Source organism: Labrus mixtus, chromosome 21, assembly GCF_963584025.1.
Source record: "Labrus mixtus chromosome 21, fLabMix1.1, whole genome shotgun sequence".
Classification (NCBI taxonomy): domain Eukaryota; kingdom Metazoa; phylum Chordata; class Actinopteri; order Labriformes; family Labridae; genus Labrus; species Labrus mixtus.
This window is the reverse complement of record NC_083632.1, coordinates 4,170,156-4,312,382: the sequence shown is the minus strand read 5'-3', so window position 1 is coordinate 4,312,382 and position 142,227 is coordinate 4,170,156. Positions and strand designations below refer to the sequence as shown.

Here is a 142,227-nt window from a genome sequence, read left to right as displayed (position 1 = left end):
AAAATAGCATTTCATTTGCTACCTCTTCAGAGACCACTAAACTACCAAACGGAGGAAAGCTGTTGTTGTTTTTTCAGTGCAACTTGTATCACCCCCTAACCAATACACTGTGAGAACGCCAGCTTCGATTCATAGCATTTCACTTGAGTGTTATTGAACAACACTATCAGTATCGTTGTCACTATCTCTATATGGATTACAACAAGCAGTATCACCCTCCAGAGTGTCAAGTGGTGATGCACCTACATGCGCAGTTACACTCCAGTTAAGTGACCATCTTGACTGCGTCGTATATCTTTTCCACAAGTGTTTGATAACTGCACTGAAGAGATCAACGCAATACATGTGTTTATATCTATCTCATCAGATCAAAGATAGACCTAAGAGGAAATATGTCGGTATCAGTTTTTCATCTCTCTAATACCGATACCGGCTCCAGAAAAATCCTATCAAAACCCTATCAGTGGGTTCCAATTTGTTTTTTTACTTACTTTCCCCCACGTTTCCTCCAAATATATTTCTGTAGGTCAACTGCTTAAAAATTCATAACAGCTGGCTCTGTATTTATCAGCAAATAACACAATTTTGTCCAAGGAACTTCTAGGAGACTATGTAGATTAATGTTACATGTTTAGTATAAAAACATGTTTTAACAAGAAAGTAATATTCAGAAGAGACCAAAAAGTCATGAGCACTTACAGTATTCTGCAACTATTTTGGGTATCCTGCTCGTCTGTGGAGACACGTACACGACAGTTGAAGGGTTTTTCTTGGCGTAGTCCACCACTCCCTCTTCTATGAACTCCCTGAAAAAAAGAGCAGAAAGGAGGCAAAGGTGATGTGGTCACTCTGGGGTTTGGTTAAAACAGCGTGTAGATTCAAGATTCAAGATTTTTTTATTTGTCGCACGCTCATACAGACGTGCAGTGAAATGTAAAGACTGTTCCGCAAGGCCATGCAATAAACACTCAAATTACTAATACACATAAATACAGTAAAAATAGAATATAATGTAAAATTTAAAAAAGAAGAATTAATTGAACATACAAAATATAGATGGCGTGAGCGGTGATCTGTCAACAGTATGAGCGTGCAAGGTCTTCTTATCGAATTTGCAAAGACTATAAAATGTTTTCATTTGTTAGACTGCTGATAATTATTTTAAATCTTTGCCGAGTTTGAATGTTATCAAGTACTGTGTTTGAGCTCGATAGGCTACTTTTACTGTACCATTACTGTACGTACAGTTTTGAGGTACCTGTTCTTCACTTTAGAAATCTTATATCCTGCTACTTTTTTTTATTTTTATTTCAAATCCTTTCAGAGTAAAATAACGTACTTTTAACTAAACTCCATTAACAGGATAGCACAAAGACACCATATAGCCTACAGAGCTCATATATTTGTGAGAAATTCTGTTTATTTGATGGATCGCACCCTTGAGATGAACCATCTCGTTTTCGAGGGGGGGGGGGGGGGTCCAACACAAAAACAAAAACACAACAGTACAGCGTGATACAGACAGTCAAGCACAAAAATACACACATAAACATAAAGGCTCTCAAACACCCATCCAGCCCACGTGTCCCTCCCGCAAAGCCACAGCAGCACCCCACACAAAGTCATCAGAGGTAGATGCACATAGTGACTTAAGATATTAGAGGGGTAAGAAGACATCACCATTAGAAGCAGCAACATGTTGAAACCTCAGTATGGATAGATCTCTTTGTCGAACACATCACCATGGAAACACTTTACAGCATCCATCCTCAATAAAAAACACCAATTTCTGACAACTTGGGAGCCGATCCTCACCTCACTACTTCCCGAACAACATAGTTCAAACCCCTGATATTCACTACCACAAATATAGACTCATACAAATACACACACACACACACAAAAACACACACAAAGACACACAACCTTTTTTATTTTTTTTTCCTTTCTGTATAACTATCACAACTTATTTATGAATTTATTTTCCTCTTACCATCAAATTTATCTTCTTTTTTTATTACTATTATTATTATTATTATTATTGTCTTTAGCCACCATTTCATTATGACCTATTTATTGATTTATTTCCTCTCCCCCCCTTATATTCATATCATATTTATCATCATAAATTCTCATCACAGCCACTCTCATTTTTCATGCATTTCTTTTTATTTTATTTCTTTTCTCTTTCTCCAATCCAGATGATTGTCTGTTTTTCTTGTCTGTTTTTCTTGTTTTATTCGTCTCCTACATACTTTTGTTCTTGTCATATCCCTCACTTGTCTTGTATTGTTCTGCATCACCTAATTAGAAAAAAAAGAAGCAGCAACATGGTTTTGTGAGAAAAGGCAGCAGCGACTTCTTCAAAATGTGTAGTGAATTTATTGTTCTGATGTTTACAGGCAGATTGTTCCAGTCAGAGGGAGCTTTGCAGTTGAACGCTCGTCTGCCGATTCCTTTATTGGTTTTGGGAACAAGAAAAAAAAAAGGCTGCTGAGTATGTCTTAAAGAATGTGTGGTGTTAAATGTTGTTTTAAATAAAAGAGGGAAAATTGAAGTGGATACATTTGAAAACACATTGGAGCCAATGGTAATGTCTTCTTGCATTCAGGGGTGACCAGTTCAAAGTTTCGCACATGGAGCAGTATACACAGTATGTACTGTACATTCTATATGTTTTATTATATATAGAATTTATTTTATAGTTCTCAGACGATACTGCGGTAGTGGGGTGTATCAGTGGTGGAGAGGAGACAGAATACAGGCAGCTGGTGGAGTGGGAAGAACCACCTGGTGTTAAATGTAACAAAGACCAAGGACGTGGTGGTGGACTTTAGGAGGGACAGGCCCGAGCTGAGCACCATCTCTATCCTTGGGGATGAGGTGCAGGTGGTGGACTTTAGGAAGGACCGGCCCGAGCTGAACACCATCTCTATCCGTGGGGACGAGGTGCAGGTGGTGGACTTTAGGAGGGACCGGCCCGAGCTGAGCACCATCTCTATCCGTGGGGACGAGGTGCAGGTGGTGGACTTTAGGAGGGACCGGCCCGAGCTGAGCACCATCTCTATCCTTGGGGATGAGGTGCAGGTGGTGGACTTTAGGAGGGACCGGCCCGAGCTGAGCACCATCTCTATCCGTGGGGATGAGGTGCAGGTGGTGGACTTTAGGAGGGACCGGCCCGAGCTGAGCACCATCTCTATCCTTGGGGACGAGGTGCAGGTGGTGGACTTTAGGAGGGACAGGCCCGAGCTGAGCACCATCTCTATCCGTGGGGATGAGGTGCAGGTGGTGGACTTTAGGAGGGACCGGCCTGAGCTGAGCACCATCTCTATCCGTGGGGATGAGGTGCAGGTGGTGGACTTTAGGAGGGACAGGCCTGAGCTGAGCACCATCTCTATCCGTGGGGATGAGGTGCAGGTGGTGGAGTGCTATAAATACATGGGGGGGGGTGCACATGAACAATAAACTGGACTGGAAGCACCACACAGAGGAGGAAGCTTAGGTCTTTTAATGTGTGTAGCAAAAATGTCATCCATGTTTTATCAGACTGTTGTGGAAAGTGCCGTTTTCTTTGCAGCCGTCTGCTGGGGCAGCAGCGTCATCATATCCTATATAACAAAGTTTGCACAATGCAGCATTATCTTTTGCATTTATATGCACATAAACAAATCCTAGCTCCTCTGTCACACAGCTTCAAAGCTTCACACATTTAAAAAAAAAAATGAATTTAATTGTTTGTTTTTTTTACCTGACTCCTAAAGAGCCCTGCGCCTTTTTGGAGAAGATGATCGAGATCCGTTTCAGCTGACAGACGTACCGACCGACCCCGTTTCGAAGAACACTCTGCAGGAAGCGGCTCTGTGTCCCCCTGGCTGTCATCTTTATCACACACGTTAACGTACGGCTGTTAAAATGTCAAATTTTGAAACTAACACGGGAGGAAACACAGTCCAAACAAGCTCAGGTGCTACAACACATGACAGAGGACGACTTCACGGGCATGTATGTGAAGTGGTCCGTCGGGGAAATGCTCCGGAGAGAAACATTTAATAAACAAGACGGTAAAAAAAAAACATTAATCTCATGTGAATTAATATTTTTAAGTGTTGAATGTGATTTAAATGTTGTTAAACATAATATGGAAGCGACTAACATATTTTAAAATGTAGCATTAAGCTATCATTTGGATTTTGTTTCTCGGAGTATGTTTCACACGGACTTGTTTTGAAGAAACACCCGAAAGCCCGGGCGAGAAGAAGCACGCAGCATGGAGGGGAAGTAGGCAAGTAACAGAGACAGTAAGCTGGAATTTGAGTGTTTTTTCTTTATCAAACATACTTTTTTTTTACGTAAAGACTTAAACGTATCTCCGATGTATTTTTCTGAAGTTGTCAGTGTTCATTTAATAGAAGGAAAAAAAAGATGCTTTAATGCTTCACTGTCTTCCCTTACATGCCCGTTAGCGTAGGTCATTTAAAGCACGCAGCAGGATCTTTGTTTGGTGTTATGTGTGTTAGTCTGATGTTGATATTTTCCCTCCTATTGTCATGTGTTTTGCAGGTTTAATGTCCTAACCAGGTAACAAATGTGGAGGAGGTTGCTGCAGAAGGGAGCTACCTGCATGTTGCAGGTGGCAGACCAGAGATTTCTCCAGCAGAGACACTTCTCATCAGTCTGTGTGAGACTCCACCAGAGGCTTCTTCACAGACAACCTCCTTGCCTCCTCCTCCTTCCCAGTTGCACCAGGGCTTACAAAAAGGACGCCAAGTCCACCGTGGAGTTTCCTGCGAGCCTCATCACGGTCACAGACGTCAAACAGTATCTCCGCTCCAAAGACATTGCCTTCCACGATGGCTACAGCTGCCTCCACGTCCCGAGCGTCTTCGTCGAGCCGTCCGAGAGGAGGGACAGCTTCTCGCTGTTCGTCGACAAGACCACCGGGCAGTTTCTGTGCAAAGACACGCTGGTGGAAGGCAGCTGGGAGGACCTGCAGGACTGCCTGGAGGTGATGCAGAAGGACGAGCGGGACTCGCTCAGTCCCCGCGTGCTGCTGGGGTATCCGGAGAGCGTGGAGGAGCTGGAGGAGAGCGAGAGAGAGCTGAGGGAGGTGCAGAGGGTCTGGTCCAGCTCCGTGCCCTTCGCTGACCTTCCTGAGGACGAGGCCCAGCTGATTAAAACCATGTTCCAGGTGCTGTTAAACTTTAAAAAAAAAAAAATAAATACTGCATGTCTCAATTTTTGAGGTTTATCTTATTGTAATATTTTTTATTTTTTTCCAGATCACAAAGATCTCCAATGCAACACTGAGGAAGTTTGGCGTGAGACTCTTCAAGCCCACAAAGAGCCTGGTGTTCCCCTGGTTCGGCGGGCCTGACTCGTCCCTGAAGGGGGTGAAGCTCCTCTCCGCTCAAAGCTCGGACGCTGAAAAAGTGACTTATAACGAAGCCACGATGCCAAAGTCGAATTCTTACTACAACCTGTTTGGCCTCCCCCTGGTGGGCCGCATGGACCCGGAGGTCGTCCTGACGGGAAGTGAGCTGGACACTCTGGCTGTGAGTCAGGCCACGGGACTCCCCAGCGTCGCGCTCCCCCGCGGCGTCAGCTGCCTCCCGCCCATCCTGCTGCCGTACCTGGAACAGTTCAAGCGGGTGACGCTGTGGCTGGGAGACGACATCCGCTCCTGGGAGGCGTCCAAGATCTTCTCGCGCAAGCTGGGTCTGCGGCGCTGCTCGCTGGTGCGGCCCGGGGAGTGCAGGCCGTGTCCCGTGGAGGCGCTGGCCCTCGGGAAGAACTTGAACAACATCATCAAGTCGTCCATCCCGGCCGCTCACAAGTCCATCGTGTCCTTCAAGCAGCTGAGAGAGGACGTGTACGGGGAGCTGATGAACACCGAGCAGGTGGCCGGGGTGAAGTGGGCGAGGTTTCCTGAACTCAACAGGATCCTGAAGGGACACCGCAAAGGAGAGCTGACCGTTTTTACAGGTACAAGAAGATGTGATATACATATATATGTATATATATATATATATAAAGGCTTTGAATGTTTGAAATATTCCTGTTCAGATGTTATGATCAGTTAGCAGATATAGAACATGGCTTTCATAATCAAGTTTTTATTTGTATTTGATCACCTAAAAGTAAAATCCTGCACACTGCTCCTGCTAAGTGTCACCAATTCATTAGAAAAATCACAACATTTCGGTCCCTCTGAACCTTTGACAAGCGTGTCACCTGAAAGTAAAAATGATATTTTGGCTTCCTTAAACGAGCTCTTAAAGGACACAGATCAATCAATCAATCAAACTTTATTTATACAGCACCTTTCAGACAAATTAAATTGCAGTTCAAAGTGCTTTAACTAAAAGTGCAGAAAAGTTGTTGAGAAAAAGTAGTTTATAAAATCATTGAGAGACTAAAGCACACCAATAAGAATTAAAAAAATATGTGTAAAAATAAAATAAAATACGACACATAAAAGCAACAAGATATTAAAATAAATTCATAAGAGGAAAATATTTAAAATTGTCGTAGGATAAAAAAACAATACAGTAATGTTAAGATTTGAATAACGCACTATATAAAAGCCAGACTGAATAAATGAGGTTTAAGACTGCGTTTAAAAAGCTCGATATTTTTAAAACGCAGGTCTCGATGCTGCATAGAGTCTGCGTTGCACCACTCAACCTCTACAGGAGCCTGGAATGGCCAAAATTACGAAGCGCCCTTCCCTGACTTTCATGAGTTTTGCAGTTAGGAGAAAGTGTGGAAGGCTGTTATCAGTTTGGTGCAATCTGCAGCGTCACCACTAGATGGTGCTAAAGTCAACACATTGATCCTTTGAGACTTGAGGGAGAAATACATTTTGGCCTTTATGGAATAACACAACATTAAAGCACAACTGATCAGTATTTCATTTTAATAAACAGAACATCAGATAGACTGCATAATGTGAAAGATGCCACATTTACTGACTATCAAGTCAAAGTCAACTTTATTGTCAATTTCAAAATATGCCAGACATACAGTGGAATCGAAATTGCGTTTGTCTCCGTCCAATACAACCAAAATAAGATAAATAATATTTACAGTAATAAATTCTAAATAGTGCAAAAGGTACGAAACAAAATGGTAAATACAAAAGTCAACTTGAAATGTGCAATATGTGCAATGTGCAGTAAACTGAGTGTACTTTTGAATAGATAGCTTCAGAGTTGTTAGTCACTCATCTCGGTTTTTGGTTGCAGATCGCACCAAACTGAAAACACTTGACGTCCTTTTAGCGTCTTCAGATCATTCGTTTATACATTAATTTTATCTGTAAACATCCACAACATCACATATAATCATGTAATTTGATACATTGTACCCGAGTTCAGAGCTAGTTTTCATCTAAAGTCCTGCAGCTTTAGCATTCACCCAAAGAAGAGGCTTCGCTTTATTAATAATCATCCTTTCATTACAGAGAAATTGTGTTTTGAATGTTACACGTTTGATTTGAGGTGTGCACATACTCATCTGTTTCCCACTCTGCACATTTAAAAAAAAATCCAACACCTGAGGTTTATCTACATCTACGTTTGTCTCTGTGTGATCCAGGTCCTACAGGCAGCGGTAAGACCACCTTCATCAGCGAGTTCACGCTGGACCTTAGCATGCAGGGGGTCAACACGCTATGGGGCAGCTTTGAGATCAACAACGTGCGTCTGGCTAAGATCATGCTGACACAGTTCGCCATGCAGAGGCTGGAGGAAAACCTGGAGCAGTACGACTTTTGGGCAGACAAGTTCGAGGAGCTGCCCCTCTACTTTATGACTTTCCACGGGCAGCAGAACATCAAGTGAGTCAAATCAGGGATCAGAGGAATCCAGATAGATGTTCTTCTTATGGTGGGATCACAGCATTTATCACATTTAATGGGTGTCAGTAATTTATCTGGATGACTTCAGCAGTCGCAAATTTGTCAGTATTGTACCAAAACTGCAGCTGCAGTAAAATACGATTTTACAAATCAAATACTCATTATAAAAACGATATGTATGTGAATATTTTTTTAACCCGGTTCTCCTCCGACCTGTTGCGCAGGACAGTGCTGGACACGATGCAACATGCCGTCTACCTGTATGACATCAACCACGTCGTCATTGACAACCTGCAGTTCATGATGGGCCAGGAAAACCTCTCAGTGGACAAGTGAGTAAAAAAAAAAAAAAAAAAAAGGTACAAAAGATTTTCAGGACAATTTCATGACATGTATGCAGCTGTGGCTCAGTGGTAGAGGTCGGGGGTTCGATCCCCAGCTCCTGCAGCTACATGTCGAAGTGTCCTTGGGCGAGACGATTAACCCCAAAAATGCTCCCACAGCTGTGTTGGCAGCTTGTGAATGTGTATGAATGTGATTGGTTAATACTGGTGGTCACTTTACAAAGCAGCCTCTACCATCAGTGTGTGAATGTGCAGATGTGACCTGCGGTGTCAAAAGCACTTTGAGTAGTTAGAAGATTAAAACAGTGCTGTACAAGCTCAAGTCTAATCACCATTTACGTATTTGTGAAAGTAAGTGGTGCTTCTTGTGGTCCAGGTTTGCAGTCCAGGACCACATCATCGGAGCCTTCAGAAAGTTCGCAACCAACAGCAGCTGCCACGTCACTCTGATCATTCACCCGAGGAAGGAGGAGGACGACAGAGAACTGCAAACAGCGTCCATATTTGGTTCGGCGAAGGTAAGAAGGATGAACGATGTTGTTCTTCACTCACCTGTGTCTTTCACAACGGGTTCCTTTTATATGCTCATGAGTTTAAATGATCTTTTAATGATTAAGAATACACATGATAATAAAAATGTAGACTTCCCGACCCTCTCTAACAAGCTTCACTCTCCTCTCCGACTTCCCTCCAGGCCAGTCAAGAAGCCGACAACGTCCTCATCCTGCAGGAGAAGAAGCTGGTGACGTGTCCCGGCCGCAGGTCGCTGCAGGTGACCAAGAACCGCTTTGACGGAGACGTGGGCATCTTCCCGCTGGACTTCATCAAGTCCTCGCTCACTTTCTCCACCCCCAAGGGCAAACACAAGCTGAGGAAGGTCACGGTCAAACCAGAGAGCGAGGAGGCCGAGCAGGGGGACGAGGCGCCGAAGGTGGAGGAGGTCAAAAAGGAAAAAGCGGCAAAAACGACAAAGACTCAGAGAGCTAACAAGAATCCTGCAGCTGGAAGTGAGATCATGCAGAAGAAAAAATAATGCAAAGACGGTTGTTGTTTTGTGTTACTGTATTTGGAAAAGCAGGTCGAGGTCATCATGAAAAAGATATCATGGGCGCCATTTAACGTTCATAACACAAGGTCCAACCGAGCCATCATAGAGTTTATGAAATAATAGTTTGGATTGTAATTCAGAATTAAACATTCAGTTAATAATCCAGAAAAGTTTAGATAACTAAAGATTAATTTCTACCAGCCAGAATGTGAAATAATGATTTAAAGTGTTTTATGTTAACCTACTAAACAGTTTGTAAGCTTCACAGTGTTCTCCGTTAAAGATGAAATGCTACGTCAATCATTTCAAAGATATCATGACACTGTCAGCTGTCACTGTAACGTCAACAATCTCAAACTGTCCACATGAGAGGATGACATCTACCCTGACGTATCACCAGAATGTGTTTTCTACTGACTTCTTTTCTACAAGTTGATAAATGAGCTGATTTTTTTTTTTTTAAATAAAATGTAAATGAAGAAGCTTCTTGTGTGGTTTTCTTTGTGGCCAGCAGGGGGCAGTGTGTGCTTCCGTTAAGTCTCCTATTGAAGCAAATTAGAATTAGCCTCCACATTAAATAGTTTTTACATTGTTGAAATATGGAAGACTGTTAAACGTGTGTGTTACAAAAAGAGTTTAATAATAACTGTACCAACCATAACTTATTAAATCTGAAAATAAATGGACAAATAAATAACACATGCAGAATCCACACATTTTAATATTATGTATATATATATTTGTAAGGTTTACTTTTGGGCTTTTTATGCTTTTATTTTAGAGATAAACAGAGGATAGAGTCAGAAGTCAGGGAGAGAGAGAAAGTGGGGAATGACATGCAGGAAGGGAGCCACAGGTCGGATTTGAACCCGGGCCGTCCACTTGGAGGACTACAGCCTCTGCACATGGGGCGTGTGCACTATCAATCAATCAAACTTTATTTATAAAGCACCTTTCAGACAAATTAAGTTGCAGTTCAAAGTGCTTTACAAGAGTGCAGAAAAGTTATTGATGGAAAAAGTAGTTTATAAAATCATTGAGAGACAATAAGAATAAAAAAAAATATATATAAAAATTAAAAAATAAAATACGACACATAAAAGCAATAAGATATTAAAATCAATACATAGGAGAAGAATATTTAAAATTGTAGTAGGATAAAAAAGACAAAACAATAATGTTAAGATTTGAATTTATATAAAAGCCAGACTGAATAAATGAGTTTTAAGACTGCGTTTAAAAATCTAACTATCCTCTAGGCTACCAGCTCCCAACAGATAGATAGATATAATAAAGATTAATAGATACAAAGACAGCATTAAATATATTGCTTTGTTTTATCAAAGACTGATAATAAATTGGTATTATTTTGCAGCTTACCTGATTGAAGGTGAGTTCTGAAGGTTTTCATGCACCTGCTCATGTCTTCCTTTTCTGGGTCAGAGTCAGTATCCAGTATCACATTACATAATGCATTATTCAGACTGAGTGACTTTTAATAAATGCAAATGTGTTTAAAAACATCTCCGTATGAATATTTGATGAGTGAAGTCACAGAGACAGGACGGACAGGTGTGGGGTTACATGTAGAATCAGCAGCTTTCAGAGGAGAGGTTGTCTGTATTGAGCTGTCCTGTAGGCTGACGGGTTAAAGTGTTATTTCACCATAGCGACTAAAAACTCTGACATAGAGATACAAGAAGAATGGTTCAGTGTGGGACTGTGAAAGTGTTCATGTTTTGATAAAAGGGCCCGTGATGAGTCATTTTCGTCTCCCCCTGGGAGTCAGGCTCATTAAAAAAGTGATGACCTCTGCACTTTGAGAATCTCATTAAGACGCTCCTGGACTCCTGTCAGCACAGAAACATAACCTTATCAAGAGGCACATCGCAACATGACGAGTCATTCATCTCTATCTCTTATTTTAAATGTATCACATAAACAGTACTTTTGTAATTGTTTTCTATGTCATACTTAAAATAATTATTATTTGATTGCATATAAAACAAAACACGTTTAAACAAATAAAACATAAAATAAATAACTGACTGTAAAATATTTTTATAGTATTTTAAACTTGTGTGTCGACTTTTGATAGACAATTTAAAACAATAATATCAGAGTCAATGCCACTGAAACGGAGATCAATTGTTTTAAATTTCCAACATCCCCCCCCATGCCTACATTACCCACAATGCATCTTTACTGCGTCGTCTGAGTTTCAGGCGTGTTACTGTATAAGAGGATGAGGTGATGTGTGGAGACGAAATGTTATATATTTATCTTTTTTTTTATATGTAAAAAATGTAAAAAAGTAAAAAGACTGCAGACGTACTTCAGGGAAGTATTATTACTTTTCTCATCCTTGTAATAAGGAAACTGTGGTTTTCATTCAAATCCAGAGGTGCTGTAGGTGCAACTTCTTGGAAGCTAACCACCTTTAAAAAAACACTGAAGAAGAAGAAGAAGAAGAAGAAGAAGAAGAAGTAGCCTTGAGCTGCGAGCTAGCCTTAACTAATGTAAAAGTTGTTTACAGAGGTTTATTAAGCCTTTTTTTTCTAGCTTTGCACCAAATGTTTTGCCTTCAGACCAAAATGCTGACTCATGTGACATCACTTGAGGAAATATGTCAGACATCGCACAGCCACAAAACATTTCATTTAACTTTTTTTTTTCTCTCTCCAAGACTCATTAACATGTTGATGTGCAGAATTAGTGGATGTCCCCTTTAATATCGTTCTCTCACAGTGAACCTCGGTGCAGAGTTCACTCTGAAGCCTCTCTGTCCGTCCGGCGCCTCTGAGATCTGGCTCCGTCTGACAGACCGGTCCAGGGAAGCTCCTGGCACCAGAATCTCTTTACACACGGTATGTGGACCCCCCCCCCCCCGAGCTCCTCTGTTAGCCGACACTGTAAAATATTATTGCACGCTGTGGGAATAATCCTCGTGTATGTTTGTTGAACGTAAATGACCGCAGATGAGACGGCAGGAGGGAGACACTTCCTGGACGATTGTGCTGGTTTGAGTTTCATCCTTTTTGCTCTCGTTTCTTCTCGATGAATGCTCAGTGTTTTCCATGTGAATGTTTCACTGCTGTGCAAGTACACACACTGCGTTCGGTAATGACTCCAGGCTGTGTGCTGGACGGGCCTGGGTGTCCTCTGGACCGCGTGGGTGTGTGTGGGATATGGCTGCTGACTCTGAAGGCCTCTGAATGGGGCTCTTTGTGTTTCAAGGCACTGCTGGGTCCAGATGACGGCCGCCTACCAGATCCCATACAGAGGGGGAAAACACTCATGAATGTATGCAGATGCTCATGCATGCAAAGATGCACAAAACTTTCTCTCTGTAGCGTTCAGCCGTACTTCAAAATCAGTACAAAACTTCTTCCAAATAAGTCTTTTTTTATGAACAGGTGAAGAAAATCTAGAAGCTTAAATGCTGAAATCACGTCTTTATCGCAGTGCAGCGTGTGCAGCTAATCGTTCTGTTTGTTTTTGAATAGTTTGCCCCCGATCGGAGCATGCCTATTCAAATAGCTGCCATCTGGAGAGGAGAGATGAAACAACTTTCAGCTCTTAATCATGAAAGAAACAAATTGTGCAAAGACCAAAAGAATTCCTTTTTCATCAAAAAAAAAAAAAAAAACACAAACATTCAAGAGGATGTGAATCAAATGAGAAAGAAAGAAAAAGATGTTTCAGCTGCACATAAACCATTTCTCTTGTGCAAGTATTTGACCTTAAAATCCCCTGAAAACATGGTAATCAGATGTCACACATAGACAGAAAATCTTTTCATGAACCATTCCCAGCAACAAGGGAAGATTCCAGGCATATTTAACAACAGGAGAATAACTGAAGTGGACGCCCCCCCGGCTGCTCGGAGCAGCACTGCTGATGATGGGAAGCATGAATGCGTGACATGCGTCCATAGCTCTGCGGCCCATTAGCTGCCCTTCATTAAGCAAATATTCGACCGAGTCTGAAGGTAATTTCCAAGTCAGAGTTTATCTGCCTGGGGGGGGGGGAGGGGACTTTAACCAGCGTCCAGCGTCCAGTATTTTTGGCTTCAGAGTTTTGTTTTGAGCAACCATGAGTGTTGCTCATGGTGAATAAATGATGACAGACCCTTTAAATGACAAAGATATTATTATTTTTTCAACTTTACACACAGTGAAGTGTTAGGCCGACTCGTTTTCGGCTTTTGGCCTTCGTCAGGGTCATGGGGTCTCATTTGTTAATAAAGTTGATCTTCATACTTCAAGTGATTTTTTTTTGGGCTTTTTGTGCCTTTAATGGAGAGATAGGACAGTGGATAGTGTTGGAAATCAGGAAGAGAGAGAGGGAGGGAAGGGAGCCACAGGCTGGATTTGAACCTGGGCCGCCCGCTTGGAGGTGCGCGCACCAACCACTGCGCCACCGGTGCCCCTGATGCTGAAGCTTTTTTGACCTCTTCAAGCCTTTTACTCTTCATGCAGTCGGTGAAGTTGTGCCAGAAAATCCCACTCCACCTCCAAATACAGCAAAGTGGAATGAGGAAGTCAGATGACATTAAATTAATATATTGTTTCCTTCCTACCCACCCTTGACTTTGAGACAAACACAATCCTGGACAGATCACGTTTGGTATGGTTGAAAGCGCTGGAACAAAAACAGCGTGTGGGACTAAATAAAAGTGTGTTTTGTCCGCTGCTCTTCAAGGTCAAGACAGAACAGTCACGCTCAGTGAAGTCTTTACACGTGCTCAGTCCGGTCCTTGTTTTCCTTCTGTATGTGCATGCTTGTTGAACCAGTTCGGTGGCGTTAAACAGCAAAACAACACAGAGTCAGGGGTCGTTCTCATCTCTGTCACTCACTGAGTTGTAAAAGCATTTTGAACACTTTTTTTTTTTTTCCCCAACATTCTGGCACTCTGTTTTGATTCTGTTAGATCATCTCCACATTTAGCCGCTTAAAGCGAGAGCGCGAACATTTCATGACCCAGACTGACATTAAAATAGAAAGTGTGACAGAACACGCTGCGAGAACATTGAGAGCGCCGGCGAGGGGGACAGAGAGTATGTGGAGCAAGTTCATCAGCACACCGTGTCTGTAAACGTTACATTTTCTCCTTTTTTTTTTTTTCTAACAAGCACAGAAACTTTTTCTTATCCTTCTAACTGGAGAAACTGGGACCCGTTGTTTCTCTGACGGGGGAACATTGCTGTGTCCTTGGGTGCACTGGCTCTACATTAAAGGAGCCTAAAAAGTGCATAAAGAACAAGATTATCATAGAAATGTTTGCTTTGTTTGTCTGTGATTTTGCAGCCAAATCACGCAGAGGACACACGTCGCTCACAGACAGATCAGAGGCTGATTCAAGATGCCCCTCCATCCCTTTAATGTCATGAGGTAGGGGGGGGGGTTTACTCTGCCTCCCTTACTCACATGCACTCTGCACACTTGACCCACATTTGCCCAGCAGACCGCCTGCATGCCGCTGTGTGTGTGTGTGTATTAATAACCATGAGCACATCCTCCCCTCTGTGCTCCCGGAACCAGGAGACTGCTCATGTTTCGGCTCATTGTGTGAAACTTAAAATGCACACACACTAACCGCACTCTTTTACGAGGGTAAACAAATCCCATTAACAGTCAAAACCGGGACTTCAAAGTCTGATTTATCTTAATCCTCTGAGCTCCATTGTTGGCCAAAAAGAGATCCAAAACGCATGACCCAGGGGCACGGTCAGTGTAGTTTTTTTTAGACACACACACTGTCCTGCAAGAGTAAAAAAAAATCTGTATTAATCTACCGCAGAGAATAGTTCCCAACAAATGCACTTTTTTACTGTAGTCCTGTTTGAGTTACATTCACTTAAAAACAAGCTATAGATAAATGTGTGATCACAATTCTGTTTTAATGTGGAAGAGTAAACTAAAAGGTGATAAAATATCTCCAAACTCTGCTGCCACTCTCAGCTCAGTGCCACTTCAGATTGTCTATCAGCTCCTTATTTTGATTTTCTGGAGCCGACTTTACTGTTTTAAATCCAACTCAGCCCTTTTTTTATCGTAACCTTGCACTGTAGCAGCGTTATGATTTAGCTATCCAGCACTTAACAGCATGCAAAATGTTTGCTTAAAGTTTGCTTCTTTCTCTGTGTCTGGTTATACCGGACAGTTTCACCCACCTCTGGAACTCCCTCCCACCACAATATCCGTAATATGGACTCTCTCTCCATTTTCAAATCTCATCTCAAAACACATCTTTTTAAAACTGGCATATTCAGTCTGATCATTCTCCACCCGGTCTCATAACTCCTTTACATTCTGTACATTTGTGTTTTTTAATGTTAATTTTATCGTTGTGTTGTTACTTTGTTGTTTTTATCTCTGCTCTGTAAGGTGACCTTGAGAGTTTTGAAAGGCGCCTTTAAATAAAATGTATTATTATTATTATTATTAGTTCCAACAGTGGTTACAATTCTGACAGCTTTTTTCTTGAACTCTGTGCCTCAATCTATTCCATTCTCGCCCTTCAAAAAAAAAAAACGGATGGCCTGTGAGTCACAGAAAAGAAAAAACTGAATGTACTGATCGTGAGCTGGACTCCCCCCTTCTGAGAAAATACCTGCAGTGCTTTACATCTCTGCGGGGAGGCAGGCAGAGTGGTTCCCCCTCCAAACAAATAAAGGTCACCCGGCATGGAGTTCTCCCACCTTGCCCTCCAGATGAATCTCTCCCAGCCTCTCTGGAGAAACCGTGTGCTCATGTCTGAAAACGCCTGAACTGTCATGTAGCGTTAGCAGCAGACCTTAAACTGACCTGTACTGTAAACACCTGTCGTCTCAGTGAGCTCCACTGGCCACATTCTGCCGTTTTAACACGACGACAGAGGGGGGGGAAAGCTTCAGAGAGACACCGGCTTGCCTGGGGGGGGGGGGGGGGGGCTTATGCAAGAGCAAGATCTGGTCCAAAGAGAACGCTGAGGGGCTTAATCTGCGCTGGCACCACCCTGGAAAAACGCCCTGAGGGGACTGGAGAGGGTGCATCATTTTTTTTTTTTTCTTTGCAGGTTTTGGCTTCTGGAAAAATTCATCGAGGGTAAATGAAGGGTCAGGTTGGGGGGGGGGGGGGGGGGGGGTGATGATGATAATAAGAGCATGATTGCAGTGGTGGGAGTTTGTGGTGAGCACAGAGTGGAGTAGGAAGAGCTTTGAGGTGCAGCACTCTCTCTGCTTTTAATGAGTGGAGGGCCGCATTCCTCTCAGGCAAGTAGGTCAGATTTAGCGTCCTACACCGGAGGGGGGGGGGGGAATAAGCGAGGCTCCTGGCAGGGCTCCAGCACCTCACACCAACCATTTCTTTTTTAATTCGCGAGAAGGACAGAGGAAAGAGGAGATGGAGACAGCTTTTCACACAGCCAACCCAAGGCAAAAAAAAGAAAAAACGCAACCATTCACTCTCGAATTAGCCGTCTGCATGGCCACCTTCAAATGAGGCCCCCCTCTCGGCTTAATCCCCTCAGACTGTGTGCACACACTCACCGTCTGCTTCATCAGCGCTGAAAAACCAGAGCCAGTGGTCGCCCGGTGCAGCAGTTAATTGATGCATTATCGGCCTAAGCATGGTATACAGTTAAGCTGCTAATCTAACAGTGCAGTATCTTTCAATAGACACACATAAATAAAGCCAAGAATGTGTCACTCATGAATGACAGACCATTTATTCTAAGTGGGAACAATAAATCAAATCTAATCAATAATCCTCTCCTATTCTGCATATTGTGATTGAACATTTAATTAAGCTCCTCAGTTATGAATGAAACAACATTTGATAATGGGGAATTAAAGTGAGCGCACTATTGAGTAAATGACAAAGCAGCTCCCCTGGCACGGTGATACACAGATTATTAGATGGCCGAGGGAGTCTTTGGCACCTTGTAGCTGCAATCACAACGAAAAAAAGAAAGCCGGATTCCTGCAGAAACAAACACGCAGAGCCAACATGGAGCCGCTCCAAAAATATTTAAGTGACAAGTTCTGACAGCGCTGCAGAAGTTATGGAAACTGGATCTGCAGGAAAAAAGCTCCACAAAACACTTTCATGTCTGTCCGTTTGAGATTAGTGAGGACAGAAGGGACACATGTAGACGGTTACAGATTGCTTTGTTATTCATAGACAATCTGGACATATGATTCATAATCCACTTGTCCTTAAATGAAGCATGAGAAACATACGCTATCTTAAGCTGATAAAAAAAACCCTCTTTAAATACAAAACTGACTCTGCAACTTCAAAGGAAATACATCCGACATGGTAACAGACGTCCTTTTACATTTTCAGACCTTTCTGCAAAAATCTCATTTTTATGATATTATTCTTTTGCTTTGCACGAGATGTTAAAGTCTCACAATTGCATGTTGGCTTTGATAGATGGAACACTGTGTTTGATTTCAGGCCAGATGCATCATCACAGCCACAGCAGAGTCGATCACATTGTTTCTCTTTCTCTGTCCTTCATTTCAAATTGTGTTTTTTTTTTAAATTTGGAAACTTTTCCTTAGTTCACAATCAGCAAAATCCACTAACTTTTCTTAAGACAAATCAACTCCTTCAACATCTTTTAGTGCATATTGCAGCTTCCCTGAGGTCGATCCATATTGTCTCTCCCTCCTTTGTGTCCTCACAATTCACTCTGTTATTGGACCTAGCCCTCTATCATATGAGGTTTGCTACAAGGTCTGCACGAGATGAGAAAAACATGTGGTGTGCGAAACAATGAATTGATGTTGCGATTAATAAAACTAACAAAGTGCATATCAGCAACGACTCTTTTTCTCTGTCTTCCACATTTTTGTTCTTGATCCAAAAAAGCTTTTTTCTTCTAACCACCGACATGGCTCTAATGAAGCTTATTGCTAGATGGAGCTTCATTCGACGGATCAAAATGGTGTGAGAGCATGAACAAAATACTTCCTCCAATAGTCAAATGTGAGCAGCTTGTGTGATAAAACGTTAAATGTTTGAATAAAAATATGTTTTCTCATTTGTTGTGATCAATTCAGACATTTGCAATGTGTCGATCGTTGATGCTAATACTGTGGTAATCAACTTCAACTGCAACTTTATTAGTCCCTGAAAGACGATTTGTTTCGCTGCAAGGCATAACCGGACAGACAAAAAGACAAAAGACATTTAAAAAAAAAAGCTTTGTTTGCCAATCTACAATTTTTACACAATCTTGCCTCCTGTTTTTGCTACCTTTAGCCTCAGCTAGCTTACGAGCTACGCTTTCATTAGTCTTGCAATGTTAGCATACCTGTTCAGAACAACATAGCAGCACTATGAAGACGAAGTAAAACAGATTTATCCTTTAAAGTAGTCACACAGTTCATGGCACATGTTGTTGACAATCTAGCTAGACTCATGTAACATCTGTTTTTGATTAAGTTCTTCTTCTTCTGCTTGTGGTTATTATGATATTCTGCTTTTTATAGCCTATCAACTCTTTTCCAGTTTGTACTGAGTCACTGTGCCAGAGGTCAGGTCAGAGAGCACAAAGAACATGATACACGGTTTGTTTTGTTTTTTTTCTCCTGCAGCAGTGTGTCTTCGGGTTCAGGTGTCAGCAGGTCATTCCTCTTCGTTTCTCCTACTTCCCATTCATGCAGTTTGCTTTTAGTTGAACCCGTCTCCTTTTTGCTGAGCGTTGCTTTCAGCTATAGTTTCTACTTGGCTTACTGCAGGGTTTTTTCAAGGTGACTGCTTACCTCTTACTTTGTAGTTTGAATATTTTATATTGTCTTTTATCTTGCTGACAATATATTTATATATATATTATCAGTTTAATTTCAACCTGCAGACACTGTCATGCTGAGAGAGCTCTTTTGGATGTAGCTCAAGGAAAAAGACGTACGAGTAAGGGGAGTTTGATGGAGGCCTTACAAGAAATACTGTACGGCATGTAAATCAAATGCAGAGTGCACCAACGGGAATATCCAGTAAGTACATGATGCATTAATACAGCACCTGGGAAAAACCTTAAAAAGTACATTTTCCTGGCTTCCTCTGCCCTCAGCTAATGCATCATAATGGAAAGTAGTGCAGTTTCGCATGCAGGAAATGGACTCTCAAATAGCAAAGATCTGGGGACCGTTTCTGCGTGAAATGAGTTGCAGCGTCATTGGCCAATTACTTTTCCCCCAATTATCTCTATCCGGCATGTTTATGAATAAAATGAGCTCACAGTGGACGGAGAGGGGAGGTCATTATCAGCCAACACAACATAATTGCAGATCGCCTGGCTGCTTTGGGTAAAAGATAAGCATCTTGGGTATGCACAGGCCAAGGAGCAGAGAGCATGCTGGGACTTAATGTCCCCAAGCTTGAGGGTTGAGAGCAGACTGAGAGGTTTGATTTGGAGAGTCATTATCAACAGACATGCTGCATTCAACCCACACACAATTATCAATTACTGTAACAACCCTTCTCGAATTCTCTAGTGGCCAGACGAGTGTGGGACAATTTTCGCTCCCGTTCCAATCAGGCATGAATGCCGGAGTACCAACAGCGTCACAGAGCTGCTAAATTCCATTAATTCAGTGTCCTAACAAGTGAAGTTTAACTCTTTGCAAATCAGGGAAATGTGCAACTAAGGCAAAGTGAATAAGTCTGACGTAAACAAGCGGGAGTGTTGGTGTGGGTTTGTGTTGAAACAACTTTGTTAGCAGCTGCTTTTAGGTGCAGAAATAGAAGGCGTAGATTTAAAGTCATGAAGTAGTTCTGTTCACCCTAAGTGGCAACCTCAGGTGTTAAAAAATGAAGCCGATGTGGGCAAAAACTGCAGTTCCTCTAGTGGCCAGTTGAGGCTGGCCGTAAAAGCCTCAGAAGTCACACACCCATCGTTAAATGTCAATTTTTACAACAGAGGAAAACAGCTTTTCAGCCTGGTAGAAAAAGTGATTTTGGTCTGAACAGCTTATTTTACTATCAACACATGATGTACAGGGTTTTTTTTTTTCCTGCACGGGAACTCATTTTAGATTTCTTTAGATTTTATGTCGTATAAGAGTTATTCATAATAAGGTTGAGACAACATTCCCAGTGGTGACCGCCATCACTGGGCTTCAAAACTCTTCCTCAGAAACCAATGGATGATGTCACTGAGACTATGTTAGTAATGTTTTTACAATTTACAGTTAATCCGTCTCTTTTGGATTTTCACTTTCTTTCTGGGCATTGTATAATTAAAGTATCGTATACGTAATGTAGCCTAAAATAAAATGCTTACCTTGAAAAACTGTTTTTTTGTGTTTAACTATAATTTTTGGTGTTTTTTCAATGCACAGTTTGTAATTTCTGCTTTTAGGCGTCTCTGTGTCTCAATTGTTGTGATGTGATGTTTTCACTTTGACCTGCCGACATACTGCAGATGTAAACAAGCTCTAAGCTAACTCTTACTGTACAATGCATCACATGGCAACATTTATGTTTAATTTTGTACACGGTCCCTTTACAAATGAAATAAAACAAAATGAAACAGCAAATTCTCTGAAGGATTCATGAAGTAGCGTTGGATCACGGGACTTGAAGTCTGCGTTCTTTATCGACTGCCATTGTGGATGGAAATCAATCTCACGAGACTCAAGGACAAGGGGGTTTGGTGCCTTGCTCAATGGCACTTCAACAGTACTCAGAAGATGAACTAGCACCTCTCCAGCTAAAGCTAATTTCCAGACTTGGTCCGCATTGGGACTTGAACCTGCAACCCCTCGAGTTCTCAACCAAAGACTGAGCTATACTGCTGCATTCTGGACAAAGTTACTACAGAACTAAACAAAAATATAAAACTGATTAAGTCATTTTGAGACATGTTAATGAAACATTTCTATATCACTTCCATGACTTTAGCCGGGGTTATGAATTAGATTGATTGCCGGTATCAATTTATCTGTCCAATGTTTTGGTTTTTAAGAAGTTCTGACTACACTTAAGGTTAATCCGTCATCCTTAACTTTTTACTTTACTGCTATTTAGAACCCAAGTAAGATTGTGAACATTATGACCATGTAAGATTTAGGATTCAGGGGCATCATCTGTATTTCTGGGATGATAGTCTGGCTGTAAAAATCTCTTAGGGATGATATCAAAGTACACAGATTTTTTTTTAGGTGTTTAGGACTGGAAGGTCAATCAGAGTTCAAACTTTTTTAAAAAGAACAAACAGGAAGCTTCTTATCTCATTTTCTTGCCCGAGAAAACAGGGTTTCTGTGGGATTAAGTTTAGCCTTGTTTTACTCCTCTGGAGCAGAAAAACTCGTCTAAGAGGGTTGAGGTTAGTCAGGTATGACCTCGTTCTACATATTTAGCATACAGAGTCAGGAACCGGTTGTGCTGGAACAAACTGAATCTAGGTTACTCTATATTCATAACAAACCTTTTGTACGGGAGGTCTTTGGATCGTAAAACTGTAATAAACCCTAACCCTAACCCAAGGACAAACATGGGTGGTGTCTGTTTTGCTTTTGGTATTTAGCTCTTTTAATTTTTATTGTTTAATTACAAAAGGTTCTTCTGGCCCTAGAGACGGTCTTTTCGCTGTAGGGCAGTTTGTGAGCAAGTATGGGGTTTGTAGGGTAATGGTGTGTGTGTGTGTGTGTGTGTGTGTGTGTGTGTGTGTGTGTGTGTGTGCGTGTGTGTGTGTGTGTGTGTCTGTGTGTGTGTGTGTGTGTGTGTGTGTGTGAGAGAGAGAGAGAGAGAGAGAGAGAGAGAGAGAGAGAGAGTGAGAGAGAGAGAGAGCAATCCAGGTGCATGGAGCGCCTCACTGACAGGAAGCTACCAACTAGACGTATACAAAATAAAAGCATGCAATGTTGAATCGCCATTAATGACATGTAGTTCTCTGATGTTCAGTTTTTGAGTCTTTTTTAAAACACACCGAAAGTATGCTCAGTGTTTTAAGATAGTTTGCCTATGAGTCATTTTTTTCCAGTCAATTTAACTGTTTGACTAAGGTGCAGTGTGGATATAGTGGGTATTTCAATGACTGAATGTGATACGACATGATGCCATATGATACGATTAACCTCCTGGTCCATGTAGAGAAATTGGTCTTGTATTCAAGTGCTATATACATATTCAACTGCCTCTACAGTATAATAATATAACAATTAAAAATAAATATACCCCACATGAAAACAGAGAAGCAGGTACCAATGACAAACAAATGTAATTATGTAATGTACATTTCCCATCTTGCACATGTTCTGCGTTAAAACCAACATCAATCAATCATTATTTGTATAGCGCCAATTCCAAGTGTTATCTCGAGATGCTTTACAAAAGAGCATATGGGATACATGAATAAAGATAAAATTTTGTTGTGTTATACTGAGATTATTTCCAGAAAGCAGCAGAATAATGGCTGTCTTTAGGTTTCCCTGACAAATACTGGCGGTAAGAATATTTAACAATTACCTTTAGCCTATAACTGGGATTTTGACAACTTAATTTTTGCTTTGAGGCATTGTGTTGTACTAATATTTATGTTTTACTATGCATAATTGTAGAAACAATAATAATTTTTCCTCCCAAGGTGAATTATTGAGATAAAATCAGTCAACACAATATTTGTTTTTCTTCATAATATTTTATATTTTTTTCCTTTCTAACAAAAAAATATGATATGATATGGAAAAGGTCAATGCTAATCTTTAATTTCTCAAAATAATCAAAGGGTTAACGTCCCAAAGAGAGTGATTTGAATGTATTACCTTATTTTGAAAAGCATTAACCGGATGCAGCCTTTAATTTGCAGCCAGCTTACCTCCTGTCTCTAAACACGAGCACCGCCTGTTCTTCAGCTCTCTTACAACAACAAACGCGCTCTCATCGGTTGGACGAGATGCAGACTAGAGACGGAAATACATTAAACATGTAGTTTTCTCAACTTACACCTCGTTAAATTGCACATTTGTGGATAAGACGACTTAAAAACGGACAACAAACACCAGGTCGCATTCAGAATTTCTCTGCAGACTTTACAGAGAAGCTGCTGTCCCGGAGCTACTCCAACGATACATGGTAAGTTCAGCTTTTAATGGATTCATACTCTAACTATTACACAGAAATTACGTCATAATGTAATGATTTTATTAATGTTGTAGCTGTTGACTTACATGCATGTTTTGCAAGTTTAGATAAACTTCAAAATAAGGGGAAAAAAAAAAATCAACTTCATACATCAGTACTGTGGAGGACCAGATCTGACAGAAGTATAAATAAATAAATGTAGAAGTAAATAAATATGGAAATAAATAACTGTGCAAATAAATAAATGTGGAAATAAATAAATGTAGAAATAAATTTAAGACAGTTAATTATTTATGTCCCATTTATTTACCAGTTTTTATTTATTTATTCACTCATTTATTTATTTATTTATTTATTCTTTTATTTATTTATTCCAGTATTTATTTATACATTTATTTATTTATTTATACTTCTGTCAGATCTCGTCCTCCATACAGTACAGGTGTGTTAACGATAAATTAATCATTCAGAGATTACCTCCCATTGTTAAAACACATTTAGAGGAGAGAATTTAAGCGTAGTTTTTCCCCTTTAAAAAAGTCCTTCTTTATGTGCAAATGCCACCATGACACATTTTGAGTCTTTCATGTCCACCTCAGTTCTCTTCTTTATCAAACATGTGTTTCAGACCTCTCAGGTTGAGTTGCTTCAGTCATAACAAAGTGCCTCCTACAGAAACTACAGCCGGACTCATTTCCTGCGCCGACCTCAGCTTTAATCCAGATCATAAATAAACAATTTCCTTTTTAAAAGACCCACCATCCGACTCCTCAAAACAAATCATACTGCTGCTATCTTATCTCTTTTTGGAAACACAGGCCTGCATATACTGCTCTGAGAATGTAAGACATTACTGCTTTCCAAGAAGTTTGTTGTTTTTATCATCTTAAGTCAAGTTTTAGACACTTAGAGGAAAGATGCCACTGATTTGGGACAGATATTTTTCTGATAAAGGGACGTTTGTTCAGGGTTGGTCAGCTTGTTTTGCTGTAAATCACACATTTTAACCGTAGCCTGATTTTGAACTAAAAAAAAAAATAGGTCCTTGCCGTATTTCCAAATGAAGTGCTAACTTTGTAAATGAGATAAAAATGATATATGCCAAAAAAAGAGGTTTATGTCCTTCTGCTCTGCCAGAAAGTATGAACGCATGAACCTGATTTTTTTTCATTTTCTGGTGCAAGAACTCACAAGAATCAGACGTATGCCCCTGTTGTGTCTGGGTACAGTGTCCGATTTCACATCAGTGACAACACAAATCTATTCATGATCTATATTTCATAGCTTGTGCATTTAGAAAAAAGTGGTTCCCCCTCATGAGTACAATGGACGACATGCCTTTCGGGTACAGCAGTAACATATGTGAATTCTTAAAATGAATTGCATTCCCCATCTAATGCCGTCTGAAACCACTTTTGGCCAGACACAGAGGCACTTTCACATCGCCAGGTGCACTGTGGGAGCAGAGTTTCTCTTTTTTTTTAACAAACGAGAAACAAGAGAACACAGACACAAGTTTGCAAACTACTGGTGCATATACATTGGATTTCTATTAGGGGGGATTTGTGGGGCATATGTGCACCAGAGCTCGCCTCTGTGGTGCATTTCAGACCAAAAATAATCCCCATGTGTGCTCATTTAAGTAAGAAAAGCACCCTTACTACTCTTCATGCAGCATCCTCGTCTATAAACACATCCCATACTCGAAAATAAAATGACAAAGAACCAACGTAGGAGATCTCAATTCTTCCCCTGTAATCCTCTAGGATGTCATGTTCAACTTTCCACAGATGAAACACACACAGAGGTCAAACCTCAGCAAGTGGAAGGCCTCACTTTATTTGCATTGATAATTTATCAAGTGATTTTATTAGCACACGGCAAGACTCCCTAAGAGGAACTGCTGTGTCAGCATATCGGGGTGTTAGCAGCCGTGTAGAGACTTCAGAGTGTCCATCCTCTGTCTTTGACATGACGAGAATATTTATAACTCTGCGTGTTTATGGATGGGTTGGTTGGGTTTAGTTCAGCAGCTTTTTGGATCCATTGTTGAATCTATACAGTGCAGAGGTAGGTTTCCTTTTCATAGCAAAAGTATTGTTTTTACCAAATCCTAAGTGAGCTGAAAAGTTGAATATGATTTCAAATATCTCACTAAAGGTCCCAAAATCACATCGGATTTTTGGTAGTGACCTTAAAAGTGATATCTACCTTTTTAAAGTACCACAGCTTAGGGAGTATAAAAATGCCTCCTACCTTTTCAGTCATTTGACAAATACACTTATCTGCTTAAGACAGATGTAGTAAATCAAGAACTTCATACAAACGTCTGGAGAAAAGTTCTCAACTGGTCGTCAAGTCTTTAGGACCCACCACCAACTCCTTAATGAGAAATGGCGACTCAAATTTCAAATGTTTTATAGCATGCGGCAGAAAAAAACAAACGTGGTTCACCTTCCCGCCCAATGAAAGGCGTCTGATCCAACCTTCACCACAGGGTCCTAAGACGCTGACTAGACTCTTCTCCTCTGTCGCCCCCCGGTGGTGGAACGAACTTCCAAACTCCATTTGATCTGCAGAGTCCCTCTGCACCTTTAAGTAAAAGCTAAAGACCCAGCTCTGTCATGAATACCTACTAACTTAATGATGATGGTCTCCATATTATTGGTGATGATGATGGTAATGACGATGGTTTTTGTTTGATAACGATGACTTATAAGATGGTTTCTATACTGATTAGAGCTCTCAAGAACTGCCCTCAATGTTGTGCTTTGCCTCTGGTCACTTCCTGTCAGCACCTGTGTGTCCAATCAGACTCAAAGCTGATCGTTTGCTCTTACTGACATTGTTCCCTTTTTTTCTAGATCCTTGCTTGTGTTGTTCTTACTCTCTGATGTACGTCGCTTTGGATAAAAGAGTCTGCTAAGTGAATTGTAGAATTTAAGAACATGGTTAAATAACGCTTCATAGACTTTTTGACCCATAGAAAACTGCCCTGCCATCCACTTTTGGGTCCCAAGCCACCAGTTGAGAACCACTGCTCCAAAGAACCAAAGTATTGTCAAATATTTCCAGATTGATCAGTCTTGAAACTTAAAGGTTTACTGTAGCTGAGAGACATGAATACAAAAACTGATCCTTTAACATTGGTGTCAAACTGTCATCACCTGTTTGTTATGTTTCTCTCACCATCATCATCGTCATTATAAACTGCTTTCTACTTTGTCTTTTGAACCCCTGTTTTGTTTGAGTTGGCGGGCCTGAGATGGTATCTCTGGACCGCTCCCTCTTTGTGTCCTCTTATTCATGATGGCAAATATGTACATACCCCTCTGGCCTTGAGCTAAGGCCTTTATCAGCAAAGGCTTTTCACAGGAAGCCCTTTGTCTTGTGATCATTTCTGAAGGAGTTGTTGTCAAAGTTGGTCTTTGAGGTACAGCCTTGAGGTTCAGGGTGTGCTGACTGTTGCAAATCGCACATTAGCTGTGTTGGGAGAAACAGTCTCCACAAAAGAAGTCCACAAAGCCAGTCTCAACTTTGACTCTATAACTTTGTGTTCTCGTCCAGCCTGATTGAGGCTGAACATAAAAGTGAACATTGGTTAGTTTCCAGATGATAAGAAAGATGAGTTGGAACATAATAGATAATAGATAGATAAGTGTTTTCTGTAATTGATCCCTCTCTTGCCCTGCAGCTTTGAATTTTGCCCTTGAGCTGTTTGCTGAAGATCATGTCTCTCCTTTCTTTGTGTTTGGTTACACAAACCGTCTCCTTGAAAAACAAATAGAAAGAGACACAGAATCACGGGGGGGGGGAGGCGTTGTAGCTGTCAGGCATCATGAAGACCGTGTTGTGTTTTTTCGTTCTCCTGAGGGTACATCGTCATCTCTGATGGGAAGCCCGTCGACTATTTGTTTATGTAGTGTCCCACTGTGTTGAGTTTGCCCTCCTGTCACTAGCTGCTTAGTTTAACTAGCGATGTTGTACTCTTTCCCACACCGCAGGATTTTAAAAACAGCTTGAAGTAATGACTTTGTGACTCTAAGCTGCTTTTCAAACAATGTAATGTGACGCAATAAACTCCAGGCTTCTGTGTCTTGTTTAGTTTTCAGGCGACATCATTTATTAAAGACATCTCTCAAGAGCCTTAAATTATACCTTAAGGCTCCTCGTGGTGTGTTGTGCTAAAGGGACGATTTGCTTTATGTCAGTTTGTCTTCGTATCGGGATTACATGGTCCACTTAGCAAACTGCTGGTTGCTGACGTTTCACAGCACGCTGTTTAAAAGTCGACGAGCTGAATCCTCAACACATGCAGGTTGTTGACAAAACAGAGTGAGCTCTGTTGGCCTTCTCAGTCAGTCCTCCTGTTCCTCCTTTAGTGAATAATCGAAGGAGATGTCGCTCTCTTACGTTTCTGTTTCGATCTGTTTTCTCACTTTTACACGGTCATTCAGCTCAGATTTGATTTAGTTGTCGATCACAAAAAATCTGTTTTTTTTTTGTAAACACAGTTTGACTTTTTGTCTGCTGGGAACATGTCCTTCAAGTAAAATCTCCTGCTTAACTTGTCAACCCAAATATGTGACTTAAACTGATTTTTATACCTTCCAGTTTGTGAATCATAACATAAGAATCAAAGTTTAAACTTTACGTGTTTATTTAGTTATTTTCTTAGATCTAGACCGAACACTAAAACCAAGCTGATTAAGAAAGGTTATCAGGATAAACCAAATGATGGTTATTACAAACTAGAGGCTTGAGGGGGGGGGGGGAGATAGGGTCACTGAGTAAAAAATCCTGAACACTTCTTTTCACTTCATAATGGATTCTGAAGTTTGTTTCCCTAAGCTGTAACATGGCCCGGGCCGGTCAGACCACAAAACAAACATTTAAAGAGTTCTCTCTCTGACAAGCAAACACACTCATGTTTATTATATTCAGTGTTTCCCACCAAATACACCAGTGAGTGCATGTTAACTCTTGAGACCTTACAAATCTGTTGGAGACATTTTGTTTTTCTTAAGTAAAACTTGATCTCGGCTGGCTTGAAAAACATTGTACACACACATCCAGCCGTCGTCTTCCTTTCAGTCAGTGTTTGGAGACGTGATGCTGCAGGATCTTATTTGTTGGGGTGTCACCAACATCAGCTGTAAGTTGAAAAAAGGTGGAATAGCATGATACCAAAGGGTCATATATACATTGTAAGGTTTCAATTGGGGGGGGGGGGGGGGGGGTTATGCCTTTATTGGATAGGACAGTGGATAGAGAAGGAAATTTAGCAGAGAGAGAGAGTTGAAAATGAGATGAGAAAGGAGCCACAGGTCGGACTCAAACCCAGGCCATGCACTGCTTGGTGGCTGTAATGTTACATTATTATGGCCCAAATCTTTGTTGTCTTATATGATAGTAAACTAAAATCTGAAATGGCTTCAGATCGTTGGTTGAAAGAAATGACCGACCTCCTCTAAAGACAGAGGGCTTGAGATCGTCTGGTCTCTCGTAGATCGGTTTGATTTTCTAAGTCAGATCTGAGTTTCTGTGCACAGCTGGACTGCACAGCTGTCTGAGGGCAGTAAGAGGCAGGGCTTGGACTTTCGGAGACTCCTGAATCCTGAGCTTGGGAACAGTCAGGACTCCGTTATCTCTTTTTTGTTTTGGTCTAATCTCTAACCAGTCTGCTCTTTGTGTCCTGACCTGAGCAGGTGACGTCTGTGATTATCTTTAAAGAATATGGAGGATTGAAAGTATTAAGAGGATTTAGCAGCAGATGTGTCACACACACACACACACACACACACAAACACACACACAGAAGGCCTCCCACTTAGTTACTTTGGCATGTGATTTCTGCTTTGTCACTATTAACAGGTGAAGAGCACAGAGGTCATGAATATGCAGACGTCAGCTACATTTCCATTTGTTGTCACCTCCTTTCCTGGCACTTTTACTTATGGCCCAGTTTCAATGTAAATAGACCATCATGGTACCAAGACAACCACAATCCATATTTTCAAATGTTAGACTTTCTCATGCCAGACCTCAGCCGTGTGTTCCTCCAACTCTCCAGCCAAAAGTTTTTTCCTTTTCAGAGAGCTCACTGGAAACTGGTTCGACTTTGAATCCAAGTCCATTTAGAATTTATAATGCTTATTTTCCAGTGCAATCATTTATGTCAAACATTTCTCCATCTCAAGACAGAAACCAATACAAACACTGCACAGAATGACAACGTTAGGAGTCGGTTCATTGAGATGCATAGCTAGAGGTAATAACGATGCATTCACGTGCTTCAAGGATTGTCTGATTTCCAGAGTTAGACATTTTTAAACTGATTTTTTTTTTTAGGCCATGTTTGCCTATTTTGGAGAGGACAGCCAATGAGAGACAGGAAATGACGGGAGAAGAGAGTTGGGGATGACATACAAACAAAGACCTTTTCCTGGATTTTTTTGTCTTCATGTGTCTCGATCCAAAAATCAAAACATCAGGAAGCTGTATCCCTTTATTTGGAATATTTAGAATTTCATTTTATCGCATTCTTTTTTTTTTTTTTTTTTTTTTTTTTACTTGACGTATATCAAAATGCACTTAAAACAACGGGCATCAAAAAACATTGACTGTCTGGATCTACTTTGGCATTTGAAGAGAGCAGAGTTGTGCAAAGTGTGACCCCTGCTTTGTGTCAAGAGGATGACACACAGCAGTGTCATCATTTTGCCCTTCAGCCCACCAGGCTGGAGTGTGCTCCTAAAAAAAAAAAAACAGATTACTCATAACGTTCAGAAAATTCAAGACTGTTTCAAAACTGAATATGGTGGAAAGTGGAAATGACACAACCAGTGTTTCTTATTTTATTTTACGAACAGTTCAGTGTTTGTCACATGAATACTTACGAAGTACCATTCTCCCTTTTAATTTAAAGTTTGGGAAATAGAGATTGAACCTCCTCTTGTCTGTCAATCACTGCTGATCTTCTACAACCTCATTCATCAAGTTTTTATTTCTCCCATGGTCTCTTTTCCCCTGAGAATCGACCCACGTTGCTGCATCCTTTCCTTTTGAGAATAAGTCCCGAGGATCTGCTGCACGGCTGATTGGATTTACAGTTTTACAAACATCCCCTGATAAGATGCCAGAGCAGCATCACAGCAAAGTCACCGTCGTTATCATCACCATCATCATCACTTAGTGACTGTGTTCTTGGCATTGGAGGAAACTCGGCTTATCAAGCTTGACAAGTGAATTTGTACGTTTTGTTGCTTATAATGTAACGTCTGCATCTTCCTGTGGGTAATCACTGGAAGAGAATTATTCCAACACTGGAGATATTGGACTGTCGCTGTCATTAGGTGGTAAAAATATGTGCATTTACTTGTATGTGCTGCAACAACCAGCCTAATTTAGTTGCTAAATATTAACATTATGTATCAGCCTTGTAAATAGCTTGGCAGTAATTTTGTCTTTTTGGGAATAAGGGCAAAAACTGTGACATTTCTGCATGTTAACGTGACTATTGTGAGCATGTCGGCATGCAGATGTTTCCATTAAGCACGGCGCACTAATGTGACCAAACAGCCTTCACATTGATCAAGTCTCCCTCTGCTTAATGAAAAGAGAAGCACGGTGTAACTGCTCGGATACCGTGGGATCACACGTCAGGCTTATTCAACAGATGTGGGCACATTTAGTCATGTTCGGACCGCGTGCCAAGTCGGAGCTTTAAGTAATTTGTACCGAGGGAGCACTCTACATGGCATTGCAGACTTGTGTTGCATCATTTTGCGGCCACTTGAGGATGATTACGTGCTCAGAGGAGAGGAGTGGAAAAACAACATGCCCTTTTCCCGTGAGCAGTTGTGATTGCGGTCGTGGTTAAAGTGTGATCCTGACATTCACAGCTGCTGCTGGGATGCTGAGTGACGGCCTGGAGACTCTCCGACTCCTGTTGAATCTTTTTAAACATTTCCTGGTTGAAGTCACACTTTTTCTCCTCTCTCTCTTTCTCTCACACTCTCTTCTACTCGTTTTTTTTCCCCCACCCACTTACTCTTCAGCTGTGTCAACCGCCCGCTGTCACCCATCTCACACCATCCGACTTTGGTGTAGCCCACAGCCACAATCACAGACTGAGGTCAGGACCAGAAGAAACACAAGAAACTACCAAACAGGTCATTTGTTTGAGATAGACTTATTGTTTTTAAGGGGCTTCCCCCCCCCCCAAACTAAGAATGCACATTTCCAGTTCATTTGAAGCACATAAAGTCAGGTTCTGAATGCTTGACTGCTCCAAGAAACAACCTCCAATGTGGAAAAATAAAGAAGCCAAGGTGGAAGTGTCCACTTGAGGCTGACTCCAAAAGTCCCATTAACACTCATGTTACAATAACCATGTTGACAACATAAATAAACATGTTTACAACCTGGTACTAAAAAACAATTTGATATCAATTGCTAATTTTTTTTTTTACTGCTACACAGTGAACCAGGGTGTGAAGTTTTTTAAAAGTCATGTCTTTTCATTAAATTAAGCAAAGACATTGACATACATTTTGAATAATTAGGGGCGGGCTGAGTTGACTCACATGTGAGCGTGTATCAGCTGTTTGCCTCCCTCAACCCCAATTCTTTTCCTGTTGCTCGGTTGACCTTAAATCAATTGGAGGAAGCATTTCCAACATGGTGGCCGACATCGTTTGGCTTCAAAACTCAGCTTCAGAAAACCAATGGGTGACGTCACCGATACTACGTCCATGTTTTATACACAGCAAAATCAGCACACTCAAATGAACACTATCAGAGTTAATATAAACACTTTTAAAGTGTCTATATGGGTCCACACCACAAAGTGTTAATTTAACTCTTTTTTGAGAGTTGGTACCTCAACACTAACTAAGTGTTACTATTGACTCTTTTTGGAGTTAACATTTAACACCAGGTAACACTAACCAGTGTCACTTTTGCTCAACGCTGCAATGTAGTGTTAGAAATTCACTCTTTCAGAGTATCTTTTTTAACTCTTAAAAGTGTTACCCCCATATTAACACTGTGAGGTGTAAACATTGCTTTAATGAATTACTTGAAAAAAATACACTCACAAAGCTCATGTTTGATTAAAAAACATTTATTTTAAAACATGTGCACCACATAATCGTTTAAAACACTTTATAAAACATACAGCAATATGAGACAATGTATGCTCTCTCATTTTCATTACAATATTACTTATCAGTCTGGAAATGAGGCCTGGAAGCTCACGTAAGCCATACAGTCTATGGACTACTCGCTTCTTGACTGACATTTAATAGAGCTATGTTTGGCTCTCTAAATCGATAGATTGGCCATCTTTATGAAAAATAGATACCTTAAGCACAGCAATTACACTCGACTTAAATCTTCTCAGCTCCAGTGTCTTTCTTCAACTCTTCTTCACTTGCCCTCATGTCCTCCTTCATCTCACTTCCAGGTTCCTGGTTTTTCCTCGTCAGGTTTTCAAATGTGGTCAAATACCAGACTTAAAAACTCCTGACTCGGTGTAAAATCTCATCCTTTGTCCTTGTGTTTTTCCTAAAGTTTAGAGCACAGAAATCAGCTTGAATGCTGTTTTTATTGGAGGATCTCCAGGAGCGGTCCTGTCTTAAATCAATCTCAATTTATTGATTTAACTGTCTGGATTCTTTTCTTTTCTCCTCTCCTCTCGGTTTAGTTTTCCTGCAGTCAGAGGTAAAGCTTGTAAGTGGGCCGAACCCTCCCCGAGGTTGCTTGTTTGGATATTTTTAAATACATTTCTCCTCCTTCCTCTGTGTGATTTGTGGCCTGATTATCTCCTGCTGGGAAACCAAGAGACGGATGGCTCACAAACACACTCTGTGTTAAACACACACGCTCAGAATGAAGAAAAAAAAACCATGACTTCTCAAACAGCCATTCCTGGAGGGAAGGTTTATGGTGAGGAGGCTGATGGCGTAGAGGTGGGAGGCGGTGATCACGGAGAGGTGAAGAGGTGGCTGAGAAGAATGAGGGTGCAGATCAGAAGCTATGTGGTAGGTGGGATGCACGGCTGGGCAGTCGCTGCGTCACAGCGTTGCATAAGGCCTAACGCAGGCAGAGAGGAAATGGATCTGAAGTAATTAGCGTGGTCCTGCCTGGGCACTTAGAGAGGGCGAGATGTTAAGCATTCAAACAATGTGCAGTCCATCCGTTTATCAACATTGCACAGAACAGTCAAAGCTGCCTGTTGTTGAATTTCCTGCTTTCACTTTTTATCATCATGTTGACAGACAAACCTGCTGTATACAGTTTACTGTAGGGCTGGACAATTCATCGAAAACTCATCGAAAATTCGGTGGTTCTAGACCACTTTTACTGAGGGGGCCAAACTGGGGCCTGTTGTTTTGTCAGAGGGGAACATTAAACCCAGGTCAAAAATAGACAAAGATAATCACTTTTAAATATAAATATTATGCCAAATAATATCGCATATCATAAAATACCATGATTTAAATTTGTTTCAGTATTTAATACTAGATTGTGAGTTCGGTTGTTGAGTTACTGTGTATGTGTTATGAGGGGGGGTTCTTCCTTTTGGAGGGGTGGCCACAGGGGGGGACCAAGCTCAGTGTTACAGGGGCACTGGCCCCTGTTGGCCCCTGCCTAGAACCGCCCATGCTTGACGACACGTCCAATCCGCGACATGGAAGCAACGTGCGTCGTTTTGGACACATTTTGTTCAAGAAGTTCAAGTTATGGGTTTTCTACTGTTTTCGAGAAGTGCGTTTCTACTTATCCTTTCAAGCGATGCTTTGATTTCAGTTCCAAATATTCCCTAAATAACCACAAAATAGTTGATCAGATATGCACTCTTAATTAGAAACAAGATCCCAGCTTTAATAGTTGAGCATATTTACAGTAGGGAGCGTGTCGGTGAACTACGAGGGCAAAAAAACCCAAAACTAAATAATCGATCATCGAGGTCAAATGTTCAATTAGTCGTGATATTGATTCGAGGTCATATCGCTCAGCCCTAGTTTACATGAAGGTTGCCCTTTATTTACAGATAAACAAACATAAAAGTCTGGTTCTGCTCGAGGTTTCTGCCTGTCAACAAGAGGTTTTTCCTCCCCACTGTGACTTTCCTTAAAGTTGCTTAGTGCTGTGATCACGGTGGATTAATGTTGTCTTTGTAAATTATATAACAAAGAGAACAATCAAGACATTTTATTATAAGTTGTTCCAGAAAACACCTTCTCTTTACAGCTGCACATTCCTGGTCCTCGTTTCCTCCTCATCCTCACTGCTCAACACTAAAGAAATGGAGGAAGTTATTTTCTCTGTAGTTTTTGTAATGTGGGTGGATGTTTGAGGTTTGGCCTGATTTGGTTCTAAATGAAAACGTCAGAGGAAAGAAAACAGAGAGTTTGTGCTCTTTAAGATGGAATGTGATGCTCTCTACATAAGAGACATGTTCTCTCTGTCCCAACCAGTTTTCCCAGAAGCCTCGCTACCCATGGTCTGGTCGTTTTAAATACTTTAAAATTAAAAGCTGTATGGTTTTTAGTTTGCCTGAACACATTTCTAGACATATCCTGAAGTTGTTTTTTTGACATTATACTCTTCTGATTTACACCAAAAATATGACCATGCATCTGTAAGAAGGCAATGAATGAATGACTTGGTACAGAAACAGTTATCAGGGTTCATTGTTATCAACTCATCTGTTTACTTGATGTCCCTTTTTAAACTGGAACACTTCCCTGTTTTTCTGAACGGCCTTTGTTCAGGGTGTGTTGGATCGAGCGTCTCTCGCAGGGTTTCTATTAACTCGTCTGCAACCTTTGGCAAACGGCTGAACATAAGAATAATAAACCTGAGGGCTGTGTGGTGGCTGTGTTTTGATAGGGAGGAAGTGGGCCGCCACCCTGTTCCTTAATAGGCCACTGGCTTCAGTGAGAGTGTGTGTGTGTGTGTGTTTGGGGAGCCTGAAAGCCATGAAGAGACCAAACCTCATTTATCTTAATTTCGTCTTCTCTTCAACTCTTCCCTTCCAAAAAGGTATCCAAAAGTATTCCGTATTACAAAAGTATTTTGTTTGTATTTCAGTCGTCTCTGCACGTGTCCTGTGTGTTGTGAAACCTCAGGTCGTCTACACTCACCATAACAATCCCTGTAATTAGACATTCATTATTTGTTATCCTTGATAATTAAAGTCTTTATATGTGATGTTTCACACTTAAATGTAATATAAATCAAGTATCTCCTCTGAAAATAACTCTGTGAGTCATGACTGCCTACAATGGGTGTAACACCCGAGTCCCACTGTCTGTGATGTTTTCAGAGTTTTCAGAGTCCTATCTTCACTTTGTTTACATCGCCCGGACGGCCGACTCCTCCCCTCGTGTATAAAAGTTGTTTAATTGAGGGACTAGAGAAAAGAAGAATAACATACTGTACTCACTGCTTAACTGTGTTTCTAGATCACGCTCATTTCAGGTAAATTTACATGCAGTGTGAAGATACGAGCGTAATAAAGATCGCTAGCATTAGCATGCTAACACAACAATGCACCGCGAGTTGTTTTGGTTTCATGCTGGTGCTCAAGGGCGACATCTGCTGGATCAAAAAAAAATCGCATATAAAGCCTTTAAAGTAACCACGACTCTAAAGTGATGACTAACAGCTGTGACAAAGACGTGTTGTGATAGATTCAGAGGATTAATCTTACTCTGAGGGACACTGATCAGGTGACCTGCTCCGACTCCCGACGACACGTCTTAACCTTCAATGGTTACCTCTTTCGCCCTCCTGCCCCCCCTTCTGTTTGGTCCTCCTTTAATGAGGATTATCCCCCTTCAGTGTAATAGCAGGTGAGAGGAGCGGCCCTCTTATGTCAACACCTGTTCATAATCTGTGGGTTGATTGTCCGACTCGAGAACAAACAACTATTAAGGTGTTACTCTGCCAGACTCGACCTATAGGGTTTGCTTTTGTTGCAGTGACACATGAAGCCATCTGGATGGAGGTAGATCTTCCATCTGTCTGTAACATACTCAGCTGACAGTGTGTGAGGAGCAGATGGAGGAGCTGAAGGTTTGCTCAGCTTTTAAGTTAAACCTGCTCAGTAACAGAAAAAACTCTGCTGACAGTTAGAAATCGTTAGGATGAGCAAACATCCTGCTGATAAAACAGGACGCTCAATAATCAGTATCACGACCCCCCCCCCTCCACTCTCACTCTGGGCTCCCTGCACAGTTCACAGATGTTCACAGTTCCAAAATGACACATGTTACATCCTAGGGCTGGGTAATACATCGAGTTTTTAAGATATATCGATATATTTTCAAACAAGATATAGGGTAAGACGATATCGTTAATATCGATATTGTTTAAGTTGCATTAAAATAACGTTCTCGAGGTGCCAGGTCACCTTTTTCTCATCTCACTGATGATGACTGACTGTCTGTCCCTAACCCTGCTCCTCCTCTCTCTCTCTTTTATTGTATTTAAGCAACATTTGTATTTTATAATATTACTTTTTAAATTCACAAACAGGTAGTTTATTTTTCCATGTGTTTTCACTGTTAATAAAATAAATATCGATATATATCGAGTATCGCCATTCAGCTAAACAATATCAAGATATGAGTTTTGGTCCATATCGTCCAGCCCTAGTATATCCTGATCGTTTAGTCAACTAACAATCCAAATGTACTTACCACTGGTCTGATAATTATTTTCCTTTGCTGTTCAAATTTGAAATCATAAACTGTCAGATATTTGCTGGTTGCAGTTTATAAGAGAATCTCTCTTGAACATCTTTAATAGTAGAAGAGTGTTGGGGTTTGGGACTGTTGGTTGGACAAAGGAAACAATTTGGCGATATCACTTTTATTTTAATGTCTGGAGGTGAACTCAAGGTTAAATATTTGAGTTTTTTTAAGTTACTTTTTGGGCATTTTTGTCTTTATTAGACAGGACAGCTGACGAGAGACAGGAAATGTTTGGAGGAGAGAGTTGGGGTTGACGTGGTGCAGCTGAGGGCGGAGGTCGGATTTGAACCCACAGCCACTTCAACTAGGACTATAACCTCTGTACATGGTGTGTGCGACATAACCGCTAAGCCAACGACGCTCCCCTTGTCTCAGTTCAACCGTCTCAAGTTAATCGTGTTGCAAACCCATTTAAAAAAAAAAACAAAAAAAAACATGATTCCATCCTTTAAAGTTTCTTGAAACTGAATAATTCATGCACAGCGTGACTTGGAAATTTGATCTCTCGAGGCTCCTCTAGCAATTAGTCCCATGCCTCTGTTCTGCAGGTATTTATGAAATTCAGTGAGGAAAGGACACCTTGAAAAGTTGGCCTGGAAAAGCGGGCGACTGAAACCTGAATAAATGAAGTTTGTAAAAGTTGTCCGTCCACTTGTGACGGCACCATATGTTGCTCATCATATTAGTCCGTCTTCTGTTAGTATGAGAAGCTTCAGTGTAAGACAATAACAAACTTAAACATTCTCACGACAGCCGGATTATTAATAAATCCCGGCAGAGATAATGACTGTCTGCTCGACTCACCTCTGGCTCTTTTCATAATCTTTTCTCATGCTCCTCTCCTCCACTCCGATGCATTACTTTACCACTAATACATCACTTTTAATGAAATGCAGATGGACTCTTCGCTTCTCTCCAGATGGTGGCAGTGTGCCTCTCACCTTCTTTGTCTTTTTTTGGATGTCTGGCAGAATATCGATTCAAATCTCTTTTATTTACATTTGTCTGAATGGATCCGTCGAACACCGATCAAACTGAATGTGTTCAAACCTCATTTGATTATAGACTTTTTTTTTTTACTTAGAGGACAGTTGTTTAGAGAAATTGGTGCTAGTTTCAGTCGTCCTTCTTGTTGACATGGAAAATCCCCTCCGTCTCAACCTTTCCCCATGTGGAGATGGTTTCTTCTGCTGTTATGACTCAGATTTTCCTCTTTCTCTCCGACTTCTATAAACACACTTGTCACACTTCAGGTTTTCTCTATGTACAGTGGGGTAGTAGTCTCGCTGCTTTTTCAACTGCTGATTCATCAACGTGCACCTTCTTGTTACCCTTCACAGTCGGCGAGGTCGGAGAGGCCGGGAGAGAGTGAGAGAGATCTGTTCATCAGAGTGAGACTCTGGGATGCTCGACGGACCCGTACCGCACGCTTCTCTAAGACCTCCGGAAGCTAAGACAGGTATGATGACAAATCGGAAAAAAAAAAAAGGACACGCACATCCCTCAGTGGATGCTGGATCTAAAAACACAAAGAGGTAGAAGACAAATAAACTAGGTCCACACACCAGGAAGATCCCGTGTGAGTCCTTCCTCTGACTCAAACAGGATCTTCTTGCTGTGCGGATCTTGTTTACTTTTCTTTACGTAATATGATAATTTTTTTTTTTGTAAATAATTTAAAGAAAATGCTGAACAAAGCGGTTCCTTGTTGAAGAAATCAGTGCTTCTCTAATGTTTTCCCGTGTACCCGGCATGTCCGGGGGGGGGGGGGTCGGTCAGCGGAGCTCCTTTCTAAACAGCTCAGCATGTTTTTGGCTGAGGAATCAATTAGTCTTCATCGTTCACAGAGTTTCTAGAGAGAGGAGAGAGACAAATTATTTGCAGAGGTCTCTTCATCTCTTAAAACAAACAGACCTGTTTAAAGCCTTTAAAAAAAAAAAACATGTAATAGGTCAGTTTTGTTTGAAGAATCTGTGTCTCATCAATGCTCTCCTGCGGCCCCAGGATGTCCAGCGAGGGGGCTACGAGCTGAGCTGCCACTAATGTCTTTGTTATTGACGCCATGTTACCATTTTTTGTCAACAATATCCTAATTTTACAAGAATGAAGAGAGTTCACTTTCACATGTTCCTGTAGATTCCACTTTTTTTTGCACAGAGGAAATCCACTTTCAACAGTGCAGCTCAGATGTTTTGTGGTGGAGTGGGCGTGTCCTCCATGTGCAGCATGAACCCACACACTAATTGGCTGATGTTTATCGTTCTGCTGTGTGTCAGGCTGTTTGATCTATTTAAAGCCATCGTTATTTATGTGCATTTTTATCACTATCACACAGGGTCGTATTATCTCCCTGCCCTACTTCCTGATGTGAAACAAGAACTTTAAAGGGGACATGTTATGAAAAATCCACTTCTTCAGTGTTTTTGAACATATATTTGGGTAACCTGAGAGTCTACTGATCCACAAAAATGTGAAATAAACCCATCCAGTCATTTGTGTGTGGTCTGCATAAGTCTTACAACACAGAGGAAAATGCTCCGTTTCAAATCTGCTCTCCTTGTGATGTCACAGTGGGATTCTGGTAAAAAAACAATCCCCTCCCCTCCGCTGGTATCTCCACCCATGGACTCCACCCCCAGCCTAGAACAAAACTTTTGCACAGGTGCGCCGTTTTTATTCTCACTACAGAGGAGTGATGTCTACGGGGAAAACTCAGGGGGCGGGGCTCGTTGCATTTAAAGAGACACACACACCAAAACGGAGCGTTCTGAGAGAGCTGGTTTATACAGGGTCACAAACCTCCTCTGGTGCTTGATTCATGTTATATTTTGACCAAAGCACAGCACAGATGTTTGATTTAGACCACAGGGGGACTGTTTGAAAAGGTGGTGGAGGGGGATAATATGTCCTCTTTAAGTTTGATTTAATGCAGAAATCTTCTTTCATAAAGTTTCTGTTTTAACTTGTGTCACGGTCACATCTCACACTCGAAGCGTTTTCTCGCTCTGTTGCCATTCTGGTTGAGGCTTAATTGTCTTAAAGACTTGGCTGCAGCCTTTTGGTACTCCGGGGGAAGCGTGCATCCCACTCTGTGTGGATGTTTACACATTCCTGCTGTGTGGGAGTCAGCAGCAGATTTTAATCATGGATAGGGGTTTTGCTGTAATTCCAAAACTGGAGGCGTAACCCTAATCTCTTTGGCACATTATACAGTAAATCAGAGTGTGGCTAAGTCGTGTTCCTGCCAACTCAACAAAGCCATCTCATTTTCTGTGGATTTACGAGTGGACTCACCAGGAGTGGTTATTTCAACCCACAAACATTTATCTCTCTCCTTTCTCTTCATTTGTGTCTTAAAACTGATGAACTGCCCCCCCCCCCCTGCTGGGTGCTAAACCTTTGCACCAGTTTTTTATTTTGGAGGTGTTCGTGGATTGCTCTGTGCCAGAGCGGATTGCTTTGGAAGCGAGGAGTCCAAAAGGGGCCGCGCCTGGTGGAGGCCGGTTTTAGCTGCAGCGCGTCCAGAGGGAGTGATGTCCCCACGCAGAGGCCGCGAAGACGTTGATGGATGGCCTAGCTTTCTGTCCGCTCGCGGTCCCAGATGTGCGGCGTTGTTATGAAAATACGGAGGGGAGCAGGTTGACGGGGCGCGGAGAGGTGGCGGCTCGGCCTGTGATGGACGACCACCGGCAAGGCAACCGCAACAGATACAGATAAACATGAAGTGTGGCCAGAAATCGGCCCACAGACGGCACTCGAAACAGTTTTCTGTCCCTCTCAAGGAATCTAAACTAAAGAGGATAAACCAAACCAGAAACCACCAGACATATGTGCCCAATAACGCTGCAAAGCCACGTGCAAATTTCTTGTTTTAACTGGAATTTGACTTTAATCCCCTCTTGGTTTTCCGCTGGCAGACAAGAAAAAGGAAGCAAACGGAGTCGTCATTTCACTGCTTTGGCCTGTAAATCAACTCCCTCCAAAGGGGGCTGAGTCATGTTTCCCCCCCCCCCCCCTCCGCCCTCCCTCTAGCTTATAAAGAGGAAGTGTTAATGGTAGCACTCACAGTAGTGATTTGCAGCCTGCCTCTTTATCCCAGCACTGGTGGCCTCAGGGCGGCTGATTGATGGCGTTTGACGTTCCAACGTGGACTCCAGCTGAGAGTCGTTTTTCGGTTGCTTTGACTGCAGCGTTCTCCGGACCTCCCATTCAGACGTGAACAAGACTGACCTTGAACTCCATCTCCTCGCCTGAAGGACAAACTTTGTGCCCACTGGTGTGACCCACTTGCAGGAGCGGGGGGGGGGGGGGGGGGGGGGGGGAAAGGAGCGTAGCGATCTGTGTTTGTGTGTGCATAAGGCTGTGGCAGGGCAATAGCCTACTTCTCGTACCCTACTTTACCCCCCCGCCCCCCCTTCATCTGGGAGCCGAGCAGCTGAGCTCCTGCTGCAACGTCTCTTCCTGTTCTTTCCTTTATTTTAATTCATGCGGGCCAGATGGTGGATTACAGGTCAAGGCAGAGTCTGAGCACTTCCGCTGTCACAAGAGAAGACTTTCTGGAAGCTGATCCCCCTGGTTACTCAGGAAGTTAGAGACTCTTTGTTACACTTCAGTGGCTAAGTATTCCTACAAAGATGCTTAAGACTCAAGGTTTAACAAGGACACAAATGAACACTTAAACATCCTGTTTTGATTCTGTCTATCACACAATGTGAAACTTCATATCTTACAATGTTATGAGCAGCAGCAGGCAGACTGAAAATCCTCTCATAAACCCCCAGTAGGCAGCTAAAGAGCCAGATATATATACATAAAAACATCTTTAAGACAAGTAGATACTAGACGTGCATTAATCGTCGCCAAGGCAACATAAGAAGCTGATGAAAATAGAGAATCAGTGGAAAATGGAATTAGTGCTACCTGAATTTAGATGTCTGTAATCTGAGTTATTTGTAATCATGTGGGGCAGGTGACCTGAGTTTCTTACCCCTGTAAAAAAACACATTTAGAAATGCTGACGGCCTAGCGGTTAGGTTGCGCCCCAGGTACAGAGGCTACGGTCCTCCAAGTGGTCGGCCCAGGTTCAAATCTGACCTGTAGCTCCTTTTCCAGCATGACATTCCCGTCCCACTCTTCTGATTTCTCACTCTATTCACGGATCTTTCTACATAAAGGCTTGCCTCCCAAAATAAATCTAAATGAATAAATAAATCATAATTGCGTCACCTGTTTAAAAGACAAACGCTGGGGTTTGTACACATTTTACCTGATTCAGAAGGTCGCATTAGTGTGTGAATTTTCTGGTTAAATGCTAAAAAAAAAAGTCACCATTAAGCTGAAAGCTGTTCACAGGGTCACATGTTGAGAGTTGCATCAATGCAGTACACCTTCTCTGTTGAATATACAGAAATATTCCACAAACATTATCCAACATAAGACATAAAATGCGAGTCTGTATAATCCATTTAGTACCTTAAACACCTTGTAGAAAACTTTAAATATTTAAAAGTGAGAGCCAGGTGAGGGTGTAGCAGCAACAACCCTGAGTGTGTTCAGTTGAGTTGAGCTACTACGACACATTTAGACTTTTGTAAGCAATGTGATGAGATGATTCATTCAAGTGTAGGATGTTTGACTGAACTCAGAGAACGGTTACTCAGAGAAATGCACCTTCCATTAACAAAGCTTACCCCAGGTGGCGCCAAATCAACCATAACTGAAATCTGCAGAGCGCCGATAATGCTCGTTATACTCTCGGCTGTTTAATTCTAGGTGTCTTGTAAATCTTTTTTCTGAAGATTTAGATGAAAGATGCACTCAAGATCGTTCATATCAAGTTAGGGATTCATTGTTTTGGCCTACTCTGTTTTTTTAAAAAAAGAAAAATGTCCGCACACTCTTCAGCTCCCAGCGAACAATTTTATTGAAGCAGGTCAACGTTTGGATCTTGGCTTGATGAAGATCTTGGAGAGTGAAAAGTTGCCCCGGCTAAATCAAATTGCCCACTAGGAGCTGAACATTGTGTGGACCTCGTTCCTATTTTCTGCAGTTAGTACATGTCTTGTCCTGCACCTGTTTGCATGTTTACCTGGATGTTCACACTCTTAGTTTTCCCTAAAAGACTTAAAGCTAGTCCTGCCTCTTTAAATCTCACGATCCACCTTTGTGTTAAGTAATATCAGTGCTGTTCTGTAATACGTTTACCTCTTTAAATCAGGCGTCCTTGATTAAGAATTGTCTCGGTAATTAACTCCATTGGATCAGATTTATAGATGAGTAAAGTTTCAGCTCTCTCTCTCCCTGCAGCAGTTTCATTCCTCTCTTCACCTTCATCTTCTTAAAGTTTTCATATTTGATGTATTCGATAAAGACTAGAAACTCCGACAGGTGAAAAGGGTCAAATAAAAAAGGTTTCAATCCGTTTCAGACTTTTTTTTTCAAAAGAGAGGGAATATCCTCTCACATTTCCGTTTTCTCTTTCTGCTGCTTTTTCTTCTGAAAGGAGAGTGGAATAGTTTTGAACTGACAGCTCCCCTCTCCCCGGCTCTCTTGCTTCTTTCTTCTCTCGCTTCTTTTTTACTGCCTGACAAAGGCACTGGAGGACTTTGCAGAGTTCAGTTTCTTTGGTCAAAGGAAATGGTCGAGGAGGAGTGGGGCAGGGGAGAAAGGAGGTGTATCTGTCAGAGGGAGAGAGAGGCTGGGCTGATGAGGAGGAGGAGGGAGGAGGAGGAAGAGGAGGGGACTGGGCTTCCATTCACATTGGCGGCATTTGGCTTGAGAATGTCTTTTTTTTTTTTTGGTTTCTGAGAAGTTTTCCTCAGGAGGGTCGGTCAGAAACGGAGCCAAACATCCAGGAGCGTAGTGAGTGTTTGACGCGCTGGAGGAGAAGAAGGAGCCGGTTTAGACTTCAGGAGGAGCAGACATGCAGGGAACAAACCGGGGTAAGACCGTTGGAAAAAAAAGGGGAAGATGGCTTTTTTATTACTTTGGCAAACAAGGTGACAAGTTCTGTGTGGTGAGAGTGATTCAATTCTTTGAAATGTGTGAGTCAAACAATGCCGGTTAATAGCATTTAAACAGATTCTATAAACTAGTTGATCAGGATGAAACTAAAAGGCAGCTGTTGTGTTATTTGATGAATCATTTGAGTTACATCTTCTCTGGTTTCAGATCCTCACATGTCACAATTTTCTGTTTTCTTTTGTCACATGAAAGACTCATTTGAGAGTTTTTGATTGTTGACAAGAATAAGCAAACAGAGCAACTTAACCGCGACCTCTTAAGATGTTGTGATTGACACATTTTTAAATATCTAAATAGACTTTTGGAAGGAATGGATTTCTGCAAACTGATAAAATTATGAGATAATATTGACAAGCTGCAGTTATCGTTCGCTGGTCTCTCATCTGTTTTTCTGTTCATTAAAACAAAATGAACAAACTGTGAGATTGTAAATCCAAAGTGTGTGCGTGCATGTGTGTTCATGCACGTGTGTGTGAATGTGTGTGTGTGATGGACCAAGTGAAAGGAGGCCTCTGCTCTCTTTCAGTGTAATCATTGACAGTGTTCACATCAGCAGCCAAACAAACCTGCAGACTCTCATGGTAAATTCCTGTGTTGTCAAGCGTTCTCTTTGTGGAGGGGCTTCAACCTCCATCAGTCCAGGAGGGGCGTCTCAGTCTGCACCACGCACTTTATTATCCACAAGGTAATTATCAAGAAATGTTATTGAGTCAACCTTTTTTTTTTTTAAACCCGAGGAGTCAAATCAAGAAAACAGATCACCCAGATTTACGGCAATACCAGTGATTTAAATATAGTGCTGCCACATGTGATGATTTTCATCATGGATCGATCGTTTAATTATTGATTGGTTGGTTAATTAAATATACAAGAGTGCAAACACAAAAGTAATTTCCCAGAGCTGGAGATCACATTGCCAAACAGCTTTTGTGTCCAGATTCAGAACACAAAGATGTTTCAGTCTTTTACTTTGTACGACTGGAAAAGTGGGTTATCTCCACCCTGGAGAAGTTGGACCCTTCAAATGTTTGCATGCATATAAATAGATTAATTCATTCTCAACATAGATGCTGATTAAGAGAATATTAAACAGATGCATGAAGACGTTTTACCCTGTGCATAATAAGTGTATAAACACGCTAACTGGCCTACATTCATTTTGAAACCGGATTACTTATTAGGTCAATAACAACATCTGTTTATCTTTAAATGTGAGTTAATTAGATATCAAGGTGATTTCAAGAAGTGTGCTGCACTATGTGACACTATTTTCCGACTTGTCAGTGAGATTTCTCTGAAGTCTTATAGTTCTAAACATTAACATTTGGCCCGGTGACCCCCCCCCCCCCCCCCCCCCCCCCCCCCCCACGTAGTGTCTGCGAGGGGTTAGTCGAGGTGTCTGCCTGGGGAAAGGTAGGTCGTCTGCAAAACTAAAATAGCTTTGTCACACTTTCCCTGTGTGTTCCAGTTTCCAGAGAGAGAGAGAGAGAGAGGGAGAATAAGAAGATGAGGGGGAGTAGGGGGAGGAGGGGGGTTAGAGCAGAAAGAGAGAGAGAGAGCGGTGCAGAGCGGAGGAGGGGATCTCCAGACTCATTTGTTTGTTCCGTCATGCAGACGCTTCCTGCTGAAAACTGAAACCCTCTCTGTGTCTTCATTCAGATTCTTCTTTTAGTAACTCTGAATGTTCTTCAACGAGAGGTTGTGTGAATCATGATGGTGTTGTATTTTTATTACATCAAAAACAGCTTTATTTCACATCTTCTTCTGAAACACCTGTTGTAAACATTCATCTCTCTTTTGCAGCGTATCGTTTTAATGACCATTGATCTATTATCATCCTTCCTTCCTTCCCTTCCTTCCTATCTTGCTTTCTTTCCTTCCTTCTTTTCTTTCTTGCTTTCTTTCCTTCCTTCCTTCCTTCATTTCTTTCTATCTTGCTTTCTTTCCTTCCTTTCTTTCTTTCTTGCTTTCTTTCCTTCCTTCCTTCCTTCCTTCCTATCTTGCTTTATTTCCTTCATTCTTTTCTTTCTTGCTTTCTTTCCTTCCTTCCTTCCTTGCTTTCTTTCCTTCCTTCCTTTCTTGCTATCTTGCTTTCTTTCCTTCCTTCATTTCTTTCTATCTTGCTTTCTTTCCTTCCTTCCTTCCTTCATTCCTTCCTTCCTATCTTGCTTTCTTTCCTTCCTTCCTTCCTTTCTTTCTTGCTTTCTTTCCTTCCTTCATTTCTTTCTATCTTGCTTTCTTTCCTTCCTTCCTTTCTTTCTTGCTTTCTTTCCTTCCTTCCTTCCTTCATTCCTTCCTTCTTATCTTGCTTTCTTTCCTTCCTTCCTTCCTTTCTTTCTTGCTTTCTTTCATTCCTTCTTTCATTCCTTCCTTCTTTCCTTTCTTTCTATCTTGCTTTCTTTCATTCCTTCCTTCTTTCCTTTCTTTCTATCTTGCTTTCTTTCATTCCTTCCTTCTTTCCTTTCTTTCTATCTTGCTTTCTTTCCTTCCTCCCTTCCTTCCTTTCTTTCTATCTTGCTTTCTTTCATTCCTTCCTTCTTTCCTTTCTTTCTATCTTGCTTTCTTTCATTCCTTCCTTCCTTCCTTTCTTTCTATCTTGCTTTCTTTCCTTCCTTCTTTCATTCCTTCCTTCCTTCCTATCTTGTTATCTTTCTCCGTCTTCCTCGACTCAGAGGTTTTTTTTTTTCCTCCCAGAGGTGAAGCCTCGGATGAGATCCAGAGTAACAGAGTTCCCCAGTCCAGCCCTTCACCTGGTGTGGGGAGTATTTTTAGACTCTCTCCTCGGTGGCTGTGTGTTTATGGCGTTGGTCTAACAAAGAAGGATTTAGTGCAGACTCTCTCAGTTTGTCTCAAAGCAGGTTAGTGTGACGTTGCAGCCTGGCAGGGCAGGCCCAGTAAACCGTGTATACTGTATCTTTGTAATGTGGCCTCTAAAGAAAAAAAAGCTTTTTAGACTCCGAGTGTCAGATTGACAACCTCCGACTCAGCGAGATGTGAGGTTGCTCTCGTGACTGTAAATGACATTGAATGTTTCTGTACTTGTGCTGTATGTGTAAAGTAATACACGTCTGCTGTAGTGACCTGACTGTCAGTCTGTGAACTCACAGCAGACTGCTGACTCTGTTTCTCATTTCTTATTCAGTGAAATCTTGCAGATTGACGTCTCAGCAAGAATTTTTAAAACATTGATCCAACTTTATGGATTTCCTGTCTCTGTTATGTGGCATCCATTTCACCACGGATATATGACATTTAAAAAAGCTTTGATTCTATCAGATCTCTCATCCAAACTTTCATCTCCTCTTTCTTTTTTATTTGCACATTGCAAAACATTCAGGTCGTTGGTTTCATAGTGAATGCATCACGTGCCATCCAAATCTGAGTCGTACTTTTTTAGTCTTTGAGTATTAAATACGCCTTCATTTTCATTTTTCCTCCCAATAGCTTCGACTTTAACTGATAAACAGTTAAAAAAATTTGGTGTAAATGATATAAGGTAAGATAAGTCTGATTCTATAATATGTTTATTGTGAAAATACACAATAATCATGGTGGGATATATCAGGATAAGACCATAGAGCAGTCAGTTTGTGATCATTATATCATACGTAACTCTGATATGTAAGAGAGCTGTCTTCCCCACCCTCTCCTCCCTAGAGTCAATGTGCCATTGGTCACCATGTGGTGGACTCTGAAGCTTCAGTGTTTATCCAGCTCTGCATGGGTCTGTAAACCTTTCTGTGTTCTAACCTCTCTCCATTTTTCAAAAAGCATCTCCAATATTGATCCTAGTTTGAGCACGTTTCTGCTCGTGGAGCTTATTAGAAACATGCAGAGGCTTTTTAGGTCGGGTACAATCACTTCTATCTGAACCACTTCTCTTGCCGGCTTCCATCGCTGCAACACCTGTTGACCTGATAACTGCTCTCATATCTGGCAAACCGAGGGGCGTCCAAAACAGACATTTGGGGGTGCCTACCTTCTCTGGTCCAAAGAAATCCAGAGCATTCAGGAGCAGAATCTAAAGTTAGAAGGAGGACATACCGGCTGCTGCATTGTTGTCAGAGAAGCCAGCACTTCAACATAGCATGTTTCCTTAATGTCTGATCAGATAGTACGGTCACTTTTATATTTGAATTCAGTAAATGTCCTACATATTGATCCTTTAATGTAATTTATGATTGTAATCAAATCAAAAGCGAACTGAAATGCTTGGAGAGGCTTTAGCAGGTGTCCTCAATCACCTGTCGTGTCTATGATCCAACCATGAACACAACAAGTTCATATTCCTAAATATACGGTGGTCCTGAGGGTCGTCATGCAACAACAACTAGAAGTGTTGTCCCACCTTTCTTATAATCCTTTTTACCGTCGTTGTGTTTTGGCGCTCGTGCCCACAGCTTTCATATGCAATCACTTAAAACAATGAACTCATTTGTAAAAGTGTTTGTGTTGAGTCTATAGGGTTTTGTTTTCACACAGTTTTATGCACAACTGTCACTTTTTTGCAACCACTGCAGTTTGTCCCTCTGCTGCTTTTTTCTCCTGTTTTTATCCATGTGAGGTAAATCTATAAAACTGTCGCTGCTGAAAGCTCGGGGATAAAAACCCTGAAGCCTCGAGGTGACAGCAGAGCCGCAGAGCTGCTGCTGTCGGCCTCCTGCAAAGTAGAACACTTGACACGGGACAAATACTAACTCCAAATCTCCCCTCAGACGCTGCAAGGCATGGAAGTGATGCAACTGTAGGAGAGCTGTGTCTGCAGCGTCGTCACATCCAAACACTGAGCAGCTCTGATAGTGTCCACGTTCAGTCCTCTCTCTCTCTCTCTCTCTCTCTCTCTCTCTCTCTCTCTCTCTCTCTCTCTCTCTCTCTCTCTCTCTCTCTCTCTCTCATTAGAAGTGTTTCTGCACATTCCTGCTGCTGGAGGAGGGACTGACTGAGCCGTCTGTCTGAGGGGGCATTAAACCCTTCAAGGGCTTTCCTCAGACAAAAACAGTCTGCTCACAGTCAGCTGACACTGTAGACATTAAGGGGGTGGAAAACAGAAAACTAATACGGCATGTAATTGCATTGTTTTTAAAGTATCTCGTGCTGAAATGTTATAACAGTTTTTCTTCTATGAGGGCAAAAAAAAAGCTCAACGTTGACTTGTTCAAGCTTCTGAAACGTGAAGATTTATTGCGTTTTTTTAGCTTTTATTTGGAATTCAAGATGATACATTTAGTATATTTATATTTTGGACGGTTTTCCAACCGAGGCAAGCAATAAAAAAACAACTTTAGAGTCGTGGGAAAGTATTTTTCCATTAGTTTAAAATATGCTTGACATGTATGAAAATATTTAGTTTCAGCTCTTAGTCTCTTCAGACACTATATTATCTCCATTCACTCCTCCTGCAGAGTTGTAATGAATTCTCCACGAGTCGTTCGTTTTAAATGCCCAATTATTTTTTATTGGGGCAACTTGGAGCGTATGGAAGATTGTCAGCGCTATAGAAAAGACTGGAGGCTTTTAAGATGCTAAAGAGGAGGTCTTGGCCTCCCTGTCAGCCCTCTGACCCCTCCCCTCCTCTCTCCATCCTCCCCCTCTCATATAATGTTTGAGGCCCTGATCGCCATGACAACAAAAGGGAGACCAGAGCCACATGATCATGACAGGGGCTTTAAAACAGTTTGAGAGTAGAGTCCCTATACATCGCATCAGCCATCTTGAGTTCCAGAGGGATTAGAGACTATTCACTCGTATCTGGAGAGAGTTAGAGGGCATGTGCTCCCCCCGATCACAAGTACTGATTGGAGTATACGGCAAAGGCAGCAAGAAGCATTTAGGGAACTTCAAGAAGATGCAAGTTGCAAAAAATGAACCAAGAAACCTTATCTTTACTTGAACCAGACGTTCAAGTTTTTGTGTTGAAAACTTTAGAAGTAAACCAACACAGGGTCAAGAGTTTGAGTTTATACTCCATCTCAGACATGCAGACTTTTATGTTATCTCATATCATTTAAAGAAGAGTAGTGTGCATCCTGGTCCCTTTATGTAACAGTCATACAATGTTGGACCTAGTACATAAAGGCACAAGTCTGAGCTGACTGCTGCAGATTAATGTAGATTATTGTAAAGCCCAGCTGAAGCTATAGATAAAAAAAAAAAAGAAAAGAGTTTAATAGTCACCTTAGTCTGTGTATCTTTTAAAATGTACTCAGCCATGAATTTTCCCTTTTTGCATTTAAGACAGATTTTACAACAAGGGTCTGTTAAAATGTGATTGGTTTACACCACTGGGGCAACAATTGAATAGAAAGTCTTCATTGTCTTTGCACATTATACGATGAAATGTAGTGACATTCACCATAAATCTACATGAATTCAACCACCACACACATGCACATCTACACACACATGCACATCTACACACACACATGCACATCTACACACACATGCACATCTACACACACATGCACATCTACACACACACATGCACATCTACACACACACATGCACATCTACACACACATGCACATCTACACACACATGCACATCTACACACACATGCACATCTACACACACACATGCACATCTACACACACACATGCACATCTACACACACACATGCACATCTACACACACATGCACATCTACACACATACATGCACATCTACACACACATGCACATCTACACATACACATGCACACACATGCACATCTACATACACATCTACACACACATGCACATCTACACACACATCTACACACACATGCACATCTACACATACACATGCACATCTACACATACACATGCACACACATGCACATCTACATACACATCTACACACACATGCACATCTACACACACATCTACACACACATGCACATCTACACATACACATGCACATCTACACATACACATGCACACACATGCACATCTACACACACATGCACATCTACATACACATCTACACACACATGCACATCTACACACACATGCACACACATGCACATCTACAAACACATCTACACACACATGCACATCTACAAACACATCTACACACACATGCACATCTACACACACACATGCACATCTACATACACACATACACATCTACATACACATCTACACACACATGCACATCTACAAACACATCTACACACACATGCACATCTACATGCACATCTACAAACACATCTACACACACATGCACATCTACAAACACATCTACACACACATGCACATCTACACACACATGCACATCTACACACACATGCACATCTACACACACATGCACATCTACACACACATGCACACACATGCACATCTACATACACATGCACATCTACACACACATGCACACACATGCACACACATGCACATCTACACACACATGCACACACATGCACATCTACACACACATGCACACACATGCACATCTACACACACATGCACACACATGCACATCTACACACACATGCACACACATGCACATCTACACACACACATGCACATCTACACACACACATGCACATCTACACACACACATGCACATCTACACACACATGCACATCTACACACATGCACATCTACACACATACATGCACATCTACACACACATGCACATCTACACATACACATGCACACACATGCACATCTACATACACATCTACACACACATGCACATCTACACACACATCTACACACACATGCACATCTACACATACACATGCACATCTACACATACACATGCACACACATGCACATCTACAAACACATCTACATACACATCTACACACACATGCACATCTACACACACATGCACACACATGCACATCTACAAACACATCTACACACACATGCACATCTACACACACACATGCACATCTACATACACACATACACATCTACATACACATCTACATACACACATGCACATCTACAAACACATCTACACACACATGCACATCTACAAACACATCTACACACACATGCACATCTACACACACATGCACATCTACACACACATGCACATCTACACACATGCACACACATGCACATCTACACACACATGCACACACATGCACATCTACACACACATGCACACACATGCACATCTACACACACATGCACACACATGCACATCTACACACACATGCACATCTACACACACATGCACACACATACACATCTACACACACATGCACATCTACACACATGCACACACATGCACATCTACACACACATGCACACACATGCACATCTACACACACATGCACATCTACACACACATGCACACACATGCACATCTACACACACATCTACACACACATGCACACACATGCACATCTACACACACATGCACATCTACACACACATGCACACACATGCACATCTACACACATGCACATCTACACACACATGCACACACATGCACATCTACACACACATGCACATCTACACACACACATGCACATCTACACATACATGCACACACATGCATATCTACACACACATGCACATCTACACACACACATGCACATCTACACATACATGCACATCTACACACATGCACATCTACACACACTCATGCACATCTACACACACATGCACATCTACACACACACATGCACATCTACACACATGCACATCTACACACACATGCACATCTACACACATGCACATCTACACACACATGGACATCTACACACACATGCACATCTACACACACACATGCACATCTACACATACATGCACATCTACACACACTCATGCACATCTACACACACATGCACATCTACACATACATGCACATCTACACACACATGCACATCTACACACACATGCACATCTACACACACACATGCACATCTACACATACATGCACACACATGCACATCTACACACACATGCACATCTACACACACACATGCACATCTACACATACATGCACATCTACACACATGCACATCTACACACACTCATGCACATCTACACACACATGCACATCTACACACACATGCACATCTACACACACATGCACATCTACACACACACATACACATCTACACATACATGCACATCTACACACACATGCACATCTACACACACTCATGCACATCTACACACACATGCACATCTACACATACATGCACATCTACACACACACATGCACATCTACACACACATGCACATCTACACACACACATGCACATCTACACACACACATGCACATCTACACACACATGCACATCTGATATAGTTATAGATACAGGGAAATTTAAAAAAAAGTACTAAGAAAAAAGCATCTATTCTGTGCAATCTTAAGAGTTATAAGACTTTTAGATTTCAACTTACAGTGATATTATCGTCCATTACATTGTATTGCACCATGAGTATTATCGCTCTTATTACCTTTTTACTTAGATTTGCTCTTTCTGTATGATTGTAAGTCCTGTACTGTAAAGCGTTAAGCGATGCTGGAGGGGCAGTATGGACTTAAAGACAAAATGCTCAATACCTAAATCTGGTCTTTGCCCACATATAATCCATCCATTCACAGATGCAGTATTTATTTCCAGAGATTATACACATCCCGACAACATATTGCAGCAGCAGATTTGTCTCAGTCATAATAATGAGTTTAGGTAGGGATCAGCTCGACTGTGAGTTTGCTAATTAAAGTGTCGTAATTACAGTTAAATAGCTGAAGTAGCCCTCTAGGCTGGTAGTGAAGTTGGCAGGTTGGAGAATGACTTGGCATGGCTCCGTCCTGGCAGGTGGGACCCTGAAATGTGTCGGGCCAGCTCGCCTGCTGTCGGCCTATTTTCTCACCTTATTAGTCATCTTCAACACTAATTAACAACATGGACAGTCTTTTTCCCCCCTGAGGTTTCTATCTTTTATTGTGTCAACAGGAAGATTAAGAGGGTCAGACAGAGGGCTGAGACACGAGGAAACCTGTAGGCTTTGCTTCCCAGCGTGGATTCACAAACAAGCTGAAAGTCTGTGAGTGACGTAGGGAGACCTGCGAGTGCGTTCACATCCCTCCGTCATGTTTCAGAAACTTCCCAGACGAGACAGAAACTCAACAACAAGACACACCCGTCAGTCGGATATCCTCATGTTCTGACTCACCGAGATGTTTTTAAATCAACACTGGCTCTGCTGTCGTGTTTGTTGTCAGTGGACCATGACCTCATCATCATGCGTCCTGTTGGCCATTGTTCTCCAAACAACACTCAACTTATCCTCCGTCCACGGGACTAATGTTGACATCATAGTCGCTCTGTCAAGAGTTGTCAATATTTACCAACCTCCCCGTGAGAGTGCGGGAGCAAAAAAGTAAGTGAGCTTTTGTTCCTCATTATTTTTTCACATCTTTTTTTCACAATTTTGTACTTTTTTTGGGGGTTAATTCATAAACTTTGATCGCCCACGGCTCAAGTATCACAGCCAGTTGAACCCGTCTCCTTCTCTTTGCGTTTTCCATTTTGAGATATTATCCGCAGCCCTTGGACTTTTTAGTAGTTCCCAAGGCTGATGAGATGTGCCGAGACAGAAGCCTTTGTTGCTGTCAGAGAAAATGCCAGCACGTTAGAAGCCATTTTACATCTCAAATGAAAGGAGAGCCCTTTTTTTCCTCCGCTGCCTCATGCCTCCAGAGCCTCACGCCGCAAGCCCCCCGTTTGTGCTGCTTGAATGGGCTTCATGAATGGCCTGTCCTGGTTCTGTGTGTGTGTGGGCCGACATGGTCTTGTGCGGGGAAATCAGTATGCTGCAGTCTACTGTACATCCACTCTGTTTAGACTCTGTTGTAGTTTCTGTGTCTTGTTGAGTGAGTCAAATTCCTCGACAGCACCTTTTGTGAGTGAACAGTTTGAATCTGATCTTTCAGGTATTTGTGGAAAACTATTGCATAAACAAAAAGTTTCTCCAACAATTAGAACACCTTTGCATTTTCATTGTCATCATTCAGAGACCTGAAACACTTAATATCAAGACATGTGACTTGATCTGTACTTAAAAACTGAGACATTTGAAGCTTGAAGGCATCGACCAGTCCAGTTGCCAAGGGGACTGGTTGAAGATCGTCCACGACTACGACTCGTCCTTAAAGAGTTGCTTTCTTTCCTTCCTTCCTTCCTTCCTTTCTTGCTATCTTGCTTTCTTTCCTCCCTTCCTTCCTTCCTTTCTTGCTTTCTTTCCTTCCTTCCTTCCTTTCTTGCTATCTTGCTTTCATTCCTTCCTCCCTTCCTTCCTTCCTTTCTTGCTATCTTGCTTTCATTCCTTCCTTCCTTCCTATCTTGCTTTCTTTCCTTCCTTCCTTCCTTCCTTTCTTGCTATCTTGCTTTCTGTCCTTCCTTCCTTTCTTTCTTGCTTTCTTTCCTTCCTTCCTTCCTTTCTTTCTTGCTTTCTTTCCTTCCTTCCTTTCTTGCTCTCTTGATATCTTGCTTTCCTTCCTTCCTTCCTTGCTATCTTGCTATCTTGTTTTAAAGTTAAGAATCCATTGTTTTTGTTTTCTCCTCACAGAACATTTGACCCCTCCGAGCCGCCATCATGGCTCTGGTTCAGGCTCTGCCCATCTCTACTGAGCCTCACACCCCCGGCCATAGTGGATCCCGCAGGAGACACCCCTCCTCCTCGTCCCCCGTCAACGCTCCACCCTCCGCTCTGGATCCCATGGGTTCTGTCAGCAGTCTCATCGCCGCCCGTCCAGGACCCTACCAAGACCTCCGTTCTGGAGGGGAGCTGGGAGCCAGGGTGCGGCGGCCCACACAGGGCGCCTCCTGTCTGGGCTCTGAGTCACCCCAGGACCCTTTACTGCAGAACATCCCGCCACTCTTGAAACAGAGCTCCACAGGCTCCGGCAGGGGTCTGATGGAAAAGGAGAGCGGGAATGGGAACCATACCTACCTGAATGAGGACTTTGTGGGAGACTGGAACGACAACCATGTGACGCCCGTGAGCCCGGGGACAGACGTGGACGGGAGTCAAGAAGTGTCCGGGTTAAATGGAAATATGGGCGGACCGCCTCCAAAACTGGTCCCTGTGTCAGGAAAACTAGAGAGGGTAAGTTTACTGACTAAATCTTAGATAGCCCTTCCAGAGAGGAGGCGTGGTCAAACACAGCTCATTTACATATTTAAAGCTACAGACACAGAAACAGCTTGTTCTGAGCAGGGCTGAAATAGAGGGGTTTATAGGCATGATCAAATACAGGATCAGAGTGGATTTAGAACATGAGACTTCACACACATGTTTTGGGGAGATCTGAGACTTATTTAAACTTGTTGAAAATCAGGAAAATATGTGACCTTTAAGTTAGTCATCATTTTTGTTTTCAGGCAGAATTTGCAGAGTGTTTATGTAAATTATTTATTAAAAGTGATTTTGGTGATTTCTGGTACAAAGAAATTCCGACATACTTTTGAGTTACGCTCACTTTTCAAATATTTTGTCATCCATCTGTAGAACATGGAGAAAACGGTGCTGCGGCCCACTGCCTTCAAACCCGTCATTCCCAAGAACCGGACGTCCATGCAGTACCTCTCCCCCCGCCATGTTGCCAACGTATCAGAAAGCCAAAACAACCTGAACCTGCTCAGCCCGACCCACAGAGAATCGTCGCCCTCCAGCACGGAGAAAAGCAACGTGTACGGCCGAACGCGGACCGGCGGCGGCGGCTGCAACCAGTCGTGTCAGCTGACCGACTCTGGACGCAACTCCCTCTGCAGCATCCCCCCATACGGCAGCGCCCCCTACAGTCAGACGTCAGGGGAGACCGCCGCAGGTCACCTGGAGCCCATGAAGAGCGCGCCACCTGTCAGCACGCACGGACACTCAAACTCTGACAGCGGGCGCTCGTCTTCGAGTAAGAGCACCGGCTCTGGCTCGATCAGCGGCCGAGGTCACCCTCTCTCTGACAGCGGGTCTAGTGGGCGCTCCCCGGGCCCGGTGGAGGGTTATGAAGGGGTGGTGAGGGACCTGGAGGACAAACTGAGGGAGAGAGAGCTGGAGCTGCAGACACTCAGAGACAACCTGGACGAGAACGAAGCTGCTATTTGTCAGGTTTGTAGAGACATCTGCAAATAAATATGAAATGGGGAAAAAGATTAGTTTGAAGTGTTCTGGTTTCTGTTTGTAGTATTGATCACTAAAGCCCCATTTTCACCAAGCAGTCGGTTCAGTTCAGTTCAGTATGGTGCACATTTATCTGCATTTCCACTGTCAAAACTTAGGAATGGTACCCGAATAACCGATCTGTACCATCCTAATGTTTTGCTTCCCTTCTGCTGGGGTGCCAAGCGATCTGATCCGACCCTAAAGGTTGGAGCTAGACACACTGTAGTCCATTGATTGGTCAAAAGAATCATCACTTCCTGTGCAACAACGGTAATAAAGAACAAACACAAAACGTCCCATATGTAATTATTCGAGTGAATAATTTCAAGGCTGTTTTTCAAGACACATCCCAAAAACGAAAGAACACATATTGCTGGACGTCCTCAAATGTTGCTTTTGTTTACTGTGTCCAATTCTTCTTCTTGGTTGAATAAATTAGTGGGCTACACTGTGTCACATGTCAAGCTATTAGGTAGCTGACACCGGTATCTCCATCCGGTGAGTGTAAGAGTACAAGATCAGGGTTTACTGTACTAAACTGTACTGAACCAAACCAGACCACCTAGTGGGAACCAGGCTTAACTTTCAGCCCAATTTGGTTAAATGGCGGCAAACAGCCAGAGAGCAAAAGAGGTGTTAAATATGGGCTGTAACAAAATCCGTCAACTATGATCTAACAAGTTTATCTGTATCTCGATCTCTGTAATCCACCATTTGTGTTTAAGTGCACATGAATTTACACCCTTGCTTGTGGCAAACTAAGTCTTAGGCTAGTAGTTCCTGCCATCCAACAGGCTATATAATAGTCCATAAATGATGGGTCCCAGGGTTTTCAGGTGTTGACCATGATGAGCGTTTTCACTAAGACACATGCATTCTGACTATGTCCAGTTCCCAAGAGGTGTTAGTAAAAAAAAAAAAAAAAAAAAAGCACCAATTTTGTGACTGTAAATATTCCACATTAAATTTTGTCTTTTAAAGATTTCGCCCCGTTTGCTTCATGTTCCACTGTCTTTGTCTGCAGGTCTATGAGGAGAAGCAGAAGCGCTTCGAGCTGGAGCTGGAGGAGCTGAGGCAGGGATGTGCCACCCGGATGCAGGTCGCCTCGCAGAAGGCCCAGCGCGCTCAGCAGGTGCTTCAGCTGCAGGTCAGGACCTCTGACAAAACAATCAGACAGGTTCTATTGTGTTACAAACCACAGTTGATGCTGTTGTTTCTGTTTTTAGAGACTTGGCTCTAACTACCCTACTGAGTAATTAGGCTCAGAAGGGGGGATCACTTCATTACCCCATTACGCCTCTCTGATATTCACAATAAAGGCGAGGGGCGTAAATATTGTGCCTTGAACGGGCAGTCTGAATGGTGCTGTCGTGTCTTGGTCACAGGTGTATCAACTGCAGCAGGAGAAGAAGAAGTTGCAGGAGGACTTTGCTCAGCTCCTGCAGGAGAGGGAGCAGCTGGAAGAGCGCTGCACGTCCTACGAGCACGAGAAGATCCAGCTGGGGCCTCGACTGGAGGAGAGCAAGTGGGAGGTGAGAGGAGATGAGCTGAATCAGGGACACAGATGTTTGATTCACCAGTGAGCACATTAAAAGAGAAGTTTTGGGCTGTAAAGCTGCAGTTTATCACGGTGTCATCCTTATTGATTTGACACTTTCTCACCCCTCGCTAAACTCTATACGACCCATTACTTTAAGCTCATATTATGCCAAGACTTTAATTTGTGGATCATCAGTCTGAGCGTGGCAACTTGTCTATAAAGCAATTATTCATACATTTTATATCCCGTATTAAAGGAAAGTAAATGGAGGGTAATAATCATGCAGTGCATTATAAGTTTAAGTACTTGATACAGGAGTTGTTGATTTAGTTGTTATGGTTTTCTGAAGGGGGTTTTAGTGCCCTCATCTCGGTCTGCCAGGCCACAAAATGAGTAGCAGAAAAAAAATACTTTGATTAAGATGTGATGTGAGGTTGATGAAAATGTTGATTGGACAAAGAAAAAACTGTTGGGGTGCTGGTGGCGCAGCGGTTAGTGCGCGCGCCCCATGTATGGAGGCTGCCGTCTCAAGCAGGCGGCCCGGGTTCGCCGCCCACCTGTGGCTTCTTTCCCGCATGTCATTCCCCACTCTCTCTCTCCCTGATTTCCGACTCCATCCACTGTCCTGTCTCTCCATTAAAGGCACAAAAAGCCCAAAAATAAATCTTGTAAAAAAAAAGAAAAAACTGTTTCAGCTACTTCTACGTCAGTGTGCTTTCCTGAGCTGAGTGTACGTTCTCTTCTTCCGTCAGGTGTGTCAGAAGTCGGGCGAGATCTCGTTGCTGAAGCAGCAGCTGAAGGAGGTGCAGGGCGAGTTGTCCCAGCGCGTGGGGGAGATCGTGTCCCTGCGCGGTCAGCTCAGGGAGTCTCGCGGCGAGCTGACGAACACACAGGCGCTCCTGCAGGAGGCCAGCGGGACGACGCGCACGCGCACCCTGGAGCTGGAGGTGTGCGAGAACGAGCTCCAGCGGCGCAAGAGCGAGGCGGAGCTGCTGAGGGAGAAGGTGGGACGCCTGGAGGGGGAGCTGGTTCACCTCAGAGACGCCTTGGCCAATCAGGGCCCGGGGAACAGACAGTGTCAGGTGTTCCACGAGGCGGAGGAGCACATGCTGGCCTACGAGAGCGACGAGGCGAAGGCTCAGCGGCAGAGCACTGCAGAGGCGCTGCAGAACATGAAGCTGCAGATGGACAGGATGAAGTCGGAGCTCGCCTTCGAGCACCAGCGGGCGGAGCAGCAGATGGGGGGCTTCGAGGAGGAGCGCAAGATATGGCAGGAGGAGAAGGACAAGGTGATCCGCTACCAGAAGCAGCTGCAGCAGAACTACGTGCAGATGTACCGCAGGAACCGCGAGCTGGAGCAGCTGCTGCAGGAGCTCAGTCAGGAGGAGGACGAGGGCAGCGGCAACGAGATCAACTTTGACGAGATCGCCGCCACGGAAATATGAACCCTCGTGTCCGTTCATGTTTTATTTGCACTACTGTCAGCTTTTTTTTTTTTTTTTTTTAATTCACCTTCACGTCACAGATCGGATCTCCTCTGCGCTGTCTGGGTGGAAACATAGACCCTGTTCACACAAGCATCACAAATGGACATCTCAAAGCACAGCTGTTCACACCTGGAATTATCATGACATGCATCTCAAAATGTGTTTCCAGTGACCACTTGTTTGACACTTTGCAAGCAAAATAACACACAAAGCAGCATTTACCTTTATTAGGCTTTGAACGACATCGACTGTTACTTGCAGATACAAAGAGAGAGAGAGCGAGTGTGTAATATCAAACTTTCTATGAAACATAATTTCACTTTACAGCTGTGTAATTTATCAGTGAGTGAGAAACTACTGCAGACTGGAGTCTCTGGAAACTAATAGAGCCACTCAACTAAAAAAAAAAAAAAAAACTGTTTGTTGTCCTCTGACACATCTGTATCCTCACTTCATTTCATTTTTTACAAAATATGACGAACATCTGGTGAGTCAGATCCTAAGCCCATATCCATCACCGGTAGTGTTTACACCTGTACTTAAGGCTGTCCACTCGTGATGTCATCACTTAGGATGCCAGGTGAAAACAGTTTGAGGAGACGTGTAAAAAAAACCAAAAAAAAAAACATCTGCAGTGTAAAATCAGCCGCTCATTAGCTCTGCCTCATCGGTCTAATCTCCGAGGAGTCCCACTTAAAAGCCAACGACCTCTATTAGTCGTTAGTAGGCCACCTCAGTCCTCTGCCCCCGACTCATTATCGTCTATGTGAGTGTTTATCAGCTACGTCTTTTCCCGCAGTTTTAGTGGGAGTTATTATGTGTATGAGTAACATTTCACCCTCCTCCTCCTCCTCCTCCTCCTCCTCCTGTGTTTGTCAGGATTCCTCCTCCCTGCTCAGATTATCACCACACTCCCACTCTGTGTTAGCAGTCTGCTCTTGTTTGTGTCGTTAATATGGACAACGCCCACGCTGCTGTACGATGACAGAAAACGTGGGACTCTGCACACGTCAAGGTCGAGAGTGAGTGAATCAGAGCGCGGTGCTGAGGTTGGAGAGCGATGATGATCTGTCAAAACTACTAAAGCCTTTATGTAAACGGCATCAGGACTGAAAAGAGTAACTGCAGATGTTTTCTTCCTTTAATTTGATTGAACAAAGAATTCTGATTTTCTGAAATTCTACGGCACATAAAAGGTGTTTTATAACTTTGAAAAAGGCAGAATTTGACAGTCTAGGACACTTTTATGTAATCCAGTATGAGGGAATAAAATCCTAAAATTGTGCTCTTACATCCTGAACAATGAAACCTCAGAAAGTTTAGATCTAAACATCAACAGAGTGCAATGTAATCAGATACAATATCATCTAGAAAAACATGATTATGACTGAACCAGCTTTAAAACCAGCACAGATTTGTGTGGAAAGTTTGGATTAAATGGTTTTTCCTTTTTCATATAGAAGGGGGTTATATGGATCAAATACAATACCAAGTATTGGACACACTGTATATCATGATATCATGAATGTTCAGAAATTAAATTTGGCTTTTTAACAGCAGACGTTAATGCTCGTCATAGCAGGAAAAGTTCATAAGCAATATTGAAACCGACTGTTTTTCCATTACTATGAATTCAAAGAGATCCAGTTCCAGGCTCACTGTCGGGTCTTACCGGGAAAACTTCATGAAACCAAGCTAATTAGTTTCACGTGAGTTTTCCTCTCTTCTGTGTTCAAAGCTCTCTGAGAAACTTTCTGTTTTTAGCTAATCAAGCAAATAAAACACCCGGCAAGAAAAATCTTAATAACTCAAAAGTCATGTTTTAAAAAAAAATCTAACGCTTCATTTTATTAGCATTTTGGTTTCTACTTCCAAAAACAGAATGAGTTTAATGTTTTGAGGCCGACACTTGTAGTTTGTGTGGTTCAGAGATGCTTATCTAGATTTCAATGGCTGCTCTTTTTTCTTATGTTAAACCCCAAACATTCAAAAAGGGAGTGATCAACTTTGTTTGAAGAGAGGGAGGTCAGAATCTTTTTTTTTCTTCTTTTCACGTAAAGCATTAAACGCTGCTCATTGGTTTAAAACCTTTTCATAAACTGGCCTGAGACATCAGATTTATAAAACTGGCAAATAGCAACCACAGCGTGAACTGTATGTCAGAGTCATGGCGTGCAGGAAGTCCTTAAGTCACCTGCTCCATATGTTTCATTTCAGTCAGTCAATGATATGTTGAAGGAGGCAAACTGAACTTTAAAAAAATAAACATACACTCATCTGAATTTAATCTCTTTACTGGTTCACAGAAATGTTCCAGATTAAGACGTGTGAGACGGTCCTGAAACAAATCCTTCATGACTCGTTTATCTGATAATCAGAGCGAATACTTTAATCACTTTTCTGCGTAAGAGCTGAAGAAAGAGATGACTGTGTGTTGATGTGTTACTAAGGATTAAATCTCTGATGGGAAGTCGTGCACTGAATGAGCCTCTTTATGAGTAAACTACCTGACGACCTTTAAAGTGTAAGACCTGTTATTCCGCACAGCCGAGCTCAGAGAAAGAAAAAAAAAAAAACCCTTTTTGTTTTGTCCCATTATAACCTGCTGATTGAGTTTCCCTCCTCTGTAAATGACCCGGAGAAATCATCGAGATGTGTGTCCTTAAACATACAAACATAGCCACTGTGAATAGACCAAAGCAATGTCGCACCTGTTCTATTAGCTCCTCCTCCTCCAGATATGACACCTGTATATTAACGTCTGTGTGGATGTCTGTTCTGTGATTTTATAATCCACAATATTTGTATGAAGACATTAAATGTATATTTTCATGCTGTACATATCTTGAACAAACCTACTATGTTTTTAATTAAAGAAATACAAAATGTTGAAGGTGTTTGTTTGTTGGATTTTAACCCTTTAATATTTCCATATAACACTTTTTATTTTATACATTTACAAAGTATTCAGCCAGTACATGAAACAACAGTTAAGTTTGGGTTGTAAATCTCTTCAATGGCAACCTGGATTCTTTATTCTCCAATACTCAACTTGATTACATTTGTTCATGTTCACAGCTCGTGTGCGCCCTCTGCTGGTCAGTATGTAGACTTCAAGTAACATGAAGTTAGACTTTTTTTATATTTAGTCCTCAGGCCTTTTGAAGGCACTCAGGTTGCACTTTAGTGTTCTGAAACATTGATGCACGCTGCTGGTCCAGGACATATTTCATGTAATGATGATCGGCTCCTGGGTTATGTTAAGGTGAGTTATTAAGGCATCAGGAGCAACAATGTTTAAAGAGGACATATCATCCCCCCTTCTCCACCTTTTCAAACAGTCCCCCTGTGGTCTAAATGAAACATCTGTGCTGTGCTTTGGTCAAAATATAACATGAATCAAGCACCAGAGGAGGTTTGTGACCCTGTAGAAACCAGCTCTCTCAGAACGCTCCGTTTTGGTGTGTGTGTCTCTTTAAATGTAATGACCCCCCCCCCCCCCCCCCCCCCCCCCCCCGAGTTTTCCCAGAAGACATCACTCCTTCGCTAGCGAGAATAAAAATGGCGGACCTGCACAAAAGTTTTGCTCTAGTCTGGGGGTGGAGTCCATGGGTGGAGATACCAGGGGAGGGGAGGGGAGGGGATTTTTTTAGAATCCCACTGTGACATCACAAGGAGAGCACATTTGAAACAGAGCATTTTTCTCTGTGTTGTAAGACTTATGCAGACCACAAACAAAGGACTGGATGGGTTTATTTAACATTTTGTGGGTCAGTAGACACTCAGGTTACCCAAATAAATGTTCAAAAACACTGTAGAAGTGGATTTTTCATAATATGTCCCCTTTAAGATTATGAAGCTTATTTTCTGTAAAAAATGGACGCATCTGTGACGAGATTCCTCTTGTACTTTTCATTTTGAACTCATTTTGAAGTCTTGTTTTTCAGCTTAAGATGCTCAACAGCAACAAGTGTCCATCTTATTTTTTATACAAACATGAATGGCAAAATGAAATACCTCAGAGCACCTCACTGTGTGCGGGGCTGAAGTTCCAGTTTTCCAGTCTGTGTCTCCGTCGGTACGAGAGTCTGCCATGTTTCTAAACTTCACGACGAGTGTCTCACGTCTCCGTTGAAATGTTTTTGGGGACTTTGACCACCAGCACCATGGGGTCTTTGGCCTTGTTGCTGAAGGCTTTTCTGATGATGTCCACAGCGTGTTGATGAGTGACTCCTCGCAGGGTGACTCCGTCCACTGACACCAACTCGAATCCAGCCTGAGGACACAAGAGTGAAAGTTTCAGATAGTTATCATCATAGAGTAAAAATACTGCCCGGTGTACGTTTGCCTCTCCGCCAACAAATTAAGGTTCAGTTGTAAGTTCTGGTGGAGGAATAAATGTGTCACAATGAATGGCTGATTGAAAAATTGATTCCGTCATCATTTCATAGTCTGGAAGTCGATGATATTGTGTGAAGTGTTGAACTGCATCATTCGTTTCTTGAATCACCTTGAGCACTTCACAGGTGGAGGCGGCTCCTCCTGGGAAGATCTTCTCGATCTTCACAACCGGCTGAACCTTGGACTCCATGCCCCCGGATATACTGATGCCTGAAACAGCAGAACAACAAAGGCGGATGTCAGCGATGCAATTTTCAGGAGGACTGCTGGAAAACAGCCGTCAAGAAGTGACACTGACAATATCTATTCTCACTCTTATCTTTAGGCATTACGTTGAGTGTATATGTTTTACTTGATTTAACCCTCATCTTTCTTCTATTTATCTTTCATAGAACGCTTTTAAAATGTTGCTGAGTTTTATCCTCCCACTGCTGCCATTTCATATTTTTACCCCCTGTGCTTTATGATCTGTGCTGAGTGGAAAGAGTTTGATTACTTTATTAAAAATGTTTATTTTTATAACAACAAATATGTCTCTGATGAAAACTGTCTCAATGGATCCTGAGTACTCGGGACATTGTGTTTGGAAACACAGCCAAGGTTAGTGGAAAATTGAAGGTCACTTTTGTTATTTTAGTGGACTGACCCTTTAAATCGCAACATGTGGTATTTATTTTACGATTCTAACATCTCAGACGTTAACATTTACCCAGAGACTGCTTGGTCTTGGAGATGGTGACAGTCTTTAGTTTGTACTCCTGCTCAGGCTCGGCTCCGTTGAGTCTGTTCTCAGATTGATCCCGATGTCCGTTCACCTGCTCGCTCCCCGTCTGCTGATCTGAACTGAACACCCGAGACAACAGCGGTCGACTCCTGCGAGCCGCGCTCTGCAGCGTGAACACAGATTCTTTGCTGCTGTCCGTGCTTTTCTTCCTGCCTCTGGTGTGTCCGTTTCTGGACGGAGATCTCCGCCTCTCTAAAGTCGAGTGCAGGGAAACCTCGTCGAAGTGGACGGAGCGGATGGTGCCGATGTCGGTGCGGAGAGGAGGGCGGGAGTCCTCGCTGCGGGTCAGGAGCCAGTTAGGGAGCGCGGGGCTGGAAGAGGCAGGTCTGAGGTCTCTGGACTCTGTGTCGTATCCGTCCACAGGGATGTCCAGCAGCTGGGTGAAGGATCTGGGGGTTGGGGGCCTCTCTCTGGACTTCTGGAGCCCTGAAACAGTGAGCCTCTCCAGCTGATCCAGGAGGTTGCTCTCCTTCTCCACCTCCTCGGCATTGTGGAGCTCAAAGCCTCCCCGGAAATCTGAGGGAAATATTAGAATAAACTATCCTGATGAAAAAAAACAATCACATGCATAAATAGGTCTACATTAAACAGGAAAGGTTGAACCAAAATAAATGAATGAAGGGACCGAAGACCAGATACAGTCTCTCTCTCTCTTTATGATTCCATCGGTCAAACTTTCCTCTGACAGCAGGAGGAACACTTTCATTCTCTCAAACTGAAAAAATAATAAAAATAAACCAGATGAAATGAAATCCTGTCCTAGAATTTGAGACCTGACTTAATATGAGAATGTGACAAGTGTGAGGTCACAGTGAACTTGACCTCTGATGACCATGTGGAGGTTTGTGCCAAATTAAAGAAAAACATTCCCTTCAGGCGTTCTTGAGATTTTTATTTCCCAAGAACAACAAACCAACATACTGGAAAAAAAGGAAAACAAAGCTGCTGGCAGGGAGGCCTGCAGCTCCTGAGCTCTCAAAGGTTCCTCGTCTGGATCGTTGGTGGGGACCTCCTGCTGCTATGACTATGGACCCCCCTCTCTATTTGTCCTTATCCTTCTTCCTGCATCTTTCTCTATCCCATTTTTCAATCCTGCAGCTGCACAGAAAACACTCATTTGCAATCATCTTCATGACACCAAACAGCCCTCTACTTATATAAAATGCAAGATGTTTGTAAAAATACAATTTAACTTAAAATCTAAAAGTCTAAAAACTAAACTCTGAGTGTAACACAGCGGTGTTGTCTCCAAGGTGAAAGCTACTGACCTGGGATGGGAGTGATGAGGCGTCGTTTTGGTGCTCGACCGGACATGGGCGAGCGAAGAGGAGGAGTTTTGACTACAATAAGAAGAGGAGAGAAAAGAGAGTGAGTAGAGCTGCTGTTTTTTGTTTTCTTACTGATCCTGACATTCAGCAGGGGTCGTACGCACCCGAGCGGTACTTGAGGATGTCGTAGGCCTCGACTTCCAGCGGAGTCACCAAGTTATTGAACGCACTCAGGTCAGAGGGAGGAAGCAGCATCCTGAGAAAACAAGACAGTGCTGAGTCATTGTTGTATAGTTATGATTACATGTCACATTCAAAGATGATGCTTTGTAAAGTTTCCATCAATATATAACTTCTCCATCACACACATTCACTGATCTGATGCCTGTGACACTCAGGAGCAATACGGGGTTCAGTGTCTCGCCTGAGGACACTTGGACATGTGAACTACAGGAGCTGGGATTGAACCACCGACCTCTGATTGTGAGACTACAAAGTCGGCCACTGAGCCAATTATCACAATCTTAGACTGAAAAATTAGCATTTGAGAAAATCCTGATAAATACGGGAAAGGAGCCACAGACAGGACTCAAACCCAGGCCATCAGCCTGGAGGACCACGGCCGTCCATACATTGGGTGCAACCTAACCACTAGGCTAACTGCACCACTGTAGTCATCTTTTTTTTATACATGTCTAGAATCAATAACAGCTTGGTAAAGCTCTAAATAAATAAATTAATTTAAATTGTAATTCTCCCGATACAATGAGCAAATTAATAATTCATCTCCTTATCTGCATCTAAGAAGCTTTTAGAGTCACTGTCTACTGAATATCTTATTTTCCTCTTCCTCTCCTTACCTGACCTCCCTCAGCAGCAGCAGCTTCTCCGGTCTGTCCAGCACAGCCAGCAGGTGGCGTATCAAGTTCTCCACCGACCGCTCCGCCACATACTGTGAAGAGACATTAAAAAAAAAAAAAGGAAGTAAACAATCACTTAAAATAACTTGAGTCAGTCAGCTACGCTTGGATCTGATATTTGAATCTTTGCTTTGTACCCTTCTGCACGTCTTCATCACAGCCTCCACCTCCTCCTCCGTCAGCAGCCTGCGGGCCATGTCGTCCACCGCTCCGAGCATCTCGGAATTTGGCATCGCACCGACCTGACGTCCTTCTGAAGACATCATAGAATGAACGCACTTCTACCTCTTTACACTCAAACAGACTTAAACTTTTGATATATTGTAAATAAAATCTTTTATGTTACTCTAGACGGTTTTGACGCAACATCAGCAGATTCACATTAAAGGATAAAGTTTCAAAACGTCTGTATTGTTCCTTTTAAAAACAAACTCCCATGAATGAGCCAAACTTGCGGGCACACTACCTTTGCCGGTCTTGTCTTTGGACGGGGACTTGGATCTGGCCCTGGAAGCATCCCTCTTGCGCCCCTTAAACAGCAGGTTGACTAAAGTCTTCGAGCGCTGCAGGGTGCTCTTCTCCTCCGGGTCCTTCCCTTTCTGCTTCTTGTCTTTCTTCTGGTTGATCTCTGTGATGGAGAGCAACGATAGGTCACTTTTATCCATCCGCTCTTGTTCTTCATCTTTACCGCCCTCTCTCTCTCTCCTCCCTCACCTGCAATGGTGGCCTGACTCTGGGACCTGCTGATTGGTCGGCTGGGTCTGCTGAGAGCCATCAGCACGGCGGTCTTGGTGGACTCTTTCCTCCCTCTGGTCTGCTCCTCCTCTCCTCTGATGGCCGTGTCTCTGAGCAGAGTGGTCAGACCCAGGCTGCGAGTCGTGTCCAAAGCGGTTTTCTGAGAGGGGAGGTCTGTCTGCATGGCGGTCTCAGTTCGCTCCGACACTGACCTAAACCAAAAATAAAACTTACACGGTTACATCTAGTGGTGTCTGTAAGTTTTGTCATGTGAGAGGGCAAAGCAAACATACAGCAACCGCCTTAATGTCCAAATGGAGAAAGGGGCTGCACGACTATTTGAGCTAACTACGATTAGCAGCTACACTTAGCAGAGGAGGGAAGTTAAATAAATCTAAATGTCAATTAGGAACCATTTCTCAATCAAATTAGAAACCAGGATTAACCAGGATTCAAGACTAATGTTAGGTAGGTTTGTTTTCTCTTGCATGGTAGTCAGATAAGCCCGACCCACAGAGACGTTTTTGATTTTGCATGGTTAATTTATTTGCAAAGTGTCTGCTGTTGTTTCATTCATTTTTGGATTTCTACAGCATTTTCCTGTTTTTAGTGTTCTTAGAGTTTCAGCCTGAAGAAGTAAAAAGTTCCATAAAATACAACGCTTTCCTGTTTTTGTATTTTTTTTACATTTGTCTCAAGATAAAACTCTGACCTCAGGTCCTCTGTGGAGATGCAAACATCCACCATGTCTGAACCAAACGGCATGCTGGGAGGGAACATGACCTGCGACAGGCCGCTCAGAGAGCTGACCGGAGTCCCCGACGACAGAGAGGACACCGAGGAGGTGGAGCCCGAGCCCTGGGAGGAAGATTTCTGAGTGCCATTGGCCACTGAGGGAGAAAACCAGGAAAATTAAAAAAAAAAAAAACATAACAGGGGGGGCGCTGTGTGTTTATTTACAGATGCAAACTTCCAGCTGTTGAAACATGTGTAAAAAAAAAACAGCAGATACATACGCTTATTGAGCCACCTGTATTCTGCCACCATCTCTTTATAAGCCGGGTATCGTCCTGCTTCCTGTGGAGATGTGGACACAGATATGCAAACGAGATACAGTAGAGATCTTTAAACTTTTATAGGATCCTATATTTGATAAAGAGTAACCCTAGAACCACACAAAGAGCCAAAACCCAAACAAATCCCCTTCCTCTAATAGAGACACATCTCTTCATCACTTTCCTGGAACTTTTGATGTCTGGGAAGCTTTTTAAGTCCACTTCCTGTGTGAAAAGTGAAGGGATAGCATCATAAAACATGCCCCCAAAAAACACGCCTCTAAGCTTTGATCAGCACCTGATCCCGGCTGCCTGGTGAATAATGCACACGGCCTGGCTATTTTTCACTGAGCGAAACCCAAGCTGCGACAAGTAAAGTGAGCGAGGAATATTACGAGTGCGTGCCAGCTGTCAGGCCTGCCACACAAAACTGAGACTGCATCCTCTGTGCAGCGACGCAGTCGGTGTGGTTTGTGACAGGGAGGAGGAGCAGCGGGAGGGGGTGGAGGGAGGGGGGGTTCAGTAGAAGAGAATTAAAGATGAGAGGTAGGAAACAGTTCAGAAGGTTACCATGTGCGCTCTTTAATGAAGAAGTAATGAAAGAACCAACATGCCTTCTAATAATAAAGAGTCGTTATGAAACATAACACACCCCCTCTATCTTGTTATCAAAGAATTCAACACCAAACATCCAACTGAGACCTCCTTACTTCTGCAAAATAATGTCAGATCTTTTATGATTGCATCCACTACTTAAAGGCTTTATATGGGATTTTTTTGATCCAGTAGATGTCGCCCTTGAGCACCAGCATAAAACCAAAACAACTTGCGGTGCATTGTTGTGTTAGCATGCTAATGCTAGTGATCTTTATTATGCTCGTATCGTCACACTGCATGTAAATTTACCTGAAATGAGCGTGATCTAGAAACACAGTTAAGCAGTGAGTACAGTATGTTATTCTTCTTTTCTCTAGTCCCTCAATTAAACAACTTTTATACGTGAGGGGAGGAGTCAGCCGGCCGTCCTGGCGATGTAAACAAAGTGAAGATAGGACTCTGAAAACTCTGAAAACATCACAGACAGTGGGACTCGGGTGTTACACCCATTGTAGACAGTCATGACTCACAGAGTTATTTTCAGAGGATATACTTGATTTATATTATATTTAAGTGTGAAAAATCGCATATAAAGACTTTAACATTAATTAACAGCCTTTATTCAAAAAGGAAATCAGAATTTGGGCCTCAAGATGTCGCACTCTCTCACCTTGATGGTCAGCATGATGTGTGTGTGACTCTTCAGCACCTCCACTGCACTGCTGTGGCTGATGTCCTCAAAGCTCACTCCGTTGGCGGCCATGATCTGGTCCCCCATCTTTATCCCGTTCTGCTCAGCCAGACCACCAGGATCCAGTCTGAAACAACAACAACAACAACAACAGGAGAGAGCTCAATACATTCAGTAAAAGACGTGCTGTGTTGTTTGAATTTCAAGGGTCCCCACAGGCCTACTTGGAGACGTAGATCCCCAGGCCGAACTCCTTCCCCCCGCGGATGTTGAAGCCAAGGCAGTAGTCGTCCGAGGTGGTGTAAAGGTGGACGATCCTCTGCAGGGCGCTGCCTGAGCTCGTCTCTGAAGGTGTCCGCCCGCTCTCCTCCACCACCATACGCCTGTGGATCAAATCCACCCTGGAAGACGAACAGTACACACCCTCACTTTCTATATAATACTTTTCTTATAAACATCAGAGGAGTTGTTTTTGTTGTTGTTGTTGTTACCATGTGGTCTTCTCTTTGGAGAAGCGGATGCCGGGGACTTTTCCGACCCGTCTCACCACCATCCTCAACCTGTTGTTTCCCGTCAGGACCTTCACGGCGCTGCTCATCGTGATGCTCTCGAGACTGACGCCGTTCACCTCCACCAGTTTATCTCCTACAAGCAGGCCGGCTTCCTCTGGCAAACAAAACAACAAACAAGATCAAATACAGACTGAAACATTTAAAGAGCAACATTAGGAAACAGCAGCTACAGTGAATCGTTGAATCACTTTAGTTTCACACAGCAGATTGTTGGTTTACCTGCTGTGCTGTTGTCCTCCACCTTGCTGACAAAGATGCTGAGGCCATGTTCGGAGCCGCCGCGCACGCTGAAGCCGAGTTTTCCGTCCACACTTTTATCCACTGTGATCGTGTGGAGGTCCTCGCAGTCGTCCCCTCCTGAAAATACCACATGGTGATTTATGTAGTCACACTCCTCAGAGGAAAAAACTGTACCATAGTTTTTGAAGTTAACGACAGAAATCTTCTGCTCACTCAATCTGTTTCTAAATCTATTCTGACAGCCTGACAGTGTTAATGTTTTCTCTTTTTTTTAAAGGTATTTTTGGGGGGCATTTTTTTGCTTTTATTGGAGAGGACAGATAAAGAGAGACAGGAAATGTTGGGAGGAGAGAGTACGGGATGACATGCAGCAAATGGCTGATGTAGGATTCGAACCCATGGCCACTGCAATGAGGACTATAGACCCTGTGCGTGGGGCATGTGACATAACCTCTAGGCTACCGACGCCCCAGGGTCCTTAATGTTTTCTGATATACTGAAAGATACTGAGATTTTAAATAGACCTCAGTTTCTATCACTCCAAGGAGAGCGCTTATTAAATTTAAAAGCTGATCATAAACCCCCCAAGTAGGATTCTGAAAGAGTTTAAACCTAAAATAATCCACATGACACAAAAAAGCAAATGTTAAAACGTTGAGATTTTCACCCAAAGTAGCTTCAATGATTACCACTCGCTTCCAGAAACAGCTCAACCAGTACAATTCTACTAAAATTCTACAATTCACTTTTCAGACACTTTTATCCAAAGCGACGTACATCAGAGAGTAAGAACAACACAAGCAAGGATCTAGAAAAAAAGGGAACAATGTCAGTAAGAGCAAACGATCAGCTTTGAGTCTGATTGGACACACAGGTGCTGACAGGAAGTGACCAGAGGCAAAGCACAACATTGAGGGCAGTTCTTGAGAGCTCTAATCAGTATAGAAACCATCTTATAAGTCGTCGTTATCAAACAAAAACCATCGTCATTACCATCATCAATAATATGGAGACCATCATCATTAAGTTAGTAGGTGTTCATGAAAGAGCTGGGTCTTTAGCTTTTTCTTAAAGGTGCAGAGGGACTCAGTAGCACTGAGGGACTTTTTTTAGGGTTAGTTTCTCATTTAAGGTTAAAAAAACAAACTATTTTTTTGTGATTTTATGTGATGTATATTTTATTTTGTTTCCATACTATCTGTAACTTTGTGTTGTATCACTGTAGTTGGCTTGACCAGGTTGGTTTCTCTTAACAATGAGACCAGAGCTGATGACTTATTTCATATTTACTGAACCAGAAGTCAAACTGGTTTTGCCATTTCAGTCCCAAAGCTCGGGCAGAGATTGAAAACGAAGAGGTATCTCTGATGAGCAAGGAGACAAGAGAACAGCCTTGTTGACACATCCGCCAAGTCTTTTTATAGCAGACACACACACACACACACACTTATTGGATATCAGTTAATGATGGGACGCTGCAGGTGATCTGACTGATCTGATTAATCCAACTATCAAAGGTGTATCACACCGGAATAAAGACAAATAACAGATTAAACTTTCAGCTCTTATATGTGTGTTGTACGTCTATTCAAGTATAATAAGTAGGTTATTAAGATGTTTGAACAACTTAAAGTCAACTCCCGTCGTGGAAGAGATCTTATACTGGTCCCTCACTCAGACAGATTTAGGAAAAGAGCAAAGTGAAGGAAACCTTGATGCTTTTAAAGAGACTATCGATGCACATCCAGTGTCCCAATAATATTACGTTTTGAAATACAGTTACAAAATGTAATTTATTTTAAATCTTGGGGGTAAAAAGAAAAGTTTGTGTTTCATTTACAGCCTTTACTCTTAATAAAAGATTATTTAAAAACAGGTTGTATCATAAAATAATAAACTGGAGGCTGTAATCTGCACTACACAAGCCGGCAGCCAAACCCGCTCCTCACCGTCCACAGGAGAGTTGATGAGGATGACCCGGCCCATGGGCGACGAGGATCGTATTCCACGCCGGCGCTGCTCCTTCTTCCGCAAGAGGTTGCGTGTAGCCGTGTGTGACCCCTGGGTCCCGGGGGTCTTCTCCCTGCGGGACGGGTCTGACGAGTGAGCCATGGCGGCCGGCAGGGTCCCCTTTCACACACGCTCCACCGCAGGCTCAGCTCCGGGTGGAGGAGTCTGCATACAGCATACAGCAGGAAGGAAAGGGATCCTCAGATGATATGTTTCCTGCATACTGAGACTGCATTATGTTCACAGAAGATAACTTTTCCAACACACACACACACACACACACACACACACAGATCTTTCTGGAGGAATGAACCAGATATTACAACTCACCGAGGCAGGTGTCTCTGTGACATGATGGCTGATAATTTGTATTCCTGGAGTTACCTTTTGGTCCATGCCTGCCCATGATGCATCTCTCTCACCTGTCTGAGTCCCACAGGGAAAAAAAGTGTTTTGGAAAATAAACAGCAATTCATCAAAACAGCAAGGAGATACATTCTTGGTTCTCTGTTGAATCTCCATCGATAAAAGAACGGTTTAACTATTACTTATTGAAAGATCATTAGGCTTGGGATTTCCTTATTTCAACTCTTTCTGATCCACTTTTTCTTGAACAAATATAACCGGTATTATAAACAAAACGAAAACTTACACTTTTTGTGAAATTGTTTGCTTGAATTATTTTTATTTTATTTTTATCTGTTTTAGTTTTATTTATTGTTCTGTGTCTATAGGTTTTATTTTGGGGGCATATGTGTGTATGGGTATATATATGTGTGTGTGTGTGTGTACATGCATATCATAATTTCATTCAGTCATTTTGTCTTTGTTTTAAATTTTATGTATATTTTTCCTCATCAAGGCAACGGGCGATCTGTAAATAGTTTGTATGTTTGATGATGCTGTCTTGGGTTTCTGTCATTGAAGCTCATGTGTATAAGCATCTTATGTAAAATTTCAATAAAAAGTTGATCACAAAAAACAAAAAAAAACAGCAAGGAGCCCATGTAGAGCATGACGTAACTCACATTACATTAAACACATTAGGCCATTTAAAAAAGGGCAGAAAATAGACTGTATTCGCACCTGAAAATGGGGATTTAACGAGTTTATTTATCTTGGACTTGACCTGCTTAAGAGTCCGGATGTCACGTGGTGCTGTTACCATGGAAACATATCACTTAACCTCACCCGGTTGTCCTCATAGGGGTTTCCCCCCGGACGTATCACGGCGCTTAACTTTCAGCACCTCGGACAGCGACGTGGCGTCAAAGGTGACGTTCGACATTTAAAGCGCGTAACCATGGCGACCGAGATAGATCTAATTAAGTTTCATTTGCTTCTTCAAAAGCTACTACGCAACTTCCCCATGTGTTCTGCCTACTTTCGGGAGATAATATAGATTTAAAAAATGACACTCAAACTGAAAACAAACCACGTAAAACACACATTTAAATTTTCAACGTCTTAAAAAGAGGCGGCTCTTCCTACGTACTCAAAAATACTCTCGCACAACAAATACTGACGGACACACGCTGATGGGGGACAGCTAAAGTCTTCACTATGTCACTTAAAGTCGCCACATATTCAATAAATTGATACAAAATGGGTCAAATTAGTTCACGTACCTGAGTCCATGTTGTTCAAATCGATCCAGCGCACCTTGCTGGGACATTTCTCTGGCTGGGTAGGAAGATCCGCCCCCCTGCTAAGCTGATTGGCTGGATTGTAATTAATAGAGCGCATTTGATTGGACTACTAATGTGCCAATTAGAACTTGTAGCACAAAAAGACAAGAGAAAGTCATTGCTGTTTGGAAATGTACATGCAATAACTGTCCCATTTGATAACTGGTGGTGAGAAAATTAAATGTATACATATTACTATTTATAATAATTTAAGTGTGAGGCTCATTACATGTTTTCAGAACAGTGAGTTGTACAAGTTACCAGGCAATTTTTGAATATTAACAATATATTTATAATGATAAGTGTAAAAATGAGCCTCATCTTTTTGCTTACAGAAACATTTTAAGTACTTGAAGCCTACAAATATTGACAAATATGGCATAATTTGCTAGAGAGCATTATTCTGAACATCTCACAGCTCCCCCTGCAGGATGAAGGACATTACTGGAAGGAGAATGGATATGAGATACTTACACAGCATGTGCTTAATAAAAAAATAATCAAAGGATTAATTTCTTTATTTTATAGAAATTACTTGAGAATATTTGACAGAGATTTGTTCTCAAAATTTCATAATGTATAATATGTAATGACCATGTCAAGACTTGTGACTGACGCCTTTAAAACTCTCCAAGTGCAGCTCCGTGTGCTTCTCTTATGACTCCTCTTACTCAGAAAGACGCTGTTTACACGCGGAGAAGTCACAGAGCTGTTCTATCCGTTCATAGGGTGTAACTGGAATGTTTGAGAAGTTAATGTAACGGAAAAATTTGAGGAGCAAATTTTAATTTGTCTCCACAATCTTCCCCACTAAGTCCTGCCAGCATAGCTGATCTTTCAGTCGTATCACATCTTCAATCTTCCAAACGAGTATTCAAAATATTAAAGTCGGAAATGGAAAAATTTGAGAATTTTCAGGGTCCTCAAACAATTTGAATGAACCTTCAGCTAAGATAGTTTCGCCCACTTACATTTGCAGAGTTTATATTTAAGTTGATCCTTTCTTCGTAATCAAACATTACAGATAACATAAACATAAATCAACATTAAATGCAGCAGAACCTTCATGATAAATTTACTAGTAAGAGATAAGCAGCAGAAAAAGGAAACCATTTTTTTGCATTACACACCCTCAAAGTACTCTTGTTTCTATTGTTGCTTGAGATGTATGAGAAAGTATGAAGTGTGACTTGAACTTTATGACGATACAGTTATTACTGCAAAGGTACAAATTTGGGAAAATGTGTCTTTTTTTTTGCATGACATGAGGGAAGATACTCACAGTACTAAATGTGGAAAAGACAGGAAACAGCCCCACCCAGAAGAATTTAGATAAAAGTCCAACATCTGAACAACTTCCTCCAAGCAATGAATAACAAGAAAAACTTTAGCGCACAGAGAAAAGTTTTATTTGTCAAAGGTCTAGAGTCTCACCTCCCAAAATAACAAAATAACAGCATCACTGAGTAATAACAGGAAGCCAAGTGTTAGACATCAGATCTGCTTCCTCTTTTGAGTTTAAAGACAAACCATCATTAACACACTCAGATCCTATTACTACAAAGTCATACTGCAAAATGCATCCTGAGACCAACAAACTCACATATCCAATCTACAAACAAACACTTTTCTCGTTTTAGTCTGGACTCGACATTCGATCTGTTATCCACCAGCGATAAAACTGTTCTATCTGTATGGCCGGAGCTCTTGTGATATTCTCCTTGCAGCCCAGAGGACGTGTTCAAGGTCGACTTTATCTCCAAATTCAATCTCTCTGTGCTCCAGAAGAATCCCCTGCAGGAGAAAATCAAAACAAAGTGGGTTTGTTCTACACAGAAAAGGAAATAAAAGGGGCTCAAGCTGTGATTTTATATGAATGTGAATCATCATTTTGTCATTACAACTGATAACAAAACATTTATCTGCACAGCAACTTTCATACCTAAGACAATTAAAATGATATATATGAATGAAAATGAGTAAACAGAATAGAAAAACATAACGACTAGATCAGTTTGATAAAAATAAAGAAGACAGTATTGACGTGTATTATATGATGGTGTGCAGATGTCTCTAAAGGTTTTACCTGCTGTCCTTGACCAATGACAAAGACCCCTCCAAGTACGAAGCCCTCTCCTGAGACGTTTCCAAAGAATCCGTTCCTGATGGCCCTGAAGCTGTTCATCCACACACCGACACGCACGAACCCCAGGGCACCCATCCTCCGCTCACGGGGTCCGTAAAACCGCCTCTGCCCGGGACAGCAGACAAACAAGCAGCTTTGAATCATTCATGCAGATCTAAACGGATTCACCACAGAGCATCAATGACTTTTTCCACTTATGAAAAAGGAAAATCTTGGCATCATGAGGGAGCTGATCGAAACAATGTGTCGATTCATTTCAGAAAGAAAAAAAAAAAAAAACTCCCCACCTCTTCGTCTAAGAAGATCTCCCCCTTGAAGTAGGGTCTGAAGTTCTGGATCTCATTGCCGACGTCCTCCTTCACCACAGCGAACAGAGGGACCCCGAGCTCATCCAGCTGGGACCTGAGAGAGGACAGCGCTGCGGCCTCCTGCAGGCGATAAAGACATAAAGAAGATCAGCCGGAACTCAGTGACATGAGCTGTGAATACCAAAGCACATCAACACATACAGGATGCATGATTATTCTGTGTTAATTTATTTAATGTCATCAGTCTCTGGGAGGGTTGTTTCATATTCAGCTGGACAATTTATTACTGTGTTTGTGGAGGTGTCTCGTCTAGTTGTATCTGCCACCGTATCTATTTCCTCCCATTTCTTTTTCCTGTTGCTGCCAAGTGTATAGAGAAGAACCGTTATGTTTTCCTTTTCTTTAAATTATCTTCAAATGTTTTTCTCATTGCAGCAAGACGTTGTTTAAACCCTGCACAACTTTTAGGTTCCAGTGGAGATCCAGAACTTTCCCCCAAAGATAAAGTTGGATGTTGGGTAAATATTTATGAAAGATGTGGAAGATTTTAAGGTTTCAAATAGTTGGGATGGTGCAATGATGAAAAAAAAACATGGAGTATGGGATCTTAATATTTAACTTGGTGTTAAAGCATGATCTTACAAAAGCTTCATAATAGCAAAATAAGTATTTATAACAAAAGGTGGGGGGAAAAAAATAGGGAAAAGGGTGATAATGAAACTTTTCACGATATTTTCTTTCTCCATACTAGACATTTCAAAAATAATGGGAGCTTTGCCAAACTGCAGCTTTCATACATTACCTCTCTGCACAAAAATCATCCAGGTCTCCTCACTGCCATGATGACAGCTCCAGAGTTCTGCCACAGAGATCTGGCTTTCAGGGTTCTTGGAGCTGAGTGAAGAAATCAGGCAAAAGGGTGTCAACGAGTTGAGCAACAATCTCAATGCTGCAATCCAACAACACAATGACTCGTTTCAAACATCCTTCCAATGGCCTGCTCCAACACAACTTCTTACTCGAGAGATATAAAACAGAAAGTTTGGACTCACCTTCTTGCAGAGTTTTGAGCTCAGTCTCCTCTAAATATCTCAGAGTTGCCATCAGCGGAAGAGTCAGAAACCTGTCGGTGAAATAATTCATAACACCGGTGATCAGTCCGCCGATTGTCGCCACGGCGTTGGCGATGAGTTCCGTCGCCATTTCTCCTCTCCTCTTTTTTTTTTTTTAGTAGAAATGCATCATCTTCTTCCTCTACAACAGAACCCCTCTCTGTGGCTGCACAGCTGCTGACATCGCATTTAAACTCCAGCTAAAATAGATCCTCCCAGTTGTTTTGTTTTTTTTGGGACCGAGATACTGATTACATCTGTGTCTGCTCAGTGACGCAGTCAGCGAGTCTGCAGCGTGAAACAAATATTGACTATTTTAAAGTACAGAATTGTGTGTTTGTGCAAAAAAAAAAAAAATTGTACCTCCCCCTCCTTCAGTGCAAAGGTCAGGAAGGAAAAGGCAATCTGCACAGTCATCCAGCAAAAATATCTCACATGTTGCAAGCTTACACAATTAACACATTTGTTTCATAAAGCTTGGCTGTACTGTATGCATGTTGCAGAATCTGTCACACTACTAACATGATCTTCACACAGATTTCAGCCCAGTGCTCAGATAAGGTTAAATCAGACACATCACAATTAAAGATCAGAGAAGCTAAGATACGAAGTGATAGAAACAAGTGATGCATGTTTATTTTTTAAAGTTTAGACTTATTTATTTGCACATATATATCCACCACACTACATATAAATTCTGGTATTATTTGACCTTCATTGGGATCATTGGACTGTTAAACAGCACGGATTTAATCATCAAAAAGCAGAGAAATAATTCCTTTACAACTAAAACTATAAGAAATGAAAAGCATCTCAGCATATCCCCTTTGTTTGTGTGACTTTATTAACATTTTTAACAGATCATAAATCATTTGTCATATCCACTTGTCATCAGCTGGCCCACAGAGTCTACCTTCTCCTAGTCTTCAGATTCCTCTTGAATAGTTCCAGGTCTCTCACTCTCCGCTGTTACATCACTGTCAGCTGGAGCAGAGATATCAGCGGCCTCACTTGCGCGTCGATCGTCCGTCTCCTGAGAAGATAAAGTTTGTTAAGAATTTCAAAAATCACAGTTTCCCCTGCATGGCTGACTGTGTACTGCTTCTTGTTTCTCAGCTCAACATGCTCGGCCTCCTCTGGACTATCTTTACAAAATTGTGCAAAGACAGAAACACTGTCAAACCTTTTCCTCGTCCTGAAGAGATGGAGACACTGAATTCTGCATCTCCTGTCCACTTTCTGTCATCGACTCAACCTATTATGGAAACAGTGTGGTGTAGAAAATAAGCATATGAGTTAGTACTGAAACCAAAGCTTTACTATCACATACAAGCAGCAAATTAATGCACTTAAGAAGCTTAAACCAGCAAATCTTTTGCTTGAAAATGACTCAAAATGCTTGGTTCTTGCAGCTTTTAGATGAGTGGATCTGCCTTTCCTCAGCCTGACTCCTGTCTGTATTTTCCTTTCCTTCATTGCACACACACTATCTTCCTTTATCTTCCCAGCTGATGTCTTCTTCCTCCGTCTCAATGCCTTTGTCCTCTATCCTGTAATGTATATCCTCAGCTCTCTTTGTCCTAGTTTTCACTTCTACTTCGATTTCCTTCCTTGCTCTTTATCCTGCAATTCTCGCGTCTTTAATCTGTGAATGCCGCCGATCAAAATCAGCTGAACTGTATTTTCATCACCTTCTCTGTGTGTTCAGGGTCAGGAGTACGAGGGGTCTGTTTGTCGTGTTGCTCTTCTGTTTTGTTTGTTTGTAAGTCGTCAGCATCTGGGCGGGGAGTCGAGTGTAATGCTTCAGTCTGCTCAGAGTCAGTGATAGGTTGATCATCCACCTGCAGTGACAGATTAACACGTAATGTAAACATTTTAGTATTATGAATCTTAACGTTTTTTAACTCTGAACTCTAGATTCTTCATTTGTTAATATGGATTAAATCCTTCAGACAAAGAGTTTTGAATAAAGCTAATCGAGTGTGTCGTCACCTTTTCCTCTTCTTGGTCAACTTCACTCTTTTCCTTTTCGTCTTCTTGATTGTCACTTGGATTCACCTCCGTCGTCTCTTCTGCTTCATTGCTTCCTGGCTCGTCTTCAGTCTTTTCATCAGGCTCCTCTGCAGACTCCTCTTTCAGGTCAGAAAGGGAAGAGCTGCTGGCCTTCAGAGGTTTCGCCTCAGGCGACTCTGGATTGGTTACTTGATCTGTAACCTCCACCTGGCAGACACACCATCAGCTTGAACTATTTGAAATTACTGGATGACTATTTTCACACCACAGAAAAGCAAAACCATGCAGTAATAAAAGCACCATAACCCTAACCCTAACCCTGCTGACAAAGATTTCAGAAAACAAAACCAGAGAAGTGATTTCAAGAGATCAGGAAGGATCCACCACCAGAAGCACACAGATGTAAGATCTACTTTTTTATCACCTCTGGCTCATTTTCCTGAGCTTCAGTTTTTTGTTCATCTCTATCCTGCTTGATTTCTGGATCAGAAGCGTCTTGTTCCTCTTCTGTTCCAGGATTGTTAATTCCAGGAGCTACTGTCGGTGCTGGTGTGGATGGATCAGAAGCGTCTTGTTCCTCTTCTGTTCCAGGATTGTTAATTCCAGGAGCTACTGTCGGTGCTGGTGTGGATGGATCAGAAGCATCTTGTTCCTCTTCTGTTCCAGGATTGTTGACTTCAGGAGCTACTGCTGGTGCTGGTGTGGATGGATCAGAAGCGTCTTGTTCCTCTTCTGTTCCAGGATTGTTAACTTCAGGAGCTACTGCTGGTGCTGGTGTGGATGGATCAGACAGCTCTGGAGGCTCCTGCTCAGGGATCTGTTGATGTGATGATGTTGATAAACTTTTGAAGGGTCTTAAATTTCATGGTAAGAATTCTAAGTGAAATCCAAATGGTTTTTTTTTGTAAGTTTGGTACATTACAGCGACGACTTTGCTTTCCTGGACCTTCATCTCTTCTATCTTGATCTCATGTTCCTCCTAGCACTGGATCTTTGCTCAGAATGAACTTCTCAATACAAGGAGGAAGAACTCTGCATCATTCACTGACTAAAGACATAACGCCATAATAGTGAATTAGTTTTACTGAACCTTTGTAATCAGACTTTAATGTTGCTTTCTCCGGAAAACTCCTGACATTTTCGGGATGAGCTGCATGTGTGAACGCAAATAGTCAAATTTATTATTCCGACTTTACCCGAACATTTTCCTGCCAGCCCTCCAGTAAATTGTGCATGTGAAGTAGGGGTGAGCCAAGTGAAAATACAGGATTGGAGGGGAGATGACATGTATATGCTGCGACTTGTGCGCAACCTTATAGCGCTTGATCAGGAGGAATTGCTTCATTATGTTTTCAGGGAAAGTTTCCCCCTGTGAGGGACGTGTGAACAACCAACTGTGGAAGATTGCATGAATATTTCTAGAATTTTTAGAGGTGAATCTGTGAAAACAGCCCAAAGTTATATCAAACAAAGTCAGTATTATTTGAAAATTGGATACTTCATTAGACTCTTCCACGACCTTACTGATCCTCTGCTCCTCGTCTTTGAGCGTCTCCTGATGTAACCCCTCCTCTCCGGCTTCTGCCTGCTCCTCCTCCAGGAGCGACATATTAGCTTTTCTCTGCAAAATAAAATAAAAGCATGTTACTGTGACTTGTTCTGTCTGTGACACACCGTATAAGCAGGTTTGATATATTCACAATATCCACACAAGCTGTAACATATTTAACCCATTGACCTTTTAATACGTATGACCCTAATGCGTTTACAGTCCCGTTTCTGTGTTAGCAGTATGTGGATGTGAGCTAAAGGTGAAAGGTCTTTGTTGTCATGGCCTCACTAAGCTTGGTGGCTTTATAGGTCTCAGCCTGAGGAGCTTAGGCCGTCTAAGTCTTCGTCAACCTATTGGAGATCAAGGCTTTGAGGTTGTAGAAGAGGGAGTTGAGAAGAGAGCAGAAGTAGATTTACTTAAAGGAGTTTAACAGCTAGTAGCCGTAACATGAGGAGTTATTCTCCTTAAGGTGGCTGGGGTCATATTTTCCAACATCATTATAACCATAACTGCAGAGCATTCATGAGAAACACATCTGATGAGCTATTTTTATATCCTGTGGCCACTGGGAGAAGATGAGCTGACGGCATTTTCTTAAAATAACCTAAAATAAATAATAAAAATGTTCTTGATTTAATGACAGTTTGGCAACTTGGTTGACTTGATAACTGCTGAATATTTTTTATCATCATTTATTCTTCATTTTGTTATTTCCGACACGTGAAAATATAATAATTTTATAAATATTAATTATTGAGGTGTGGAAAAGTGGTAGGATTAAATAAGTTTTATACTTCTCCCTACTCCTTTTCAGGCATATCAACTGAATGTAATTTGCTTTTTCTTTTTTTGTGAAATAATTTGAACATTGTTTTTTGTTTATTGTATTTTCGTGCTTTTCATTTTGTTTTTGTATTTTTTATATATTTGATTTTATATGATATGTCTGAAATAAATTTAATCAATCAATCAATCAATCAATCAATCAATCAATCAATCAATCAATCAGTATCTACATATTTTGCTGCGACAGTAAATATTATAAATATGCTCACAAGATGGTTGCTTACTTTGTCTGATTTGCAGATGACTGTTGATTTATGAAAGCTTTTTATTTTATTTTAGAACTACTCTATAGGGTTTTTTCTTGTATGCCATGTGAATGGTATTACCTGTGTGTTAGTTGTCTGTTGAGGTGAGCTTCAGGTATAGCTCACTCAATGTTTTATATGTGGCCTTGTGTAACTTGTTTATTGTATATAGTGTTACATGTTGTCTTGTTGTGTGTACATTAACTTTACTTTAGTAGGTTATTGGATACATACTTTCACTAATACTTGTTTTTGTAGCTTTTAGTGATGTTTGAATTTTTTTTTTTTTTTTTAGGGAGCCTTTTATAAAATCTGGCCAGGGAGAACAGATGAAAATGAGCCTTTTGGCTAACTCTGGCATATTTACAAAAATGTTTATCAATATGCAATGTCCCTGTAAAATAATAAATAAATAAAATATTTTACTTTAAAAAAGAAAGTTTTTTTAATGGATCATGGATCAAATCATCCACCCTTATATTTAATTTAATTTAATTTCATATTTGATTTATTTGCTCATTTCAGTGTTTGGTTTCAACACAATAATACACAACAAAAAATATTTTCTCATAATGCTGAAACACTGTTCATGAGCAAACAGGAGCAGGAAGAAGAAAACTTATAATACCTGCCCCCCCCCCCCCTTTTCCTAATAACACAAGATACTGTTACAGAATAAGATGGCTAACCTGTTGTTTTCTCTTTCTTTCACAAAACAACAAATAGATCAACAATCAAATACAATCAGTTAGATTAACTCAATACATTCATCATTTCCCAGAGCCTTTTCTTTATACATTCTTTTAAATTGAATGATACTTGAGCAGCATTTTAAATGATTATCGAGATAATTCCATAATTTAACTCCATTTACTGAAATACACATACATTTAATTTAGTGCGTGCAAATGGACTTTTAAATATTAAATCTCCGTCTATGATTGTCATGATTTGGTATTATTTAGGTTTGTATTTTCAGTGTTTCTTTATGTTCTAGTGTGTTTGTTTCATTCTTGAGTTCTGTGTGTCTTCAGTGTTTCATGTATTTTATTTTTGTAGTTGTCCTCAGTGTTGTGTCCATTCCTTCCTCTGTGTGTTTCCCTCCAGTGTTGATTGTCCTCATTGTCTTCACCTGTGTCATTAGTCTCACCTGTGTCTATTTACTCTCTGTGTTTCTTCCCCTCTGTATCAGTTCATTGTATGCTGTTTCTATGTCGTTTGTTGTATGTTGTAGGAATGTCAGTTTTGCTCGTGCTCCTCTGTGGCGCCCTGTTTTAGATCCCTGTGGTTTTTGTTGATCTTTTGAAGTTAAGTTTTGTTGCCGTTGGCCTTTTTGTTTAATTAAATATTTTTGGTTTCTGCACTTGGGTCCACCTCCCTTGTTTTCCTACCGTTCGTGACAATGATCCTCCTCATTAGATGTAAATACAAACAACTTCTGTACATTCTCGGGTTATGATCTATTTCTAGCTTTAAACATGACTAACGATGTTTTCAAGTGAACTAGATCCTGAAATTTCAACACGTGAGCTAGTAAACAGTCTGTTAGTATGTTCCCTAACGTTCACTTTGTTTATAAGTCTGATCGCTCTTTCCTGTAACACAAACAAAGGTTTAGTGTTGGTCACATACGTGCTGCCCCATACCTCATTGCAATAAGTGAAATATGGAAGAATAAGCGAACAGTACAACATATGGAGAGAAGCAGAATCCAAACTGTCCTTTGCTCTGTACAAAAGACCAATACATTTACACAATTTTCTCTTTACGTATTCTGTGTGAGGTTTCCACGTCAGTTTTTCATCAATTGTGACTCCCAAAAATTTGGCTTCAGAAACTCTTTCAATGAGAACACATCGTTTACAGACATGCTGATGTGTTCCTCCTTTTTTTTTCTATTTCCAAAAATCATAAATTTAGTTTTATTCCAGTTCAACGATAATTTATTTTCATCAAACCACAATTTCAGTTTATCCATTTCACACACTATAGTCTCTGTAACGGACTTCTAATCGTTTCCTGAACAAAAACAATATTTGTGTCATATCCAGGTGTTTTATTTTTCATATTGTTGTAGCCTATTTATCTCTGGTGGAATATCTGTTGTCTTTGATTTTGTCTTTGACTCTGATTGTTTATAAGTGAAGTCTCAAAACTAACCATCCTGGCTGTAGAAAGCTCAGGAAACGCTGCTTTCTATACACAGTGTTGTGTAATGCTGCCCCCTACTGGCGACACAACAGTACAGCAGCTCACCTGCGTCTGGTGCTCCACGTTTTCGTTGTGCTTGTAGAGCCAGTGGGCGAGATACAGGATGGGGTTGACTGGACGCTGCTCGGCCACTTCAGCCAGTCCGTCTGCCAGACATTTCCCCAGGTGTCTTTTCAGATACTCAGAGTCCATAATAATGTCTGCGTGGAGGATTAAACACAAATAAAATAATGTTTAGCTATAAAGTAAAATATTATTATTCCTGTAGCGAGTGATTAATAAAAGTTGTTTTGTCACAGTATTAACCAAAATAACACGAAGACAAGTGCAGAGTAACTGCCAAAACAAACCGTTTTCACCGAGCGTCCGGATGTAGCGGGTGAGTCTCCATGGTAACGGTGTCCCCGTCAATAATGTTCCCCCCTCGTTCTTTTTACGATGGTTCCTATCGTGAAGTCAATATTTCCACTGAACTTTTAAACTGGTTATGCTGCCCTCTTGTGGTTGTACTTGCAGCAAATTTTTAGGCAGCCACAAAACAATTACTTGATACTTTTATAAATTGCTAGGATAGATATTCTGAGATGTGTTTCTTTTTCCAGTTATTTCAACAAAGAACATAATTTTCTATTATAGTATTTTTTTATTCAACTTATGTTTGATTTTTAACTTCTATTTTTATTTTTAATAATTATATTCCTGTTTCCTGTTTTCTTGAGCTGCTGTAATGCAAAATCAATAAAGGTGATCTTTTATCTCTTTATCTTTATCTTCATATTTAAACAAATCAACATTTTTTTTTTATTACAAATGAACCCTACACAAAAAAAAATCCTTTCATTAACCAGTTTTTTCTGACAAAAGAAAAGGATGTCCTCCTCTGACACATTTTTAAAAATTGCCTCCCTAGCTTCTTTTGTAGGAAAGTAAGGGAAAGGAGCCAGATTCATCATCCGATAACCCTGTAGACAACTTTGATCCTGAGCTGTCACAATTATCACAACCAGGTCCCTGACCTCAACATTTATGGCAGTAATCACGTAGCGAATTAACAAAATAGTTTCTCCTGCTGACTAATTGATTGTGTACAAATCAAATTGCAAAATGTGTATAGACGTGATTTTATTTTTAAGTCTTTGCATTATTTACAATTACTTCAACACTAGTGAATAATAATACATATTAAACATTTCCAATAGAATCTTCACATAAGAAGGTTTGCAAAGGTCTTACAGGGTAAACTATGTATTTATTAATCATTTAAACAATAAAACAAAAGGCACTCTCAATAAAAGAGTAAGCTAAAAACATTAGACATGAAGTAGATAGATAGATAGAATCTTTATTATTATCATTGTATACAAGGACACAACGAAACTTTGTTAGCAGCAATCCTAAACAGCAGCGTTTACAAAAACAAAAATATATTTGTGGTGATATGAAAGAGAAATATGCAAAAAGTGTCCAGAGCAATTGCTGTTCAGTGAATGAATGATAATAATAATAAATAAATAGACAGTTGTGGTGACTGAAAGAGTATATAGTTATTATTTTGCAGTGACTGATTAATTAAACAAATATATAAAGAGAGATAAAGTGCAAATAAGTGAAGTTATAGTGCAGTGACAGAGTATATACAGTTATTATTGTGCAGTGACTGGATGAGTAAATAATTATTATAGTTATATATAAGTATTTAGACATTAAAGAAGTGTATAATCAGATACCAATAAGATAATAGATTTACAAATGAGAGGAATCTGTGCTCCCTGTTTGTGGTATCTGCAGGAGAGTAATTCCAGCTGAAGGTTTCATCCGTGTTGCTGCACCTGCCCCTCAGCTCAAACAAACCGGCTCATTTAACTTTCTACTAGAGTTGTGTGCGAGCAGCAGCAGCTACCAGCTGTGTTGGAACCGGGCCGCGGTTCCGCTGCAGAAGTGTCAAAAGGTCTGATCTGATCCTACCTGGACTGGACTCCTCCGGTTTCACTGCAGGACACCACTCTGCGTCAGCAACAGCTGTCCTGCAGCCCCTCGCTGGCTGCCACGGGGAGAATTACGTCCTCAGGCTGAGGCTTGACACAAAACTGGATTTGTTTTTTTCTACATTTGCTGGATTCTGTTGGAATATTTTGTTGCTTTGCCGTCCGAGGTGAGCTGCCACATGGCTTGTGTTGTCTTCCACGAGTCATTGAGCTGAAGTCCTGCATGAAGCTCAGAATGAAAAGGTTTTTCTGCAGGTTCATGACTTGCTGTGTTGATTATTTAAGTTGCCAGCTTTTACCTCGATGCTTACTTTTCTCTAGATGAAACAGTAGAAGAGTTTTAGTACTCTTTTTCTGTGCAACGGTTTGATTTTCTCCATGTATAACTGTATTGCACTGTTCTTTAATCAACTAACAGAGACCTATTCTGCACTTTCATTTACAGAAATGGTTTAAAAAGGTCTCACTACAAGATATTTTTTTATCTCTGTTCTCAAAACAGCGAAGGAAATCAAATACAAAGACGTGTTTTAATACAAGTGCTTTGTTCCATTAATAAACACAGGCCTGTAATTGAGCTTAGGTCAAATTTGGAATTGGTAGATTTATGACTTCTCGACCGTGCTTATGTACGAGGAAGCATTTGAGTGCCTGTGTTGTGGAGCTGACTGCTCTTGACCACTGTGTTACTACTTATAATGCCACAGAATGAGAAAAATCAAGCCTGAGCATCACAACAGCTACAAGTCTTCACCTGCCAGGTTTAATTCCTTCTCCAGCTACTTGGCTTTAATGTCCAGTGTGGACACTTTGCAACCTTCTCAACCCCTCTACGCCTCCTCCCACAGGGGCAAAGTTGTATTTTTAGCTCATGTCTTCATGGCAGATGGGCAAGATACTGTGATGCTGTGGATGCTCAAAGACACTGTTTCTCTGCTGTTAATCCATGCCGCTCACATCAGTGGTGTGGGTCTACAGCCTGGCTCCTCGCAGGGGAAGCACATTTTTGGACATAGTGCAAAACATGGAGGCAGGTGTTTAAGCTATCTGCTGCTCTTAAGAATGAAGAATGAAGAAAAACACATTGTGGATGGGGATCATGAAGAAGGGTTTTTAAGTTGAGTGAGTTTCATCACATCATTTCTCGATATCAAATTCAAAGTTAATCTCCCCTGTGTTGAACTCTCCACCGAATTTTTTTTTTCACCTGTCATCATCTGTGCATTAAGCAACATTTGATACATATTTGGTGCTTTGCGTAACCCGTCAAGACGTATCAGAGGTCTTCGTCTGCCCGAGTGTGTTTGTGTGTCGCGCATCACATCACATGTTCTTGGACGCAGAAGGTGTTGGTTTTGAGTTTCTTTCACCAAGTAGGCCCATGTGACTGCTTGGCTGAGCCCCCGCTTTTTTTTTTTTTTCCAGAGGATTCAAAAGGTGAAATGAGGTTAAAGATGAAAACTTTATTTCCCGCTTAAAAATTCACAACCGGATTTCCTCATTTCCCCAATTTTAACTCAAGTGCATTTCTCATACAGTACAGGTCGTTTTTTTTTACTCAACAACTATCTGTATGTGAACCACAAAATGTTGATTATTCTTCTATGGCTCCTTCCTATATGTATATGTTTTTAAGGACTTGATTGGTGTAATGAATATGATAATAGCTCCCGCTGGTCCCTGACAAGCTGGATGGAATATTCTCCATATCACTTCCACATGTAATCTACTCAGATTACTGAGCAGCAAGCAAAGGCCAAATGGGTCAGTTTGAGTCAGTGGCAATGTGTTTGTAAAGTTGTTTCAGAGACGACATTAAAGGATAACACAATTTCTTAGTACATTTAAGGTTTGCCTTCTCTTATTAACATCATCATTTGATCCAAAAGGAATACATTAGTAGTGGTTGAATATGTTGTTGGCCTCTGTATATCAGACATTGTTTGGCCTATACATCTGTTAGCCCTCCGACCATCTGCCTGCAGGAGGGAGATCACGCTATGGTCTTCACAGCTCTCCGACAGAAGCATACCGCAAATGACAGCAGCTGTCCTCTTAATGTCATCATAATGTCTGCAACTAACTCTAATGTGCACTCATCTGATAAAGACGTCAAAATAAGAATTTGAGCCTCCAAGGGCTTGACCCTGAGTACCTACTGAAGCAAAATAAATGCTGATAATTTCAGTCAACACGCAGCCATGGATTGCAAAATGTACAATGACATGTTAGGAAGAGCAACAGGTGAAGAGGTCTGTTTTTAATATGGCTCCCTATAGGGTTTGAAATATAAGGTTAACCGGTGAGGTGACGAGGTGTTGAAGCAAGCTGGGAGAGAGTAAAGTACACTGTTGTGATTTGACCCCGTGAGAAAACAGAGGGGGGAAAAAAAGAGAGCTGCGGCAAATGTCAAAGGACGCGTGGATAAAAGCCCTTGTTTGCCCTGCGGATCTGTTGTTTACAACTTCACCACATTCCCGGAGGGGTAAGTGCTGCATAATGAGGGGACTGAGACATTTGCCATGTTGACACTCCGCTTGTCTTTGAACTCCAGGCATTTTCAGGGCAGCAGAGTCAAGCCAACAAGTCGTTAAAATTCATTTGAATATCTTTGTCCTTACACTGCGTCATTAATTACAACAGCAGTTTAAAAGTGTTTGGTGAAGATCCCAGCTTTGTTGGATGTTTTCCTTCAAAGGGGAGTTTCTGCTCAACTCCCAGTTAAGCAGAACGCTCTCAGTATTTTCCATACTGGTATTCTTTAATTATCCGAGGAAGTACATAAATCGAAAAAAAGGAATTCTGATGTTTCACTGATCATATTAGTGACTCGAGAAATAGGAACTCTAGTGTGCGAAACGTCTTCACTGTTATGAGAAATGGCACAACCCCTTGGGCTGTATGAACTCATGCTACCCTTTGCGACAAAAGCCAAACGCGAGATTGGCTGGTATCCGGAGGTGAATATTGGCATTCGCATTCCACAGCCGGCTAGTGTAACGGAGAAGTGTCTACATTACCCGGTCTATATCCTCAACCGGAATGTCAGAGGTCACATGGGCCTTCACTGACATGCAAGGTGATATATATATTACTGTCGGGGAAGGCTTCTGAAATCTAACATTCCCCTCCTCGTCCCCAGTGAGCCAGCTGTCCACGGAGCGACTGAACGAGCACACTCATGTAATGAGCCGATTGTCTTCGGCCGGGCCCCTGAAGTTAAACTAAACTTAGTTGATTGATTCGGGGATTTCTGTGGATTTGATGGATGTAGTCAGCGTTTAACAAATTCCACACAAAAATAAACACACAAAAAGCCTTTGATGAAACAAGCGGTGCCTAACCATTTGAACGCTTACTGTAAAATAGTTTGTTGGGCCCCTTTAACACATTTTACGGGGAGGTTGGGGGTGCTAGGATTTATGTCATTGACCCTGAGATTTATCTGGTAACCAAAACATCTGATCAACAAATGGTCATAAAGGCCTATTGTTAAGTCACCTCACATTACTCTCTCAGTATAGAAAAGGTATTTGAACATCCAGCAAAATCTATGGCCAACCAGCATTTACATCCAGTCACTAGGCATATACAAACGCTTGTTATCAGGGATGGACTGGTGGATATAATTTGGCCGTTGCAAGTTTTATCACCAGTGCCCTTTGAAATGTATTTCTGCAGGACCTTTTCCCTCTTTTGTCCATGATTATCCATTTCATTTTGATTTGCTTTGGTACTCAGCAGTGTCTGTCTCGACTTTGAAGTATTTCCTGCTTGACCTCTCACAGTACATGGATAGGATCAGTCATGACTATTGCATATTATGCACATTTTGGGTTCACTTGTAATTCATTTTTTCTGTGAATAAAGATCACAAGGCCCCAACTTAAACACTGAAGTCTGGATTTTTAGCATGGAAAGTTAACTGGTTTCCACTCACAGTACATTTGTAATCCAATTTGTATTGAAGAACTATGCATCAGCCAAGTGTGGTATATGGTCGTTCAATGCCAACAGCTGGCTTCCCCGGAATTAAGGAGAAATTTGAATCCATTCCCAGAGACATATACAGTATGTCGTCTAACATACGATTATTGCCGAAGGGTTCCCAGATTTGGGGACTTGTAACCTCTTATCAGAGGGGCTCATGTAAGATTAAGTGTACTGTGGCCAGGAGGTCATTAAAAAAAAAATCTGGTTACCAGTATGTTTAATGTGGCACATTGTCTACATCTAAATTGCTCTTCCCCAACCGCGCCGTTATGCAGTTCTGCCGTCATTGCACCTTTGTTCTTACACATTGCGGGAGCACAAGAGGCATAGTATGTGAGCACACAGCGGGAGCTTCACATACACACACACACACACACACACTGAGGCATGCACACACACACAGCGCTGTTCCGCCTCAGCTCTGAAGTGACGCATCGCGACAGTCTTCCCTCATTACCGCTGATGGCAGATCAGTGATGGAACGACTTAGCCCCACCATTTCTCGTTTTGCACGGGGGGCAAGGGAAGTAAGTCTGACACCTTTAACTGGCAATCTGTGAACGCCATATGATAACCATCGATATTTAAAGTGTCCGCTCAAACTTAGAAATCAAGTCAGATTTTCTGGAATTCAGTTTCAGTGTGATACACAGAATCAATTTTGACTGATACTGAATATCACAAACCTGCCTGCAGTCTTGGCTTTTCCTGTAATGAACCACACACTGATAAATGTAGATATGGTGTCAAAAACATATTATTTACCTGACTGACGTAGCAGACAAGGCCACAACCTCCTTAGGAGGACTCTTCTGAGATTGGCAAGCGTTCAATTGAGGGACTAAGCTTTTTTTAAAAGCGACACTTGATGGCTTCAGCAGTAACAGCGTGATGTAATGCAATCAGGAAATGTTCCCCATAAGCACAGGAGAAACACATCCAGTCTCAGGATGTGTATTTTAAGGTTGGCTCACGGTTGAGGGGTGGCGGGCCCATGGCTCCCAGAATGGGGGTTTTGAAATGGGATGATGAGGGGGGAAACTGGCTTGGGAGGCAGTGCAAAGGAAGAAGTAGGAAGGTGTAGGGTAGAGGTTACTAAGTGGCATGAATGGTAACGGGAACTCTGCTGATATTGTTTTTTATTGCAGGTTTATTGGAGAAAAGAGATCCTGTCAGACGGGAGTTTGATTGATATGAAATGGGGCTTTGATGAGTGATAGGGCTCAGATGAAATCCTTGAAGTCTGCATTGTAATAAAGAGGAACTTAGAGCCTCAAGTGTCATGTAGCAGGGTGGCAGGGGGGATGTAAAGAGCGGATACGGGTGTGGAGTCTGAAGCTTAGTGTGTTTGGGGCCCCATGTAAGATAGAAGGTAGTAGAGAGGGGAGTCAGCCTGGTAAGATAAGTTGGCATGCTGTCCTGTTTATCGGAGGGATGTGAGGCGCAGAGCGAAAGCTCAGCCAGGAAGGAATGAGCAGAGTCATCGGGCCTCTGTAATACGACGCGCCGTCTTGATTGCCTGTAGCAGCTGGGCAGCCACCGTATCTCTGCTAGTGTGCACCTCCTCATGTGGATGTGAATGTATATTTTTTTTGTTAAAGTGAGGTGGTTTTTTGGGGGGTATCCACATACATTATTGTGGGTGATCAATGGCAACACTCTGTGTATTGATGCATCTCTTTTTGACATCTTGATGACTCGGTTTACCGTTCTTTACATGTATGAACGCCTGTTACAGCTTGTTACTGGTTTGTTCTTCGGCATGGTGACGTGTGTATTCTTTCTTGCACAGTAAACCTTTATAGACGTTTTGTAAGAGGAAATGTCAAAAGGCAATGCTTTGAATAATTTGGGTAGTTTGTTTAATCTGTGTTTCTAAAGGCTACTGCTGTAAACCTTTTAAAATCCTTTTCTTCTTAGGCAAAATCCTGTGTCTAGTCACAAAGCAATTGTTTTCTTGATTGCATGTCAAATCTGATGTGCATTTAATTTGACTTAACCTCATGCAAAGTCTCATATGCATGGTGATATTTTTGCACTCTTGCAAAGCGGTTTTCCCTTTCAACAAGAATAAGCTTTGCACATTTGAATCATTAATTTGTAAAGTACTGTTGTATAGTTATATAACAACTAATATTTTTACGATTCTTCTATGTCTCAACTTTTTAGAAGCGTTAATACATTTTGCACTAAGGCCAGAAAAGCACTGCTTCATTATGTCAGTGATACCCCAGCCTAACCTTGGCTGCTCCAGACGAAAGCAGACAGGTTGCTGAATACATCAAAGGATGAAAGCAAATGCCACTTGGACCTGTGCTGCAGCGTCTGCTAAGCTAATAAGTAATCTGATGTTGCTACATAAGTAATGTCATGGTCTGTTTAGAACGGTGGGAAAGTCCAAGCTCCTGTCCTGGGTGTCTCTTTTTTTTTTTTGTTGAACATCTTGACACTCTTGAGTGCTCGTGGTGATGTGAGGGGAGCAGGGTCAGAGACGTTGATGGGCCAGAACAAGGGAGTGGGAGGGGTTTGGAAACAGTTCAAAGCAACCCTAACCAATGTTTGAAACTAGTATGGCACAAGTATTGGCTTTTGGCACAAGAGGTTTTAAAACCTTTTGGCTTTTGGCCCCTTTGAACACAGCTGTGTCTTTATCTTACCCCCGTCATAGGTTTCAGATATCTAGGAGTTTTAAATTGTTTGGTCAAAAACACCAACAATTGGGCGCTGGTGGCGCAGTGGGTGTTCGGATCCAACCTGTGGCTCCTATGTCGATCCCCACTCTCTCTCTCCCTGGTTTCCATCTCTATCCACTGTCCTGTCTCTCCAATAAATGCCCAAAAATAAATATTACATTTTTTTATTTTTTTTTAAACACCAACATTTATGTTAGAATATCACCTTAGATTAATCTCTTGGTCCATTTAAGGGTTTTCAATTGTTATAATGAAGAAAACTGCTTCGGGTAATCATGTGTGTCTTGTGTTGGTGCAGCAAAACACATCTTAAATTTTGTTTTTTTCCCAAAATTTTTGTTTCAACAGCTCCTTGTAGGGAAACCCCGGTGCGGTGGTAACTCTTCGCAATGCGAAGATGGCGTCACTGCTCCCTCCCCCAGGCATCGCTGTGTTCCGCCGCTTCACCCAGGAATCCCTGGCGGAGATCGAGCGGCTCAAGGAGGAAAGAAAAAAGGCCACAGAAGTAGAGGGCCATGAGGGGGAAGAGTCATTGGCCCCGCATCCGGATCTGGAGGCGGGCAAGAGTTTGCCCTTGATCTATGGAGACCCTCCCCCAGAGATGCTCAACACACCTTTGGAAGACCTGGACTCCTTCTACAAAGCACAAAGCGTCAGTCTCAGCAAATCTAGGCTCACACACCAATAAAGAAAGTTATATTTGCCTTTGAGCAATAAATTATTTTTTACCTAAAAAAATGTAACGACTACTGCATGCATGTCTCTGTTTATGCCGTTTATTTATACAGTTAATCTGTGTTTTTTTCAGACATTCATTGTGATCAGCAAAGGAAACACAATCTTCAGGTTCAATGCTGAGCCCGCTTGCTACATTCTGAGCCCCTTTAGTTTGGTTAGAAGAGGAGCCATTAAAATTCTCATACATTCATATCCTTTGAACTACTGTGTCATGACATGTTGAATGAAGTGAACAGCTAAGATGTCTACTAATACCTTCAATGTCCAAGTTTGTTTCCTTAACCCTGATTTAAATTATTTAGCATGTTCATCATGATAACGATTCTAGCGAATTGTGTATTCATGACGATGAGCAATCCACCAGCATGGAGTAAAACTGTTGAGTGAGTACTTCATTATTGTGGTGTTCACTTCAGTCGTTTGTGTCTTATTTAAAACATATACTAACTTGGGATGGACATCTTGTTTCTAGGTATGTTTTCACTGGTATCTATACCGTTGAAGCAACAGTCAAAGTGTTGTCAAGAGGATTTTGTGTTGGATCTTTTACATTCCTTCGAGATCCATGGAATTGGCTGGATTTCATGGTGATCAGCATGGCGTAAGTATCTGACTGCACTACCATCTAACTGATGTTGTTGATAGAATTGGAAACATGGTTCTGATGTACATCTTTTACATTTAACTTTTTTTTAATAATCCCATTGCTTACGTATGCAACAGTTCAGAGTTGAAACACTATGAGCTACTATGAAGGCTAATATTCAGATCTGTAAAATGTTCTGTGCATTTGAAAGACTTTTCCACTGATGCTGATTACAATAGAAAATATGAAGTGATAATATGTTGAGTCCTAAATAGTTATTGTCTTTGACAGTTGTATAAATGTCTTTCAACAGATATGTCACTGAGTTTGTTGACCTTGGAAATGTGTCAGCCCTCAGGACATTTCGTGTACTTCGAGCCCTTAAAACAATTACTGTGATTCCTGGTAAGGTGAACGTTCCCAGTCGTATTTGAATATTTTTTTACACTGGTCAGCAATTTCTGTCGCCATACGACTTCCAATAACCTGCCACTAACTATCTCTGCTATCTGTACTTTGTCAGGTTTGAAAACCATCGTGGGCGCTTTGATCCAGTCAGTGAAGAAAATGGTGGATGTCATGATTTTAACTGTCTTTGCCCTCGCCGTGTTTGCTCTTGTTGGCCTTCAACTTTTTATGGGAAACCTTCGTCAGAAATGTATACGATGGCCCATAGATGACTTCTTAAACATCACTGACACATTTAATGACACTGCGTCCTTCAACAACACAATGGGTTTCAATGATACAACGTATTCCAACAGTACCTTCAATTTCATAGAATACATTGAAAACTCAGGTATGATTTACATATAAATCAATAAAGTATTTCTTACTGTGACTTGCTAAAATATATATCTCACTGTTTCTTGCTTTTGTTGGTTTAGATAATCACTATTACTTGGAAGGCAGCCCCGATGCTCTACTTTGTGGAAACAGCTCTGACGCTGGGTATGTACTGTACATACTTTCATGACCAATTCATCTGTCGGGACAAATGGAGTCTTTCAATGTCGACTCTAAGAAAAAAAATGTATCTTTTTAACTTCTATCATAATAGTTTTCCATTGAGTTTGATTTGATGCAGAACAATTGTGGCATACTGACTTTTTGTTGATAGAAAGTGCCCAGAAGGATACACATGCATGAAGGCTGGGAGGAACCCCAACTTTGGCTACACCAGTTTTGACTCTTTTGGCTGGGCCTTCCTGGCCCTCTTCAGACTGATGACCCAAGACTACTGGGAGAACCTGTTCCAGCTGGTTGGCCCTTTTTTGTTTGTTCCAGACACATTTATGACCTTTAACTGGAAGTTTTCTCTTTAAAATTCAAGTTATGAAAATAAAATTGTCCTTAGTTCTCGTAGCTTCTTTTTTGCTCCAAACACAGGTCCTGCGGTCAGCTGGCAAGACATACATGCTGTTCTTTGTTGTGATCATCTTTCTGGGCTCCTTCTACCTCATCAATCTCATCCTGGCTGTGGTAGCCATGGCTTATGATGAACAGAATGAGGCAACTCAGCGAGAGGCCATAGAGAAAGAAGAAGAGTTCCAGAGGCTACTGCTGCAACTCAAGAATCAGGAACAGGTAACTTCAGCAAGGAGTAAGCCAATGGTTAACAATATAACTGGATATTTTCTTTCAACATTGTTACTTCCCAAAACATTCTTAGTGTTTGTAGTAAGACTGAGGCAATGGTAAGAATCGTTGTACTTCATTCCAACAGGCTCAAGTTCTTGGGAGTCGAGCCACACTAATCAGTAAAAAGTCACTTAGTCATCACACTGTATCTGAGTTGGCAGATGATGAAACAAGCCTTGAACATGAAGAAGTCGTCAAGGACTGTAATGGAAGACTTGTTCCCCGTCTGCTTATAAGAGCACCAACCATGGACCAGGTTTGTTTGTCGCCCTCTGGTCAAAGTTTGATTATCATGCCTGAAAGATGACAGTTAGCTGATTGAAATGCTGGTAGCAACAGTTCTTCGAATATAATATGAAAACATGTTGTTGTTAAACCCTTTGGGTGATATCATGAGTTTGCAACTAAAACATGTATTTCATATTTCACAGTCTGCTGCAGAGTATGAACTAAGAGAGAAGTCATTGGGCTCTGTGCACAGCATGCTTTATCTGGATCAACCAGGCCTGACACAGAGAACTGCAAGTGCTCTGACTGTGCTTACAGCAGCTGCTATGGAAGGTATGGCAATATTCATATACAACCACTTGATGCTGGATTAATGCCTTTACAAAGTGGATGACACAGAACTAGTGAAACTTTCCCTGGTAACTTTTATACAGCGGGCAGTACCCATCCAGAAGTGTAAAGTTCCTTCAGGGAATTAAAAAATACACAAGGCTTAGTTGCAGTTTGTCACAGGAAATGCTCTAATTCGAAATGTGATTGCTAAGATTATCAAGCGGTTGTTAACATTATACACAAATCTATCCAAGACCAATACAGTAGCATTGTCTTGAACTCATTATAATCAATCTAATCAAACGTGTGTTAAAAAAAAAATCCTGTCAACATCACGTGTCAAGACCTCAAGGTGTTAAGCTTTAGATATTTCAGCTCAACTTTAACTTGGCACAGGAGAGACACTCATCATTGCTTTCTGTTAGCATATCAATTAAATGCAATGGATATGCTTTGATTAAACGACAGTAGACTACCAACATATTTTGCCTGTCTTTTTGTCTAGAGTTGGAGGAGGCTCAGAGGCCGTGCCCACCTGCCTGGTACAAGTTTGCCGACATGTTCCTAAAGTGGGATTTCTGCCCGCAGTGGGTGATGTTTAAAAAGTGGGTGCTGTTTGTGGTCATGGACCCTTTTGTGGATTTGGGCATCACCATCTGCATCGTGCTCAACACGCTCTTCATGGCCATGGAGCACTACCCCATGACCCCAGAGTTTGACAACATGCTCTCAGTTGGGAATTTGGTAAATATGTATAACAGTACATTCTAATGTAAATGCAGAAATATTCCCTTCTGATCTCTTTTTACGAGTGCCCGTTAACAGAAATGCATCTACCCTTCCATCCTTCACAGGTTTTCACTGGGATCTTCACAGCAGAAATGTTCTTCAAGCTTATTGCCATGGACCCCTACTACTACTTTCAGGTTGGCTGGAACATTTTTGACAGCATTATTGTCACTCTCAGCCTGGTGGAGTTGGGGCTGGCAAATGTCCAGGGCCTTTCAGTCCTCAGGTCTTTCCGTCTGGTGAGAAACAATGATTGATGATTGATACTGAGATTACTTTCTAACTCAGTATTAAATGTCTTTGTTTCTTTCTGTCTTGTTTTGGAGATAGCTTAGAGTCTTCAAACTAGCAAAGTCCTGGCCAACGCTCAACATGTTGATCAAGATCATTGGCAACTCAGTGGGAGCTTTAGGAAACCTGACGTTAGTGCTGGCCATCATCGTCTTTATCTTTGCCGTGGTGGGTATGCAACTCTTTGGCAAGAGCTATAAGGACTGCGTGTGCAAGATATCCACGGAGTGCGAGCTGCCACGCTGGCACATGAACGACTTCTTCCACTCGTTCCTCATCGTCTTCCGCATCCTGTGTGGGGAGTGGATTGAGACTATGTGGGACTGCATGGAGGTGGCTGGAGCTGGGATGTGTTTAGTTGTCTTCATGATGGTCATGGTCATTGGAAATCTTGTGGTAAGTGCAACAATTACTCATCTTCAATCTGAGATATGCCAATATTACTTCTTACCTTGGCATTCACACCAAAATACAAATTGTATAAGGGGTTCCTCTGTAGAGAGCCCTTAGCTTTAGGTACCGCGTAGTGGAGATAAACAATCATTCTGTATTCCATCGGGAAGTATCATGGTGTGACAGCAGAATGGTCCTGGTTTCCACCTTTCTCCAGCAATCCAAAGAAATGCAAGTTATGTAAGTTGGCTCGATGTTATTGAGCCAATTGATTGACTGATGACCTGTCCTTGGTGACTCTTGCCTCACTCTAGCTCTTCAGTGTTTGAAGACATCCAAATGTTGTACTGTGTTGAGAAGAACACAGCCCTTTGCATCGATAACACACTGTGCAAAGACGGTCTCTGAAAATAATGAAGGTTTTCTTCCAGTGCAACTACTGGTCTGAAAACTAAATCTGATACATGAGTACAGTAGAAGCGATGACTGTTGTTACACAGCTCAGTTTCACTTAAATACAATTGTTACATATAATGATCAAGGTTGGTAGATAGGATGATTCATGTCTTTTTGCTGTTTTGTCACTTTAAAGTTGCTGCTATCCACAAATGTTGAGATGCTGCCACTCTACTACACATTCAATATCTAAACTCTGTATAACTGTCATAACTGCGAGGCTGTAAATCTGTCAAGTCGTTTTTGAAAATCTTTCTAAATCAAACTGTGAGCTGACTATAATGCCATGAGATTTGTGGCTGCATATCCCAGCAGGCTATTGTTAACCCCTCAGCTTATAGATGCCAAGGACAGAGACACAGCTGGGGAGAAAATCGTATCCACCAGGGGGCATTACAACAAATTTGAGTTATTATAAGTACAGTTGATCCAAGGTTTAATTGATTCAGTTGCACTTAACTTTCGGGTCTTTGGGGATAAAGAGGCAGCTGACTGTTACGCTCAGGGAAGAATTCTGAGTGTCTGCGGAATGGAAATACTGTCCCTGGCATTTTCCATTGGCCTCTTAGATGTACAGATTGATACAGATGATTGCTATTTGGCATAATTTCAGCCACTTATTCAATGACTGAAGCCAAAACCATTTCCTGTTAAATTATTTATAGATATGGAACGGAAATGGCTCACTGACAAGCTAACAAAAATATTGTGATGGCATTGCGTTGCCAAAATATCATGGCCGTCTTCGAGTCTTGCATTACTCCAAAACCCTCAACTCTTACCACACAATGCACACTATTTGCTCTGCAATGAATGCAAATAATATACTTACACACTTCACAGGATGATGTTTCTATTTAAATCAAATGACTTAAGCTACCAAACAGTGGTTTTGACCTTGAGTGTGTGCTAAGATCTGGCTCAAGCAAGTTAGTGCCACCAAGGGAACAAACACAGACAGCTGAGCGAGCAGAGCTCAAGTGGCAGGGGGACTGGGTGTTAAGGAAAAGTCATTCGATAGCACTGCAATTGATGGAGAGGTTATCATATTGGACCATCAGCGTCACAGTTTATAAAGCAGAGTGGGCACAACTTAAATGTTTGGAGTGTTTGCAGGTCATTTGTGACTATTATTTCTTCACTTCAGCCCAATCATGATCAAAAATGGTTCTGAATTTCATCAACATTATTTTCATTCTTTATGAACTTATGCATCTTTTTTTTGCCTCCCTAAAATATCTATCTCCATCAGAAGAAACCACTCCAATTTCAGTTACAATGTAATTTTAATCTTCAAAATGTCAAACTATTCCTTAAATAATAGGGGGTCCTTGCCAAAGGCTAATACTTTATAGGGTCTATCTTTGGCATGGCAAAGTTTTGGTACCCCTGTTGTGTAGGCTTTGTGCTAACAAAGCTAAACTAAGCTAAACTATTGATGGCTAAATCTTCAAATTTAACCTACAGGGAGTGTTTTTGGACTGTCAATGCCAACAATCTGCAAGAAGGTGAACTGCTGTTGGCTTCAACATGTCCAATTATTCCTTTAAGATAAAGATCAAACATCTCACATAAACAAACAGCTGCTTTAACAACTGGGAAATGAAAGGAGTGATAATTTTGAGATTCTAGGAGCATTATTTTGAGCATCGCAGACACTTATGTCATCATATCAGTTTCTAATCCTTCCCTGTGGAGCTTGGGGTTTGTGCATCTCATCTTTTCCACTAAGCCCTCTTAACTGATTCACAGCTCCTGCACAGGCTCATCCTGGCCCTGGCTTGTGTAACTATGATCTCCCGCTAAATCAGGGGAATAGGAATGGAGAAATCGACTCACAGGTTTCAGAAACTAAAGATAACTGTGTCTGCAACAGGAGGCAGACAACATTATATTTACTGATGTGCCATCATACAACCAATTTTACATGTGAGGTGTATTTGAGACAGCCTAGACTTTTGTGTTTAGTCTGGCAGTGACAATATTTTGACTCAGCAATCAGTGGCTATGTATAGTTAGTATAGTATCAACGTATAGTTATTTAATCTGCAGACGAAGTAAAGACTCATATGGAACTCTAAAGTAAACTAAATAAGGATCGTTTGAATCACTTGCAACAACATTTTTGTCTTTCCTCATCAAGGTACGAAATGGAGACTGTTGAAGTTGTGTTTCGAAGATTTAGTGCATATCTTTATTACCTTCATGACTTTCTCTTTTCAGGTGTTGAACCTCTTCCTGGCCTTGTTGCTCAGCTCGTTCAGTGGAGACAACCTCTCAACAGGGGACGATGATGGAGAGATGAACAATCTCCAGATCGCTCTAGGCAGGATCACACGTGGCATCGACTGGTTCAAAGCGTTTATCATTCGAACAATTCTGCAGACTCTTGGCAGAGAGCCCAAGGTCACCGATGAGCCTGGTGAAGGCCTGGCAAATGACGAGGAGCCTAAAACAGAGCAAATTGAAATGAACCACTTGGACACTGGTCAGAATTTCAAAATGGCAGATGGGATTTGTAATAGTTTGGTTGAAGGCCGGCCTTCTGGAGTTATTGTGGACAGAGAGCTGAATCTCAATGTTCCAATCGCCCTGGGAGAGTCAGACTTTGAAAACCTTGGTGACGACGATGAGGATGAGGATGAGGATGAAGATGATGCTGACAATGCTAATGACTCAGTGAAGTCATCTGACAAATTTAGCCAACACGATAGAGTAAGTACTGAACATCAATCATGCAAACTTAAGTTGGTATAATCAATTACAAATTGATTTCTTTCATTCAAAAGTGAATGGGAGGAGGGGCAAATATTCCTCAACTTAAATGTATGTAAAGCTTTTTTGCATTCATTTTGACAAGATGCCTTTTGCATATTCATTATAATTGACTCATGTATTTAACAACCTTGCACAATTTTAAACAAGGCATACACTTCATAAACCATATTATGTGAAAAAAAAACTGCACGGATGAGTCTGTGCTAAGAGTAATGATTTTGTAAATATGGACAGAAGATTATGAACTTCATTCTCTTTTCTGTGTTTTTCAAGAACATAGAAGATAAAAACAGTATGCTGGGAGATGTCAAAGTAAGTAATTCTGTAGAATGGCACTTAACATTATGCTGAGGTCATTACTTGGTTTTTGCTAAAAAATAAATGTGGGTAAATGTTTTATTTTGTATGGTGGCTTTGTGACTGAGCTTCAATTGTAATTCTTGACTAGCTCAAGGGTGCTTTAAATGATGGGGATTCTTCAGTGTGTAGCACAGTGGACTATCAGCCACCTGAGCCTGAACCAGAAGAAGTGGAGGAAGAAGAGCCAGACCCCGTGGAGCCAGAGGCCTGCTTCACTGACGGTATTAAAAACATTTATTTTCAGTATCAGTGCTTTTTCTGTTGAAACCTAATCTGACATTTTTTGATTAACTCTGAATCTTTGATTTCTCCCTTTCCACAGACTGTGTGAGGCGCTGGCCATGTCTGACTGTAGACATCACCCAAGGTCGAGGCAAGAAGTGGTGGAACCTTCGTAGGACTTGCTTCACTATTGTGGAGCATGACTGGTTTGAAACCTTCATTATCTTTATGATCCTTCTCAGCAGTGGAGCTCTGGTGAGTGCTGTCATCAGTGCAACAAATTTAGACATGTTGACTGTTTATGATAGTGTTAAGGTACTGTATTACTGTTGGGGAAACTGATCTAGCCATCTCAAATCTTGTTTTGGCAGGCCTTTGAAGACATACACATTGAAAGACGTCGAACCATTAAAATTATTCTGGAGTTTGCTGACAAAGTCTTCACCTACATCTTCATCATTGAGATGCTCCTTAAATGGGTGGCATACGGCTTCAAGACCTATTTCACCAATGCTTGGTGTTGGTTGGATTTCTTCATTGTAGATGTAAGTTTGGATTTCTTAATACAGACTGTTCAAGTTTTATGTCAATCAAAGTCTGTTGTAACACTTGAATAGGAAATGTTTTGATTCTACCACAGATTTCCCTGATTAGTTTATTTGCCAACTGGATGGGCTACTCTGACCTAGGACCAATCAAATCCCTCAGAACTCTCAGGGCACTAAGACCTCTTCGAGCGCTGTCAAGATTTGAGGGGATGAGGGTATGTTATTGGCTGAAAAAAACATGGTAAAGCAATTTGCTTGGCTAACAAAGATTTACAAAAATAAAAAAAACTGTACATAGACTGACTGCTTGCAACTTTAGCATCTCAATAAATACCACAGCTCCATGAATTACAGATGTACCTGGATACCAAGCTTTTACTAGCATTAGCTGATAAAATTGCTTTTACTGACCTTGCATCCCAATTTGGTCGCTGCTAGCTACACTTCTTTTATACTGTTGGTAATGGTAATCACAATAACGTGACTGGCTTTCCCCTGTGTGTTGAATGCATGCACACACCATTGCTGCTGAGACAGAGCCAAGTCAGGTAAGATTACTGATAAAACTTGATGGCAAAGCATGTTTGGTGCTAACTCCTAAAAAGTTCACTTCCCTTAATTCTGACAAAGTTGTCTCTTTTGGGCAGGTGGTGGTGAACGCTCTTGTAGGAGCAATTCCCTCCATCTTCAACGTATTGCTGGTTTGTCTTATATTCTGGCTCATCTTCAGCATCATGGGAGTTAACCTGTTTGCCGGGAAGTTCTACCGCTGCATCAACACCACCACGGAGGAGCTTTTCCCCATGGATGTGGTCAACAACATGAGCGACTGCCTTGCTCTCAAGGAAACCACACAGGAGGCGCGCTGGGTCAATGTCAAAGTAAATTATGACAATGTGGGAAAAGGCTACCTGTCCCTACTTCAAGTGGTGAGGAGTGCTGCTTACATTATGAAAGTGTTGGTAAATCTTGGAGAAATAAAACTTGTGTTCAATGACAAAGTCCTTAAACCAATGCTCTGTTACTTTAGGCAACCTTCAAAGGTTGGATGGACATCATGTATGCTGCTGTTGACTCAAGAGAGGTAATGTATAGTAATGCTAAAAGCAGAAAAAATAGCCTTCAACATCAGTCTGAATCTATTCTGTGAATACATTGCTTTTTGGTGAATTTAAAATCCCATCATATCTTAACAGTTATTAAGAAAACTTATTACAATGGAGTAATTACATCAATACAATTACAGAATAACTCTTGAATAACTTAACTATTTTGTCAACAACAGTGTTCAAACAGTTTTTTAAAGGGTATACAGAGTACATATTCTTCCTCCCTTCCACCACAAGCACTGCTCTGCACTTTTAGTTAAATGAATAAATATGTGAAAGATGGTTAGGGTAAAGTGAACCCAACCTTTGGATCAACAAGTGCCCCTTTCTGGTTAGTATCATATTCCAGTGTAACCTTTTATCCAGTGCTGCAAAGAAATCTTTGCTACTTGAAGTAATACTCTCAATTTGAATTTAAATAAATGTCTGTTAAGTAACTTTAACTGAATTATATTGAACAATGGTGAGGAAACTACTTGCAGTATTGGGAATAAGGCATCTATGGCAGCATGCCTGGGAAAAATGACAACAGGAGAACAATTTGTGATAAATTCCCCAATCGAACCCAAATCCACAATAAGGTTCTATCTAAATATTGGTGGCTTATTGAGAAAAGCATCTCAGTAGCAATAATTAGTTTCAGCCAAGAACTGAAATATTGTCATTTAAGATTGTCTGAACTTTACTGATATTGGGTTTGAGTTTGGATTATACTTGGGTATTTGTTGTGAAAATTACACAATTATAAAGAATATAGTTGATGTGATATGAAGAGAAAGTCACAAGGCAGCTTTTCGCCTGTTTACAAACAGCTTTAACTACGTCTTCCAGCCAAGTATCGATGGTCGCGACTGTTGATGGGTCAACCAAAGTTGCCAATCCGCCAGCAGGATTTTTGCTCTGGCTGTTGTTCGTTTTATTTGCAGCTGCAAGTGTGCAATGTTGGCAGGGGAGGGTTTAACATTTGAATAATATAGCACCAGCAAACAATGTCAGCAGGCTTTACTTTGCAAATACCACTTAACCATTTAGACGCCTCTACAGACAGTTGTCAAACTTTCACTATAACATCGTAATGCTCTATATGTTTTGGGTTTTTTAGGTAAAGGAGCAACCTTCTTATGAGATCAACCTCTACATGTACATTTACTTTGTGATTTTTATCATCTTTGGCTCTTTCTTCACACTCAACCTCTTCATTGGTGTCATTATTGACAATTTCAACCAACAAAAGAAAAAGATAAGTACTACACTAATAACACGTCAAACCATTGATACATTCTGGACCACACAAAGGTTGTCACCAAATTGAAATACCTAAAATAATTGTTGTATTGTGTGTTTCTTTACTTTGGAGATAAAGACCTCTTTATGACTGAGGAACAAAAGAAGTACTATGATGCCATGAAGAAACTTGGTTCCAAGAAGCCGCAAAAGCCGATTCCCCGTCCAACTGTATGTCATGCATATACAACTGCATGCATATTTAAATTACCATAATAGATGTGAGAAATGTGTGTAATATTGGTTGGGAAAGACTCAAACTTAGTGTATTTTGAAACTACATCAATGATGTTGAAAATGATGAACTTGCTAAGGCAAAGTAATGACATCGGGTGGGCATGCTTGGTATGACACTGTCATTAGTGACCCCTGGGCTGACCTTTTCTGCACACTGCTTGTGTGAACTGACCTAATGACCCCAGATCTCTCTTTGACCTACAGAACCTAATCCAGGGAATGGTGTTTGACTTCATCAGTCAGCAGTTCTTTGACATCTTCATCATGGTGCTAATCTGCCTCAACATGGTGACCATGATGGTGGAGACGGATAACCAAAGTGCAGAGAAGGAAGATTTCCTCTTTAAAGTAAACGTGTCTTTCATCGTTGTGTTCACTGGAGAGTGTGTGCTAAAGCTCTTTGCTCTACGACAATACTTTTTCACCAATGGATGGAACGTTTTTGATTTTGTCGTGGTCATATTGTCCATAGCTGGTAGGTATTTTATACCTAGAAGCACAGATGTGAATTATACTTATTACAATGCTTTATTGTGTTACCATGTTTTTTTTAAGGGTCTCTGATTGAAGTTTCTCTCTGTTTATGTCAGGTACAATGCTCTCAGACATAATCGAGAAGTACTTTGTTTCCCCGACTCTGTTCAGAGTGATCAGACTGGCGAGGATAGGAAGGATTCTCCGTCTTATTAAAGGAGCTAAGGGTATTCGGACGCTTCTCTTCGCTCTGATGATGTCACTTCCTGCCTTGTTCAATATTGGTCTACTTCTCTTCCTCATTATGTTCATTTTCTCCATCTTTGGCATGTCAAACTTTGCTTATGTCAAAAAGGAGTCTGGAATCGATGATATATTTAATTTTGAGACATTTGGTGGAAGCATTATCTGCTTGTTTGAGATCACAACATCCGCCGGATGGGATGGACTCTTGCTTCCAATGCTGAACAAGGAGCCTCCAGACTGTGATCCGGACTTTGAGAACCCTGGCACGGACGTTAGGGGTAACTGTGGCAACCCAGGCATGAGCATGATATTCTTCTGCGGTTACATCATCGTCTCATTCTTAGTGGTGGTCAACATGTACATCGCCATCATCTTAGAGAACTTCAATGTAGCACAAGAAGAGAGTGGAGATGCTCTCTGTGAGGATGACTTTGAAATGTTCAATGAGACTTGGGAGAAGTTTGACATAGATGGAACTATGTTTATTGAGTATAGCCAGCTCTCAGACTTTTGTGATACCTTGCAGGAGCCGCTAAGAGTAGCCAAACCAAACCTGTTCCGCCTGATTGAAATGGATCTGCCCCTGGTGATTGGGGACAGGATCCACTGCCTTGATGTCTTGTTGGCCGTCACACAGATGGTCTTGGGAGACACGGTGGAGATGGCAGCAATGCGGGAGAGCATTGAGGCTAAGTTCGTCTTGAACAACCCCACCTCAGACTCCTTTGCACCAATTACCACAACGGTGCGCCACAAAGAAGAGCAGAATGCTGCCGTGGTGATCCAGAGGGTTTACCGTAACCACCTGCTAAAACGCTGCTTACGCCATGCTGCTTTTATGAACCGCTGTAAAAGGAAGGGTAGAAGTAATGAAGGCGAAGAGCCACCGGAAAAAGTGGGGATGCTAGCACGAAGGATGGGAGTTCTCTACGGCAGCAATGTGGACCTTGCAGAGGAGATGGATCAGGTTGCTTTAGAAACTCTAGCAAACCAACAGCCTACTGATCAGGAGACGACACATTACACAGACGACGGGAGTGCTTCAGATCCCCTTGAGCCAAATATCATTGTTGTACCTGTCGAAATTACTAATGAGGTTCTATTACATTCGGCTCCCAACCAACACTTATTTGCTCTTCATGCAAACCTGAGAGAGTCAATTGTATAATAAACAGCAAAATATCTGCCAAGTAAGTAGTAATGGCCGTCAATGCCGAGTACCACTGTACCAATGTAGCTGAACTTTCCACATTGACTTAAGAGGTTACCCAGTGCTAATGGATGTTTCAAAGGTGTTTTTGTGAGCAACCATTTCCTGTTTTTCATTACATATTTCAGGGTCTTCTTTGCGTTGACTGTCCAACTGGAGTACATGGTTTTCTCTGATAATAACCATAGCAACATCAGCTAATATAATCACTAAAAATGCTAAAAGGGTAAGGTCTGTTTAGTAAAGGAGATCCGCTGTACAAACAGGAAGACAATTCAGTCTTAAAAATACATTTTTTGGGTACTTTCACACAGAAAAGGCTCTGAAAAAATATAAAGCGTTGACAATTCATTGTGTATGGTTACTTTGTGCCTAAAACTGCTTCAATTTCTCTGAGAAAAAAAAGGAAATGTCCAGTGTATTTAGCAATGCTATGGTGGGAACCTACATTTAGGTCAGTGCTTACTTTGCTCTTGGATATGACTATTACCAGAAAACCCCAAACCATGTGCCCCATCTCAAAATGTCATGCACACAACACTACTTCACCATGTGAGTGGGGTTACTCTAAATTACGGCATTGTGTGGTTCATGGTAGAAGTACAAAGGTGGAGCGATGGCGGAGCGATGGCGGAGCTTCCTCACAGCGCTGTGGTTGAATCTCACTGTAAAAAGGGCTTTTATTTCTCTTCATGTTGAATCACATCAAGGTGAGGTTTTAACACACACATATTTTGATTACATAAATTAAGAAGATGAAGTTAGTTTTGAATATTTATCAAATAAAAAGGCGTATCTTGAAATTTGAACACTAACCCAATTTCACTAATAACAGCATATTCTGTTATTCCTTATTAGCTAACAATAACACGGGCTAACTAATGCACATTACATCTGTCCCTCAGTAAGGCCCAGTTTATATTGCACTTTTTATATCCAGGTCAGGTTAGAGCAGTTCACTGTGGAAGACTTTAAGACCTTCCTGTTTCCTTTAGATGACTTCATCATCAACACACTGCATGTCTTATTCTTTTTTTCTTTGTCTATTATTTTCCACGTTTTGGTCCCCCTCAGACTGATCCAAAAAACTCAAATACTACCTGTGGCTGTAACTTCAAATTAAGATGGCTGCATAACAGAACTGCCACGCTCCCTGTTCAGATCTGCAGTGTATTTGTGTGCTCCATAAACAATAGTTCTAGGAGGAAAATAAGAACTTTTGTACATTTTGATGCATATTTTTTACATCGTTCCCCCTCATGTTCGATCAGAGTTTAACTTTGAGTTAAATTAATCTCAGATTCAGAAACAGAAAGTTGAAGGTTGTTTAAGTTAAATTGAGAAAACGCTTGAAGGAATACACTCACAAGTGACACTTTTTTGGGTCACAATCTCACAACAAAAACAGCTGTGAGACAGGAGACACATATCTATGAAGCATAATAAGTACACACTGTAGGAGAGTCGTCATGCTGTAAATGTGTTAGTGTGCATTTTTCACTGTAACAGACGTGAATTAATCCCCTGTTAGAGACGGACACGGTTACAGAAAACGTCTTTTAAAGCCACACAACAATCCTAATGTTCGTATGAATAATAAAATAAATGACCCGTGTGTTACATGAGGGGAGGACACAAAATCCCCGAACTTGAAGACAATCAATGTTTTGGTTTTTGTCGAACAGTTTTTGAAAAGTCACATAAGAAAGCCTCGTAAAACAAAGTCGCTTCACTTGCTGCTGTGTAAGTCTTAACTGAATTTAAAATGTCTTACTCTGACTATAAAACAACAACAACATAAGCACTTTTACAGTTTTCTAGTTAGTTTTTTTTTTACATTAGACCATAGAGGGTTTGTGTCTTCTCTTGTTTATGTATTCAGCATTGTTTTAACATCAGCCCTAGGCAACGAAATCAAATCAATGTTTCCCTACGATGGGGTCTTTTTGTCTTATAATACTGCTGCCACAGCTATTCCTGTCAAGTAATGTGACCTGCAGCAATCATATACGAGTTTGACACGTGTCCTCTGATGCTACGGTGAGATTAAAAAAAAAACAGTGTCCTCCATTTGTTTACATTTCTAATAGAGGGCGAGCTTGACTGGTACATGCAATGTCAGTGTTGCCTGTATATACATTTCTTTTCTTTTCTTCTGTATTGTACATTTATATGATTTTGCTATTGTAAAAATTGTAAAGTATACTGCAAGAATTAAAATACGTCTTGTAAGGAGTCACTGAGTTTATGTTGTGCTATACTGTGAATCTGCAATGGTTCACTGACGCCCTCTGGTGGCTGTGTGGTGAACTGTAAGGAAGTTAAAATTTGTAAAGCAACTTCCTCAGATAAAGGCCGAGGCGCTGCTTGTCAACAGGCAAGGCAGGCAACTGCTTGGGGCCCCAGACCAGTAAGGGGCTCCCTAGGGCTGGCAAACTTTAAACCACAGCAGTGGCTCAAAATGTGCAAATTTTGCAATGACAGTAGGAAACCTCCCTGAGACTGAGAGGGCCCCATCTGACAGCAACATCTCTCATGGTGCTGCTAAGCGCAAGCATTATTCCTGTAGCAAGAGAAGGATGAAGGGCTCCCTTCAAATGCTGATAATGGTAACTAATATTATCAACATAAAGGTGATGAACGCTGGTTGGCGGCCCCCCTGTAAACGGACTCGCAAAAACTGAGCTGCATGGTGGGGAGAAGAAGTTAAAAAAGGTAAAAGGTAATACCCAGTAGGTTCTTATTAATCTTTTCATTGGATTAGCTGACAGTACCAAAAATATTGAATTCTTATCCTTTCTTATCCTTTCACAGCTCTTTGTTTTAGGCATTTTGTTGCAAGTTGTATAACAAAAGCTTCTCTTTAATCGTCCTTAATTTTCTCTACAGTACTAAAAAACTTGCCTCTAGATATAAAAGATCACACCTGCACCATACAATTAATTTTAGATCTAAAGAACCAGCCACTACCTTTAAGGTCACACATCGATAACAATAAGCATTGTCTCTTACAAGAATTAAGAGGTGGGGTGGAGATTATTTGCATATTTCTGTGGTTGCATGCTTGCCTTGCTGAGTGCTCACTGAGCTTATCTAACAAGGATGTGGGCTCGACTGGAGAAGGGCTCTTCGAGTGGGCGAGGTTTGATGCCTTCAGTTTCGGCTGTTAGTTTATCAACTGCAGGCAAAAAATAAAGAGTGTCACAGCTCATCATTTTAAATTATCTTTATATGGGCTGATTCTTCCCCCCAATATTTCGTCTAAAACATGAAAAAAGAAGTAAGTTACAGCTTGCTTGAGTCGGAGGTGACTTGTTAAGTATTCTTGTAAACGCAGCGGTGTTTCACTTTGGAACGGCCACCTACATCCTCCAGGCAGCTCACCCTCCCCATGTATATTTAATAGAAATGAAATAGACAAATTGATTACAAATTAGATTCTAGTCAACTGCACTATAACTTTAAACAGTTTTAGTCACTCCCCTTTTTGTTATTTTTTAATTGTGTTTATTTTTCTTCCATTTTGTCTCTGTATTTATTTCCATTTTTCCTCTATATTTATTCTGTTTAAGGATCAAAACTTTGTCCATTATTAGCCCTCCTTGGGTTTCTTACCTCACTTGAGCGCTCAAAACGGCCGCATAAAAAAGGCAGAGCGCTCGGAAAAAAAGAGACGCTGGGCGCTGCGCTTTTTCTCTGGGCGCAGCGCTCAAGTTGATAAATGTTCAACTTTTCAGAAACGCGCTGTTGACGTCACTGTCGCTCTTTTCAAAATGTGTGATATTCCCTGTAATTTAGCCGCCTACAGACCATGTCCTGTACGCACATCCTCTTTGCTCGGTTATCTGGTCGGGCAAAGAAACGATCTCGAATATAAATCATGCAGTAAAAAAAGCAACGTAGCAGTGTCGGTCATCCAGCTGCCATTGTCAACAGATTGTTGTCATAAAGAAGCAAGCGCTCCCGACTGCACAGTCAGCCAATTCTGCCCGGGGAAAAAACACTAGGTGGACACGGGGCTTAGGCTGTTCTTATAAGAAACAAAAGTAAATCACAAAAAAACAAACAGTATTGTTGTGGAATTGATACAAAAACTGCATTGACAGGAGTATTGCCACATTCAAACAATACTGAGATCTCTACCTGGTTTTGTATCGCAGAAATGTTTGCTGTTCATGTCTTAGTTGTTGTTTTTCACTAAATAAGGAACATGTGTTATTAAAACTGATCATGTCTCAAGTGTTCAACCTGTGGGCTGTTCACAGTGACGTTTGTTCTCGCCCCCTGATTTGCCTGAGATGATGTGTGACAGACAGAAGACCCACCGGTGCAGACTCTCCTTCCCTTTGTTCACGACAACTTGATGACTGCAGAGAGATTCACGCTCACGTTTGGATATCAGCACTTAAGAGCTTGATATTTTTTGCACGTCATCATGTTCTGGCTGTTGTTGCTGGCTGGATACTGCGGGCTTGCTTTGATCAGTAACTCAGGTAAATACGAACGCTTGTGCGATGATCTTTTTAATTTGAGACTGAAAAATGAAAATATTTGCAGAAAGTACAGCTGAGTACCATATTTTATGTCAGAAAGAAGTCGTTTACTTGACTTTTTACAAGCAGCTTACTGCTGCTATCACTCTTAAAGCAGTCATTTCATTGTAAATGTGATGTCTGTTAAACTGCAGCTCTACTGCATACGAGTGTTTTGCATGTTATTTTTGACTCAACCTTAACTTCCTGGCCATCTGGGGGAAAGAGGAAGTTTTCTTCTGAGACAAAGACTGAAGTGTTTTTATGATGCTTAAATATACATCGCTGGTGTTTATTTTAATAAACTGCTCATACAGTAACACTTGACCATGACATCGTGATCCCATGATGTCAGCTGACGGTCAGGCTTATGCATTTAAGACTTGTAGTCTATTTTCTCCATTAACTGATTAGCTGTTTTGTCCCTCAGAGCCTCCCTTAGCCCAAAACGACGTCCCCAGATGTGTTGATTGTCAGTCATATTTGTTTCCGGATAACTTTTATGGAGGTTCTCAAACAGATTACCAAAATAGTTGACTAAATACATGTAAAATACTTTGATTGATGGTTGCAGCTATAACTAAATACATTACTTCTATCATTGGCCTTGATGAATACCTGTATGGCTGAAACATGTTGCCATGTTTTTATGAATATGTAGCCCTGATGAATTAAAGGCTTTTTATGCATAAACCCCTCTGAGTGCCTCAGACCTCGTCAATAGCTTCTAAGTTGGATCCCCCGCACTGAAGAGCACCAGAGGGACTCATTGAATTTGATTCTGTAGGACTGACAAGAGGACAAAGGCCTGTGCCCGGATGCTAGGGAAAAAACGGATAGTTTGACAGCTTGTTGAACTCTGAATTTACATCATCTGTAATACCATGACCGCGATGTGTAACCTCAACTTTCTTCACGAGCATCTCTACTTCAAGTCGTAAAAATTGTAATTGCTGCTGCTGTGGCTGTGTCACAATGTCATTCACCTAACCTTATCTTTTCTGCTCAGTGGCCCATGCACTGCAGCTCACCCAGTGGCCCCGGTATTATGGTGTGAAAACGGGCAGCACTGTGAGTATTTACTGTCTGCCCAAGGAGTCAGTCAAGTACCAGTGGTACTGGGCTGCTCAGCACAATGCAAGCGTCAGAGAGCAACTGCCAGGACAAAGGAAGAATATTCAGATGGTCGAGAATACTCTCCACATCGGAAATCTGCACACAGTGGACAGCGGAGTGTACTTCTGCAAAGCAGACGATACGTTGGGACCAGGGACTGGGGTTAAAGTTGCCAGTAAGTGGCAAGTTCATATGTTTTATTCTGTTAATTGTCAAGGTTTCTACATATTTGAACAAAAAACACACGCGCTAACTTACTTGATTTGCTCTCTCAGGAAACATTACTGTAACACAGATTCTGTACAGGACCAGGATAAAGGATGGCCTCATGATCTTCCAGGGCCTCCTGCTGGCCGTGTGTATCGCTGCTCTGCTGCTACGCAAACGAGACCTGGTGAGGAGAAAGTTGACTAGATTAGTGCTGAACAAGTTTGTAAATTACTTTACGAGCACATCACCTGGACCCTTATCACCAACTTATTTGGTTAATTAATCAATCAATCCTTTTTTTATTGTAATTTTCTTCTTTTTTTTTTTTTTTTTTAAGTGACTCACATTCTGTGATTTCTTCTTCTGCAGTGTGTTTATCCGTCACAAAAACCTTTGGAAAGATTGCTACTTTTTTTTAAACATGCCTTTGAATGTGTTATAGACCAAACAATTCATTGACTAGATGAAAAAATAATAGACAATAGAATAATAGAAAAAATAAACTCTTGGCCACACCAAACTTTTCTGGGTTGGTTGGAGAACAATTGCTTAGAATAATATGTAAATAAAACTAGGGGACCCGGTCACAATAATAATATTCATTGTCAAGATAAAAGGTAGGTAGGTATGTAGGTAGGTAGGTATGTAGGTAGGTAGGTAGGTAGGTAGGTAGGTAGGTAGGTAGGTATGTAGGTAGGTAGGTAGGAAGGTAGGTAGGTATGTAGGTAGGTAGGTAGGTAGGTAGGTAGGTAGGAAGGTAGATAGGTAGGTATGTAGGTAGGTAGGTAGGTAGGTAGGTAGGTAGGTAGGTAGGTAGGTAGGTATGTAGGTAGGTAGGTAGGAAGGTAGGTAGGTATGTAGGTAGGTAGGTAGGTAGGTAGGTATGTAGGTAGGTAGGTAGGTAGGTAGGTATGTAGGTAGGTATGTAGGTATGTAGGTAGGTAGGTAGGTAGGTAGGTATGTAGGTAGGTAGGTATGTAGGTAGGTAGGTAGGAAGGTAGGAAGGTAGATAGGTAGGTATGTAGGTAGGTAGGTAGGTAGGTAGGTAGGAAGGTAGGTAGGTAGGTAGGTAGGTAGGTAGGTATGTAGGTATGTAGGTAGGTAGGAAGGTAGGTAGGAAGGTAGGTAGGTAGGTATGTAGGTAGGAAGGTAGGTAGGTATGTAGGTAGGTAGGTATGTAGGTAGGAAGGTAGGTAGGAAGGTAGGAAGGTAGGTAGGTAGGTAGGTAGGTAGGAAGGTAGGTAGGTAGGTATGTAGGAAGGTAGATAGGTAGGTAGGAAGGTAGGTAGGTATGTAGGTATGTAGGTAGGTAGGAAGGTAGGTAGGTATGTAGGTAGGTAGGTAGGTAGGTAGGAAGGTAGGTAGGTAGGTATGTAGGAAGGTAGGTAGGAACGTAGGTAGGTAGGTATGTAGGTAGGTAGGTAGGAAGGTAGGTAGGAAGGTAGGAAGGTAGGTAGGTATGTAGGTAGGTAGGTAGGTAGGTAGGTAGGTAGGTAGGTATGTAGGTAGGTAGGTAGGTAGGTATGTAGGTAGGTAGGTAGGTAGGTAGGTATGTAGGTAGGTAGGTAGGTAGGTAGGTAGGTATGTAGGTAGGTAGGTAGTACTGTAGTACTAGGCCTAGATATATTACAAAGTCGTAATGTAATTGTGTTAAGAGGCAGAGGATTTTTATCAATGATTGCATTATTAAAATAAAACCCTGAGAGAGAATAGAAGCTGAACCGATACTAGTGCCTCATTTTCAAAGGTTTGTATCTAACAAATGGAGGACTTACACCTGGCCATATCACCTGTAGTGGGAGGTAATTCCGGTTATTATGAGTTAAGGGTTTTAAGTGGTTTCGGCGTTCATTTAATTAAATGTAGCTCGAGCTGAAAGTAAAACCTTACCCATTTAGGATGTTTTGGGTTCTTAAAAATCTGTTGTTGCCACCAGAAGTCCCGGTCGCCATGGCGCTACCTTTAGCGCGGTTTCCTAGCAACAGTTCCGACAGCCAAGACGATAAAGTGGCAACTTCCGTCCTTTAACTCCTCAGACAATTTTAATAATTATTATATATATTTTTTTTTCTGTGATTTTTAGCAAAACAATCGTTATAGTAATTTGAAACATTGATTAATTTCACAGCCCTACCGGAACTCAATTATTTATTTCCAAAAATGCGAGGAAAAATTGTCAAGCCTACAAAAAAAAATCACATTTCAGTTTTGCTTTCTTTTTTTTTTTTTTTTTTTTCAGTTTGAAAAGACGGACAGCATATACGAGGAGCCTGAAATAGATCACATCTATGAGGTTTGTGGTGATTTTTCTATTTCACAGCAATGTTTATCAAAGTGTCATTTAGCCTATTTGCGTAATAGGTGGCCATTTACTGGTAGCTTTCTTGATTACACGTTTATATTAAATACACGCAAACTCAGTCAGCTAGCTCCAGTGACTCAAAAACCACAACCTTATCTTCTGTCAGGCAGCACTGAAGATTTAAATCATGTATGAAAAAGATGTGGGGGAAGTAGCCTACAGTCCTATGGGGCATGCTTTCTCTCCCCAGGTTAAATATTTGTGCACTGCATGTACTAATCTCTTTGTATACTCATCAGATTTATTTTTAAATCAGCCAACTGAGGATGCAGAGGTCTCATATATTTCCTTATCAAATATGATTCATTTGGCTTCGTACAACTTTATTAAGATCAAAGAATAGAAATTAAGTTCATAGGTCCTAAGCATCCTGCCAAAGTGTTCACACCAGCAGGCCTATATCTGCCCAGGAGCAGAGCTCAGCTTGTAGCCATTTGGCAGATTTGTAATTGATGTTTGCAATTGATGAATACACGTTTCCCCTTCTTTTAAGAAATACATGAACTTTTTTAGAGAGAGAAAATGCCTGAAAACAAAATACTGTTAAACTTGACATTTTAAAAAGGACGTGTAGGTTGAAGCCAAAAGGTTGATTTCATGTTCAACTTATTTTAATGTTTTTTTTAAGTACGGGGAGAAACGTGTATAAGTAGATAACAAATATATTTAAACGTCAATCACTCTAGTGTGACATCCAGCAGCTGCTCATCCTTATCTCTGAGTCTTGTCTGATTCATTGACTTTGCAAAGTGAAGCTGAACGGTACCCAAACATAGAGGCATGCAAACCAGACTGTAAATTCGCACAGATGGGACATGTGAACTGACTAAAACTGAACTTCTGTGTCTCTGAGTTAAGCTGACTTTGCTGTGTCTCAGGGTTTGGCGATCGAGACATGTGGAGGGGGCCTGTATGAGGAACTCTCCGTGTACGCGCAGGTTGATGGAGCCGAGGCCCCGTGGGAGTGAGACTAAACTACACGTCACCTCCCAACCTCTACAACCGCACAACAACTTACTTTTTTTTTTACAGGTTCTTGATTATAAAAGTCATAGGTACATGAAAGCACGAGTCCTTAGCAGCTGGAGTCAGGTGTGGAAATTTCTTATTTGTTGCCTGTGAAAGTATTTTTTTCTTTTTTTGGTAATGTGCAACAGCGTGCTTGTTTGATGCTTGCTTTACAGCATGTTATGAGGATTTTATGCAATGCTTGTGTTATTCTGGATTCACTTTCTGACATTTGATTTAAAGTTCAAGGAAGTGTAAACGAACCCTTTCACAATAAGACGCAACTGATGACTTTACAGCTGTAGTGTTGGTGCTAAAAGACACTTTCTTCCTTTTCAATCACTGATTGAAGAAATTGACACTTTTTTTTTTTTTTTAAAGGAAACTGTTCATATGTATGCATCATAGCCTGAACAAAGCCATACTGTCTGCTCTTGTTTGATAATCGCTTGTAAAGTTGCAAAGATTAGAAGACTGAGCAATCAAACAACAATTATTCCCAAGTATTTTGATCATCAATTAATGGTTTAAATATTTATATCAAAACAACAACAAATCTGTTGCTGTTTTATCTGTCATGTAAAGAGAGTGGGACTTTTGATTGTTGTAAAGATGAATAAGCAATTTGATGAAGTCTCTTCTGGCTCTGGGAACATTTTTATGGATTTTTAAACATTATATACAACCCCAAAATTGTGTATGTATTGTAAATAACTGGCGGTTAATATACAATGCAAATAACCCTTAGTTGGAGCTCAATGCCATTTGTAATGTAAAACGAATAAAAACAATGAAAACATCTGTTTTCTCAAGAAAATATTTTTTTATTGAGTTTTGCAGTCAGTCATACAGGTCAAGATAAATATAAATAAACAAGTTGATGAACAACATATTCATGCATTCAAGAGGAGCAATAAATAAGAATAAATAAATAAATATATTTGAAAGGCTGGAGTAGGAGAGCTACAGGAGTAAATCCTTCATTTAGGTTGGTTTTTAAAATATAAAAAAAATATTTACTGTTTCACAATATCATAAAACAATGAATACACGAGTATAAAACAGCCAAATACATAAATAGGCAATAAATAAATAAATAGATGTATTAATGGGACAGATGAGATCATTTAGTTGGCGGTGAGCAGAGATGAAATCAGAAGGTCGACTCTCATCAGATGATTTTTGATTTCCTTCCTGATCAGCTCCCAGGCTTCAGCACTGTCACCCTAAAACACAAGACCACCATCAATATACACCATCGATAGATAGATAGATAGATAGATAGATAGATAGATAGATAGATAGATAGATAGATAGATAGATAGATTTACCATTTGCTCGAGGACATGTGACAGTCTCTTGAAACTCATGTGCAGCTTCTTGCTGTGCTTCTTGTGGCCGTGGCTCCGGATCTAAAGAAATAAAGGAATAAAATCTTGATCAGAGAGTGAACGTGGATCTGTTAACGTGACCTTTTCATCAGAGAGATTCAGTGTCACAGAAATATCTCAAAGTTCTTTTGTATATACTCACACAGGAGTGAAGGCCGTCAGCCTGCCGGCTCACAACGCCCAGAAAGTTGTCCACAGTTTTCTCCTCCCATGATGCAGAGCTGTGATTCTTATTGAGCAGGGTCTCCATCTCATTCAGAACCTGGACTGTGAAACTGAGTTTATCCTCCGCCTGCAACAAGAAGAAGAACCATCAGGAGATAAAGAGAGAAGAAGTATGGGTAACATTTGTGTCACTTTTTGACACAACATCAGAATAAAAATATGAGGAGAAAAAAACCAGTGTTCATCTTGATATATTTGAAATGTAAAGTTAACATTAGTATGTGACTTACAGCTGCTTTGGCCGCCTGGCTGTACAGCTCATGAGGGAAGCTCACAGTGTGCTTCACTTCAGCATCCTCAGTGCTGTTGGTGGAGTTATGAGCCTGAAACACACACACACATAAACACACACACATTACATAATGAATCAAACACTCAGTATAAAGTCATTCAGTGGAGATCTTTCTAAACAGCATCCTGTGAAGGTCACTCACCATGGTGTCCAGTAGATCCAAAGAGGTTTTACTGAACTGTCTGAATTTATGATCCATCCATTTGCAGCTCAGCGGGGAGCCTGCACTGAACACACCGAGGAACACACACACACACAAAATCCTGCCGAGCATTTTGAAAGAGTCTCAAAGTTTTCTTTTGTCTCTGTCTGAATCAGATTGGGAAGTCTCCTGTTGTTCTGTCAGAGCATACCTGCACAGCTTCATTTATAGTGGAGCAGGGCGAAGATTTTCGTTTTCCGCTTAACCTGTGGCAAGCAAACGCGGACTGCGGCTTTTCACAGGTGTATTGTCGCACATTTCGTATTTCAAATAGTCTCCTGACGAAACATATTTTTCCCACGATAAAAGCATAAACACGATCGATACATTCTCCATGAAACAGATTCCTGTAGTTAAGAAAAAAATAGGAATGTGTATTCTACATCTACATGTTGCAATGTTTTTCAGGCCAACTTACGAATAAAATATGATGCAACTAATATCCTCATGATAAATTAATTCCTTTATTAATATTGTATACACAATCCGAAAAGCGCCCGACTTTTTCGAGGTTTAAGGTTGTACACAAAAAAAATCATACCATAGCACAACATTTACATAATTAAAATAACTAAGATATCGAGATAAACCCAAATAACTGTTCTTTATCACACAAAAAAATCAAATCAGGCAACTTTAATATAACATTTTCACGATTTTTTTTTTTAATTAAAAGAAAAACAATTTACATTTCAGAACTCAAATCTGCCTCTGCAGGTCATTTTCCCCGTTTATTTCTATATTCATTGTGTTTTTGTTTATTACATATTTCTGCAGTTTTTTATATTATTATTATTTTTTTTACATTTTGTTTAAATTATATGTGTGCAGGCGAAAAAAAACTATAAATTATGATTTTAAAAATATATTTTTCTATTTGTTTGTCATTTTTATTATTTGGTTTAATAACCCACTGGACATAGCCTTTACATATTTGATAATGTAATACTGCAGAAATAACTGCCGTGAGTCCGCATACCAAACATACTAAACGAGGAATGTGCTTCCCCAAACAGAAATTGCGGCCTGCGTTACGTGACAGTGACGTTTTCACATTGTGAAGATCGTGACGACATGACGTTTCTGAGGAATAACCACTGCAGTAACCTTTCGTACAGGACAGGTTGTAAAGAGGAGAAAGAAAGATAAGCTTGATTGGAGGGGAAAGTCTCTCGGTGCCGTCATAATTACATTCATAATAAATTATAGAATTATAACATTTCATTTTCCATTTTTCATGATTTGCAGGATGGTAATAAAAATATAAAATAGAAGCAAACGTTTTTTTCTTTCAACAAGACCTCAAACATTTGTTTACTTTATTATTGTAGTAATATCATTTGAAACATCATTGGCATTGCCAGGAATTTCTGATCATTTGGAAATATAGGTCGTTAGATAAGATTTTATTAAGAACCCAAGTGGAGGAAATCACGTTGTGGCAAAGGCACAAGAACAGATATGCCTACATTAATAACGTAGAAAATAAACAATTAATTATAAACGAATATTTGAGAGAAATGTAAGGAAAGAAATAGAGATACATTAAACACTTGGATGTTATCTCGTGTGTTTTAAAGTAGGCTCCTACAAGAGGCAAGATGTAAGAAGGGATCAGGTCACGAGAAAATTGAGGCTTTTTTAAAAATCTATTTTAATGCATGATTTTTTGCATGATGATAGCCGGCTAACAGTTAGGATAATTATTAAGGCTTCAACATTTAAGATAGAGTCACCCCTTGTTTATTAAGTGCTAGCCATATTGAATGAATGAAACCTTTATTGCCCCTAGGGGAATTTGCCTTGCACAGAGAGCATAAAAAACACAATACAAACAAACATTTACAGGACAGAACACATAAGAACACACTAAAGCATCACATGATTCAATGAGGGATTTCAGCAAGTTAAATAAAGTGCAGAGTGCCAAGTTCGTCCTGTATAATCAGCTCTTATTAAGCAGCTGAATACTGCGCGGTACAAAGGATGTAATGCCTCTTTTAGTCCTCATCCTTCAGGCACTATTCATGAGCCATATCAATATTTAATCCGGTTACACTTTGATAATAGCCTAATTGATTGATCTCCTATTCCAAAAAACACACAATTACTTTAATCGCATTAAAGCTTTATGTCACTTTTTGAGTAGGAATATTAATTTATAGGCTATCTTTATGCTTATTGCTTTTCAAACACAAGTGATACGAGTTATTTTAACTATTAAAGTGTCCGACTGACGGGGTGGAGTTAGTGCACTGTCAACAAAAGGTGCAGTGTGATATTCAAAGTTATTTGAACTGTGTTGTCAGTCAGACGGGACAGGGAACACGAAGTTCTCACGTGTCAGCAGCGAAGGGAACATCAACATCAGCACGCCTTGAAAGCTGCGTGACGTTTGAGTTTTACTCGTAAACTACAGAGACAACCTTAACTGCAGCTTCAATTTCGCTTTAATTCCGGCAGTGTGTGTGTGTGACACTCACGGTATAAAGCATAATGTTTGTTACTGTTAATTGATTAATTTCATGATTCAAGCCACCGGGTATTTCCTAAGTAAATCAAACAGAAAAACACAAATTAATTGCGTTTTTTTTGGGGGAAGATCGTTGTTGAATTTGAAGTGGTACAGGCTTATGTGGACTTTGCCTTATTAACAAAGCAGTCACAATGTAAGCAGGTATACATGTGGGGAAAAAAACAGCATGTAGAAAATATTTCAAGTCCATTTATTTCAGTTTTTAACGTCTCTCTGATGGTAACCGCCGTTGTTCTGTTTTTCTGAAATCCATTGAAAGCAACACCGCTCAGTCAATTTCCCATGATGCATCTGTTCTCAGCTGCTGGGGCACTGGTGACACAGGAGAGAGCGTCTCACCTCTCGAGGAATACATTGTGTACTAAACGCTTATTTTTTTGTACGTTTTTTTTGGATGTATATGCGAGCAGAAATGGAGAGCGACTGTATGGGTTCACCTCCGCTAAACGTACAGTTACCATGGTTACTGTAATATACGGAGAATGCCCGTGTTTTGAGGCGGGGGGGATCTTCCACTTTCGGTAAGGAAGCTAAGTGGCTAGCGGTGAAGCTAATAGAGCTAGTTAACCCTCACAGCCTGTGCAGATCATGTTTCACTACTTTAGCGTGAATGTCATGTTTTAACAACGCTTTACATCGCTTGTGTTACTCTACTTCGTGTTAAATAGCGATGTTTTGCTCTTTTAGTCGAGTTTGAATGCACAAATAAGAGGCTAATGTTACAGTTTGTCTCGGCTCAACTTGTCAACACACTTTATGGAAATCTGCATCATCTTAAACATCATCTTAAACATCACTACCCAGTCTTAGATATCATGATTTTTAGTATAATCTTTAACCACAATTGTCTGTAATTTGACAAATATTTGTTGTGCATGCATTTTGGATTGTAAAATGTGTGTTTTTGTTTTGTTTTTCTAAACATTTTGGCTTTTTAATTTATGATTGAGTTCGTTCCTGGTCATCACATTAAGAATAAAGATAAAGATAAGATATACTTTATTCATCCCAGCAGGGAAATTTAGGTGTTCCAGCAGCCAGCATACATACAAACACACAACACAACACATACATACAAACACACAACACAACACATATATACAAACACACAACACAACACATATATACATACAAACACCCAACACAACACATATATACAAACACACAACACATATATACATACAAACACACAACACAACACATATATACATACAAACACACAACACATATATACAAACACACAACACATATATACATACAAACACACAACACATATATACATACAAACACACAACACATATATACATACAAACACACAACACAACACATACATACAAACACACAACACAACACATATATACAAACACACAACACAACACATATATACATACAAACACCCAACACAACACATATATACAAACACACAACACATATATACATACAAACACACAACACAACACATATATACAAACACACAACACATATATACATACAAACACACAACACATATATACATACAAACACACAACACATATATACATACAAACACCCAACACAACACATATATACAAACACACAACACATATATACATACAAACACACAACACAACACATATATACATACAAACACCCAACACAACACATATATACAAACACACAACACATATATACATACAAACACACAACACATATATACATACAAACACACAACACATATATACATACAAACACACAACACATATATACATACAAACACACAACACATATATACATACAAACACACAACACAACACATATATACATACAAACACACAACACATATATACATACAAACACACAACACATATATACAAACACACAACACATATATACATACAAACACACAACACATATATACATACAAACACACAACACATATATACATACAAACACACAACACATATATACATACAAACACACAACACATATATACATACAAACACACAACACAACACATATATACATACAAACACACAACACATATATACATACATGTCCCACCCATACAAAAAACATGAGCCCACAATACATAGCCAGGATAAAAAAGTGGTATGGATGGTCCATGTGAATAAGTAGCTGTTACTCATAGATAACAGTATAAAATAGTAGCTCTGCCAGTGCATAGTATGATAGATAAATAAAGAATTATTATAAAAAAGCAGTCAAGTGTGTAAAATACAGTTTGATATATGCAGCTCAGGCTAAAGTTTAAAAGTTTAAATGTCTTCTGTCCTTACTTAAAGGGGAGTCGTTATAAAGTGCAATTGCAGTAGGTAAAAAAAGTGTTTTTAAATCTGTCCCACTAAGAACACTCTTTTGTTCACACACGACATTGTGTAAGGGATGCATGTTATTGTCCATAATGTTCAACAGTTTGTTCCGTTGTATTGTCAACATCTGCAGAAAGGGAATTGATTTGCATTGATATGGAGTAGTGGTAGGGATTTAATTTATCAAATCAAATCAAGTTTATTTGTATAGCACATTTATAAACAGCTTCACCTGCAAAAGCAAGAAATAGAAATAAAAACACAGATATATACATATGCACATACATACATATATAAACACATATACATACACATAATACACACACACAAATATATATATATATATGCACCTACATATATACATGTAGTATACATGTAGTATACATACATATCACAAACACATACACTCATACCTACATGCACATGCATACATACAGATACATACCTAAGCTCAATATATGGGGTCTGTTTCAACTTGTTTTAAATGCCAGGTGAGTTTTGAGTTTTGATTTGAATGAATTTAAGGAGTTGATTTGTCTGATGGTTGTCAATGTTGTGCTTTGCCTCTGGTCACTTCCTGTCAGCACCTGTGTGTCCAATCAGACTCAAAGCTGATCGTTTGCTCTTACTGACATTGTTCCCTTTTTTCTAGATCCTTGCTTGTGTTGTTCTTACTCTCTGATGTACGTCGCTTTGGAGAAAAGAGTCTGCTAAGTGAATTGTGGAATTGTAGAATTGATGGTGGGAGGCAGTTGATTCCACAGACGTGGGGGCCAGCCACTGAGAAGGCACGGTCACCTCTGAGTTTTCGTTGAGCTCGAGGGACTACAAGGAGCGCCTGTTCAGAAGACCTAAGTGGGCGTGATGGGGTGTAGGGGGTTACAAGTTCTCTTAGATAGGGGGGGGGGGGGGGGGGGGGGCTAGACCATGCAGTGACTTATTGTCAGGTTGGGTCGAAAAACAGGAGCAACAGATGTTTCAGGTGTGTGCAGTGTTCAGTAGCTTGTTTTTTTTAATGTAGGCTTCTAAACTCACAACACAATACACAAACTGAGCTTTCATTTTATTTAATCTAACTGGCTATTTCCTTTACAACGTGAACTGTGAAAGAGTGGTCTTTAATTGCACATCTAAAAGGCTTTCTTTAACACACAAGAGCAGAAAGTTAGTCTGCTATAGTCAGCATTTAATCTCAGTAAAAACACGTATATAAAGATAAAGATTAGAAGCACACTTCCCGAGTTCACTGTCATCCCACAGGATACCTGGCATTTTCAGAACCTTGGTTTTAGACCATGTCAGAAGATATTGTCATCTTGCTGACAGCAGCTCATCTACTGTCACAATAACTTTCTATTGACACATGAATTAAAAGTTTTAGGAGAGTTTCCACAGTTTGCAGGTTACTCTTTTTTTGCTGCATTTGTTCGCTGTTTTGGGAGATGCGTCTTCAGCGCTGACATCTTTAATCAATACCTCAAGAAAAGTGCAAAGGCAAATGAGAAAATCTGGCAACAAAAGTAGTATAATTAAGGCTCAAGGGTCATACAACAAGGGACATAGTTCAAGCTACTTGCATTCCTACTGTGGATAAGTAAACCTATTTTTTTTTTTTTTAATCAGAAGCTTGGCATTAGAAGTATTTATCTTATCTTGGTGTAATCATGTCAGGGAATTTGAATGGCATGCTCTCCGAGTTCTGATTTGCTCTCATGGTGTTTTTCTGATTGGGGAAGTTGAATGCTGAAGCTACTTCCCTGCAGACAGCCTCTTTATTCGGCTCCTCACATGACTCCGCTACAAAGTGGTTACTCAGTGAAACCATGAAATTGCAGATATGTCACACAGTCCTGTCTTGTGATGGAAAATGTAATGATCGCTCAATAGTAAATATGCTGCTTTCAAGGCGACTGGAAGGGGAAAAACTGTTTCCTTTTTATCACATGTTTTGTGTGTTTGTCAGGGCTCACAGGGCTTGCACGAATTGCAGTCAAAAGTCATTGAAACAGGGAAGCAAGGGACAGTAAATGTGGTTATGAGAGTTGCTTTAACATTTTGATATTTCAGAGATTGTATTGTTTTTTTATTTAGCATGCCATGTGGGAGTAAACCTTCCCAGGAGGTGCCATGCTAGCCACACAGATGCCAGAAACGCCACCTGAGGCTAAAGATGTCAAACAGGTAGGACTACAAGCCTTTCTCTTCATGCAGCAATCATCTTACCGTTACCTCATAGACCTCAGCTCTGCCTTCCTTTTCTGTGTTGCTGTTATGTGATACCTCTGCTTAAGGTTTTTGACTGACCTTGTTGGCTCCATTGACATAGTCAGCTTGTGACATTTAAGTAGGATATGTTGTAAATGTTCTGTTGTAACTGTACTCAGCAGGGTTCAAGATGACACCACTTTCAGCAGGAACGTGGTGACCAACTTTATGCTTTGTGATAACGACTCTTTGTTATATATGTGTTGTGTGCCACATCCTAATAGATTTACAAGACATCAAAAGTATAGATGCATTGGTCAAACATGTTATTGAATTACAAAATTGCATGTTAAAACGTGTCCTTTATCGTTCTCCTCAAGTTTTGCAAATAAATCAAAGAGTTGCTTTGCTGAAGCACAACTCATTTTTACAAATATACCTGCATAATTAAAGGTCATATTTCCAAAGAGAACAGCCCTCATGTTGGCATAGAAACAATAAACGTTGTTCTGAATCCGCCCCTAACTCACACAACAAATTTCTGTTTTCCTCTGGATTGGTTATAAATCTGCCAGTCTCTGTAGTTAACTGTATCCGATTGCATTCGATAGTGAAGTAGGTGATGATCATGATGCTGCAGTGAACGTTCACAGATTGAGTTTCTAGCATATCAACAGACCGTCGTCCTCCATGCACAAGGACATTTTTTGCTCCTAATCTCCTGATATCACAGAGGACCACGTTCTGATTAATGCATAATGAATCAAACACATACAATAAAGATCTCCTTTTTTCCCCTGATGTCATTCAGTCACAGATCATTTTATCAATACTAAGTGAGGGTATTAGATTCCAGAATGATTGCGGAGTTTTTATTCTATTCTGTACCCATGGCTGATTTAATACAGTATATATAACAACATGGCTTTGCAGAACGTGTACACTGGCTAGCTGAAGTAGTGTGTGTGACTCAGAGTCAGGCAAGGAACAGGTCCTGCTTTTTTTTTTTTTTTTTTTAGCTGTCCTGTACAAACACTGCCAAGTCAAGCACGCAAAGAGAAGATTGCTTGAGTGCTCAGAGTGGAGAACCAGCAGACCGACGACGGCCTCTCAAACTGTTAAGCAACCTGTTGCATAATGAAGGCTTGCTCGTTAAAGGTTTATGTTCTCTGTCTTTAGATGTCAGCTGACAGTTTCATGTGACCGTAGGTAATCTAAAGACTGTGTTTTCATACCACCATGGCCGTGACCTCGCTCTACTCTTTTAGTCCTCCTCTCGCTGTAGACTGGAATGCAGAAAACGTGCGCCCTATGTGCTTTACTGCAAATAAAACTGACGCGTCTCTTTAAGAAAATTAATGAAGTAGCCAACCTGCTCGATAACCACACCTTTACAGATAGAACCTGAAATTAAAAAAACAAGGAAGCTGATGTTTACATTATTATTTCTCGCTGTCACGTAGATCAAAGAGAAGTTGGCACAGTCTCTAAAGGCCCTGCAGAAGCGATACGTGACGTCAGACACCGTGGTCACCAGTGAGGATGCTGACGCTAACCTCCTCTGCTGTGCCCTTGAGGCCATCTTCATCCACGGTATCAAGACCAAGTACATCCGCTTGGAGGCTGGGGGCCGGAGCAAGAAAGGAGACAGAGGACCCCTCCCTCAGCCTTTCTTCTGGAGCCTTCTCAAGACAGTTACCCACCGGTAAAGAAATGAATTTGCAGCTACTTTGATTGCCGCTTAAGCATTCATTTATTCATTGATGCAAAAAAAAAAAAAAACACTGATTTCATTAATTAGTGAATCAATGATGAAAATATTTGTCTCTTAAAGCATGAAGTAAAACGTCCTCCTAACTTTCTCTTTTTAATCCGCAGTGATGTGATCACAGAGCTGGAGAAACTCAGCTTCGTGGGCACGGACGTGGGTCGCTGTCGAGCGTGGCTGCGACTCGCCCTGAACGACGGCCTGCTGGAGTGTTACCTCGCCTCTCTGTTCCGGGAGGACTCCAAGCTGCGGGCCCACTACCAGCCCAGTGCCTTGCTCCTGAACGCAGAGGAACGGGAGGTTCTCCTCAGCTACCTCCAGGGTCTAGCTTCGCTCACATTCAGCCTTTCTTACAAATCAGCCGTGCTAAACGAATGGACCAACACGCCTCTGGGTCTGGCTGGACTCGTCCCCTTGTCCCAGGCGGACTCTCTTGACCTGCCCATTAACGGCGGAGACCTTCCCACCTCTAAGTCTGTGTATAAAGACTCATGGGATACTGTGTCTCAGTCGTCAGGCTCTTCAGATGCTCTGGATCTGCAGAGAGGTCCGGGGCTGCTGGTAAGCAGGGGGTCGAATGGATCACAAGGGGGAAGGACTACGTTAAACTCATCTAATTTAAGCCTGGACACCACAGGCTCCTCTCAGCTCTCCTCCAGTTTGAGCTCTGATAGCCTCCTGCAGGGGCAGGACCCCCGCAGCCCCACAGGAGAGCAGTGTTCATCATCTGACCTGGAAATGCCAATTACTGTCAACCACAGCAGCAGCAAGAGGACACAGAAAGAGTAAGTGTAGTAAATCTTTAGCCCTTTTTATAATGTCTTTTATGATGCCTCATTTTTAATATTAAACACACAGAGGTGTAATGGTGGGGCGGAGTCAGTCCACTGCTGAACTGGCATTAACAGTAACAGGTGAAAATGTTTCCCTTCTGGAAACGTTGTAATGCTGTGCTAAAATACACTGAACATCATTATAACATTGTTGTGATGTACAGTCTAATGGCATATTAGACTTTACTTTATTGTCCCCAAGGGGAAATCCTTTTCCACTTCACAGTACAGTTATGGACAGCACGCCGACAGATAATCACAGATAGACAAACACAACAAGATAACATGCATACAGATATATAGACAGAGTGGGACTGGGGTGTTTTTATTTTGGCCTTTTGTTGAGGGCTGCTATGGCTGCAGGCACCAGGCTTTTGCCATATCGAGCCCTCCTGCACAACAGGGACCTGTACCTGCGTCCAGAGGGCATAATGGGGAAGTGGCAGTTGAGTGGGTGTGTGTTGTCCAGTGCTATTGTAAGTGCGGTGCGTGAGATGGCCTTGAGATTGAGCTCTGACAGTGTGGGTGTGGGGAGACCAATTAATTTGGCAGCTATGTTTGTGACACGTGTGAGTTTGACCCGGTTTTTGACAGTGAGCATGTTAAAGAAGCAAGTGGAACAGTAGAGCAGGATGAATACAATTTTCATATCGACTGTGGAGCTTAGAGCGTTTCGGCCGCATAACGTAAAAAGGCGGTTTTATGTGGTGTCTTTGGGTTTGTTGAAGTACAGCATTAAAAGGATATGGCTGCTGATATCCAATATTTACAAATTTCTCATCCTTTGTCAAGTAATCACGACCCTTTTGCTCATCATACACACACAAGGCAGTTTTGTTTTCTGTCTAACTTGTGGTTAAAACTGTACATTTTGATTAGGTTGAAGGGATTGTTCAGTATTTTTGAATTGGGGTTGTATGAGGTACTTCTTGTCAATAGCAAGTCGGCATCAGATAGCGTAGAGGTTATGTCACATGCCCAACATACAGAGACGATAGTCCTTGTTGCATCGGCTTTTAGTTTTGGATCTGATATATGCCCTTTGCTGCATGTCATCCACCACTCTCTCCTCCCAACATTTCCTGTCTCTCTTCAGCTGTCCTGTTCAATAAAGGCAAAAGAATGGCTCAGGAAATAACTTTAAAATAAATCCTTCTCTCTGCAGTTCTCTGACTGAGTTCAGGGAGAGTGGCCAGTGCAGTCAGGACTCCATGCGTGAAGACTCGTTTGTCTCCAGCACGGGTCCAGATCACTTCTCTGAGACGGCCATTTTCAGCGGCTCTGACAGCGAGGCCCCCGCTCCTACTACACCACCCGGAGACCAAAGCCAAAACTCTGCTCTGTCTGATTCAGAGCAGCCACAAACATCCCCCGAACTGCCATCGTCTGATGAGAACGATGGCAACTCTTCTTTTGAAGCGTGCATTTGTACATCTTCTGAGATCAACTCGGACACAGACGTGCTCTCGACAGTCAGCGAGCCGGCAGAGGAAGTTAACGCGACCAGAGCCGAGGCGAGTCCTGAGCAGGAAGGGAAAGAAGCAGCGACGTCAGAGAAGAAGACCTCTGAGTCTTCAGTTAATCAAGGCGCACGTCGATCTACCAGCATCCTGAGCAGGAAGTTATCCTCGGACTCTTTATCAGTAAGTACATCTACAGACAAACAGCACTTATACGGTAGCTGGGAAGGTCAAAACCCAACAACAATAATAAAGAAAACGCAGCATTTCAGGAACTGGAACCTGACAAGATTTGGTTTCTACCACAGCCACTCGCTTTGGTATTCTTTTCACATGGCATGACATTTCACACAAAAAGCAAAGGTTAATGCCAATGTGTGATATGTAATGTTTGTTTTGACCTTCATGACCACCATACTTTAGTTAAGAATGACTATCACATATTTTTATACTTTTTTACTTGGAAGCCCCTTGAGATTAAAACATCTTTTTAGACAGATATCTGGCCAAGTAGCACACCTTTTCAAAGTTATAGTAGTCATATTTTAGACCATTCAAACACATGCAAAACCAGCAGTTTTTTATAAAACGTCAAAAAGATCAGAAAGTGTACGGCATTACCCGGTATTGTGGCGGCTTAAAATTGGAGAATGCTGCACAGAGACTAAGTGGGCGTGTACCTGTGACTCGCTCATATCAAAATAAAATTTAAAGTCCAGATAAGTTTGTTGATTTGTTAAACAAAGGAGTGAAAAATAAAATTCTAAACAAAAGTCTAAAAGATGATGATGACGATGAGGGTCAACAGAAAATATTCAAACCCACTCACCCTCTTTAATAATCACAAATAATCAACAGAGGTAAAAAAAAGACACATTATGGCTCCTACACCCGGCCTCATTTAATGTTGAATGTTTGAAATTTCATCATAGTGTATAATTTAAGTCTGTCCCTCAAACACTCTCTGGTCTGTCGTAAAAAAAAAAGGCTTTTTTATTGCGTTTGAGGTTTTACAGATTTGGGAAGTAAGGAATAACCCTTGTCCTGATTCATTATTTGACTTTTTCCACCAAGAAAAATGACAAATTGTCAATCTGACTTCTAAAACTGGGACACTGTAAAATTAACACGGGGTATTTAGTACAGTAACGTATGGAAAATTGTGGGCTATTGCCTCATTCTTTCCCACTAAAGCAGATCATTTTTACTAGGAAATAAAACCCTGGAATCAAACCAGGGTTTTATTTCCTAGTAGGCGTGAACAAATTTGATTTATGCTGTTTTCTGTTTACATCGGAAGTCGGAGCTGGGACTGACGTCACATCTGAGTTGACCGCGTTCAAGTATAAACAAACAAGTCAGACAAGCAACATGAACCCCTCCAGGAGAAGCTTTGGTTTGTTAGCTAAATAGCTGTGTTGAGCCGATAACAACACACTACGTTGTAGTTTGCACGTGAAGGTCACATGACAACATGTCCTCAGATAGAACTTGGACGATACCATCCGTGTAAACGATTTAATTACGCAAAAACAAGACTAGGTTGCTGATAAACACTTTAATGTACAGCTTATACTTTACTGTTGCTACACGTAGCAGCCATGTTGGATGTAAGCTTGGGCTACTAAAAGGTTCTCTAAGTTTCCATGTTGGAGTTCTGACTTTAGGTGGCGTTCCTGATGAAATATCCGAATGGCAACTCAGAATTTCCAACTTCCAAAATCAAATCAAATGCACAATTATTTTTTTGCTTATTGAACAACAAAGAGCAACAGCAACAGATTTAAATTGAAAGCAAAGTAAACAGTAGAACTGTGTGCGCCATAAATAATTTTTTTTAAGTATGTACTGAAAAACTACGGGTTTTGTGTTGTGTGTACAAGATGTTCTTGTGTCTGTAGATTGAAAAATGAAAGACAGGAACGTTTGGAAATAATTGAATTAATGACAGAAAGTGAGTTTCATGAACCCTTAAACATCCAGGACAAATTCAGGATATAAACTGTTTGTTCTGTTGTTGCCACATGAGCGTCAATATAGTGACATATTAGAACTTTTGGCCAGCCTGACCCCTTAACAGAGAGAGATCAGACATTGTTGTTTGTCACAGTGCTCACATTACTAACCCAAAAGTCACATGAGAAGCAGACTTCAACTTTGACATTACTAACACTCAGCAGCACCGTGGTGTTCACTTCACTACATGCTGGATGTTAGACAGATGTTGATTGACTTAAAGATCATATTCTCTCCTGTCCAAAAATTTTAAATAAGTCTCAGAGCTCCTCAAAACATGTCTGTGAAGTTTCTTGTTCTAAATCCACTCTGATCCTGTATTTGATCATGTCTATAAACCCCTCTATTTCAGCCCTGCTCAGAACAGGCTGTTTCTGTGTCTGTACCTTTAAATATGTAAATGAGCTGTGTCTGACCACGCCCCCCTCTCTGGAAGGGTTTGGGTGACTTGATCCATGCCCTGTTGTTTACGGTGAGAAGGCAGACTCAGGGCAGAACAAACACCTAGCTGTGGGAGTGTCACCCACCTGGGGGAGGGGCTACTGCCCTTTGTGATGTCATGAAGGGAAAATCTCCAAACGGCCTGTTTGAGCACACATTTTCAGTGTTTTTTACACTGTAAAAGTGCACATTTGTATCTGTAATAAGTAATTAATTAATCAGTTATTAGTATGACCATATATATTTTCATGTCACTACCGGTGATTTATCTCTAATGAACACAAAAAAAGTTAAAGAGCTTTAAAAGAGAGACTGTTCTTCTCATTGAATCAGCCAAGATTTTTTTCTCACTTTTTAGGTGGCAAAGAGTTAAAAAATAAAAATAAAATAAAAAAACCTCCACTTTACTTTGCAGCATTCCCGCTGCTGGATCTCCGAGGACGACATCTACAAGCCCCATCTGGAGGAGGAGTCGGAGGACGAGGAGGTGCCTCCTCCCGCTGAGCCGAAGGTCTCTCAGTCGGCTCCCAGTGTCGTCCATCGCAGACAGATAGGTATTCTCTCTCCCCGAGTGGAATGAAAAGTCTTGCATATTAGGGCTGCACGATTCCTGCTAAAATGTGAATCACGACTTTTCTCCCCTGAGAAGTGAGATCACGATTCTCTCACAAGATTCTTATTTTTCAACTTTTAAGTAAAAACTGCATCTTGGGGTCTCCCTCGGAAAATTTTAAGCTACACCTCGTCTATGTTTGGGACACACTGACGTTAGTGCAGCTTGTTCTGAGATGTTATTAATCATGCAGCCCTATTGCAAATCATATATATTTATCATATCATATATATTTATCATACAGTATATTATCATGAACTGAATATCTTTGCGTTTTTGCCTTTTGGACAAACAAACAAAACAGGAAATGTGTAATGTTTCCAATCAAATCCACATATTTCTGATTGACTGGTTAATTAGCTGCTGTTCATATAGGACTGAAATTTCCTGCAGGACTGGAAATTTTGGAATTGAAATCTCTCAGCTTTAACCACGCCCAGACCGTGACATTACAGCAAGTGATTTCCAGCTTTCCGATAGGAAACACCCAGCTGTTGTTACATCATCTTTATTGACATGTCATAAAGATTACTCTGTCTTACAAGACGTCACCTCCAGGGAGAGTTGAGCAGGAGTAATTAGAAAGTTCAGTGACGCTGCATCATAACAGGGAAATGCCTGAAATGTGAAGCATTTGTTGTCAAACTGTCGGACAGGGCCAGTGTGCCAAGGACAACTCCAGAATTATCTCGGTCCATGAGGTCAACAGATACCTGACTGAAAACTACCTGAAGGGGAATTCATTACGCTAACAGGTTATTCCTCATTAGGCAGAATGATTGTCTCTGAAATATAAAGCATTGCATCACAACAGATAAAAGATAGTCAGAGAGTGATGTAATCTTAAACCGTTTGATTTTCCAAACATGATTTGTATAATGAACATGTACAGGAGCTGTTAATGCTCTGATGTCAAGTAAGGGCTAAACATGTGGAGGAAGGTTTACATTTTGAAAATTTGCAATAAGATTATTTTTACACTGTACATACTTCACTTTTATTGTTTTATGACAAACATACACAACAAATAAAAACCCGACAGAATGATCATAAGGAAGGTTAGATGCTTGAATTCATATGACATTAAATACATTTACTGTAAAGGAGAATGACAAAAGAAAAGAAAGACGGATTACACAGGGGGGTAAATGTTTGTGGTCCCTTGGGGTGGTTTCACATTAGGGATCCGAGTACACTTGACCCTTAAGTCCGGTTTGAACAAGTCTACCGTACTCTGATACCGTTCCCTAGTCCGCTTGACGATGTGGAATCGGGGCATGATTCATGTGTAATATACGAGTTTGGTCCGCGGGAGATGTGAATGCAACCGTGCTCAAACAAGGAAGTGGACAAATGACGCGGGCACATTTTGTTCTCTGGGCTGCACGGTAGATGTGGAAGTAGGAAGATGGTCATAGTTGTTGTCTCAGAAATAACAAAAACTTCCACACTTAGCAGGATGCACCCCGCTGTATCAGACTGTGTACTTAGAAGTGTACTCGATGTTGGAGCGATGTTACTAATGTGAACACAGTCCAGTGGGGGAGAGGGAAGGAGGGAGCAATCCATTATGCTATTATCCTTTAAAAAAAAACAAAAAAAAATCCTGTTTGATTTGTTTATTGTTGTTGTTGTTAAAGCAGTTATGAGTAATCCAGTTCCCACATTAGAAGACAAACCAGAAATTGTAACTTGCAGTAACACATTTCTCTGTCTGCGTCTGTCAGGGATCCCCAACCCGTTTCGAGGCTTGCTGAAGCTCGGTCATCTGGAGCGTCGAGGCGCTGTGGGGATTTGGCGAGACTACTACTGCGAGCTGTCGCCGTTTGAGTTCCGCATGTACCTCAACGCAGAGGAGCGGGCGTGCTACGACAACTGCTCCCTGCTCAGGTGCGAGGACGCCCGCATCACCTCGCCCGAGGGCCGCTTCGAGCTGGTCTTTCCAGGGAAGCACCTGTACCTCCGGGCCGCAAACCGAGATGGGGCAGAGGACTGGGTGGAGCGGATAGTGGAGGCTGTCAACAAATGTCGGCCCGCGTCTCGTGTTGACGAGACGTGGGAGGTGCTGCAGCCGGAGAACGGTGTGGATGTGTCATCCCCGTCCTCCGCCCTCTCCAGCCCTGAGCGAGGTTTATCGTCCTCTGACGTGAGGTCAAACGGTGTGCAGGAGGCTCCTCCTCCTCGGCAGGACTTCGACTGGACTCGGACTGCTGATTTGGAAACAGATGCCATCAAAGAAGCCGTTTTGTACTTCTCCACAGATCCCGAGGCTCGAACGTGGGCACCTCTGGTCTTCTCCCTCTCCTTGGAGGCTCTGAAAGGCTTTCAGGTACGGGAGGGGAGGAAGCTCCTGCGGCTAAACAACTCGATCGAGGAAATCCGGGACGTGGTGCCAGACGTCTCCATGGGAGGACCGGCCTTCTTCAAACTCCTGACCGTCAAGGAGACGCTCAAACTCAGGGCGGAAAGCCCGGAGGAGGCTCGCTCCTGGAGAGTTTTGATCCGTGGAGCTCTGGACGCGTACCTAGAGTGCGGGGAGGACGGGGTCTCCGGGGTACCAGCCGTAGGGCAACCGGAGGTGAACGGAAACCTGCACAGACTGGTGCAGCACAGACTGAAAGAAGACGGAGCGTTTCTGGTTCATCTGTGCGCCGTGCCGTCAGAGAAGGGTCTGGATGCTCAGGGCTTCAGGTGTGCAGGTGAGCTGTCAAACTTGTCTGTTTTCAATCAGTTAATGGCATGAAAGCACACCAGATGTTTATTTAAACCCATCCACCTATTTCCTATTTCCTCAAAATACACTCCTTTCCTCACTGTGAAGATAATATCCGTCCAGCTGGTGGAAACAGATCACACCATTTTTAATCTTTAAATGATCTTCAGGTCTGATCGTGAGTGTGTGAGCTCTTCATATGAGCTTGTTTATTTGAGGTCTCAGAGGTTTATCTACTGCGTGTCCTGCACAGGGTGTCCCAGGCAGATTGGCCCGAGCCGAAGCAGAGCGAGGCTATGCGAGTTCTCAGGCCAGTACTACTGTGACTCCTGTCACCATGGAGACACCACCATCATCCCTTCGCGCATGGTGCACAACTGGGACCTCACACAGCGAGAGGTAGGTGTGGCACAAAACTGACAGGTTGATAGGAACTGACTTAAACCGTGGTTATCAGATGTTGTATCAGTGCTTGTGTTGCATGTCTGAAGGGGGGGGGCGGGGACTCAAGTGATGTCATTTGAGTCTGTGTCAATTAGTTGGGACCAGACCTCATTAGCCTCTTCATCTCTGCTGAAGGCTGAGTGTTACTAGCATAACACTCCAAATTCTCTGAACAAACGGTGAGGTGTTGTGGTGCATTGTGGGTAATGTAGGCTCTAGATGTTAATAAAAAAAATAAAATATTCTTGTGAAGAGAAGCTTGCTGTCCCATTGCCAGGCTGACAATCTTAAGGCCTGTTCATAGTCTTATGAGTTTAAGATTGGCTCATCGTCCCCACCTTCAGTATACTCTGAACCCCCATGAGTGTGATCCCTGTGCGTCTGTCCAGGTGTCTAAGAAGGCGCTGCGGCTGCTGGCTCAGGTGGAGCACGAGCCTCTGCTGAACGTGGAGCAGCTGAACCCCGATCTGATGCTTCACGCCGAACCCATGGCTCAGGCTCACAACCTGCGACAGAGGCTGCGTCTGCTCGGAGACTACCTGTTCACCTGCCGCAGCGGAGCCTGCAAGAAACTCCAAGCCAGGTGCGTGTGCGTGTGCATTTGATATTTTCTGACATTCTTCTCCAACATGAATACATCTGTTATTTATTTGTTCTCTTGCAGAATGGAACAGCGGTCGTACATGTTGGAGTCGAGCCACCTGTACAGCGTCATGGACTTACGGCAGATAGCTGAGGACCAATATGAAAACTACCTGCTCACACTGCTGCAGCACGCCTCCAACCACGTGTTCCACTGCGACCTGTGCACGCAGCGAGGCTTCATCTGTCAGACATGCCACGCCGATGACATCATCTTCCCCTTCCAGTTTGAAATCACCACCAGGTATGTTATGCTGTTCATTTCCCCGCCCCCCCCCTCGCCTCACGTCATTACGTCATCCCCCAAGTCTTAATTCTTTCAAGTAACGAATCCACCAGAAAGCCGACAGTTTTTGGAAAAGGTTAGATTTTGCAGGAAACAAAGGGCGTTAATCACACCTGTCTCCATTCATTGATTTTTATTATATGTCTTTATTCTGTTGACTTGTGGAAAAGCTGCTTCCTTCTTCCACTTCTTTGTCATATTTTTCCATCATGCCTTTTGGTCACACTGTTTCCTGATTCTCTCGGCTAATTTTATAGTCATGACAAAAATAATCCCCCAGAGACTACAAGCTAACGTGTGTGTGGAATATATTTCAGTTCTGCTGCTCTATTAGGAAGGCTCGACGTTGTTTCCAGTATACTGAGGCAAAGAAACGGTTTGACTTTATACCACACGGCTTCTTTCTTTGCTTTTTAAAGGGTTTGTTCAGCTCACAAGTTTAAAGTTTATTTGTTATAATACACAATTGTCTTTATTTCTAAAACAAAAAAGCTATACACATTTAGATTTCGACCTTTCCTTTGCTTTGTGTACGACTGGTTTGAAGGGTCTCGTTTGGCGTTTTGACAGTTTTTATCTTAAGTTATTTGGGACTTTAAAGTCACCAAATTTGACTCTATCCTGTTGACTGTCACTGTGTAAAAAACATAACCTGATTCGTCTCTTCTTCTTGGAATTAGATCTTAAATTTTTATGATGGCCACATTAACACCAAACATTTTATTTTATTATTTTTATATATATAAATATATGTACAATTTTCTTCTTTCCATTAATGTTGACACATATCTTTTTTTTCTTTTCTTTGTTTCTTTGTTTTGTTTATTTCTGTTTTGCCTGTTTTTTTTTTATTTGCCGTTGCTTTAATTGTCATGTCTATGTGCACATCTTTGTTTTGTACTTGTTCACCTTATCACAGTAAAAAAAAAAAAAAAAAAACTCACGCACGCGCACAGGTCAGAGTCAAGCCGTGAACTCTTCAGATGAAACTAATAAATTAATGTAAACAAGATAAAAACAAATGAAGAAAATAAAAGTGTTTCCTGTGAACGAGAAAAAAAAAAAGAATTAGATCTTAAATATCAAAATGCTGTGTTAATGGAAACTCAAAAGTCTATAAACTAAGTAGGTAAAAGTAGGATAAATCTCCCTTAGGTTTCTTCAGATCAGAGGAGTGGCCCCCTAGCCCCCAACAGGAGGAATACATGTTTAATGCACTTCAATGTTGACCTCACTTTTCAAAGCCGGAGACTAAATCCTCTGATTTCAGACAGTCTTCATGAAAAATATTTGCCTAAGGACTGTCATTCATATTTTGATCTTACATTCGTTTTATTGTGTGATGTATAATCAGTCATTAATAAGTCAAAGAAAAGCTGAACAATTTAGCTTTTCACTTTATATGAAAGCTAAATTGTGGCAGGTATTATAAGTTTTCTTCTTCCTGCTCCTGTTTGCTCATGAACAGTGTTTCAGTATTATGAGAAAATATTTTTTGTTGTGTCTTATGGTGTTGAAACCAAACACTGAAATGAGCAAATAAATCAAATATGAAATGAAATATCGAGGAGAATTGCATTGTTTTTTAAATACCTTCCTCTTGTTTGCGACCCAGGTGTAAGGACTGTAAGGCCGTGTTTCACCTGGCCTGCAAGGCTCCCGACGACCCGTGTCCTCGCTGTCAGCGGATGAAGAAATACCTGGAGAGAGATCTTCAGGACTGAGCGCAGCCAGCGGAGGAGCTTACTGACTCCCTGCCCCCCCCCTCTTTTTCAGCACGACAGAACACTGCTGAGAGCGGAGTGACTGGAAATTAAAACAAAAAACTAGCTTTTACCTCAAGTGCAATTATGAGTGATCAGCCTGCTAACCGGAGAGGAAAACGTAGGAGCCACAGTGCTACAGTAGCTCGAGTCTCGCGCACTAATGCAGAGGCACATTAAGCCTCGGGATGCTGACTTAACGCAGCCAGCTGTTACTGAACAGTGACTTTAATACCTCTCTGATTTCTCACTCAGCCACGACATCAAACAAAGGACTGGACAACGGCAACAGTTCCTTGCCAAGAATCTTATCCGGCACATTTTTGTTTTTCACATCTTTTTTTATTTCTTTTTTAATTTTCTGATTGTGTCGGTGTCAGAAGAATCATGTTTACCAGAAATGCTCGGCAGCACACTCCAGCATTTTGTCTCAGATGCACAAATAGTGAAGCATAACACAGGAAACGAAGTGCAAAACATGGGAGGACGCAGCACGGGGAATGTTCTAATAAACACATTTTGATTGTGCCTTCTACTTAATTTAAGCTTTACACGATGTTTCACTTTGTGTGTCTTTAATTCAGGGTCACATAGACTGTTTTTTTTTTATACATATAACCTTTGCCATAACCATAAGAGGGAGTTACACTATAGCATTAGATACTGATTTATATTTGGGTTAACAGAAGTTGCTTAGAAGACTTTTTTGGGATGTTTTATTCTTTGTATTTCAACTCAGATTTGAAAAGCTTAGAAAAGAGCTTTAAATGATGTGTGATTGAAAGTAAAACTTTTTTATCCAAAGGGTTCTGAGGCGTGCTTAAGGAATGTTTTAGATTGTAAGACTAGGATTATGTCCAGCAGTGGTTTCTCAACTGGTGGGTCAGGACCCAGAAGTGGGTCGTGGAGGCATTTCCAGAGGGTCGCAAATGTGTGACGTGAAGCACGTTTGTTGTGTTCAGTTTCTTGCTTCACTGAGAGCCCGATTTATTTGCATGAAATAAATCTGATTGGTCGGAAAATATCAGAAGTTTGGGTCGTTTCTGGAGGAGTTGGAGGCGGGTCCTGGGGTCAGACGAGTTGAGAACCACTGATGTACAGTGAGCAGGCCGTTATTTAACTTTAATGATCTGCTCACAGCTACTTAATTAAGAAATAAATTATATCGTATGAATTGAAAATAATTGTTTCACCTCTACTTTAAAATGTAACAGAGCTGAGTTGATAGCAACAGGTTGTTATTCGATTATAACTGAGCGTATGATTCTGTTAACCAATCAGAATGAAGTTTTAAACAAAGCTGTGTTATTTACTGACAAGATTAAACATAAACATGTGGCCGACACATTTCCAAATTTAGATTCCTGAGGATTTAACTGGATGTGACATTGATCCTGAAAAACATTTTGCATGTTTGCACTTTTAGCTCCGACTGTTAAACGGATATTTCAACGTTTAATGCAGTTGAAATACCACGAGCACATGAAATAACCCCTCAACTTCAAAAAAAAAAAAAAGACTCCTCCTTTGCTGAAATTTTCCACATTCATTTGTGCTCTATTCTCCTCTCTGTTGTAGCATCAAACACACAATCACGATACAAATACAACTTTTAAAATGTGCAGAAGTTAAAGAGAAATAAAGACAGCGAAGGTTTACTTATCAAGGTCGTCTTGATGTATGCAGATAAAGTCACTTTCAAGTGAGAATATCACAGTACTGTTATCATGGTGTCTTTATTTTTTATTGTCATCTCGTTCATAATGTAAGTTGTACAAATGAAAATAAATATCTGTGTGTTATCCTCTGAGTACTTTTGTTTTATTCACTGAAGCATTATAGATCATTTTTAAGGTTAGCTTATTAAAAAACAAACCTGAAACAGCACAATAACAATTGACAAAGAAAAGGCTATGTAAAACTAAAATGTTTGATATCATTTACTCAAGTTAAACTATTTTAATAGGATACTTTTCACCTTTTATGCAGGGCAGCCCACAGAAATGGCTGAGACCCTAAAATGTCAAACTAATGTGCCTCCACAGATATCATTAAATAATATCGTCACACACGTTTTAGATCAGTAGCTTTATCGCTTTAGCCTCTCCTCTGCCCGGCTCTGATCAGCTTTTGGAGCTTATTATAAAAGCGTTTGCTTACGAGTTACTTTTGAGGTCACCGTCCTGACTTTGTGCAGGTCCCATCGACATGTAAATACTATTTTATACAGTCCATGGCAGGACCTGGTAGAGCTACACCCAGCCCGACATTACTGACCTAAAAGCTAAGTTCAGTGACCTCGCCACAAACTTTAATGTCCCTCAAAAAAGATTCATTCCATTTTTTTTTACACGAGGAGATTCACATTTTGAAAGAAGCAACAATAAATAAAATGTGTTTCTTTTTTGTGTGTGTTGATAAGAGACGCTCAGTATTTAGGTTTTAAAAAATTGTCAGGATGGCCTAAATGTAGGATGACCAAGTTGTATTATTTAAAACTGTATTATTTAAGCTGTTGCTAGTTCTGCTTTATTTCCCTGTTAAATGTTTAGCACAAATACACCAAGTCAAATTCCTTGTATGTGTAAACGTTCTTGGCAATAAACCCCG

At 41.2% G+C, this 142,227-nt stretch overlaps 10 protein-coding genes across 16 annotated transcripts in view; 5 read left to right on the top strand and 5 right to left on the bottom strand.

The window, feature by feature from the left end:
- Positions 1-4,029, bottom strand: part of mrpl43 (mitochondrial ribosomal protein L43) — a 5,437-nt gene extending 1,408 nt beyond the window's left edge. The window contains exons 1-2 of the mRNA XM_061027965.1: positions 3,749-4,029; positions 700-806 (exon numbers count right to left, since the gene is read on the bottom strand). Of these exons, the coding sequence (XP_060883948.1) occupies positions 700-806; positions 3,749-3,879 (238 nt within the window). The 5' untranslated portion in view covers positions 3,880-4,029. The remainder of the gene's footprint in view (positions 1-699; positions 807-3,748) is intronic.
- A 249-nt stretch (positions 4,030-4,278) lies between these two features.
- twnk (twinkle mtDNA helicase) lies at positions 4,279-9,703 on the top strand. Its single transcript, XM_061028404.1, has 7 exons — positions 4,279-4,298; positions 4,561-5,188; positions 5,280-5,982; positions 7,597-7,837; positions 8,083-8,190; positions 8,579-8,720; positions 8,897-9,703. Exons 2-7 carry the CDS (start codon positions 4,586-4,588, stop codon positions 9,233-9,235), a joined length of 2,136 nt encoding a protein of 711 aa, XP_060884387.1. The 5' UTR covers positions 4,279-4,298; positions 4,561-4,585; the 3' UTR covers positions 9,236-9,703.
- Positions 9,704-23,078: 13,375 nt separating this feature from the next.
- Positions 23,079-63,155, top strand: LOC132954960 (leucine zipper putative tumor suppressor 2 homolog). Of its 4 annotated transcripts, none has more exons than XM_061027523.1 (7): positions 23,079-23,320; positions 38,439-38,557; positions 55,643-56,182; positions 56,585-57,181; positions 58,260-58,367; positions 58,621-58,767; positions 59,528-63,155. In XM_061027523.1, exons 3-7 carry the CDS (start codon positions 55,670-55,672, stop codon positions 60,218-60,220), a joined length of 2,058 nt encoding a protein of 685 aa, XP_060883506.1. In that variant the 5' UTR covers positions 23,079-23,320; positions 38,439-38,557; positions 55,643-55,669; the 3' UTR covers positions 60,221-63,155. The 4 variants fall into 4 exon arrangements, with proteins under 4 accessions (XP_060883506.1, XP_060883502.1, XP_060883505.1 ...); XM_061027519.1 differs by having other exon boundaries at positions 23,080-23,320; positions 58,260-58,382; XM_061027522.1 differs by lacking the exon at positions 38,439-38,557 and having other exon boundaries at positions 23,080-23,320; positions 58,260-58,382.
- Positions 63,156-64,194: 1,039 nt separating this feature from the next.
- On the bottom strand, positions 64,195-75,232 carry LOC132954959 (PDZ domain-containing protein 7-like). Of its 4 annotated transcripts, none has more exons than XM_061027515.1 (18): positions 75,164-75,232; positions 73,866-73,961; positions 73,475-73,764; positions 71,505-71,642; positions 71,205-71,379; positions 70,938-71,114; positions 70,693-70,840; positions 69,387-69,447; positions 69,083-69,260; positions 68,350-68,582; positions 68,102-68,263; positions 67,773-67,888; positions 67,576-67,667; positions 66,880-66,971; positions 66,716-66,787; positions 65,373-65,963; positions 64,773-64,873; positions 64,195-64,538 (listed from the first exon to the last, which is right to left on the bottom strand). In XM_061027515.1, the coding sequence occupies exons 3-18, from the start codon at positions 73,635-73,637 to the stop codon at positions 64,383-64,385; spliced, it is 2,655 nt and encodes an 884-aa protein (XP_060883498.1). In that variant the 5' UTR covers positions 73,638-73,764; positions 73,866-73,961; positions 75,164-75,232; the 3' UTR covers positions 64,195-64,382. The 4 variants fall into 4 exon arrangements, with proteins under 4 accessions (XP_060883498.1, XP_060883501.1, XP_060883500.1 ...); XM_061027518.1 differs by having other exon boundaries at positions 73,475-73,758; XM_061027517.1 differs by having other exon boundaries at positions 73,475-73,751.
- Positions 75,233-76,609: 1,377 nt separating this feature from the next.
- LOC132955708 (peroxiredoxin-like 2A) lies at positions 76,610-79,085 on the bottom strand. The gene is made up of 5 exons (XM_061028670.1): positions 78,730-79,085; positions 78,480-78,571; positions 77,657-77,797; positions 77,310-77,474; positions 76,610-77,017 (listed from the first exon to the last, which is right to left on the bottom strand). The coding sequence occupies exons 1-5, from the start codon at positions 78,878-78,880 to the stop codon at positions 76,910-76,912; spliced, it is 657 nt and encodes a 218-aa protein (XP_060884653.1). The 5' UTR covers positions 78,881-79,085; the 3' UTR covers positions 76,610-76,909.
- Positions 79,086-79,708: 623 nt separating this feature from the next.
- LOC132955912 (protein IWS1 homolog) lies at positions 79,709-86,103 on the bottom strand. The gene is made up of 8 exons (XM_061029004.1): positions 86,003-86,103; positions 85,702-85,856; positions 82,322-82,423; positions 81,227-81,619; positions 80,782-81,009; positions 80,481-80,630; positions 79,973-80,044; positions 79,709-79,822 (listed from the first exon to the last, which is right to left on the bottom strand). The coding sequence occupies exons 2-8, from the start codon at positions 85,846-85,848 to the stop codon at positions 79,709-79,711; spliced, it is 1,206 nt and encodes a 401-aa protein (XP_060884987.1). The 5' UTR covers positions 85,849-85,856; positions 86,003-86,103.
- A 790-nt stretch (positions 86,104-86,893) lies between these two features.
- scn4aa (sodium channel, voltage-gated, type IV, alpha, a) lies at positions 86,894-108,484 on the top strand. Its single transcript, XM_061028375.1, has 27 exons — positions 86,894-87,808; positions 94,676-94,979; positions 95,136-95,254; positions 95,359-95,448; positions 95,538-95,666; positions 95,965-96,056; positions 96,175-96,450; positions 96,539-96,602; positions 96,772-96,913; positions 97,041-97,238; positions 97,378-97,548; positions 97,724-97,853; positions 98,359-98,597; positions 98,708-98,881; positions 98,973-99,329; positions 102,006-102,497; positions 102,834-102,872; positions 103,009-103,141; positions 103,243-103,397; positions 103,514-103,687; positions 103,783-103,905; positions 104,338-104,619; positions 104,721-104,774; positions 105,902-106,039; positions 106,150-106,254; positions 106,525-106,795; positions 106,911-108,484. The coding sequence occupies exons 2-27, from the start codon at positions 94,725-94,727 to the stop codon at positions 108,206-108,208; spliced, it is 5,700 nt and encodes a 1,899-aa protein (XP_060884358.1). The 5' UTR covers positions 86,894-87,808; positions 94,676-94,724; the 3' UTR covers positions 108,209-108,484.
- A 5,288-nt stretch (positions 108,485-113,772) lies between these two features.
- Positions 113,773-118,043, top strand: cd79b (CD79b molecule, immunoglobulin-associated beta; the record flags this gene model as incomplete). Its single annotated transcript, XM_061029003.1, has 4 exons — positions 113,773-114,073; positions 114,174-114,292; positions 116,348-116,401; positions 117,349-118,043. Coding segments are annotated over 4 exons (564 nt in total), but the record flags the coding sequence as incomplete, so codon positions are not given.
- Positions 118,044-118,492: 449 nt separating this feature from the next.
- Positions 118,493-119,704, bottom strand: LOC132955837 (interferon a3-like). Its single transcript, XM_061028890.1, has 5 exons — positions 119,529-119,704; positions 119,325-119,417; positions 119,012-119,161; positions 118,810-118,890; positions 118,493-118,704 (listed from the first exon to the last, which is right to left on the bottom strand). The coding sequence occupies exons 1-5, from the start codon at positions 119,658-119,660 to the stop codon at positions 118,606-118,608; spliced, it is 555 nt and encodes a 184-aa protein (XP_060884873.1). The 5' UTR covers positions 119,661-119,704; the 3' UTR covers positions 118,493-118,605.
- A 6,814-nt stretch (positions 119,705-126,518) lies between these two features.
- On the top strand, positions 126,519-141,419 carry plekhm1 (pleckstrin homology domain containing, family M (with RUN domain) member 1). Its single transcript, XM_061027616.1, has 10 exons — positions 126,519-126,614; positions 128,102-128,343; positions 128,517-129,191; positions 130,405-130,882; positions 133,572-133,710; positions 135,497-136,468; positions 136,736-136,881; positions 137,316-137,509; positions 137,591-137,812; positions 139,470-141,419. Exons 1-10 carry the CDS (start codon positions 126,561-126,563, stop codon positions 139,576-139,578), a joined length of 3,231 nt encoding a protein of 1,076 aa, XP_060883599.1. The 5' UTR covers positions 126,519-126,560; the 3' UTR covers positions 139,579-141,419.
- Positions 141,420-142,227: the final 808 nt, after the last annotated feature.

What these genes read in the sequence shown, in the direction of transcription:
- twnk (XM_061028404.1), top strand. Translation starts at nt 4,586, where the DNA reads ATGTGGAGGAGGTTGCTGCAGAAGGGAGCTACCTGCATGTTGCAGGTG. An exon ending in TGATTAAAACCATGTTCCAG is followed by an intron (nt 5,189 to 5,279) that starts GTGCTGTTAAAC and finishes ATTTTTTTCCAG; the next exon opens with ATCACAAAGATCTCCAATGC. An exon ending in CACGGGCAGCAGAACATCAA is followed by an intron (nt 7,838 to 8,082) that starts GTGAGTCAAATC and finishes CCTGTTGCGCAG; the next exon opens with GACAGTGCTGGACACGATGC.
- LOC132954960 (XM_061027522.1), top strand. Translation starts at nt 55,670, where the DNA reads ATGGCTCTGGTTCAGGCTCTGCCCATCTCTACTGAGCCTCACACCCCC. An exon ending in AGCAGGTGCTTCAGCTGCAG is followed by an intron (nt 58,383 to 58,620) that starts GTCAGGACCTCT and finishes TCTTGGTCACAG; the next exon opens with GTGTATCAACTGCAGCAGGA. An exon ending in TGGAGGAGAGCAAGTGGGAG is followed by an intron (nt 58,768 to 59,527) that starts GTGAGAGGAGAT and finishes TTCTTCCGTCAG; the next exon opens with GTGTGTCAGAAGTCGGGCGA.
- LOC132954959 (XM_061027515.1), bottom strand. Translation starts at nt 73,637, where the DNA reads ATGGCTCACTCGTCAGACCCGTCCCGCAGGGAGAAGACCCCCGGGACC. An exon ending in CTGGGGATCTACGTCTCCAA is followed by an intron (nt 70,841 to 70,937) that starts GTAGGCCTGTGG and finishes TTGTTGTTTCAG; the next exon opens with ACTGGATCCTGGTGGTCTGG. An exon ending in TGATGAAGACGTGCAGAAGG is followed by an intron (nt 67,668 to 67,772) that starts GTACAAAGCAAA and finishes GTCTCTTCACAG; the next exon opens with TATGTGGCGGAGCGGTCGGT.
- LOC132955912 (XM_061029004.1), bottom strand. Translation starts at nt 85,848, where the DNA reads ATGGACTCTGAGTATCTGAAAAGACACCTGGGGAAATGTCTGGCAGAC. An exon ending in CTCAGGAAAATGAGCCAGAG is followed by an intron (nt 81,010 to 81,226) that starts GTGATAAAAAAG and finishes TGTGTCTGCCAG; the next exon opens with GTGGAGGTTACAGATCAAGT. An exon ending in CTCTTCAGGACGAGGAAAAG is followed by an intron (nt 79,823 to 79,972) that starts GTTTGACAGTGT and finishes TTATCTTCTCAG; the next exon opens with GAGACGGACGATCGACGCGC.
- scn4aa (XM_061028375.1), top strand. Translation starts at nt 94,725, where the DNA reads ATGGCGTCACTGCTCCCTCCCCCAGGCATCGCTGTGTTCCGCCGCTTC. An exon ending in ATTAAAATTCTCATACATTC is followed by an intron (nt 95,255 to 95,358) that starts ATATCCTTTGAA and finishes ACCCTGATTTAA; the next exon opens with ATTATTTAGCATGTTCATCA. An exon ending in CAAGATTTGAGGGGATGAGG is followed by an intron (nt 103,906 to 104,337) that starts GTATGTTATTGG and finishes TCTTTTGGGCAG; the next exon opens with GTGGTGGTGAACGCTCTTGT.
- LOC132955837 (XM_061028890.1), bottom strand. Translation starts at nt 119,660, where the DNA reads ATGCTCGGCAGGATTTTGTGTGTGTGTGTGTTCCTCGGTGTGTTCAGT. An exon ending in TGGATCTACTGGACACCATG is followed by an intron (nt 119,418 to 119,528) that starts GTGAGTGACCTT and finishes TGTGTGTTTCAG; the next exon opens with GCTCATAACTCCACCAACAG. An exon ending in CTGACGGCCTTCACTCCTGT is followed by an intron (nt 118,891 to 119,011) that starts GTGAGTATATAC and finishes TTATTTCTTTAG; the next exon opens with ATCCGGAGCCACGGCCACAA.
- plekhm1 (XM_061027616.1), top strand. Translation starts at nt 126,561, where the DNA reads ATGCTAGCCACACAGATGCCAGAAACGCCACCTGAGGCTAAAGATGTC. An exon ending in GGGACCTCACACAGCGAGAG is followed by an intron (nt 136,882 to 137,315) that starts GTAGGTGTGGCA and finishes GCGTCTGTCCAG; the next exon opens with GTGTCTAAGAAGGCGCTGCG. An exon ending in TGCAAGAAACTCCAAGCCAG is followed by an intron (nt 137,510 to 137,590) that starts GTGCGTGTGCGT and finishes GTTCTCTTGCAG; the next exon opens with AATGGAACAGCGGTCGTACA.